We start from the raw sequence: 144,179 nt of genomic DNA on the forward strand, positions 1-144,179 counted from the left end.
AATCTAATGGAATAAAAAAAAATATAGTTTTTTAATCTTTTTTTTTTTTTACATATTTCTATATAGAAGTGGTGACAAACTGGGGTTGCACTTTTAAAGAAGGTGCAAATGCATAAGGCATAAAGCATTATTATTACACCATATAACACGTTCTGTATGTTATATGGACTGTGCTTGAACTGTGGCCACTTTATAGATACACCTGTACAGTCGGTTGCAATTTAGTGCAACAACTGCCATAAATAGTTGACATTGATGGAAATGTGTAAATTAATTTATATGAGGTCATAGTTAAAGGTGATGTTATACTGGACTACAATATAACTAACTTTACATGTGGTAATTTATGTGGCCTTAGTTTATGATTGTATTTGTATTGTACTCAATCACTTTTTGTTATAATGATGCCATCATTTTCAGCCTTAGTATTACAAAGACTGTTTTGGAGCTACACAGGGGATTTCTGAAGAGGTTAATTTATGATACCAATGATACTAAAGACCTATTAAACATTCATATTATTAACTGTTTGTCATTATTAAGACTGTGATACATTGCTATAATGAGGACCTCTGCTGGGAAGCTGCATTTTTTGTGAGAAAGTACTTCTGAAACTAGATTGTGCCACTTGGTGGTCACAAAGTAACAAGTTGGCAACAACAGTGACAGGAGCACACTTAGATCTGAGACTATCGCTCCCTCATAGTCTAACACTCACACTACCCATTGTTATTGCCTTAATTTCACAATATGTTACCTTCAGCATATACAATCCATATTGTACCTGAACTGAGTGCAACTCATAATTCATATCATGTATTTGTTTTAATGCAAGCCAAAGCCTTGCTTGACACTATGCATGATTTAAAAAATGTGTGGGTTTAATCAATTCAATTCAACTTAATAGTGACGGTTAGTTAAGTAGGCCTATAAATAGAAGTTTTCTTTAATTTCCCTTGTTAGATGATTTGATAAAAGCTTGGCAGCGTCTTTTGAGAAAAATAGTCGATAGTAGATATGGGGCATATCATAGTTAGGGGTCTGGGTGTCCTCTCCCAGGGAAATTTTGAGCGTCAAAGACTTCATTTACTGCATTCGAAAACACTTTTATGCACCAATTTAGCATAATATTCATGTGCCAGAATATGATTGAACATATCTAGATTTTTGTATTTATCAAGTTTACACTGCTATCGGTACTCAAAACAAGTCTTAATATTGGTAGGATTGATACTTTAGGTATTGATCAGTCCACATGAGTACAATGACGTACTTCAAAACTACGATCATGTTAACACTTTTTTGTAAATACATGTTGCTCTTCTTAATCACAACATTATTTCTCACTGATGGGATTAGATAACACTTGAAAAAGAACCATTGTGTTTGAGCAGCAAATACAAGTTGTACTATTAAATATTTCAAGAATCAATCACACCTGTGGTCTTAAGTTCCCTCTAGAAATGGACACATTATGGTCACCTTTGAAGGACATAAAAGATCATGTGGCACAAAGTTATAAAAGATTATTGGTCTATGGTTCAGGGAAATTTATGTAATTTCCTGCAAACATTTGAAGTCTCAGCATGTAGCTGTTCTTGACCAGTCAGCTTGAGAAGGTCAACAGATGCAGGGGGAACCTTATTGGTATTCTAACACACTCGGTTGTAAGGAGAGGATTGGACTTTAAAGAATTCAGCCGAGGTCCTGACAGTGACCGCAGGGTCAAGAGTTTCCATGGTGACTCCAACCTGAGGCTGCTGTGCGAACGCAGGACTCTCACTGGTTTAATCCATATAAAGTAACCTCAAGATCGGATGATCTGGACATGCAGTATTTGAGAAAGTCGGTGACTCGGAATTCATATGATTAATCGTGTTGCTATGATAATTATTGTTGTCTATTAACAGATTATCTGTTCTGTTCCTGGAAGTACAGTACATTTGTGCACTTAATACTATCTCCACTGGGAGTCAGTACAGGGCACAGATAAGTGCACGTCAGTCACCTGTAAATCATTGTTTCCCTTCTCACTGATTAGTGTAAAAAAAGAAAATACTGTTGTCTCCAGCTTTCTCACCAGAAATGTGTCCCCAAATATGTGCAAAATAACCTAAAGGTTGCGAGTTAGATTGCTTTGCCCTTTTAAAATAGGAGCCAAACCTTCTGTTTGGTATTTAATATGCCAATATGTAAATGTTTCATATCAGTGTTCTGGTCAGAGCAAGGACTTCAGTCACCAAAGTGAGGACCAGTTGTCTTTCCAACAGCAGCAGTTTGAGAGTAAAACACTACAGGCATTTCTGTCATTTCTTTGATACAGTTCATTTGAGGATATTTCAGGGTTACAGCTCAGGTTAAGAGCCTTCAAAGTATTAGAGTTTGTGTGTGTTGTGTGTGTGTGTGTGTGTGTGTGGGTATACATTTCCAGTATATATTACATACTATCCAGAGAGGGGAAGTAACAAAGTGCAAATACTTTGTTGTTACTTTGTACTCAAGTAGATTTTTCAGATATTTTTACTTTACTTTAATATTTATTTTTGTGCCGACTTTTAACTTTTACTCCTTACATTTTTAACATGAATATTGGTACTTTCTACTCCTTACATTTTACAAAATTGGCTCGTTACTTCAGTTTCAAATAATTTCAGTGGAGTTACCCTTATTATTTTTCGCGTCATCAATACCGAATTCAATCTAATTGGATGGGAACATACGTTGTTAGAATGTGCTGCAAATTGTGCCAACCGAAACACCATGAACTGCTGGCTTTCAAGAATTAACCATTACATTTTAAAAACACATAGAGGTAAATGCATCTTTTTTGTTGTTATCAAAAGCTATTTGTTGTTTGTTTCAGTAACTTTATTAAGTTTACATTAATGGTCAGTTACATTTGTTCTCCTGCTAGCATGGACGATGCCTTGGTTCACTAGCATTTAGTTAATTAAACCAAGTAACGTTAAGGTTAGCGAGCGTTCAGTTTATTTGAAAATAATCTAATACTAGCTGATACAATATCTGCATGTATAGCTTTATAACAGTAACTTGATTTAATGTAACAGTGCTGTAGTAACGTTAACGTTACTCAAGGCCGTTCTTGTTTTCAAAACCACTTAAGGTAACGTTAACGTTACTTGGTCTTGTCTCATATCGACTTTATTTTGGGCTAATGTTAACGTTAATGTCTCAAACCTCTCAGACGTAAGTTAGAGGACTCATGTTTGAATTCTCACAGAATCACAATTGCATTCATATCTTGCTACTCAATCAGACTCTTATTAACGTGGAGTCCCAGTCTCTGTCACAATAATCATACAGTATATGTGATGTTTTAGACCTATTTGGCAGACATCCATTTAAAATGTAGGCAATGGCATATAAAGAGCCTTTTTTCCACTGAAGTTTCCCAGCTTGCACTGTAGTAACATTTGTGAGGTCCAGGTAGCTTTGCGTAAAAAATGGCTGTCATTCGCAAGGCTACTTTTACTTTTATACTTTAAGTACATTTCCAAGCCCGTACTTTGTTACTTTTACTTGAGTAAAGAAGTTAAATCAGTACTTCTACTTTTACCAGAGTATTTTTTAATACAAGTATCTGTACTTCTACTTGAGTAGGGGAAGTGAGTACTTTTGCCATCTCTGATACTATCTCTATTTCAGATATACTTCTTAAAGGTATGTGTTACTTACTGCAGCTGAAAAATGTACACATACAATGCATATGGCCTCGTATTCCGTGATAAACTCATAAATATGAGGCATTTCCTAAAGATTAAACTAAAAATTTTGAAAAAAGTAAAACACGTGTTAACACAATGTGTGTGATCCACATCGTTGTTTTCCCCCTCAGATTTATTTTCAACGTAATCAATGTAGCTTTAGTTATTCAGACAGTAGTGTGTGTGTGTGTGTGTGTGTGTGTGTGTGTGTGTGTGTGTGTGTGTGTGTGTGTGTGTGTGTGCGTGTGCGTGTGCGTGAGGCGTGTGTGTGTTCGATTCAGTCAGTCACTAAATCAGCAAGTGTTTTCCATGCATGTACCTTTGTTTGTGTGCATCTGTCTGAATACACGATAGCATGTGAGTTTTATGTCATCCTTCATCCATCATCACATAGGTAAGACAGAGGAACAGTACAGTTTAAGTATCTAAGGGTCTGCGGTTGTCTGTGGTCTTAGCGATGTGAAAGGAAATGTGGTTTTCTAGCTACCGGTTTGTTCCATATATTTTTTCAGTCAGTCTCATTCCTGCCCATGGCCTTATGGGAGATCATGGCTGGTGGTCCACCGCTGTATAACCATGAACCACAGTATCTGCCCACACTACAGCACCCTCCAGTGGGACAGTCGACATACATACATACATACATCACACACTCAGCTTCCTACATACCTCCTCACACAAATAGACAGTTTATGGAAGACATGCAGCAGTAATCAGACCACGCGCACAGATGGTTGTCTTTTAACTTGAAAAATGTGCTGTAGTTTCAATGGGAGCTTTGGGAACAAGCTCTTTTTATCTGAAGACTAAATAATCAGCAGCAGACCCTTTCAAACAAGGGGTGGCTGTAAATGATGGGTGTCATTTTGCCTCAGCTGGGATCTCATCTTCACTGGGAATACTCACTAATAAACAGCCGAACAAAGAGCTCATTCAATGTTATATGCTCATGCAAACACATGCAAAAACACAAAGAAGACATTATAGAATGATAAATGGTGGTGTAAGTACCATAAACCTGGTAAGAAAATATGTTAAAATCTAAACAGGTTTAGTAGTCTCCTGTTCCACTGTTTGCATTAAAGGAATAGTTTAACATGCTACAAATATAGAATCCGGTTATTAGCAAGACATTACCAATTCACATAAATACAAGTATTTGTAATTGTCCCTCTGGTATTGCTTTCAGGCCCCTGTGAGGCACATTGACATAATCTTGATATTTATTTGTTCATGTGTATGTTTAATCAGCATTTATTTCTGTGGTTTGTTTTGTAATAGAGCGTACATTCACTAAATGTGCCAATCAGCGTTCAAGAATTTCTAATAAGGGGAGAAGTTCCACTCTCTCGATACTTCTGGCTTCTGAACTGGTTGCAGTTCCACTCTGGTTCCATATGAGGGCGCTCACAGGCGAGTGCAGAATGAATGGTGGTCTATGGAGCTATACCCCTCAAAATTCACTTTTCTCAGGAAATAATTTTTTGTCTAGTAATTTCAATGTTGCATTTGAAAGGGAAGGCTAAGAAAATACACACTGCTGTGTGGTAGTTTTTTTTAAAGTCGCTTTTTTGTTCTAAAAAGCCTTTTAAAATGTCAATGACGTCATACATATGGCAAGCTCTGAGCCACTTCCTTTTTTCTCTCGAGGCATCGACAACACAGCTGACAGGTCAGGCTCTCCCTGTCAATACACATGCTAGAAAGAGGTTTGCTAATGTTTTAAATCCATGCCAAAATATTCACTCTGGCATTCTGGTTCGGATGCCATCAAGTGGGATCACTGGTAATCCACTCAATCAGTCCTTCACTGACCAATCAGTATTCATTAGCAGAATGCTAGCGTGTTATGGGCAACAACGACTCAACCTGTAAGAAATCGAAAGGACATAAGTACTCGTTCATTCAACTTTTGACCTATAATCCATGTTGAACTTGCAAAAACTATAATCAAATCTGAGATTTGTCAATGGCAATCAGGCGAAAGAGACAAATTTAGCCGTCTAGCTCCATAGAGTCCCATTCATTTTGCATTCATTTTGCACTCGCCTGCGATCACCCCCAGTGGAACGCTGGTGGAACTGCAACCAAAATTCGGTACAATGGGGCTGGATAGGGAGTGGAAAGGCTCTCCGTAGATCAGCTCTGTATAAACTCTTACAGAGCTAATACAAGTGTGCACAGACAGTGAGAACATTCACAAAAATAACTTGTGGTCTCAATCACATGTCAAATTGAAGAAAAAACAAAAGCATCTGTTTACTTATTTAAATCTACATTTATGAATTATTTGTCGAACGCAGCAGTACTGTACGTTTACACTGGTTTAATCACACGTGGAACATGTCTAACTCAAAGTCCCTCGTCTCCTCAGTCCATCTTTCTTCCTCCTATTTCTCTCCTTGTTTAATTGCTTTTCTGCCCTCTGATTGTCCTCCAATATTTATTGTGAGCTCAGTGTTTGTCCATCCGGGTTATACAAACTGGTGCCTTTTCAGCAGAGAAATACCAAAGAATGTACGTCAGCCATTCAGATTCACTACAGGACCAAAACTCACAAATCAGTTGCTCAATCCACAACATACAGGGTAACAATGTCACTCTGAAAAGCTTTCTGAATTTTTTTTAAAGTTAGAAAATGGATCTTAAAACACCTTTGTTTTAACATGTAAAAAAATACGATGTTTCTAAAGGAGCAGTTTGTAGACTTGTTAAATTGTAGACCTGACCTCTTATGTGGCTCAGTGTTTATTCCAATGGAAGAGGAATGTGTTTCTGTTCTGTGCTCCTTTTTTGCGTTGGTAGTGCCACATGTCACACACACACACACACACACACACACACACACACACACACACACACACACACACACACACACACACACACACACACACACGTGTCATAAGCACTCAAGCATGTGGCTTTGTTTAATCGATTAGTCGTTGGTAATTAATTGGAAACAATTTTGATTATCAATTAATCACCTCAGTCATTTATCAACCAAACATTTTATAGTTCCTGCTTCTCAAATGTGAGGATGTGTGGCTTTTCTCTGATATATATTATTGCTAATTAAATATTACAGTAACTTGGACTTTATGGACTATATGTTTTAGACTACTTTCTGACAAACAAATAATCAGTTAATCAAAGAAAGGATCCATAGATTAATCAAAAATTAAAACATTTTTTAAAGATTATTTTATACATGTTTTTAGTCCCCCCCCCCCCTTAGCCTCCAACTATTAATATGTAAATGTCACTGTAACTAACAGAGTGTGCATAGAATGAATATGCTTTAATCAGCTATTCTGTGTTTCTTATGCCTGGGTGTTGATGGTAAAATTTATAGATTAGTCCCTTCAAATCAATTAGTAGCTTATTTTGTTGTGAAATTATTGTTGTGCAATAAGCAGCCAGAAAAATCCAACAACAGTCCTGTCATCTTTTGTAAAGCGTATATGTTTTATTTGTTGTTCGCATTGTGAGAGGTGTTGATTCAACTTAATGGTAATCTTTGAAGCTGTAGTTTGTGTTGTTGTAATAGATTAGATTACATTACACTGTACATATTACTACTGTAACCTTATTCTTGGGGTCACTCAGTGTACAGTAATACGTAGATTTACAGTATGTGATTGTCTTATCGTTCTCCAAGCTGTGGTTCTGGTTTGGATCAGGGAGGTGAGTTGATTTTGAAGCTTCTAAAACTGGGGCCAAAAGTGTTGTGCAATATCTAGTCTTTGTTTAAGCCCCTGTGCTATTTCTGGTGGCTGAGATATTTTGACCTAAGCTGGGCTATAGCTCCGTCTGACATATTGGCTTTTCGGACACATTCCTTGTCCAGGTGCTGTGTATTTTCTTTTTCATTCTGCATGAGCACCCCATATAAACTTTTCCAGGCCAAATTCACTCATTATTCAAACACACAATAAAAGGTTTCATCTCCCTGGCAAGCAGCCCTAGACTACTTAAAAAAAAGAAAAAAAACTATATATATATATATATATATATATATATATATATATATATATATATATATATATATATATATATATATATATATATATTCTGGTCTAACTCTGGTTTAACTCCATTTAAACAGCTTTAGAAGAAGAACAGAACAGAATAAATCAATTAAGGGAACATTTTTCTTTCTTAACGCAAATAATAAGAAACAGTTTTCCTATTACAAAGGTAGCTGGTCATACTTAATTTACAGCCAAACACAGCTAACATTTTGAGGTGTTATTATTTGTTCTGGTACCAGTTTTTAATGGGCTAAGAGAAGCATTGTTTGGGTGTTTCATCTTCCAAGACAGAGCAAATAAACTGCAATATCTATACTTTTCCGAGGTTCAAAGGTCAACTTGTAGGAGGTCCGTCTGGTCACACTTGACTCCCTTCTACTGTATATATGGAACATGTTTGCATGTGTATGTGTGTGTGGTCTAATGTTTGCATATGTATTTCACAGAAGCTCTACTACACATTGTTTACAAAGCAGATTATATTGTAAAGTATCCCAAGTAGCAACTAGCAGTCCAAGAATACATAAGTGATTGACAGAGAATGACAAAACAGACAGCTAAATTGTGGAGAGAAGTCAGAAAGTAGTCTGCTCCTCCTGGTATAGTGGTATATTTTGCCCAATAACATAACTCATCTATACATAGTTCTCTATAAATAACTTACAGTGAATTTAGCAGTCGTGCTATGCCCTGCATTGCCCTGTTACGCCCTGCTACACCCTGTAATGCCCTGCAGTGCCCTGCTACGCCATGAACTACTACAACTACTATTTCTAGTCATAGTTCCATTATCTTTATTGTGACTATAATTGCCACTGTTCATCACACCCCCAACCGGCACCATCAGACACTGCCTACCAAGAGCTTGGGTCTCTCCGAGATTTCTCCCTAAAAGGCAATTTTCCTCACCACTCGAGGTTTCTGCCTAAAAGGGAGTTTTTCCTTGTCACTGTCGCACTAAATGCTTGCTTTTGGGGGAGTTACTGGAATTGTTGGGTCTTTGTAAATTATAAAGTGGAGTCTAGACCTAACTGTAAAGTGTCTTGAGATAACTCTTGTTATGGTTTGATACTATAAATAAAATTGAATTGAATATATACTTAAAGAAAAAAAATACAGAATGGCCAATTTCAGAATAATGTACATCATATTATTGGATTATAATTATTGATAAATTAATGTGCATAACTTTAATGTTGAAGCTGGTAAAGTTGGGGCTAATTTTAACTACAATTATAATTTATCAGCTGGGTAGCTTGTGAATTTTACCCCTGGGGGATCAATTAAAGCCTGTTATCTTAAAGTGCCCATATTATAAAAAAAAACACTTTTTCTGGTATTTGGGGTGTTCTTTTGTGTCTCTGGTGCTTCCACACACATACAAACTTTGAAAAAAATCCATTCATGCTGTTTTGAGTGAGATACGGTTTCTGAATGTGTCCTGCCCTGGTGAGCTGTTCAAAATCGGCTCGGACTGTGACGTCACAATCCGAAATGAGCTGGCTAACCGCAACCGTTAGCTCGTAGCATTAGCATGCTAACGCTAATGCTAACACTAGCATGGTACCTTGTTCTCAATAGCAAAGCACTGCTACAACACACACAAGTTCACCATAATCTACAAAAGAACTACTTATGTGCGCCCTCATTTAGAAGTCTCCCAGCTAATCCTGCCTTGTAACTGACTGAAGTTGGAGAAACAACAAAGTCTTTTACTTCTATGGAGCTAGCTAGCTGACATGCTCTACATCTGAGCTACTGAGCATGTGCGAGTGCAATCAAAGATAGTACAGAAGAAGAAGAAGAAGAAGAAAAGAGGTCTCACTCTGTAGCTAAAACAGAAACCAGGTGAAAAGAGTACCTACAGCAGTGAGAGAGAGCTGTGCAGAACAACAAAAATATGGTGTTTTTTGAAAATTAAACCATGTAAACCTATTCTGGTACAACCTTAAAATACAATTATGAACCTGAAAATGAGTATAATATGGGCGCTTTAATCTATAATGTTACGTCATACTTTATTTGTTGATTGTATTTTGTATTATCACTCTAAACATGCAAAGTAATTAAAGTTATCAGATACATTTAGTGTAGTAAAAAAAGTACAATATTTGCCTCTGAAATGTAGTGGGCAGTAGAATGAAGCAGAAAATGGAAATACTCAGGTAAAGTACAAGTACCTAAAATTATACTTAAGTACAGTACTTGAGTTAATGTACTTAGTCATGTTTCACCACTATCCATCTTTTCTAACTTAGTTTCTCCAAACTAAATAGTTTAGAGAAAATAAATCAGGCCTCATGTTGTCCAGCTTAATCTATCCATCATATATCGTAGTAATGTGGTTTACCTCTGTATGAATGTAGAGGTTCATCTGTTGATACCTCTCCATGAGAAGCAGAGTCAGACCGTAGAGATAGTTTGGTTTTGGTGGTGAGATTGCACTCTAACTGAGAAGAGGACAGTTACAACTGTTTACAGAACCTGGGGACTGGAAATGGGTTTTGGCATAGACATCAGCAAAGTTGGGCTTGGTTTGGTTTTCCCAAAACCTTTTTTTGTTCAGTGTGTTCTTTTGTTATAATAACCAACACCACAAATATTTCAGTAAGTCTAAAACGGATGCACATGCACTTAACTGAATATCATGAGGTGTCTTTTTGCTCAACAACTTCTGACTCAACTCATCTGACTAACATATTATTGATAGTTTATTGCTGTTGTTGCCACCCTGTTTTAGATCTAGTACAATGAAACCAAACAAATATCAACTTATTCTCTGTTTTTAAAATGTACAGAAGACCTAAGTCATTATCATCTTTAAACTCATTGGCCATCCTTTATCTTTATACAGACCTCTGTCATGAAATGACATGTAAAGTTTGTGTGCATAAAATGCACACAAACTAATTGGCATGAACAAAACCACTTGTTCCATGTCACAATTTTGAAAATACAGTTTGGAGCTGCGTTTCTTTCAAACACATTATACCTGGCATGTGTTGCCTGCCATGTCGGAGCCCTTAGTTTGACATTTAATGATGGCAACAGTGTGTGTAGGGTGGAACAAAAGAGTGTAGTGCGGAGGACTGCCTAATATATGGGCCATTTGGGAATCTAGACTGTACATTAACTGTTCTCCCCAGCTTCCAGGAGTGCCAACATTTGCAGTCATTATACAGATTGTTTCAGTGTGCTTTCAGTCACAAGGCAGACATTAAATAGTGCTTTTGTGTAAGCCGACTGGTTGACAGAAACCATGAAGGGTGGGTTGGTTTCAGAGTATAAAATAAAGTGAAGCAGACTGTAAATTCACTTTTTGTGTGCAGTTTGGTTATGTTGTCAGCATGTGGCACTCTTTCTGGCTGTAAGTTTGCAGAGTAAAAGTCAACAATGGAATACTTTTTGTTTTTGGGGACAGAATTTCACTTGGATCTATCATATTGATTAAGTCATTTGTCATCATGTTTCCATTAAGTATTAAATGTAAGATCGATGATAGAGCAAACACACACTTCAGTTACTTTGATACATGTGTTATTTTCTATTAATTTGTCACATGATGTTTAAATGCATAAATGCTTGTTTTTTCTTTATGTAGTGACCCCACTCTTTTTAAAAACGGAATGGTTTCTGGCTTAAATTGGCCGGTGAGTAGCACATAGGTAGGCAAACTGCTGAAGCAAAAATTGTCCTGTCCCCATATGCTGCATCCCAGCATGCTATCTGTTTGTCTCAGGTCAACACTGAGTCCTATTGAGCATTCCACACATACTAACACCTCACTGCAGAATACCCTACCCATAATGCATTTCAGCAAGCACCTGTGTTTATGGCCCAATACCTTACCCTTTCACCCTGTGGGAATTATAGGAATATGTATTTTAGTTAAAAGACTCAGTATGATAAGAATAGCATGTATCTTAAGACCAAACTGAAAGTGCTTCAACATGTTTCCAAGACCCGAATATGCATGTGGAGATGTATACATTTTGTGCACAGCTACAGCTCTAACATCTGCTATATGGCAAGTCAAAATTGCCTTTTGACCTCTGACCTTTCAGCACCTAAATTCTGCAATGCTTGTGCATCGTGTTTGCTATGTGCTCTGACAGCATGCATTTACCCTGACCCTCCTGCTCCTCCCAAAACCACTATCAATATGATTGACATCAAGCTATGGAATTAGCTCAAATCAGTGACAATGATAGTATGAATGAAAATACAGTGAGAGACAACTCTTCAGAGCTGCAGAGCCTCATCATTGGTTAAAGGGATAAGATGAGGAACTGCAGTCCAATGTTAAAGGAACATGCCGACTTATTGGGACTTTAGCTTATTCACCGTAACCCCCAGAGTTAGACAAGTCCATACATACCCTTCTCATCTCCGTGCGTGTTGTAACTCTATCCGACAGACCCACCGGTAGTTTAGCCTAGCACAGATCCTGGAGGTAACCGGCTCCATCTAGCCTACTGCTCTGAATAAGTGACAAATAACGCCAACATGTTCCTATTTACATGTTGTGATTTAGTCACAGCGTTTACAAATAACAAAGTCACATGAGACACAGCCGTCTTCTAACCGTATACAAACTGGGAACTATAGTCTCAGAAAGGCGAAGCACTGCTACTCTACGCTCAGGGCTTATCAGGTGCAGCAATACATTTGTATGTGCATTTTCAATTTGTGCATAAAAAGTGGAAATGCCAGAAATTAAATTTATACGTGAAAAAAACAGAAATGCCACATTTCCTTTATGTTTACCACTCTTTTAATTACTTCATCTTGTTATACCCTTTTCTTCTGCTGTGATTTAATGGCAACCGACTTGAGAACTAGAGCAACCAACTCCTAATATTCTCATAACAGTAATGGGTGGAAATGCGCATTTATTCGCATTTACTTTTGCCAAGTTTTTGCGAATTCAGTTAAAATGTGCACTTAATATAGAAGGAAGCTATAGAATTGTAAAAATCAAAGCATCAGGGGCTGAGATATCCTGTCTTTTAGGACTAAGCTCCAAAAATGCTGGAGCCTACATTTCCCATGCAATCAATAGTTTGGAGTTGATTTTAGCAAGAAAATGGCTGCGATATTAATGTTTTTACAATAGAAATGTGACAGATTTTGGGTGCAATTGGTTACTGTTCTGTGAGCTTCCAACAATTCTAGGTCACTGATCACTTATAAGCTGAGTGATATGTTGCTTCTCATAGAAATAAATGGGAGATGGCAGCCGGCTCTCTGTGTTCAGTTTGTGTTTCAGACTTAAGATCAGGACCGTGGTTTGGGTTAGGCAGATTCTGTTAATCCTAGAGAGAAGGTGGGATTTGTACACAGGAAGTGTTGCCTGGGAGGCTCATCTCTATGTTGGAACATCCTCTAGCCTTTAAATTCTCCTTCGACAGGACAAGAGATACACTTCGGCACACAGTTCATAAATCAGAGTGTAGATTGTTAAGAGTTAAAATCAATTCTCACCTGCACACAGTGTGCAAGATTTGGCACAAAGCTATGAAAACTATTATTCACACCAAGGCCAACATGAAAAAAGTTCTTGGTGAGCCCAAATCAAAGAAAATAACATCTGATTTAGTATTAAATGCACTTTTTTCCGATGTCAATGGTCAGGTGAGTGAACAAACAGGCTGTAATCTAAGAGTATTAGACAATCCGGAAAGTAGTTAATTACAAACAAACACCACAGGAGATAAGGATTGATAAGATAATCAGTGGACAGAAACGGCAATTTGAGGAGAGGAAAACAGTACAGGCCTGAAACACATATTTACTTTTCTGTCCATGTATGAACTTGTTCCATACCACTTTATTCCCCCGTACCCTCCTCTACAGCAGTAAATACGTTCACTTATTTCTCCCACACACCTAAAATCTGACAAGTAAATCAAACGTGAATGTACAGAGTCTACAGACTGTCTCCCTCCCTCTGACATGTCTCACAGTATATCACTCGTAAGATTCTGTCTGTTTGCCACATTGTGGATGCAGATGTATAGGAATGAGGTGGTGTTACCATAGTGTGATGAGGGAGTATATGTGTGACTGTAGGGTGTTTTGGATTATCCAGCAGGCAGGTGTGACTTTCCCATAAAGATTTCCTCCAATAATAAAACCCTTGCATAGGGGTCACAGCAACAGAAACACATTAAAGGAATAGTTCAACATTTTGGGAATATGCTTATTTAGTTTTTACCATCGATATCAATTGATGGAAGGTCGGATAAGAAAGTATGCCATGTTTACGACATCATCATGCAACTCAAGACAGTTGTATGATTGCAGCGTCAGTGAGGGTTAAAAAAAATATGTCCATGGTCAAAACAGACCATGATCTTTCAGAAAAATCTCTCAGTTATAATTACAACATTGGTTCAAATTGACAATCCTGATTATAAAAGTATAAGAAGCAAGTCAGAAACTGGTAATTGCAGTAACTCCGAAATGACACGAGCAAGGCTGTATGGAGCTGGAGGCTTCATTTTGGCCTCTCTACAGACATGATGGTAGAGACTCAGCAGCTTTAATGTGACACAACATAAATTTAAGATGCTGCGTGAAGTCAGCATGGAAAGAATCTCTGAGAGAAAACAAATAAAGTATTTCCCAAAATGTGAACCATTTCTATAAAATACAACATGCTTATAGTCCCCTTTAGTCAAATGCACATTCCTTTCAGAAACATCTGACAAATTTTGTTTATTTAGTTTGTTTTTGATGTCCTGTAAAATATTTAATTTGGATAAAATGCTGTTTTTGTATGAGCCCATGAGAGAATAGAGCCTTATAAATCTGACTCGATCCACCGAGCCACCTCATACCTTGTAAACGGCGTGCCCGTCTCTCTCGGTAGAGTGATGTCATCGTTGGACAGCCCTGGGTGAGAGACAGGAATGTTACAGCCTATTGATTGAGGTAAAGGATTTTGGGTCGGGTGCTGTGTATATGTGTTTTGTAATGTGTGGACTGAAAAGACTATTGAAGAGAGAACGTGCATGTGTTGGTGCATGTGTACGCCAATGTGCATGTATGGGGGCTTTGCTGCAACACTGCTGTGTGAAGACTTGTTTTAGTACAGGCCAGCTGTGAGCGGGGGAGTGTGGGGTCTGCCTGTACATTCACAGCAAACTTGCAAAGCTAAATAAGCCCACGACTCACCTAGAAGCACAGATATATGTACAATAGGGTGAATACATGAGGCCAGAGGGTTTGTGTTGCTTGTACCATTAAACAAACTCCCTAAGTAGACTGAGTGGAGACTGTGGTGTTTGGGGTCATAGTGACCAGTCATGGTGGTTGGGCCTGAACCATGGGAGCCTCCGGTGAGGGATACAGTACACATTTAGTTCCACTTTGGGAGAGAATTAGCCAAAATATGTGATCAAGCAGTTTGTGTTGTCCTCAACCCAAATTCTGTAGTAGATATAAATACTGTATGACAGATGGACGATAATTTTGAGATAAAGTAAAGGTTGTGGGACTTTGACCTCATTGGAACGCCTCACGTCTTAAACTCCACAGTGCACATTTGTTCCACGGGGTGGACATCTGTGAGAGAGGGAGGTGGTGGTGCAAGTCCTGGGAGTCCCACTGCATGAGCAACGAGCTTGTTTTCTTAAAAAACTGAATAACAAACCTCTGGCCTTGTTGGTGGCGAGAGGGGGATTTTGAAGTGACACAGGGGACTCTTAAACCCTGTGATTTATTGCTAGACCCATGGTAGGGGGCAAGGAACTAGAAGTACCCACCCTGAGTGTAGCAGGTGTGGGCTGAAGGCTGCGACAGGTCATCATAACCTACGATGAAGAGGGAAGGACTGAACTACCTTAAAGGCAACTGTAGCCCTACAGTAAAAATGTTAGCAAACCAGCTATGTAGCCATATGAGGATCATGTTTTACTGCCTGAGGATGCAGTATTTTGATTTTGATATTTTGAAAGAGATATCAAATAGTATAGACAAAACCATTTATTTTTAGGGAATAACCCATCTGTGAATACGACAATAGTGTGATCAATGATCAACTACTATGCTATGTGGTATTTGGGTGCTACTAACATTAACAACAAAATGACTCAGGAAAAAAAAAAATCTATCTTAGCAGGTTTGCTTACTTCAAGTCATCTTAAAACAAGTAAAAAATATTTCCCAGTGCTGTACGATTATTAAAAATAAAAAAGTAGCTCTGTCAGGCTGTGCTTTTCTGAACTAAATGCTAAAGGCTAAAGGCTAATGTTTCTAATAAAGCACTAAACACAAAGTACAGCTGAGGCTGATCGGAATTTAAATTTTGACCTGCTCTTGGCGATGAAGGAGAAAAAAGATCTTCAAAGTCATTTGAATTCTGTTTTTTCTGGGAACCACGAATGTCTGAAACTAATTTCATGGCAATCCATGCGATATTTCATTCTGGACCAAAGTGGTGGACCGTCAGACCAACATTGCACTAGCATGGCAAACATTTTTATGTGAGATTTATTATTTCATGTGCTGTTTCCATGAAAGTATGATTTGTGCAGTAGGCCTATATATATTATTCTTGACATAGTTTGGAGTTCCTTGGTTTGCTGCCCTCCATTCTTCACGTATTGGGTTAGTTCAGTGTGACCACTGGGTCAGAGAAGTAAGGTCAAGGTTCACTGTTCTGGGCACTGGGGCAAAAGTTCAAAATAATAAAAGTCTAAAATGAAAGAAGCTGATCACACACTTGCTGAAAAGCCTTATAGGTATAACCCTGATTTACTTGTTCTACCCCAGCTGGATGCCTGTGGGTGACATCATGAAGAGGTAAATATTAACTCAGTGTGAGATCAGAATCTGGCAAGAGGGACATAAATATTTTTCTACTATATTTAGGTAATTATGCACTATGGGGACACTCTTTAAAAAAAAAAAAAGAGCACTGGTTCCATTGCTGACAAGCGAGGTAGTATATAGCCTGTCATTCTCATGTTGGTGACACTGATTGTTCAATAAATCGCTTGTAATTTTGGGTGCTTTCTGGCAGGTCTAAATTCCACAGCTCTCTGTCCCTGCGGATGAGGTGACATGGACACTTTCAGATGTTTACTCCTGTTTACACTGCAAATTCCAAGATTGCCTCATGGTGAAGAGAGAAGGAGCAAGGAATGTAGCAGCCTTACAAAGTCAGATGCCATAAACTCATCTAAATATGTGACAGGGACTATGGGTTAGTAACTCTTAAAAAACAGATTCTTAACAGTGAGTTACTGTGGTGATGGGCTGATTGTCTCTGCTTTATGACTGTAAAATTTAAACTCACAGCTGTGCAAATATAAAAAAAGATGCATCTACAGTTGCCATGATGCCCTGAAGCAGAGACGGTGAGTTGCTGTACGCCTTTGGACACCATGTGCATGCATTTACAATGGAGAGAGTGGAGGTCACCGAAAAAGATCTGTGAAAGTTGGAGACTAAGAGCAAGAGATAGACAGTAATAAATGACAGAGTGGACACAGATTGCTCTCTAAGTTAGAAATACATCTGTTAAGTGCATTTCCACACACTGACATGCATACTGTGTCATCTGTCTAAATGCCACCATGTCTGCCATCTACTTGTTTTGACAATTAATAAGAAGTATTTGTAGTACGACGTTTTCGTTCAGCCTCTAAGTGGTGCTCCACGGGAACGCTGAGGCAAAAACACAAATACCTAGTGTAACTCTCATCGAGGGGCTCTGGACAATGTCATGCATAATTCGCATCATAAACTTTCTCAGGGCACAGAGGAGGCGTGCCAGCTGGTGGGAAAACAAAGACACTCGTATATACTGCGTGCAATTCTGTGTTTGGGTAAGTGCACACAAAAATATGTGGGTGATCGTTTACGTGTGTTTGTGTGTGGATTCTGGGTTATTTGTGCCCACTGTATGTTAGGAAACATGTCATTATTTTATTCTCATTTGTGGTTTATACATGGTCATTTTGTACTTCATACAGTACTTATACAGTATGTTTTGTATATCACCTGTAGCATACAACTGTATACAAGTATTGTATAATGTACAAAATCTGTATGAAAGCGGCCATAATCGTTTCAATTGTCTTGTTTTAATTTAAAACTAAAGCCAGCCAGTATTTTCCCCATGTAACAATAGATAACTAAACAGCATCATTGATACATTATTTTTGTTGGCCACTTAAGGGCAGGGCAACAAGCTGTATGCACAACATTAATATATTATCACCTGATAAAGTTGATATAGCGACCGTGTTAGCAAACAGTTTCTAACATCCGGCAGACATGGAGCAAAATTCAACAATTAATCCACCAACTCCTGAGGAAAATATCCCGCTCTTTAGCTGCTAAATGTTTAACTTTGTTCACCAGCTAGTTGCTAACTTTATCTGGCTGCTGTTTGGCGCTGGACAGGAAGGGTACAATTATCAGAGCTTTTTCTCTGAAAACACCTGCCTGCTGCAGCTGGAAATAAGGCTAATGAGAGTTGTGAGACCAAACCAAAATAGTAAAATTTCCGTAAAACCAAAGCAATCACCTAATGCTCCGTGGAGTTGAGGGGAACTGCTGAGTTGGGTTTTACAGACAAGATACTGAGTCAGTACACAGGGTCTACTTTCACATGCAGCGGCATACAATACAACAGATGCAGGCCGGATGGTGAGAGGCAGTTGTGAGGCCCATTGAGGCTTCATTAATGGAACAGGAAGAGAATTGAAGCACGAGGGCAAACACACACAACTCATTACCCACTGGCTATCGTGTACCTTTCACACCATAACTCTAAGTGTGTGCCTGTGAGTGTGTGTGGTGCATTTATTGCAATTATATTTAGAGTTCTGTGTTTAAGTGGGTGGGTGGGGAACCATTACAAGCTATGCTCCCCAGAGATAAACTGCATTATAGTATTAGATCTCAAGGTTACATTAGATATACAAACATTGTACCAATGTAGCTAAACAAAGAAGTGATTGAATTGTGAATGAATTACTTTTAAAGCACACTGCTTTTAAAGCACACTGATACAAGACAATACAAAACATGGACAAATGTTTCTTACTGTGTCACACACACTCAACATAGAAACAACATTTTTTGAGACCACTGAGAACATCTTCATCTCCTCACAAAATACTGACAGTCCTCAGCTACAGAGTCACGCCAAGCTCTAAGCTGACTAAGCTGACACTTGGCTGTCGGCGATGCAACTGGGCATCCACCCTTTTACACCACTGTGTCACTTTGAAACCGCATGCACCCACTATCCCTCATACACACACGCAGGACACACTGCTGGCCTCTGTTCTGTATCTAAAATCATGAGAGCAAGGAACACAGTGATTGACGCAAATAAAAGAGAAAACATAGCTGAGGTTAAAGTATGCAGGGCGTTCTGTATGTACATTCTGTATAACAGTTAGTGGCTGGACACGTCAGAGTTGCTAGGTTGTTGTAGACAGGTGTCGAACCTGCCCTGGAAAGTGTCTGTCGTCACATGACCAACAAAGACCCTCTAAGGAAAAGAGTATTTTTAGTCCGTCATCGGAATGCTTTTCACCACGTTTCATGCTGACTAAATCTTTCACACTGTTGCTTTTACAGGGGTAAATGCAAGGATGTTATTTTTCATATGAAAAGAAAAAATATATACTTTACTTACACATTTGAGTGTATTTAAACACAGTGATGTAAGACGTTTTCAAATACTTTATTTACAGTAATCACAATAGAAAATGACGTGTTATTTTTAGTTTCAGACCCAAATTCCAAGTTTACTTAAGTAATATTACAGAAATATCAGAAGTAATTGTATTCAAAAGTAACACTATTGATGCATTAATGTATAGCCAATAAACTAACTCAAATTGGCACCTTCTCTGAATACATTATACTGTTTACATGTCTAACTTCAGAAAAGAATCATGTTTCTCCAGTTTATTACATATTTTAATGCTAAATCTGAGTTTTACAGTAATTACAGCAAAAAATCTGTTTTATTTGTTTGGCTAGTATTTCGAACGTAGTCTTGGAACTGCTGTGCTGCTGTGTTGTGTGAAAAATGCAATCTTGTAATATAATGTAGTGGAGTAAAAGTAAAAAGTCTCACAAAACAGAAATAATTACTGTAAATATCACTAACTGTCATTACCTGGAAAATTAATATATTTGGTGTCTTCTCACATCTGAATATTTATACATTCCTAATTGTGCAGGTACTGTAATGTCTGTTATGCACAATTGTTCAAGTGCAGTAAATATTATGTAGTCTGTATGCCCTGTAAATATTTGATTATGATCCTCTGTGTGTGCACATCCTTGGCTGTTTTACAGTTGTTTCCCAGGTGTGTGCCAAGACAGCTGATCTTTAACAACCAGCTCCAGTGTGTCTGGGCTCATAGACAAGAATAATGAATTACTTTTTACGGCATACAGTGGCCCGTAGATCACAACATTACGGAAATATTCCTGTTTATCATTGTCATCCACTGTGGGCGCTTAGCAGGGGGATGTGATCATGTTTTGCCACTATAAATTATGGCATAACTTTTTGGGAGGTTATATTTTCTCTCAGTCAAGTCTCCACCCCTCCCTCCCTTCCTCCCTCTCTCTCCCACCCACCCACCCGAGTGGCTCCACCCTCCAGCAGATATAAGCTGTGTCCACAAGGTGTACGTCTGTTATGAGCACATATCCCAGGGTTCCCTCTGTGTGGTTGTCTGTCTGCCTGCTATTCTGTCTGTTAGTCTGACTGCAGTGATTATTTCCCCATAAACGTCCACTCACAAAGGTAAGCACTGTCCTATTCTCACTATATCCTGTGTTTCATATGCACTTTATTTGAAGCTCCATCAGCTGTTTATTTGTGGCATTAATACAAGTTTTATCTTGTGCATCTGCATGAATATTGTTTTATTGCCTTTGATTAAGTGTTTGTGCATTCTGTGAGTTCCAGTGTTGTTTTACTACATGCTATGCATCCAATACATCTTCTAATTAGTTGACTTAAAGCTTGCTTTCATTGAAATTTAGCAGGAATGCATGGTGAAAATACTGTATTGTGTTAATAGTTTCTTTTTTTCATACTCTTATAAAATGTAATGTTTCCTTTGAATGTCTTCGACTTCAGCTCTGATTAAAGCGTAACTCTCGCCAAAATTCAACCTATGGTCTTTTTGTGAATGTACCTGAGTCAAACATTCGTTTAAAAGCATAATTAGGATGGAAACGCCCCTTTTAAGATTGACCGTATTTTCGGTCAAATGGCCTTTTGAATGGGAGTGCTAGGGGCACTACTATGATATCATCAAAATCACTATTTTTAAAACACTAAGAAGGCCTGACGCAACATGAAACTTTGCTCAAAGTATCACCAGGGGCTCTACACATGAACTCCAGCATTGAGAACATTGTTTGTGTACACATAGTTTACTAAAAAGAAAGGTTTTGAACAACTCACTTTAGCAATTGGTTTTTTCGCTCACCGCCATCTTGTCAGTCAAAAAGTGTCGATGTCCAAATGTGAATGAACGGACTCCATAGGAGGAAATGTCATTCTTATATGAGGCTCCTTTTTCAACTACAAGATCAATATTGTTTTTCACTAACGACAAAACAACGAATTATCCGTGCATTTATATGAAACTAAGCTTTAGGAGCTTTCCATCTTTACTCTCCTCCCTGTTATGTTGCATTCGGAGATTGACTCTTTTTGACTGGCAAGATGAGGGGCGAGCAGAAAAACCAACTGCTAAAGTGAGTTTTTAAAACCTTCTTTAGTAAACTTTGTGTATACAAACAATGTTCTCAATGCTGGAGTTCATGTGTAGAGCCACTGGTGATACTTCGAGCAAAGTTTCATGTTGCGTCAGGCCTTCTTAGTGTTTTAAAAATAGCGATTTTGATGCTATCATAGTAGTGCCCCTAGCACTCCCATTCAAAAGGCCATTCGACTGAAAACAAAAACACGGTCAATCTTAAAAGTGGCGTTTCCGTCTTAATTATGCTTTTAAACGAAGGTTTGACTCGGGTACATTCACAAAAAGACCCTAGGTTGCATTTTGGCGAGAGTTACGCTTTAAAACTTTAAACAGAAGTTTAAATACATCACCATGAATGTTAAATATAGCACAACATATAATGAATGTTTTAATTTTTTTTTCTCTGAGTGACAGAGATTAAATTTCAGTGATAGCTTTTTGGGGCTGCTTGGAAACTGAAAGGCCTCATAAATATGGCCTTTAGCTGTTGAGTTAGCATCATTCCTGCTCATCATGATCCTGCAGAGAAGCAGGCAAAACATCTCCTAAGCTAACGTGGTCTTTCCCAGGCTGCTGCATCCCTATAGTCTGTTTTCTTCTGGGCTCCAGAGAGCTGAAGTATTTGCTGTGCATCCCTCTGTGAGAGAAATGTGTTGTGTGCATGTGTGTGTGTGTGTGTTTAACTGAAGCCAAACTGTCAGATGTATGTGATGGGGATGAGGGCAGCAGTTTGGTGAGAAGAGACTGCAGAGCAAACACCGTCTTTGTCTCTGAGCAGCTCTGTATCTCTGGCCTGATTTTTCACATATACTTTCACATTACTCATCGATTTGGTGCCTTGTCAGTCACAGCGACTATTAAATGATTCACCTGCTAAAGTATGAAATATATTTATTTATATCTATATATTCAGAATTCCTCCTGATAATGAAATATTCAGAAGGAGTGTAGAAAATGAGGAATATATTTGAAGGCTTGAGTTGAACCTGATCAAGGACACATTTCACCTCAGGCCTGCTAGTATGATGCTACAGCATTTTTTTTTGTTTGTTTTGGATTTGGGAATGGGATTGTGTGATTATGTGAACATGTGGCATCCACACAGATCTGCCGGTCTCAGAAAGATACAATCAAATGTTTTCTTGGGTCTGTGTTAGGATGCAGATCTGGTCTTATTTCTCTTGTTTGATTATTAATGTGTAGTTTTGTCTTTGCTGAACTGAATTGTGTGCATGATGTGCAGGGACCTCAAGTAAAATACACATTCTATTGTGTGCAAATAAAACTATAAAACATGTTTCTAATGGGTTTAAGTGTTCCTCACCTAATTACTTTTTTTCTTTCTTATTGTTTCACATAAAGTTTCTCCCTTTCTCACCCTTCTTTCTTACTTCTTTGATCATAGCATTGCATCATAGTATAAAATCAATGTATGGCCCCTGCAGTGACCTTAGTGTGTGAAAAGTGCTACAGAAGACGTGACCCTTAAACATAGCTGGTCCTGTGCACAATAAGTAACCTTTTCAAATAAGGTGCATGCTTCTATTTGTCTGTTTGCACATACAACATTGTACCCTCCTGTAAATATTCTGCAATGTTGAGGAATGCACCAGACAAAGCGGACAAAAGGACCCAATGAAAAGCAAGAATAATGGTAGAGTAAAGGATAGAGACAGAAGTAAACACTTTGCTCTTTTAGCTGCACAGCTGTGGCAGTGTGTGTGTGGAGTAGCTGTATTCCTCTGGTTTGTGTACGCGTTTTGTTTGAACATGGACGTTTGCAGCGTGACTTGAAGAGGTGTTAATTTTACGAGGTGTGCTTTGTGATAAATGCTGCATTTAGGGAGCCAAGGAGCTGCAAATGTTTTTCCCCTTTCACTGAGAAACCCCAGCATCAGTGCACTTACTAAGTTTGAGTGCAAGGGTACTGCTGGCTTAAGTATACATTTGTAAATGGCTTGTGGTGCAGGGAGGAAGGCAGAGTGGTTTGCCAAACATGTTCAGTGGGATTTAAACACTAGCTTTTGGTCAGGCTGCAGAAGGAGAAACTCAAAGGCCTAATTTGGCCGAATAATTGGATAGATTAAGTGCTCAATGTAATGCTTCCTTTCTGCATATGCAAACATAAAGCACAAGCAAATTAAATACATATATGTGATCATGTAAGAGCAGTTTAACACCTAACATATTGTTAAATCTTTGCCCAGAATGTGATCATTACTATTTGACTATTTCTCTCACATATTTTTACCACTGAACTATTCTGTAGTGTCTGTCCCTGCACTGTTAGCAAGGTGGTTTAAAGAGACACACAGTCCTCCACTGCAGTCTGCAAGGTCACCGAGTGGCTTTAGGTCACTGAACTGGGATGTTTCCAAAGGGAGAAAAAGGGCCAGCGAGTGCAAACAGACAGAAATGAGGCAGAGGGTGAAGATGGTGAGAACAGGCATTGCTCTGTTCACACAGAGACACAGGAAGAAAAGGAGACGGCGAGAAGAGAGATGTCTGTATCTGACAGAGGAGAGAGAATAGACAGATGTGTCTGGAGACATGAGGATAGTAGACACCAAGATGATATTTCCATCTCAGTCCAGTGCATGAGAGGAGAGATTAAAAAGGGGTTTTGAAAAAGAATGTTGGCTGTCCCATCCCATCAGCTGAGATCTGTCACTAAGCACTGTGTTTATAAGTGCAGAATTTTGTGTTTCCATGAATGATGATTCATGGATTGATGTTATGTATTCTTTTGTTCCTGTCCATCATTGTTGGGTGTCGATGTATACGATGCAAACTACACCACCCTACAAAGAATTGTCTAGCTTTTATATTAATTACATCACACTTTAGAATTCGGTGTAACACAGACCTGTAGTGTATTTAGAGTTACTTTATACCCATAGACTGTAAAAAAAAAAAAAAATCTTATATACAGTCATTGGTTATACCTTCACATTATAATGGCATCCTCATTATTTAGTTTAATGGTAGTGCTGGTGTTACAAAGAAAATTGATCAATAATAAACCGATACTTTCAAAGCATTTTAATTTACTTCAATAACTTTCTTGAACACTAATACAGTTTTTTAAAGATTTAAAGTTTGACATTTTGCAATGAGCCCACAAGAAAATGCATTCCTCCATTATGTTTCAGGCTTCCTAATGTACATTCTGTTTAGTTCCCTCCAAGCCTGCAATAGTAAATCAGAAGTAGAGCGGGAGGTTCATTTTCACATACTGTAGTTTTGATAGCCTTATTTTTTCCTTACACATTTGTTCAAGGGGTTGAACAGCTGCTGCGGTTTTAATGAGATTCTGGAGATCACAGCTTGTATAAACTGCAGTAGCCCACACCTCAGCTTCCGCTGGGCGAAGGTTGACTCAGCAAAAACAACATCTTACAGAGACATGATGCCCATGAGTGCTCTCACGTCGCACACCTGACGGACAATTTACTGTGTTTCGTTTATGTAAAATGTCAAAAAAGATGGACATCTGGAAGTAGTTGGGGAAACAGAGGCGCACACACACACACACATTACATACAATGTAGACTACATTGAGGTTTGCTTATTTTTGAGACTGTCTGGGCCGGGCAGTACATGCTGAGAGCTCAGTGGTGTATGACCAGCTACACATGATTTTGGCAGCAGATGTTGAAAAATTAGGGTTCGGACCACAGATATTTGTACCTCCTTGTCTCCCTGAGCTGTTCTCTCATGGTTAATGTGTTGGCTTAATTTTGAGTGACAAAACTCACTGAAGGTGATGGATGTGCAAGTGTGAAAAAAGTAAATGAATAATTTTGCTGAGTTTTTACTATTTCACTATGGTTTATAGTGACATACAGTAATATTGTCTGAGCAAATTTGCATGAGTTGTAAATAAGTTAGTGGCATGTCTGGATAAAAAATCTCATTAACTTTTGGATGGATTGCCATTAAAAGTTTGAACTGACATTCATGGTCCACAGGATTAATCCTTTTCCTCTAGCGCCATCATCAGGTCAAAATGTTAGTTTGTCCAACACAAAACTAATGAAATTCCCATCAGCCTCAGCTGTTGTTTGTGTTTAGCAAATGTTAGCACACTAACTACTAACAAACTAAGATGGTGAACATGGTTGTGGCTGCCTGATCTGTACCGGAAACACGATCCAATCTATGCAGGTGCGTAGATGGCTGAGGTTAGGCATTGACATTGAATGGTTAGGGTCAGGATGTACATTGGTCAGGGGATAGGTCAAAATGGATCAGGTTTCTGGTATGGTTTGCTTAGTGACAATGGTAAACATTAGAACTTAGCATCAGCATATTAACTTTGTCTTTTTGAACATGTTAGCATGCTGACGTTATAGAAATTATAAGAAATGTACCATTAATCTAGGGAAGGTCACCTGATTAGTATTCAGAAACTGTTGTTTTTAAAAATTATTCCAGTTGTGATCCATAATTGCACAACGATGTGTCCATTGCACATGATGTTGTGTGTGTTTTTTTTTTCTTCTTTTGTCTACAATTTATTCCACTATGTGTGCATGTGTGTCTTTTCCTGCCTCATGACAAACCAGTATGGAGAGAGTGTGCACAAAATGACACAGGCAGGACATATAAAAAAATAAAACATGGTTGCTGTTCATGTGTATTCACTTCATGTATATTCACTGTTAAGAATGACTGCTTGTTGAGGGAGCAGTATTGTTTCACACCAACATGTGGAAAATTAAACTCACAAATGAGAGAAACAGCTAACAACACCTTACTCACACCATCATTACTTCCCAGCTGTGCCACATTCAGTGACTTCATGTCTGAAATCTGTAGGGATGTCAATAGCATTTTAAAATAAAGTTAGTTGGTATAATACTTCTTTAAAGTCACTTTGTTGTAACTACACCCTGCAATTAAAACATGGACACTTATTGGTTAATGTTTGTTTCAGATGTCTGAAAGTGGCCCAAGTGTGTGAACAAGTCACTCTGGAGGCAACACTTATGTAGAATAATGTGTTGGAGAAAAGCACACCAGGTAAAGACAGGAAGTGTTTCCATCGCTCTGCAGTCGCCATGACAACGTCATGGTGTTGCTATGTGACACTGAACAGACCCTCGTTGTGATCTGTTGTCACAAGTTTTGTCAGAATATTTCCAACCCTTTAAAACACCCATGCATGCACACACACACACACACAGACACACACACACACACACACACACACACACACACACACACACAAAAAACACAAACACACACACACACACACACACACACACACACACACAGAATGTGCTGGGACATTCCAGAACGTAGACACAGTAATTTATTGTTCTTTTTTAAACCTCATATATACAGTACAGGCCAAAAGTTTGGACACACCTTCTCATTCAAATGCTTTTTTTTTTTTTTTTTTTTTTACTTTTACATTGTAGATTCTCACTGAAGGCATCAAAACTTTGAATGAACACATATGGAATTATGTACTTAACAAAAAGTGTGAAATAATTGAAAACATGTCTTATATTTTAGATTCTTGAACAGGAGCCCCCCTTTGTTTTTTTTTAATAAGGGAAAAAATTCCACTAATATTAACCCTGACAAAGCACACCTGTGAAGTGAAAACCATTTCAGGTGACTACCTCAGCAAGCTCATTGAGAGAACCCCAAGGGTGTTTGCAGCTAAAAATCAAAAAAGGGTGTATTTTGAAGAATATAAAAATAAGAACATGTTTTCAGTTATTTCACACTTTTTTGTTAAGTACATAATTCCATATGTGTTCATTCATAGTTTTGATGCCTTCATTGAGAATCGACAATGTAAATAGTCATGAAAAAAAGAAACACATTGAATGAGAAGGTGTGCCAAACTTTTGGCCTGTACTGTAATATGTATAATATATATATATATATATATATATATATATATATATATATATATATATATATATATGAGGTTTAAGAAAATAAATATATATATATATATATAGTATACATAGAGAGAGAGAGAGAAATACATACATTATACATCACTGATATCCTTGACCCTGTCTTCTCTCTAGTTAAAGACAAAATATTCTGTCCAAAAACTTATTTATACTATCATGACATTACATTTTTATGTCATTTACATTTTCTGTAAATTCTGTGAATGTTTTTATGCAAATTAGAGAAAACATGGTCAACACTTTTGTCCAATTTAATTTCTCTAAACAGAAAACTCAGTGAAGACTTTTAAGTATTCATGAGGTGATGAAAATGCGTCAAAAGTGCAACTACTGCATGCTATTCTTCTGTGCCATTATTATTTAATCACATTCAAATTAAATATTTGTATAATTTGTTTAATGTTTAAGGCTTTTTTTTTTGAAAAATTGCCTAATGAAGGAGGAGTGGCTATGTCTGGCATGCCATTAGACATTGGGTGGAAATTTGCATCTTTTTTACAATATCTCAAAACATTTAAGGCTCTTGAAACACTTTTGATGGATTTCTTGGCTCTGAGTATTTGTTGGAAAGGTGTTTCTGAATATTTTAATTTCAGAAACTCCCAAATTATTTTCTTCTAACCCCCACAACGCACGCGCCAATGTGTCCCAATGTGCTCCAGTGCACTCCAATCTTTTGGATCTCTCTTAACAAATACATTTTTAGCTTTCTCTTTCTCTCATTAGACTCTGTATATTTCTGTAATCTCTATATCTTTATTAGTAAGTTTTGTCTCACATGTGTCCATTTGAGCAGCTTGGGAACCTAAACGCAGATAATAGAAAAGGTTTGACGCTCAGGTTGTCACAGCTTACACTCAGAGATCAACTTTATTCTTGTCCATTTCCAGCACTTCTGTGTATTATCCATAGACCTCACATTGTTGATCAGGATACTGGGAACAGACCGCAGCTTCCTCCCAGCAGGCAAAAATAGGTCCCAGTTCTTGTTGGGAAAAACTCAGTGGCATTCCTCTGCACTCTTTGGCATGTCTGGCTTCTGTCGCCGTGGAAACAAGATGGGTCATTCTTTCAAAGGCCTGCTCTCATCAGGGGAGACAGTGGCATGGCCATGTCAAAACCAACAGTCGACTGAGAAAAGGTCAAAGAGCGAAAAAAGATCTGAAGAGCCAGTAATGAAGTAGACACTAAGGATGTGGTTTAGGATGTGAATTAGAAAAACTACAGCGCTGGCTGCAATAAAATGACTGTGGCAGGAGATGAGTAGACTGGGATGGAAATGGCGCTTGTAAAGAATGACTGAATAAAATGAGTTGACACTCAGAGAAGCAGCTTATACTGAGTTATTAATGGGCTGTAGCGCCAAAGAAAACCCTACTTGACTCGCTCCGTTACTGACAATTTATAGCAGAAAGGGGAGGGGGGGGGGTTGTTGCTTGTACTTCTGACAGGCACCTGTAATTGTCTTTAGATATGTCTTGCTAAATACTCCTGAGTCATCTTCTGAATTTTTTTTGTTCTTTTGGGATTTCTTTTCTGAGTCAAATGCCTGAGTGAATATGTTGCAGTAATGCAGGAATGACAAGAATGATCTTACTAACACTAAGGGGTTATTCCTGAAAAGACAGCTTTCTCTCCTTACTATAAATATACAGGAAAGGTCTGCATAGTTCAGCCTAAAATAAATTAGACTGAAAGAGTTGAAACAGTGATATTGAAACTTAGCAAAGACAAGGGGCCTACACTTAACCAGCCCATTTATGTCAAAGTTGAGCAGAAAAAGAAATAGACAACTTTCTCATTCTTGACTGCCTATGACAAGATTACATACACTCACACACTGTAAGTGCATCTGACAAAAAGATACAGTTCAGAAGACCATTGTGTAGTTCCAATGTATATCTAGCAGAGGGAGACAGAGCGTGACCTCCCACTGCATTTTGTAAATTAGGTTGTCCAGTTGTTTTATACACTTGAAGGTTCATGATATTTCAAGAAATGATAAACTGCTATCATACCAATGTTTGATCTACTTACTAATGTACTGGATTTAAAAAAACAGACCACTCCCTCATATCTTGTCTTCTCTACCTTCCATACAGGCCTTGGCCATGCCTCCCCTCCCTGTCCCCTTCTTCCTGACACTGCTACAGCTTGCAGTACTTACTTACGTGAGTGCTGGGGCATACTATGGACACAAGCAACACCCTCAGCCATACCAGCCGATGCAGCACATCCAACACATGGGCAAAGAAAGTTTTCCCCAACAACCGTACCTTGGCAAAGAGGTGCCCTATATGCAGTATCCCCACTACAGAAAGGAGCTACCCCAGATGCCCATGCACAAGGGCAAAGAAAATGCTCGTAAAGGGGGTGGCTATAATGGTGGCCAAGACAAAGGTGAGAAAGTCAACATTTTTAACAAACAGTAACCAACATTCTTCTAAAAACATACATTCACATCTTGAACACATGTGACAATACCTGCTAAAACACGACAAGGGCACAATGTTTCTTTATGGCATATAGTTAGTTATTTGTTAGTTTCTCAAAGTGCTAGAGAAGAAATATTTAAGCATTTAAGTATAAGTATAAAGTATTTTTACAACCAATTGAGTGTCAAATATATGTGCATTTGTGTGCTTGTCAAAATGTCGTCCATGTATTTACAAAGTCTTATTTTCTGGTTGAATATTTTTCTCATTCCTCACAGGTCAGACTATCCCTAGTGGTGCTGAGGGAATTCCTCAAGGAGAGCGAGGCCCAGCTGGGCCACCTGGACCAGAGGGACCTGCAGGACCTCCTGGACCTCCAGGTAATGGACAGCCTGGACCTGTGGGACGACCCGGACCTCCAGGTCCACCAGGAGGGCCTGGAGTGGGAAACCCAGGTTTACCAGGACTGGCAGGCAAGCCAGGAGGAAATGGTGAGAATGGACCACAAGGAGAAATGGGCCCTAGGGGTGAAGAAGGGCCAGCTGGGCAGCCAGGGACACAGGGTCCCCCAGGACCACCTGGGCTACCAGGAATAGGTAAACCAGGGGCCCAGGGATTTCCAGGCCAACCAGGGCCCAAAGGAGAGCCAGGTCATAAAGGTCTGCCAGGACTACCAGGATTACTGGGACCCAAAGGAGACAAAGGGATGGGCCAGCCAGGACAACCTGGTCACAAAGGGCTCCCAGGGCCCTCAGGACCTTCTGGCCCAAGAGGGCTGCCTGGTTTTGGAAAACCTGGGTTGAATGGGGCACCAGGGCCACAAGGACCACCAGGAGAAAAAGGACATCCTGGAGAGCTAGGACCAGCTGGGCCACCGGGTGAAGGAGGACAGCCTGGCCCACCAGGTCTACCTGGTCAAGGAAAGCCAGGTCAAAATGGCCTGCCAGGACAACCAGGCATGCCAGGTGGGAAAGGTCATCCAGGACCGCCAGGTTTGCCAGGAAAGCCAGGACTTCCTGGATTTGGTAAGCCAGGACTCCCAGGACCAAAGGGTGATAAAGGTATGGGTGGGTCACCTGGACTTCCAGGACCAAAAGGAGATAAGGGCCACGGAGGACTACCTGGTATGCTTGGACCCCCTGGACCAAATGGTCCATCAGGTCCTCCAGGCCCTATGGGAACCCCAGGAGGTTTAGGTGCACCTGGTCCTAAAGGAGACTGTGGAGAAGGAGGACCTAAAGGGCTTGACGGAGCCCAGGGTGACCCTGGTCCCTCTGGGATACCTGGTAAGGATGGTCTGCCTGGAGAGAATGGAGAGCCAGGACCGAGAGGTCCACCAGGACCAAGTGGTGCCAAAGGAGACGGTGGACATAAAGGTCTACCTGGTATACCTGGTTCTCCGGGACTTCCTGGGCCAAAAGGACAAGGTGGATTACCTGGTGAAGTGGGACCTCAAGGTCCTAAAGGAATCCCTGGAATGGATGGCACAGCAGGACCAATCGGACCTCCTGGTCTTCCGGGGACAAAAGGAGATAGCGGACTACCTGGTCAACCAGGCATTGCAGGTGAGGGAAATCCAGGTCTTCCTGGTCCCATAGGACCCCCAGGGAAAGAGGGCCCATCAGGACCCCCTGGTCAACCAGGGCAGCCTGGCCTTCCTGGACCACCAGGTTCACCTGGTCTGTCTGATGACATGGCTGGAGTGCTCTCTGTGATGGGCCCTGGAGTAGATGGTGTTAAGGCTGGTAGTTATGGTAAGAAGGGCAAGTATGGAGGCAATGGGGCTGAAGTAATGGGTGCCAGTGGGTTGGAGATGCCAGCATTTACAGCTGTAGTAACAACTCCCTTTCCCCCTGTGGGCACTCCAGTTGTTTTTGATAAGCTCTTGTACAATGGTCGCCAAAACTACAACCCCGAGACAGGTATCTTCACCTGTGACATGCCTGGCATTTATTACTTTGCCTACCACGTTCATTGCAAAGGAGCTAATGTGTGGGTGGCTTTGATGAGGAACAATGAGCCAGTAATGTATACATATGATGAATACAAAAAGGGTTTCCTAGATCAAGCATCAGGGAGTGCAGTACTACCTTTACAACCTGGGGACACTGTGTATATTCAGCTGCCCTCAGATCAGGCTGCAGGACTTTATGCTGGACAGTATGTGCACTCCTCCTTTTCTGGTTATTTGTTATATCCGATGTAAAGCCACACACTGCAGTAAGAGAGAAGCTTCAGTGAGAACAAGTGGGAGCATATTTTTGCATAAAAAACGTGATCATAAACCACCTTAGACGGAGCAGTCTTTTTATTGTAAAGTCAACAAAATTATTGATCTTGTCAGCAGAGATGAGAGGAAAAATCTTAAGTATGACGGTCTGTATGTACAGCAGCTTTTGTACTGTATAGCCTTATAGCCTTATAATTGGGAGAGCAAAGATGTTTTCTTTTACAGCTTGGAAAATATAAAAGAATGTATAAAAAAGGCATTCAAAGATGACCTCAGATGGCTGCAGATGTATACAGAGAGCTACAGAGTGCCAAAAACCCATAAGAGTGCAATTTGTACAAACCTATGAAGGGAACATGGGAAGTGTATGCAAAAGAAGATAAAACAAACCATACAATTCTGGTTACACAAAGCCACATTTTGTTCCTGCACCTCTTCAAAACTGGCAGCTACCCCATGTGGTGAAGAATGTGAAATACAGTAGATATCATGATGGCATATTCATTTGGGTAGTAAATTTATATTTTTGCATGCATACATTTGTATAAAAACAGTTTTGTCTCTCTGGCAACCATATAATATGACCTCTTGAGATTGACAACAGCATTGACATGTTTGCATTACAACAGTTTGTACACGTTTTAAAGGTAAACACATTTCTGGTCGTGTAACCTGCAAATGACTTTTCTAATTCCGATTTTCATTGGATAAATCTCTCAAGGTCCCAAAGGGATTTAAAAAAGAATTACATTTACAAAATACAATGTGGGAGCAACCTAAATGACTTTCACTTCAGGTGTGTAAAGGCCTTACAAATATAAGGGACAACTGCTATTGGTTGTGAACTATTAATTGCAATTAATATGCTCACTTATAGGTGCAGACATTTTTTGGGGTCAAAATTAAATAATCACATGCATGATATATGTTGCTGACGGACAATTGCTCCCATGAGTGAGATTAAAAAAGTAAGAATGTAATATTAATTTTATATTTTAATGTTTGCTTATATGTTTATGGGATTTAAGATTTTCTTTTTTTACAAAAATGCAAAGGTCAAAAAAACATTATTTTGCCCTGAACTATGAAAACCACTCCACACACTATATTAAACATGACACAATATACAAAAAGTCCACACTACAGCATCTCTGTGTCACTAACAGAAAGCGGAGACTCTGCCTGTGAACATGTGCGGTTGTACAGTTGAAACTACAATATAATACTCAACAGGAATTAAGCATTGTTCCAGTCAAACAAATCTCTCTGGGGATTTGATCTAATGACTCTGCATTCAGCATCATTTCAAAGCAAAATCATGCTAGAAATAAATTGAAATAAAATGTATTCTTACTTACTCTTTTTAATTTAAAATTCAACCGACTATATTCTGTAACTGTTTTGTAAGCCTTATCCATTTTAGTTGTAATGGCAGTATTATTATTCATTAGAGGATGTCATATTTGAAAAACAAATTATGAGTTATTTTGAAATGAAACACTTTAACAGTGGGACCTGGTTGTTATCCAGTCCCTCTGGTATGATTTGTTTAAAGTGAGAAAACCAAATTGAGTTCCACAGCATCCTTGGTGAGCTACATTAAGTATGTCTTGCTGCCAGGTTTACAGGGAATACAAAATAAAAATGTATTACAATTGACTCAAAGCAAGTATTGAATGGTGCAGCAATTCATAACAACAGTTATGTCAATAATTTATTGTTTTATCTGCACCTACATGCAATGACAAGGACATAAAGCATGATAACTTTTAAAGGAAAATAAATGTATAGTTCTCCTTTTAACCATGATGCTAATATTGTCGTTGTAACCAAAGATTTTATGTTTTAATGTTTCACGTTTGTTATTATTGTCCATATTGTTTTTTTCTAAATAAAAATTGTTTAATTAAAAATAACTGTTGTTGAAATTTTTATTTCTAAACTCACAGAAAGCAAAATTTAACTGAAGTATATAAACTGAAAACTGTGTGGAAAATGCACTGTGGGAGATCATTCACAAGAAACAGTTGGAAAAGACACTTATTTAAAAATATCAAGAATGAAGGAGCATGATACAAATATTGACCCTTTTTTCCAACTCATCCTCAACACAAAACACATTTTACACACACACACACACACACACACACACACACACACACACACACACACACACACACACACACACACACACACACACACACACACACACACACACACACACACACACACACACACACACACACACACACAAAAGACCGAAGGTTTAAACTTTATACAATTATGTATCAGGGTAATTTGGCATCCTGGTTGATTGACAATGCAAGAGTACCAGCAACATTAGGACATGAGTTACATTAAGGTACAGGACAATGTAACATGCAAGACACTAGATGCTCTGTTTGCCACCTTTAAAACGTTGGCTCTATGATGACTGCATTGATTGGCCAAGCCATATAAAGGACAAAATATTTAATAATACACCTGTTTGGTTGGTATCTTTGATCCATGAATGATAGAGGTCATCACCATGATAATCGTGTTATCATTCATAGTGTAATAACCCATTTTAAATACCTGGAAAGCCATCGTTTTTGCAAATCAAGTTTAATGACAAAGACAAAAAATACACCACAATATCAACTGACATTATAAAGGTGTCACTTCCTGTTCAAATAGCTTAGGGAGAGATGCTGATGCTGATGCTGCGGTGGGAGGTCTTTCAGTCGACGACTCAGACTGTGCGCATGCGCAGAGCGCTTTGCAACATCTGTCACATCTTTTGTTAGTAACGTTACAGATTCAAACAAGGAGCTCAGCCAAACATTACGGAAATACGCAGCGGTAAGCATTGCTAGCTATCGTAATTTCACATGTTGTCACGTTCTATTGTAATTGCAAATAATAATACGACGCCAGCTTCAACATACAGTACGTAACTATATCTGTTTTTGGTTGACGTTAATGCTGAATTAGGTTAGCTAGCAACAGCAGCTGACCCGCTAGCCTGCTTAAAATCATTACAACAGCCCAACTAATCCGCATTAAATTTGTCATTTTCAATTTAAAGAGTTGTTAGCACCTTGGTATCAGAATTAGACAACGGTCTGTATTATTATGGTTGATTTCATGTCATTATTTACTTGATTTTCTCTCCCCTCTGATAGCATCGTTTTTGTGTTGTTTCACCTGCCCCTTGGGTCTATTCTTATATTGCGATATATGAGCAGGCTGGAAGTGTCAAATGTTTTGTCTAGAGCTAAAACAAATAGTTAATTAATCAATTACTCGATCAAAAGAAAGAAATTGGCAACTATTTTGATAATTGATTAAATGTCATTCTCAAGCAAAAAGCAACAGCAGCTGACCCGCTAAATATTGCACAATTCCAGCTTCCAGTTGTGAGGATTTGCTGCTTTTCTTTGCCTTATGTGATAGTAAATTAAACATATTTGAATGTCTTGAATATATTTTGGCTTCAGACTGCTGCCAAACAAGCCATTTAAAGAGATATCACATTTAGGGTTAAGGAAATTGTAATAGGCAATTTTTCAGTATTTCCGAACATATTATAGACCAAATGAATAAATGAATAAAATAGTATGTAGTAGTAGCCTTGTAGCCCTTGTTCTGTCAAGTTTGGGCTTCTGAAATAGGATTTGTTTTGTGTGTTAGTAGTATTCCCTCAATATGACATCACGCGTTGGTCCCAGAGCTGCTGGTACCAATGGAAGTGACTTCAAACACAGAGAGAGGGTGGCCCCGCATTACCAAATGAGGCAAGTAACTTTTATCTATTTCTGATATTGGTCATTGAATATGAATGTTGTCTCTGAATATCGACAATATCTGTTTTCTGTTTTACAGTGCTGCCCTGAAGTCAGAGGTGCGGAAGTTAAACCTGGTCCACCTTCTCCTCTGGCTGCTGGTGGCTGCACAGGTGACTGTCAGCCACTTTGACCTGGTGTCACACGACACAGTGTCCATGCCGTACCAGTGGGAGTATCCCTACCTGCTCAGCCTCCTCCCTCTGCTCTGCAGCGGCTTGTCACTTCCGAAGAACAACATCAGTTACCTGGTCATATCCATGATCAGCGCAGGGCTGTTCTCTGTGGCACCTCTGATTTATGGTGGAATGGAAATGTTTCCTGTAGCGCAGCAGCTCTACCGCCATGGAAAGGCCTACCGCTTCATTTTTGGCTTCTCTGCAGTGACAGTTATGTACCTGATCATGGTGGTTGCTGTTCAAGTGCACGCCTGGCAGTTATATTACATGAAGAAGCTGTTAGACTCATGGTTTGACGGCACTCAGGAGAAGAAGAAGAAATAATGGAGTGAAGAAACATGTGACTGGGCAAAACTGTGTTTATATCTTAATTTATACATAAGTTATGCATCTTATCGATGTCTAGTTGTTCAGTCATCATCATGTAACTCATAGCTTAAATACCAGTGTTCTCTGACACAGATATAAAACAGAGTGAGATGTACAATTTTTGCAGGAACCTGGATTTTTTTTTACATCATTTATTTAAAGTGTCTAGCACACACAATCAGGACTGGCATCAAAGCAACAGCCATTAACATTGCATTGCATTATAGTCATTTTGTTCCCTCTTCATCACTGGGTCTAGAATGCAGTTTTTCTCCAAACAGAGAAGTAAGTAATTTAAGACGAAGACATCATTGCCATCTCTCTAAAAATAGAGATATAGAGGTGTTTATAAAAGTACAGCAGTGAAAGCACGAACTGTTCTAACATATACATTTTGCTCACTACTGTTTATTGAACTAGATTTACCTTTGCTGCAGATGTGCTGATGCTGTCTCCTTCATTAAGTCTTTACCTCTCACAATTTTTTTTTCAGAATGCATTTAAGCCATTACAAAGAAAGGTGGTGATCAACATATCTGCCTATATTGTTGTTATGTTTTCAAGTATTCTCATTTAGCATCAGAAGCCAGCTTATTACGCCTGTGTACATGAATAAAATAAATGCACTGTAAACCAAATAAAAATCAAGTGGATGCTCTTCAACTTGTTGCATTTGATGTTTAGTCATCTTTGCAATTAGGTGAGTCAGTCACAACCTATGGTCACAATGTACTTTGTTCCTGATGGTCTGCGGCTGCGCACCATGAATGCCACGTACTGGTTGACGTTGACAGTCTTGGAGGACACTTCCTGATGCTGGCACCCGGGTCTAGCCGCTAAGCTAGCTAACAGATTTTATTTTCACGGTTTGGGAAAACCTGTGAAACTGCGTGGTCAAGTCGTCTGATTGAGGTAAAATACTTTCTTTCGTTTTGGGTCCAGGTATATAATGATTTATTAACCACACAACAGTTTCTATCATCTCACTGTTTTTGAGTGGTTATCTTTCTAGCTAGCAAATACTAATGTTACGTTCGCTACGCAAGGAGCTAACGCTACGCTAGCTCGCCCAAACAGGTGTAGACACTGATTCTTTGGGAGTTATTTACAAAAAGAACCGATACCATTCTTTTCTGATGTTAAGGAAGGCGAAGTTGATACATTACTGTGTTAAAAATATGCTGTTTTACCTACCGTAAGCTCTGAAAGGCAATTAAAGGTAACGCTAGCTGTTACAAGTTGTTATACATGAAACCGCTTTTAGCCGGCCGATTGCTTTAAAGTGAAATTAAGGCGAGCTACTTTATTGCAATTCATGGAATTATACAATGGGAGATTAACTATATTATTGCTTTTAACTTCACATTCATTGTTAATAGTGTCACCGTTAACAGGGCAAGTATGAAACGGCCTAGCAGTTACTAACTCAACGTTAGCTGTTTATGGGCCATTGACAGATGACTGTGCGATTGAGCGTCTTTTACAATCAGCGTTAGCTACACTTCAATGACATTTTAAACGTGTAATTCCCATGTACCAAACCTTTCACCAAACATTTGGTATAGCTGATAACGGTAGAATATCAGTTTGTTGTTGTCCCTATTTCACATATAACTGAATGCTAAACGTTAGCTACCACACAATCCCTAGCATCCAGCCAATTATTCATCTGGTTAGGACAAGCCATGGAAGCCCATTTCCGCCAATGTGAAAGATCCTGTCATAATGAGAAACTCTAAAAAATGAGATAGTATCTCCAGATAAGGACTTAGTATCTCAAAAAACAATGACTTAGTATCTCAAAATAATAACAAACTTTTTCAAAATAATGACTTAGTATGTAAATATAATGACTTAGTATCTCAAAACAATTTACTTAGTATCTAATTAATATCGACCTAGTATCTCAAAATAACAACTTAGTATCTCATACCAACGACTTAGCATCTCAAAATAATAACTTAGTATATCAAAATGATAACATCAAAATAATGAGTTAATATCTCAAAAATGATTACCATATTTTAAAATATACTAAGTCATTATTTTGAGATACTAACTCATTATTTCGAGATACTAACTCATTATTTTTTAAAGGTTTCTAATTAGAATCTTTTTTTCCCTCACATTGGTGGAAATGGGCTTTCATGTGGCTGTAGCAGTTTTTGGAAAATAATGTCCAGCCTAGAACATAAGCAGGTAATGCCATAGCTAATCTTACTGCTCTAATTGTAATTTATCATATACTGTTGAGACTAATTTAACTGAATGTATATAAGATGTAAGTAACTGTAGATGTAGGTATGCAAAAAAACAACTGAGTTTCACCTTTCTGTTATACATATGATAACATTTTTCTAAAATATCCCAAAAACATAGTTGAAAGCTTTGATTATCTTATCAAACTGGTTGATATTTTGGTTCAAAGTCTGTGATATCTTAGAGTTGTCTTTGCCACCTCACAGGGTGATGTTTGACCCTTAGACCCTATATTCCAGTCAAACTGTAACTGTTACTGCAAAGGCATGACTGAATTACCCTAGATTATAATCGGTATAAATAGACTTTATAAAACACACCAGTACCCTGCAGGGAGATAGCTTCATTGTTAAAGATTGAGAGAGACTATTAGATCAAATATTAGTAATGTCTGTGTGTTTCCATGTGTATTAACTGTCCTGCTATGAATGTCTTCTGTTTTTGTGTAACAAGCACACTTTACCAAATTCTTAGCACTCAGTATTGAATCTTGAATCTTTATGAAGGATAACTTTTCTTCTGTAATAATCAACATATGATCAAAGTCATATTATAGGCTCCAATTAGCATTGAGAAAGAGAGAAGGAAAGCTAAAACAACAGGCTTGTTGGTTATATTTAAATCTACCTCTCTTCTGACCCTGTTAAGTGGTGGGAGCAGAAGAGGTCGGACGGCACCATGAACGGCCAGCTGGACCTGAGTGGGAAGCTGATCATCAAAGCCCAATTGGGCGATGACATCAGACGCATCCCGATTCATAACGAAGACATTACTTATGACGAGCTAGTGCTAATGATGCAGCGTGTCTTCAGGGGAAAGCTGCAGAGTAATGACGAGGTTGCCATCAAATACAAGGATGAAGGTGAGTCAGGACATGGGCCTGTTGTCCCTAATTGGTCTCAAGGGTCAAAGTGTGAATGTTGACAATATTTCTTCAGGCCAGCTTATTTAAGTTTTTGATACTAATTACGTGACCAAGTAACTTGGTCACTTGACCATGTAATTCCAAGGTTTTTTGGTATCTTAGCTATCTTATCTTTTCATTGGTAGAGATAATTTTCCTTACAGTAAATCATCTGGTCTCTCTTTTCCCTTTTTCTAGATGATGATCTCATCACCATCTTTGACAGCTCTGACCTCTCCTTCGCCATCCAGTGCAGTAGAATACTCAAACTGACTTTGTTTGGTAAGATATTAAATAATTTCCTTTCTGTTGCCCCTTCATAGAATCTTGCTTTGAGGAATCCAAACTTAAAGCCAGTAGATGTCTAATTCATGTGATAGCTCCATCACAATGATAAACTGTAGACCTATGTTTCACATCAGCTGTTACAACAACCAGTCACTGGAGGGCAGTTTCACACAACAAACCTCAGCTGTTCTCTGTCCGAATGAAAGTTGTCTTAACTCCCTTCTGACTAATTTGGGGTGGAATTTCAATGCACGTCTTAGTGCTGGTTCAGCAAACAAAGTGACAGGCAGTTGATAGATGTAAAAGCCCTCTGTGCCAGTTATACTGATGTGTAATCTTTATCTTAAATATGTACCAGCCCAGCTAAATCCAGTTATTTAGTAGGTCATATAAACATTAATAACATTAACTAAGAAACCAGTTAGCCTCACCCTAATATGTCAGATTGAGGCCTGTTTCTTTTTTCTAGTAACAATACGTTGCATAAAGTTGTGTTGAAAGTATTAACCGATAAATACTAGACCAAGAGTATGGTTTTGATCATTGCTCGAATAGGAATACTTAAAAACAAGGCGACCCCAGTAACCACGTGGCCTATACAGGAAATGTACATGCAGCTTCATGGGTAAATTATGTTCTCTGTCTGGGCTGGTTACTAAACATTGATAGAAACTGGACATTAACAAACAATAAATATATATACATGCTCTCTCAACATGTTTAGTTTTTTAATTATTTAAACTAATAATGCATTTTGTGAAAAAAATAACTACTAAATGGATTAAGTTTTAGTAACTTTGTACAATTTCTAGAATTTCTGGGCATGAAAAATTGTATCGAAAAAAGGTTCAGTACTCAAAGCTTCAGAACTCTATGAGCACATCTGGTGGTGAAAGTTAAGGATAGCTTTGTGTCACAAACTGTTTCACAGAAATAGACCTTTTTCACGGCAGACATGTTGACATGTCATAGTAGGAAAAGCACAGGTGTATTCAAAACCATTACTGATGGCTGCGTTCCACTTAGGAGAGGCCCTGGTATTGTGCATGCTGATGGATGACACTTGATGGAATTGAGCCATTGTTAAGGTTATCAATTTCAGCTGTGCTCTTCCTACTATGACAAGTCAAAATGTTTGCTGTGAAAAAGGTCCATTAGCCACGAATCTTTGAGTTGAAGATGAATACATTTTGAGTATGAATTCATGGATAAATAAATAATGACCTAAATAACTAAGCCTATTTGGGACCTTGCATAAATAAAAATGTAATTGCCTTCTCCACAAAAAAAACAAAAACAAACTTAGGATTTTGGTTGTGAACGTGTCTTGTATTTGTAAACAAATACATCAAATTGGGAGGGAAACTCGGTTGTGAACGTGTCTTGTATTTGTAAACAAATACATCAATTTGGGAGGGAAACTCTCTTTTATAAACTCTCTACTCGCTATAAACTTACTTGCAATAAACTCTACTATAAACTCTACTCGCTATGAACTTTCTAGGCTATGAACTTTCTACTTGCTATAAACTTTCTACTGGCTATACACTTTCTATGAACACTCTACTCGCTATAATAATCTCTCTATTCACTAACTCTCCTGACTCTGACTCTCCTACTGCAACAACCCACAAAGGCACGCCCCGTGTCGCGCAACTTTAAAGCTTTTGAATTCAACTTTGAAGCAGTCACATGTGTGTGAAACGAAGATTTGGACGTCGTTGGTCACGTGATTATCACAAAACGAATCAAGCTCCGATACAAAGCTCCATTCCAAATTGGTTCATTTCTTCGATACATGCATCGGAGCAGGGGGTTCACGGGTAACATCACTAGTATATTCCATCCATCCGTTAGCTACACCCGCAGCTTATTCTTTGAAGGGTCGCAGGGGGCTGGAACAGATCCCAGCTGACATTGATACGTACTGATCGGACATGCCATCTGGGACAGTTTTCTTTACATGCCCATTTAAGGCCATATATACGTCAAAAAATAGGTCAAAATACAACTTGATGTTTTCCCTGATTATGTCTCCTGGCAGGCCATTTCTACATTACATGTGTTTTTGTTAATTTCATGAATTCTATTTCCTGTAAATGTTATTCATTTAAAGTCATACTCAAAACCATAGCACACCATGGATGTGCATGTTACATCTAATAATCTTATCAAGATTTGAAACTCAAAATGGCTCACGCAAAGTTGGACACGCTACTCGTGGATCTGTAATGATAACATGATGTTGTTTCCTGTGCTGTGATCCAAGTCAGTCAGTCCTACTGATGCTGCTATAATTAGCCAGGGAGCTGTAAGGTTTTTATTTTCTTACTTCCTCCCAATCCAATCTGAGACCTGTCACATCTTTACATGTCATGACCTCACGTGGAACTGATATTGTCAGACATGTGTCAAGATTCAAAAGGAGCGAGAGTAGCTGGAATCTCGTGGCAGCCTGTGTCTCAGCATAGTGCCTCATGACCCCGTGCATCTCTGTTCACCATTATCCACTCAAACTGAGAAACTTGTGTAAGAATGGAATGTCTGGCGATCTCCATTCTCACATTCATTATTTTTCAATGGAAATTTCACTCCTCAGTCAATTAGTAGTGGGGAAATGAGGGTTTAAAGACGGTAAAGTGACCTGTGTGGTGTGTCACATATGGTCAAAGATTGTGAGGACTTTTGTCCTGTTTCCTGTAGGCTGACATTGTAATAATGCACTAATGTTTTCATTTTATTTCATTAAGTACCATAAGCGTGGAAAACCAGCGCTGTTTTGCTCAGCATTCCACAGCTCCATTGTTAGCTGGTAATAATGAAGCTCTCAGTCCCTCTGTCAGCCTGGCTGCTATTGTGAATGGCTTTGTGGATTCAACCATGTGATAGATGATCTCTGTAAGCCTAGGTATTCAGAGTGTGGAGCCAACAGAATTGGAACAGGTCATCATTTATAATCTAATGAGCTGCAGAATTATGAGTATCCATTGTGTTTATTTTACATTAGCAGATTTTGTAATAGTTGTGCTGATGATGACCCTATATATATATATATATATATATATATATATATATATATATATATATATATATATATATATATATATATATATATATATATATATATATATATATATATATATATATTTTATTTATTTATTTATTTATTTATTTATTTATTTAAAAGATGAGAGAGGGAGAGATGCAGCAAAGGGCCGCAGGTCAGAATCAGGAGTCAAATTCTATCATTCACCCTCCTTGAGATCGAACAACAAACATTTGATTAATTTACTCAATTATGTCCACTCTCTTCATCTCTTGTTACCTGCAGTGAATGGTCAGCCACGGCCTTTGGAGTCTAGTCAGGTGAAGTACCTGCGCAGGGAGCTCATTGAGCTCAGGAATAAAGTCAACAACCTCCTGGATAGCTTGGAGCCCCCCACAGAGCCTGGTCTGGCTGCTACAGCACCGTACAGTGGTAAGCACTCCCACACACATGCACACCCACATACATGTTAGAGCTAGACCGACAAATCAGCCGATATTAGCTTATTGCAGACATATCAGTTAGAGATGCACTGATAGACCGGCCGGTAACCGGAATTGGCCGGTTTTCACGTGACCGGCAGGTCAGTCTAACATATGCCGATTTCATGCCGATCAATGCTACAATTAACTGACAACATAAGTTATACGAGTTACAGTTCTCAAGGACGCACGCACACACGAACGCGACAGCACAGTCTCTTTTTCCCCTTCCTCTCAACTTTTCCACCGTGTGTGAAGCGCGTGTCCGCACTATTCTCGCACATGTAGGGAACCTCGTGAATTAACCTGCAACATGTCAGCTGTTTGGAAATTCTTCAGTGAGTGTGTAGAAGATAACAAGTTTGCAATATGCAACACCTGCAGGTAAAGGTAGGGCATGGAGGGATAACACCAAAAACCAAAATCACATTTTTTTAGTTGGATATTGGATGTGAAAAGAAAGAAATGGTTCTAACATTGCACTTTAGATGTGTGTGAATTTCCCACACCAGGAGTAATTTATATAGTTCTACTTTATAGTGATCCATTATCTGTTCAAAAGATGTTCTATGTTCTGTGCAAAATGTTCTATTAAAGAAAAGATGCTGTAAAGTGGTTAGAAAAAATGAAATCTGAATTGGCTGGCCTAACTCAATGAAAATCGGAATCCGCCTAGAAAGTTGTAATCGGTGCATCTCTAATATCCGTATCAGTGTGTATATGTTAGGCCTATATGTAACAAGGAATTGCAGTAAAGAACTAAGTTTAAGGTAATTTAAAAACATTGTCACCTTTCATAGTTGTCCACCAGAGAGCACTGACAAGTTGATTTTTCAGCTGTAAATGTCCTGCTTGGTCACAAAAAAATCAAATCTAAAGGATCCATATCAAGAAGTTTGTTTATGTTATGCCGATATGTCATTGTCAGATTTCACTGTCAAATAACGATATCAGCATCAGTCTTAAAAAGCCAATGTCTGCCGGGATTATAATCTCATAATAATATTAACATTTTGCATTTGCAGTCTTTCCTTTTGTGTGTGCACAACTGCTATTTGAATTGTTGTAACATAGGAACTGCCTATTAATGACAAACAGACACATACTTGTGAAACTAAGATTTTAAATTGAAAATCAACAACTCTAACATGTATAAGTATTATAGACAAACATGTTGGATCCACAAGAAACATTCTGCCCTAGTAGTTAATGCCATATGTACACACACACACACACACACACACACACACACACACACACACACACACTCTCCAGGTGGTTTAATTTTTCTTTGGGTTTTGTTTTTAAGATAACAAATCTCGCCTGTTAGGTCTCTTAATCCCAATGATGGGGATCGCATGGCCTCCTTAACAAATACCACTTGTATATATTCCCCATGCTCACTGCCAAAATTGTAAGATCTATATCCCACATGGATACTGGCACCAAACTCAGGCAATTTATAAGGTTCAGTCATTGTTGTAATAATTTAATGACTTGTTTTCATATAAAGATTTGTCTGGCATTATACACTACATCTGTAGTTTTAGTTATAAACAGCATACATACTGGTTCAGTCCAGTTTGATTGTGGTCACTCACACACATACACACATCTTAAACAGAAATACACCCTTTCCATGTCAACTGTGATCAAAGCATTTATGTGAGGAACATGTGTTGTCCTATTACAGTGTGGTAGGAGCCTGCAGTCTTAAAACATATTTATAGTTAGCTGTAACTTTTTAATTCTGTACTCTCCTGAAAACGTACATATTCATATGTGAGTTGGCTGGAATCAAAGACCGAAGTAAACGGGGATGACCTGTAGTTTGTAATCTGGCACCATGCTGAGAGTGCAAAATGTTGCATATACTTACATTGCATTATTGCCACATTTTGTCTTTGTCTCTGCTGGTTTTTAAACATTTTTGTGGCTGTGTTTCTAGAAGCAGTGGATGGACGTGAAGGCAAAGTTTTGGCAGCAGACCACACAGTGAAACATGCCACTCCAGTCAGTGCAGCCAGCATGTCAGCCTTCGACCCATTAAAAAACCAGGATGAGGTCAGCAAGAATGTCATCTCCGCTTTTGGCCTGAGCGAGGACCAGGCCCCAGGTATTGTGTCCTATCCAACTGTTAAAAATAGAAAACGCTTTTTGTTTTTATTTGATTTGTTTCAGTGCATAGCTGTTAAGTAAAGAATTCATATCTCCTCTGTGCCTGTGAGTAGCTCCCCCAGCGGTTGCACCAGAGGAGCGCTCAGGAACCCCTGACAGCATTGCCTCCTCCTCGTCTGCAGCCCCTCAGCCAGTGGTGCCCCCCCAACCACAGGCTCCCTATGCAGGAGTACAACAGGGACCCCCAGCTGGCATGGATGGTGAGACACATGCACACACAGCTACTGTGTCTCCCAAGAAATTTCCCAAATGCACATAAGCCATATTTAATACAGAATAATTGGTGAACACACAAGCAGACACATAGTCTGAGGCAGGGTTGTGTAGAAAGATTGCATTATGGGATAATGTCCTAATTACCACAGGGAGTATGGATGGTTAAGCGATTTACATTTACTTTTACAGTGGTGCTGTTATATGGGATGTTTTTCCAACATCAACACTAATGTAGCCTCATAAAAAATATCACCCCCTGTTGAGCAAGTTTAAATGTGTTTGCTTAAACTACTGATCCAGGCTCTTTTTTTTTTTTTTTTTTTAGTATTTCTTCCTAGGATCTTATACACCTAAGGTAAAAATACATCTGCTAGTTTAATAAGATTTGATTTACAGGCCAAATACATACAACATAAATTAGTCAGGGTTATAATATTTTTTTTAATGTGCAGATTTGTGTAGAATAATTTAAAAAATGTAATCAAATTTAAGTTTATTATCCAAAGAAGGAAATAAATTTGTCAGAGGAGAAAAAAATACATAGAAGCAATACAAAAATACAAAAAGTAAAAAAGAAGAGACAATCCCCCAAAAAGCTGTGCATCGTCTCAGGGTCCAGGTCCACACACCGTACCGCAGTAAAAACCCTTCAAATAAATCAAAATTTATGACAGTAAAACATACTAAATTATAGACACTACAAACTGCAGTTTGTATTATGTTGTTTATATGTGCTTAGTCCTGTCTCGACCGTGGCCATGCATACAGTACAGGGCATACACGGCAGGCCTGTTATGCAAAACGACGGCCTTTCCTTTCTTCATAACTGACTAAAGGATTTACTCCAAGAACATGTGCAGCCACTGCCACAGTGTAGTCCTACTGTTTGCGAGATGTCAATTCATGCCTTGCTTGACTGTGTCCACTCTGAAAAGAATTACTTCAGTTCAAGTGTAATTTAGTATTTCTATGACCGATGAATCAAATAATGCACCAGACCCTGTTACACTACAATTGTTTAGTTAGCGCTGTTGATCAAATTCCACTTACCTTCATTTTATTTCCCATTGGATTACAGACACAGTGTTTCCTCTATGTTGATTTTACCGGCCCGCCACGGTAAAATTTCTGCCACCACGGTATCAGAAATGGGGCAGATGCACAACAGGGTTTCCGCTATGTACACCGTGCACCGCCGCTCCTTCAGCTGTTTATGAAAAGTCATAAAGTCGTAATTACACGACTCTGCACAGCCGTCTGCTCTACTGAACTCAAGCGAACTGTCATTGGCGCTCTCTCCCCTTTTTAGGGTGAGCAACTGGAACAGTGACAGGACGTCATCACTCGCAAAGTCATGGCAACCAAATAAACAACAGGGCGAATACTACTTGTCACTCAATCTTAGGCAAAGTGACAAACAGTGACGAAAGCTGCGATGTGAAATCCTTACTCACGCGGGTCGCGTGAAAGTTACAGACAGTTACAGTTTATTGGAAAATAGCATTGTGGACACTGAATTTGATGAATTTACTGTTTATCAGGCCTCAGATGAGACAAGAAGCTAACGCTGTGGTCCCGCTGCGGTCCCTCTGCGGTCCCTCTGCCTTTGACTCCCCGCTGCAGGAGGCGCTGTATTCCTCCGACGCGCTGTATTAACGTTACTGTTTTAAAACCATTTTCCAGGTTTGTGGGGGGTGCATACCGCTCAAAACCAACATGAAAAACATAGCTAGTAATGTTCACTCAGCGTTTTGTTTTGTTGTTAAACTGTGTGTAAAATGAGCGGTGATGTTAAATCACCGGTTTCAGGTAACTGCACCCTACGGTACCGTCAATTTTGCTGGATGTTTGCAAGGTAACGGTTGGTAGCTAACATTTGCAGATAAGCCCGTTGACAGCGACGTTATTGTTAATATTTTGGCACAATGTTTCTGACCGTAGTAGTGGTCATAGTGACTGAAAGTGTGATGTGAGATGCTAGAAAGTAACTACACGCTGTTGTCAGGTAACGTTACTTTTTGACGTTCAACCGCCCCACCCCCGCTGCTGAAAAAAATTCGAGAGGAAACACAGACAGGACTTATCACTTATGCCCTGCCAGCTATTCGATTAGATGAAATGTTAATGGAGTGAAGAATGTTGTTATCAAATGAGAAGAGCAAACTGACTGAACTGAATGAAACTGAATTGACTGCATGTACTTTAAGCAAATGCTTGTTCCTTGTTTTAGGGAATCAGATCCATTCTGCTGTTGAAGCAGAAGTTTCATTGAATGAGAAATGATAACACTCTGTAAACAGGAGTATCCATGGATTTAGGGTTTATCTTACTCAGCAGAGACTTTATCATAGCTCACCCCGGTATGTGATCTTTAACACGGACATGTTGGACCCAAACCCAAGGCCTGGATGAAGATAAATGAACAAAGGATCAGGCAGTATGTTGGCAAAAACAAACTCGACTTATTTTACTTAATTTTCTCATCGCAATAACATTCTGGGAAATGGTCTTCTGGGCCAATCTTGCATGTCCATTTTCTTTATCCAAATATCTTACCTAACATGAGGGAATTCTGTGGCTTGTTTCTTCTGTTGTTGTGAAGAAAGGCCCAGGCAGGTGCAGCCACAGAAGGAGGCATATTTTATTGTTGGCCATGTTGCTGTTAGTGGATCAGATTGTTTTCGGTTAGTGGTTTGGCTTCGCTAAATGAGGAGATCATTGGAGCAAAGAAGATGCCTTTTCGTTGCACCCTGTGAGAGCCATAACTCATTCTCAGAGCGATCGCACTGCTGACTCCTGACCACACCTGCAACACCGATTCTCTGCACACATTTGGTTTGACTACTTCCATTTAACTGGTGGTTTGTGGTTTGGCCAGATTGGCGTTGCAGGGCCTATCCGTAGGTCCCTATTAGAGTTTTGTTGCTCTAGATGAAGACTTATTCAGTCACTGAGTTAGCCAGCTCGACGGCAAGCTGCTTATGGTTCTTTCTTTACCCTCCATAACACGAGGGCTAGGAGAAACAACAGATTTTCTAATGAGTAACTTGTTTTTGCTGATCTGATGTGTGGTTCTGACAGGTTTTCCAGACTTAAATAGATGTGTTGATGCAGGGATGCTATCACGGAGGCATGTTTTTGTGGAATTGTTATTGTTAAGCAATAGTTTTAAGTTCCTCATACTATATCTCTCTGTATCTGTGATGGTTGCTCTTGCTTCTTTATTATTCTCATCATCATGTCTGTGCCAGATGGTATGTGGAAAGATTGTGAAATAGCTCAGCAAAAACCTTGAGTCAGTTGTAAGGTCTTAACAGTAACACATGTGATGCGATTACGAGTGTGTGAAGCAGAAGCAGGACGAGAAGTTGAAATAAATCACTAAAAGTAATAAGGATAAAAGTAGAGATGTCCTGAACCGATTGGGCTGATTTCTGCAGTTGTTCCCAGTCTTTCATACAATATCAATAATTTAAGCTTTCAACACAATATTTTCAATATTTGGATGTGGAAAAATAATGCATATATATGCAATGTACACATATTTAATCAACATTTAAGTATATACAAGTATTGAATCAGACTCGGTATGAGCTTCACCAATCCTACCGAAAAAAGAGAATGCCAGGATCACTGTCCTGTATGAAAAAGTTATTGTAAATATATCCCCTTTTTATATAATTAATTAGGAGTGCACGATTTAGAAAATGTCACGATTCGATTCAATATCGATTTTTAGGCTCAAGATTTGACTCAAAATCGATTTTCGATTAAAAAAAAAAACAACTCACAGTATGCAAATGTAGTTATTTTTCCCATGTGATTGCAGTAGACATACAATAAAAAATTAAAATAAAAAAGAATAGATTTTTGGAATTCTATGAATTGATTTTGAATTGGTAGACCTTGAATCGCGATTCGAATGTGAATCGATTTTTTTTTTTTTTTTTTGCACACCCCTATAATAAATGTTAAATTACATCCAGTTTAATATAAGTTCAAACAAACACATTTGGACAGGTGTTGTGATAAAGGGCTATTTCAAGGCTACTGGATGTGGTATTAAAAAGGCTGACCACCATTAAACTAAAGCCCCTGTGTGAGCAGGCGTTAACACTGCTTAAGTTGAGCAAGCCTTTGTACCAGCTCCAGGGAATCTTTCTCTACCAAGTAAAAAGATAATTTCCACACAGAGATCAGTTAAGTATTGTTATTATACACATTGGAAGCTCTTAATAGATACCGTCTTGTCATCTTGTAACAAGTTGATAGATACATCTCCAAGCCTAGCGTAGCAACGAATTGTTTGTCCTCTCCTAACAGTTTCTCTTCTTCATCTCTTTTCTTACTTCCAAGGCTGCAGATGGTTGGCACACAAAGACATTAAACTAGATCCTGCCCATCCTCATCTCCCACTCGACCCTCACATTATTCCTGTCTCTGGCTGCAGACTATTTGTCAGTATAACAGCCTCAAGGCAAATTAGAACAGCCAGTTGATGCACAAGAATTTATAAAAGCTAATACACTGAGATCGGATGCCAACTCAGCATGTGTAGCCTTTTAAAGCTAGCCTTAAGCTCACTTTCAATGCAAGCTTAGGTTACTTGTTACCATAAGAATGCTGCTAACAAGATCCATAAGCAGATGGTAAAGATTTCAACCTGTTGTCTGTCAGATGTTGATAGAACCTTGGCAATATGTGTGCAAGAAAGGAAAACTCTAAACACATGTATGTATCAGCGGCTGAGGACATTTGCATACGGCTCTTTATCAGATGGGCAGAAGTGTGTTTGGTGTGAAATGTTTATTTGAATATAGGACCTTGTTCTCATGACTCCTTTTTGAGGCATGTTTAAAGGTCAGAACTACAGCCAAATGCTTCATTGTTCCAATAAACATAATTTTCCCAACTTGGGGTTTTTCTTCTGAAGCATTGCGGCTCTGTCTTCAGTGAGACCCTAGTCGTTTGTCCCGTGAGCACTCAGCAGGCTCATAGTTGACCTCTTGGCTACACTGGAGTGAAATGAACTCTCCAGCCAAAGGGGTCTAACAGCCATGCATCCTTTCATACTCTTGCATAACAGTCATGATGGATTACAGGCAGAGGAGAACAGGAGAAGAAGCCAATTTAACACACATGCCTTGTCACACAATAAAGACCATGGTGTTCATGTTAAAGGTGCTGTCAGTGAGATAACATATGGTTGCCACATCACTTCAATGCTTATAAAAAGACACTAAAGAGGTACCCTGTTTCTAGCTAAACATTTAGTTGTCAAGTGTCTCCCAGACCAGTGCAATAGTAAAGTAATAGGACTTGTTTTCTGACTGCTGGTTCATTGAGCCTCAGCTTCAAAGTCAATTTCCTTTTAGTACAATCATTTTATTTGTAATGTACTGTGTGTGCTACTTTGAATGTTTTAAATTATTGGATATGAAAAAGAGGGAGTTATTAAGGAGTGCATTGAGGTTCTCTGACGGTACATCATTTCATAGGAGTCTCTTTAGCTTTGCTTTGTTCAGACTCTCAAGAATTGTAAAGTGTCATGTCAGCCCTCCCAAATGAGTGGAAAATCAGCACCAGTTTTACCAGTGCTTGAAAAACCAGTGAACCCTGGGGCGGCCCTATTTTATTATGCCTTCTCTTTCGCTTTGCTTTTCATGTGTCGTTACCCAAATTTATATGCCAGGCAGGAGATTTGGGAGTAAAATGTAGGCCTTGTTAAGGGAGAACACGAGTTTGCCAAGTATTCGCTTGTCTGCTGAACATTCAGGCATTCAATGGAAAACTTGATGAGCAAATTTAAAATAACAAGGAAAAATTGTTTCCATGTTTTTAAAACATAAAAACGGCATCAATGTCAAGAAAGGTATCCCTGATTACTCATCATGCTATTTAAATGTTGCTAATAAGTGGAACATGAGATGACTGTAGCTGTAGTGTAGAGATGATGGTGGCCATCCTCCACATGTGCATGGATGCAGTGGACTGGTGAAGTCATAGTGAATAAATGTGCAGCAGGAAGTCACTGTCTGCAAACATAGATGTGTCTGGTGGTGCAGAGAACAACTCCTGGCCTGAGTTATGGATGTCTATAATGTGCCTTAGTGTCTCAATAGAGGATACATATTTCAGCTTCAGTTTTGCATCCTTTACTTTATGTAAGTGTGTTTTTTTTTTATTTAATTTTTTGTCTTCTCGATATCTGCGTGCTGTTCTCTAGCTCGGAGCCGTCCCATAGAGAGATGTCTCTGGGTACTGGGCTTTTTAGCAACAAATAGTTGTATCGAAGTGGCTGCAGCTGTTTTTATTGAAGCAGTTGTGTGTGAAAGATGCACATGTGTTTCTGTGTGTTTTTTCTGTCAAGATGCAGGTGTTTCTGTGAAAATACAGAGACCCCATTTACACTTAACTTCATGCATCTTGAATAGCTATGTGATTGAAAAAAAGCAAAGTGTAACTGCAACCAAGAAGCTTTCAAGATGAATTTGCCACCCGATTGTATTCTAGCCAGATGTTAAAAAGGTTTTAATGCATCTGGCTTTCCAAGACCTATACGTAATCTTTACTCCACCCAACTGTAACTACGTCAGTAGGTGGTCTGTGGAAGAGACTCTACACGATCTTTTCCCTGTGATAATGGCACTAAAAGTAGCAGTCGAATAGCTGCTCCAAATTTAAACACATACACGTACAGAAGGCTTGGTGGTGGATAGTTGTTGGCCAGCTATCTGTTATTGCCAACTGTTAATTGTTGTAACTTCCTACGTGCAGAAATTCCTTTGGTATATATTGTCGATTACCAAACAGGCTGCCATGCATTACTGCCACCCTGGAGTGACCTTGAGTTGCATGTAGCCTGGAAAAACCATGATCTGGCCAACTGAGACGCATGTGTGAATGGAAGTGTATTAAATCAGATACAAAATACTTGAAAGTGTAAATGGGACCATAGACTAAGATGTAATGAATAATGGCTCATATTAGTGGCTATCTTATTTGTTTGGTTCTATCTGTGTAAGGATTATGCTTGTCCCTGTCTCTTCAGGTCAGGTTTATCAGCAGTACCAGGCTCCAGGTGGATACCCGCCTCAGCAACCAGGTGCCCCACCTCAGCAGCAGCAGCAGTACAATATGCAATACTCTGGTAAGAGTAAAAATTGTCAGAATATAAGTGGAAAAAAGGTAGCTGCTGTGTTGTAAAGTCAGGGGATTCTCTTTCCTCTCTAGAGTGAATTAAAGAGACTCCCTCCTTTCCTCGCTCTCTGCAGGATACAGCACTCAGCCCGGTGCCCCTCAGCCTGGCCCACCACAGCCACAGCAGCAGCAGTTTCAGAACTACGCGCCTCCCTCCTCCCAGGCTCCAGCCTCCGGTCCAGCTCCGGCTCCAGCTCCGGGTTTCCAGGGTGGCCAGCAGCAGCCCCATCCAACTCAGGGAGCCCAGCAGTATCAAGGAGCCTTCCCTCCCCAAAACTATACATCCCAGGCCACCCAGCCTGCCAACTACAGCCTGCCGCCCAGCTCCCAGCCCGGCTCAGCGTACCAACCCCGCCCAGGATACACCCCGCCTCCAGGCAACACTGTCACCCCTCCACCAGGATCTGCTAACCCGTACGCTCGCAACCGCCCCCCTTACGGCCAGGGCTATACTCAGCCAGGCCCTGGGTATCGGTAAAAAAGGATAGCGGATGTTACTAATCCTTACACACATCCCAAACCCTTCCCCTGTGGGGCTCCAACTGTTTGGAGTGTGTGCAGTAAACATGGTTTACTGCTCTGCACCCCCCCCCCCCCCCCCCCCTCCCGTACAAATATCAAGTCCAAATATGAAACAAGCAACCCCACCCGTCTGATGGTTATTGTTTGTATGCTGTCTCTTCAACACACCACTCTACTCTGGCCCTGGTGTATGTTCCTTGTGTTGTTTTCCCCTCTTCTCCTGTCACATCACCAATGTCTGCTCTGCCCTCTTGTATCCATAAACATGTAACCGGTCTGTATGCACACACCTGGGTAACCAAAACAGGCTGTTGCACAAACAGTTTATTGTTCTTTTCATGGTAACGCTTCATTTTGCAAGTGAGGTCAGCATCCGTATTCTGCGTTTGTGTCTTACATGTCAATGACCGAGATCTCAACCGCTTGTGTTGAGTTAACTATGTATAGATGCATTTATAAGACGCTATCTAAATGAAAAGTTACCCGTTTTTTGTCATTTGTTTTGTCTTCTTTGTTTAGTTTTTTTTTTGATTTTATCAATTTCACCACCATGTCGGTATTAATGATGTGTCAATGAAACTGCCCCATGTTGGGAACACTAGCTAAGTGATGGCTTATGGGAGAAGTAGATCCCAGCGTCATAAATAAAGCTTCTTTTGTTTAGCTAATTATATCATCTCCAGTAAAGCTTGGTATTCCTCTCTTTCTCTTTATCTTATCACTGGTTTTTACTAATAAATCAAATTCCACCCTCAAGTGAGATTAGTTGTTTATGTATAAACTGTAACACTTTTTTTCTTGAACCTAATAAATGATTGAGACCCAGTTGAAGACTTTTATCTTTTTGTTTTGATATTGCATTGCTCTTGGCCTGCGCATTGTCTTGCTGTCTTTCTCTTAACACTCTTTCTCACTTTGTGGTTTCTGAGTTCATGTCTCTGTTAAGTTTGGCTTCTCTCTTTCTCTTCTCCCCCATCCAGATTTGGAAAACTCTAGTAATGCTGGTATTCCCATTTTGTTTTCCTGCCTGTGGGTTGTGGTTGGCTAGGACATGTGGCATGGGAGTATGTTGGTATTATATGTCAAACTGTCACTGAGTGTGAAGAATTTAGTGCATAGTGTTTAGTAAAAAATAATTAAGAGAAGTGTGTTTAGCATTGCTCTTGACCTAGTCTGTGCCAAACCGAAATCATTCTCTTTAGATGTTAATAGTCTGTAATATCGGTACAGTTATCACAATGTTGGAAATGTATTATGGTTAGCTAATGTCTACCTCTGGTCTTGGAAGTCCGTATTACATCCTTCACCCTGATGTGTTTGATCCAATTCAGATCAAAATTGAAGCACAAAAACAGACATTTTGGAAATGTGCTTAGTCTATTAGCTTTCTTGCAGAAAGAGATTGATACTATTCTCGTGTATCTCGTGTATTGCCTGGCAACTGGTCTCGATAGTTTGGCTTTGGCACAAAACCCCCAAAAATGGTGACATTATCATTTTTACACTGGGTTTTGTTCAGATTAAACAAAAGAGATGTGTTTATTAGTGAGCTTTAGAGGAGCTGGTAGACTGATTTTGTTGACAGAGCATGGCTAGCTGTTTTTCCTGCATTTCCTGTTTTTTATGCTAAGCTAAGTTAGCTGGCTGCTAATAATAACGTCAGAGAGTGCATATCTAATACAATACATCCATGGTGCATATCAATAATCTCATCTGACTCTTGGGAAAAAAGAGAATTACCGAGACTTCACCTTAAACATAAGTCATTGAAGTCAAATATAAATGAATATCAGTAAATATAAAAACAAGATTTATTGCTGAAAACATACATGGTGCATGAAAAACAACCGTAGTCATGACAGATGTGGAAGAAACCTAACAATTTCTCTCCAATGATTTATAGCTTTATGTACACTTTGTTGTGAGTTTGAAAACAAAACATAAATTATGTCATTTCCACATTGAAGCTCAGTTTATATTTTTTATATATATTTTATTCTTTTATAAAATATGTGACAAGTCTGCACAAGCATTAAAAATACATTAATCTTTCCAAGTGACCCCATAGAAACACTCAAGCTTTGTTTTTCTTATAATAAATCAACAATTTGGCTAAAAGCTGTTTTATCTTGTACCTGAAATGTATCAAACTATATGATCCCTGGTATACATACTGTATTTCACACCATATACATATATAAACAAAGGTTTAATACTGTGCAAACTGCAACTGCTAATAATCCCTTAGGGCTAGCAGAAGGTCAATTCTGCATGTTTGTGTGTACTTGTATTTTACATAGTCCAAATGTACACTGAAAGTATGCTTGGCACTTTTCTACAAATGACACAATTTGTGTGTGAAATGCAAGTATTGTGAATGAGTTTTACTTTCTCATCTCAAAAGCCCGAGCACGCACAGAATATTCAATAGCAATCCCCTTTGATAAATAATATCATACAAGTTATTACACTTTGGGAGCCAGCTTCCCAACATTTTCTCTGTGATTACTGCATATTCAACACTCAAACCCCTGCATTCCTTCGCTGAATGCATTTTTGATAAATACAGAAATTAAGACCAATGGTACAAAGGCACTCAATAGAATTTTGGGACATCTAATATTCCTACATGTTCATACCTGGGAGAATAGGCTGAGTTCAAAGAGACAGACCCATGGTGTCTACTATGGTACAGTGTCCATGGTAACATGAAAGAAAGGCCAACCTCCCTTCAGGCCTAGTGAGACCTCTTCTTCTTCCTCCCGACCAAGAAAGTCATCCTTCCTGGACAGCCCTGTGGGGTCTTACCACTTCCCAGGGATGGGCGTGCCACACTCGTACCAGCCTACGTAAGTAACATGTGACTTCCCTCCAATCTCTCCAAAGTTGACAGGTTCCTGTCTCATCGCTCTATAAAATCCTGGTACAAGGACACAGAAGAGGGATAAGAGTCTACATAATAAAGATTAAATATGATCTGTTAATGGTTATAGCTAACCAAAATACCTGGCCTGCTCGGTAGCTGGTCAGCAAACATCTGGGTGCCGGTCCGTCCATCCAGAAAGGAGTCTACAAACTGACAATGGTCCTCACCGTGCCCCGTCTGATCTCCAATGTTGTAAAACTTCCCTACATGGAATACAGAGGAAATAAAATTCTGGCTAGAAAATGGTTGCGCTGAGTTAAAAAGACAGTCCAAGTTATTTAATTCTCAGGACACTTAAGTCTTGCCAGGTGACTAGGAAGCTTTTAAATGTTTAAGTGGCCAGTGTTTTGTCTCATGCTGTTGTGGGTTGATTTAAAAGCATTACTGCCAATGACAGGAACAGGATCAACACGTTTATGACAGTTAAGGATGCAAAGATTCTCTACAGCATAGTTTGAGTACAAATGTCTCATTATAGTTTAAAATGCCATTAAAAGTTATAAAAATGTCATAGTATAATATGTCATATAAATGCCATAAAAACATCATAAAAAATGACATAGTATTATGCCAGAAAAAAGTCATAGTATACTATGTCGTAAAACATCATAAAAATGTCATAGTATGGTATGCCATAAAAAAGTCATAAAAATGTAAAAGTATAGTAAGCCGTAAAGTCATAGTATAGTATGCCATAGAAAGTCATAAAAAAATTAATAAAATGGCATATAGTATGTCATAAAAATGTCACGTTATACATGTTTTCTAAGATATTGGTTGTAGTTTTGACATCATTTTCAAGTTTAATTTCATATTTATTGCCTGTTTTATTGGTCCCATTTTCAGATGCATCACTTATGTTTGGCCTTTTATTTGTTTGTTAATACACTGTATTAAAAACATTGTTTTTAATTTAGTGGCGGGCTCCCGAGCTAATGTCCTCTTGGAATATGTGTTGCTACTGTTATATATTTGCAATATATTTTTCATATGCCATCTGGGGATTCAAGATCTTCAAACTTATTAATGGACAGGCCATTTTTGGGGTTCAAGCAAACCCTTTAAAATAAATCAATAACTGCATGTTCCTCGCCGGTTGATGCCAATTTTAACCCCTTATAATAACGCAAAATATTGTATGCACTGTTATCCAACTAAAACAAGTAGGTTCCCACAGAGCTGACATTTTGGAGATGCAACTTTTTTTTTTAGGTTCCCTAAGCAGCTGTTTAGCTCACTAATATTTCAGTTTATAATTACCATTCAGAGAGTCACTCAGGTAAATCTTGTATCTCAAGGAGTTGCAGAGCTGAATGCCCACAAATTTTCGGTACCAAGTTCTCTTCACATACTGCTTTCCATTGCATTCAGAGTAGTCATCGGATTTAAATGGGAACTGAGTCCAGATGGCGTCTTTGCCTGTGAAAAAGGAAAAGGCTTAATATACTGTTTGTTATCTGTATACATAGGACCCAAAACCAGTGAAGGTTAAACATTTAAAAAAAAAAGCTTAATTTTGCTGGAAAACACTGATAAGAAGAGAAAAAGACAATATTCACCTGAAACATGTTCGCTCACTCGTGGATCCGCTACATGAGAGAAAGTTGCAATGAATAACGTCATCAAAACAACTTAGAATAAACACGGTCATAAGACATCTTGAGACATTTTGCTACAACAAAGCCAGACTTGTATCAGGCCCATTTGGCATAGTATTTACAGTCAGCTCCAACAGGCTGGGCTTTGATGGGGCAGGAGGCCAATTAAGTAGAGCATTACCCTCTTAGTGTTGTCATTGTGAGTTTAAAATCACAACATTTGAACAACCCAGGGCTGCACTTCAGCTGCTTTACGATTGGTGCACGTTTAGTTTTGTTCAGAGTTCTCCAGTCCAGGTGGATGATATGCCTCCGTTAGAAATGAGCCTAGGAGGACAGCTGGTGAGCTGACAAGATCCATGAGTCTTAATCAGTCAGACCCCAGTGCCATGTTGAAATCATTAGACAACTACAACAACAACAACTGCTTAATAGCCCACCTTCTGAGATTCAAAGCAATGCTAATCACTGCCTGATGATTAGGAACGTATATAGTGGCATTAACATGCAACTAATTAGTGTCTTCTGTCAGAGCAAACACATAAGGGTTTATCAAGAATTTCATCTATATGACTTTAGTGAATTATATGTTTTGTTAAACTTGCCTGATTCTGTGCTAAAAGACACAGGATCACTGGAGGGTCCTGTTCCCAGCTCATTCTTTGGTGTTACTGTGAATTCATAACTGAAATAAAATAGAAGAAAAGATAATAAAAGGCATAATCCACACTTTGAGGAGTTTTCAATCTAAATTCCTCCCAACCTCCAGAACTGGGACGCATAATATTGTTATGCCTTTGACAACTAAGAATGGGTGTCACACACACACACACACACACACACACACACACACACACACACACACACACACACACACACACACACACACACACACACACACACACAACACACACACACACCTGATGGTTATTCCATGTGCTGCATTCAGATGTCCAGGCAATAGTTGGGCCAGCAAACCCAGCCTAGGGGAGAGCTCTGGTGAGTTTTGAGACTCCAGATGCTGAGATGTAATTAAAAACTCAGTGAACCTCTCCACCCAGATTTCCTCAGCTTTGGCCATTTTGTATTTGCAAAACTAAACATAATTTACTATAAGAAGTCCTAGTCAATCTGAACATACCTTTAAAAGCAGCACACTAATAGCCTTTCAGTGCCATTTAAAACTCCTCTTTTGATGAGATCTACAATGAACCTTACTAATGTAATCAGCCAGCAGTTCCAGCATACAGTACTTGTTAAAGGTGCCCCGTGGAGTTTTCTTATAAACAAACAAAAGTAATGTGTTACTACCCAACACATTGTGTGTATTCTTGAGTTCTAACAAGATGATGAATGCATTTTTTTCCTTATAAAACACTTGCAAAGCCATTGTTCTTAAAAGTTTGAAACCTGTGTTGTTTACATCCATGTTTACAAGCAATATCTCTTCTTCTTTACTGCCTTTGTTGGCGCATTAGTGTCTTTCTCTTGACATGTTATCGCCACCTGTTGAATAGTGTGACACCGATCACAGGAATGTGTATCTTTTCACGTGCATGCGTGTGCGTCCTCGGGCGTGTGCACGAGACAAACAGAGACCTGCTCATAGAAAAACTGCTTCATAGGGGCATGTAGCATCTCATAATTTATTAACAGTGCATAATGTAATAACTCTGCATAACTTAAATGTAATAAAAGCTCATAATGTAATAATCAGCACATAATGTAATAAACCCTCGTTTTCCTAAAGCATAGGAACCCTTCTAGTTTTACACACACATTGACACATGACACATTATGCACAACTGTTATTACGTTATGCCCTCAGGGTTTTCTTACAGTATGTGCTGATTTTTACATTATGAGCTTTTATCACATTAAGATTATTACATTATGAATTACTATAGAGTGCTCTGGTAGCTCACCTGGTAGAGCGCATGCATCAAGGCTGAGTCCTTACCATAGCGGCCTTGGTTTGATTCAAGCCTGCTGCCCCTTTGCTGTATGTCTGTCACTCCTCTATCCCCCCCCCCCTCCCTTTCCTGTCTCTCTCTCTAGGCTATCGCTATCCAATAAAGCAGAGATGCTGGAGAAAAAAGAAAGGAAAACTGCTCCATAGCGCTACTAGAGGTCAAAAACTCCACAGGGAATCTTTAAGCAAAATGTTTATACAGTATGGAAATCCTTGGTAATGGTAATGTAAGCTGGTGGTTGTTTTCAAACTAGACACAGTAAGAGTACCTGACCAACTGGAAGATTAATGTTAAGATAGCCTGTCCCATTTTTACATTACATGAGCTGTCTGACATAATAATGTCTGAGTCACATACCTGCTCTCTGGTTTAAGATTCTCCACGGCTGTGTGTGTCTGGTTGGTCGTCAGTACGGACACCTCCTCTCCATTTGGTCCTTTAGTGGTGGATACAACTTCATACTCTAATGAAAGGAGCAGGAATATCGGTGTGCTTTTGATAACACAAATTTTATATTTCAACTATGAACAGATCCAAATTACACAACCTCATAACTTTGTGACCAGTTAAATCTGACAGTTCAACATGATGAGATATTTTGATGAGAGAGATGTGAGAACTTGAGGCACGATAAAGGGTTTGTATATTAGCTTCACTAATGGGTAAAAGACTGACCAAAGGCATTTGGGAAGCTGAGAGCGTAGCTGAATAAGTCTTTAACCCTCAGTTCTGTCCCCTTTTCTTAAATGTCAGCCAATTTTATTAGTATTTATCGTACCTCTGGTTTCGTTGTCAGATTTCTGCCAGTCAAGAATGACAAAAGACGGGCAGCCCTCCACAGTAACCACAGTAAGGTTGGAGGGAGGGATGCGGGGAGGACCAGTCACATTCTGATCACTTCCCTCCTCGTCAGGGAAGTAAGAGAGGGAGGAGGTGATGGAGCATGGCTCATCTGGCTTCTTATCGGTCTTGTAGATCACATGGGGAGCTGTAGACGTGTACAATAAAAATGGCAGGTATTCATTTATGCACGCTCTTTTGGTTATTCATGCAGTAGTATCGAGTAAGCGAGCTGATGATTTCAGTGATGAAGCTTTTAAAACTGCAGTGGAGATGTAAAACGGCCATTAAGAAGTCTTACCCACAAAGCGCTTCTTGCCCATGATGTCTACCTCTGACGCAGGCAAGGGCCGGAATATGGAGGAGTTTTCATTTATGTCAAAACGGGTTGCTGAATAGCGAAACAGAAGAAAGGAGTTGGGATTAGTTTGATGTGCCAGCAGTCCCTGGAAGCTCTCTCTGTCCTCAAAAACCAGCCAGCCCAGAACCTGTTTTGGCCTGCGCTCAGGCTCTTTGTCTGCCTCTTAATATTCCTTTCATTCTTCCTACCTTACTACTGTACACACCTGCAAGCTGCATCACCAATATCTCTTATTATCAAGTGCATTATTGACTCAAAGTCACAAAACATTTTCAATCACATTTTCTTAGGCAATTTGAATTTCTCACATTCATGGAAATACTCAATTGCCTTCAGTAATGAAAGCAGTTGTGACTATGAGTCATACAGTTCCTCCTAAGATACATTAAAGTTGTGTTACTCGTACTGTTTACTGCCGGGGCAGAGGTGGTTGTCTGCTGCTGTCTGCGCTGTTGCTTGGGCTTGGCTGTGACCAGAGAGAATGGCTTCAAGATGGACTCCTTGTCTCCTTGTTTCAGGTCCATGGCTTTATCTGAGGACAGAGTGCAGCAAGAGGCGGAGAAGAGATCAGTTCTTCACCCTCATCATCTGACTCATAGTCATACACAGTTGTGATCCATCTGCTCTGGCCATCCTCACTGAAGAACTCGGTGGCCTTTTTGCTGGCTGCTGAAAGATCAGAGATTGCTTGATGAGTAATATCTCTTGTGCTCTTTAAAGAGGAAAAAGGTCCGCCAGAATACATCTGCTGAGACCAAAGATGGTCAGAAGCATAACCTTATACACACACACACACACACACACACACACACACATAACTAAACTAACGTGAGGACAGAGAGATCAGTATGAAAGTCAAAAAAAAAAGCCAAGAAAGCCATAGCAACAAGAACGCTGAGATGAGCTGTAATGTTAAGATCAGGTTAAGATGAATGCTGTTGCACTGAAAGCTGTTTTGGGAGTTTATAAGCACTTTTTTATTTGCAGAAAATAGCTTAAACAGTGGTTCTCAAACTACAACGAAGTGTGTAGAGGCAGCCGAGACTTACTTGGAGTTGTGGAAAAATGTGTACTGGAACTAAAGCTGAATAAATCAGATTCATGTGGGACTGATAAACAAACAAGAGTGCTTTCACGCTAGCAAGGCTATAAAGATGGAGTATAGCTTCATTCAGACAACAAAACAACATGTAAAATTCAAGATGGACAGGTTTTAGGGTTGAAAGGGAAAATAAGTGATGCTCATTGAGAAATCATGTCAAAAGAAATCAAGTCAACAAAATAAGCTTATTTTGTTTCAAGTTCACTTTCAATGCAGCAAGTAAGCCTTGGGTCATTGTGCCTTGTTGTTGTGTGTATAGTATACAGGACAAGGTGCAGCAGTGTTTAGTGGTCAGTGCAGCCATCACTGTTGCCCTCACCGTGGTCACTAGTTTCCCCCACCAGGTTGGGACTCTTGTTGACAGAAATAGAGGGACGCAGGACTGCAGGGACTTGTGGGAAACAAGAGTCCATTTCAGATTAAAAATCACATTGAAACAGAACAGGTGCTTAGCAGTAAAGAAGAGATACAAAATTGAAAACAAGTGTTGTTGGTTATTTTAATAGTGCAATAATGATTAAAGAATGTCAAGTTTATAGATTCAAATTCATTTAGTAGGGCAGAAGACCGCAGTAATACTATGTGCAACAACAAAAAAAGAGTGTACAAACACAGACATAATATATAAGCAACAATAAAGCACATAAAAGCCAAGCAGATTGCATGTGAAATGCTGAAAAGTCCCTTTGTGAAGTGCTGCCACAGAGCACCGCCATGGTCTTTGTCTAATGAAAACCATGCCAGTGTTTAGAAATCTTGAGCCTATAAACCGGTGCTTTAACCACTCACCCAAAACTCCCCAAAAGAATAACTGAGGAATTTAAAAAACCTTAGTGAATCCTAAACAGGCAAGTAGGTAGCAGGTCCAACAACTTCTTTGTATTACTTTGGCTCCCTTCTGTAAAATAATCTTTGGATCTGATGCTGTTTGACCATTATATTTTCCACTACATTCCTGCACCATGGAGAAAAAAATAAAGATCAAGCCGAGCTATGAGATGAAGACCAGATCAGTTTCACTTTAAACTGCTTTAATGAACGCAAGAAATGAATTGGCTTCAGTGAACTGGATAAATATTCACAAGGAAGAGCAAGGCTTTGTAATGAAAACACCTTAGCTATAAACTGTCAATCTCAGATATCTTAACATTAGGGTTGTAAAATGATTTAATGTTGTTAAACAAGCATAATGTCCATTTTTTTGCACATTATCTTTGTTTGTTAAATTGTTAAACTGCTGTAACAGTGGTAATTCACGCTGGGATTAATAAAGTATCTACCTATCCATCTAGAGGTAGTAGTTAAACATGGGAGGTTTGACAAATGCAATTTCCTTCACACGTTTCATATCCGAGTTGCTTAGACATTATCCATTTTAACTGTTGTGATTCATTTCCAGTGCATGCACTCCCTTTGCGATTTGACATTTTCTTATCTCAGAGATTCATTAGTGGTCAATCTGTCAACAAAATTCTATAATTGTCAAATTGTTGAGGCCAAAACAACTCAAAAACATTTCTCTTGGAGCTGACCTCACCGAGTCTACATGAATCAGTGATCTCTGGCATCTCCAAAAGAAAAGAGTTGAGGCTATCAAGACAAACTGAAACAACATCTGCCTACAAGGCTCACTGATTAACACTGAGAATACATTCAAGACGGGCCTCTGACTCACACATGGTATAACTGAAAGCTAATGGCAAACATATGTTCATACAGAAAATCACAGACTATGGTGATGAAGTTATTTAAATACCAGTCTCAAGATATATAAATACAAAAGACTGGGGTACGTAAAGTGAAGGACTGCCAGTTCAAAAGAGTGATGTCATGGTTAACTGGACAGGAAACGAGAACAGGGCCTACGTGATGTAATGTGATAAGATGAATAAAGTGTATTCTATTCTATTCTACCACCGATAGACATGTCAACAATATGTCTACAATGCATATGATACGATCTGGTCGGCGTTCTACAGTTTCTACAGCGGGTGTGTTTGGTTTGAAGTCGCAAAACCCCTCAAACAGCAGGCTGAGTCTCTAAAGTGCCGAAGGCTTCAGACTCAGTTTGTTGATGTAAAACAGCACCAGTGGTGTGAGCGCTGGTTTCTGTCAGATAACTTCATCTTCAAAAATTTGAAAATAGATGCAATCAATCAACATACTCAGAGGGACACTGTCCATTACATACCTGCAGTCCACTAAGCAGAGCTTGGAAACAAATTCCAGTTGAAATGCCAATGTGAAACTGAGCTCTATAAAACTGTCAAGGACATGCTCTAATTCACAGCACAAGCAAACACTGTACCAGCTGTTATGTACAATACAAAGTTGCAGAGCGCTGTGTAGTATAAGAAGCAATAACGATAATATGTAGTTGCGTGTCATTTACGTCATGGGGCCAGAAAAGTGAACTACATATAGGTTATGTCTTTTTAGAAAAGGTACAAACAGTCATTAGGAGTTTTGTGCTTGGATGTGTGTGCAGGGTGGCAAGCATAATGACTATTTGTTTCTGTAGAGTTGCTTCCAGTGAGCCATGTGACTCCCTGAAGACCTCTGAAACTGTCAAAGTTTCCAGAAATAACACGCGCCAGCTGTGACATGGGACTGAAGCACAACCTCTCTTTACAACTCCAAACAACAAGGAGTGGGCGGGCGTCACTATTAATACGTACATGTGGTCCAGACATGGTTTGTATTACTACTTGAGATGGATTCAATTACTTTAATTAACTGAGCCTGCCTGGCAGAATGGAAACAATGTGATTGACCAAATAAAAAGGGCAAACCACATTCACCTTTCACAACAAGCAGGCTTAAGCCATTCTCAAACTAATTCAAACCAGTTTTCTGATTTCAGGTCCATATGTGCGATAGACTAAACAATGTGGAGAGGACAGGTATATGCCAAAATTAGAATTATATATGGCTTCAGTCTCAGTCATGTATGTAAGCTACTGGGACTATTGGACAGCACAGACCACAACCAAACACAAAACATCATACTGACAGACAAGACAAGAATTGTGAGAAAAGCACTGTGTGGGATGGGACATAACAGTGCCTCTTAGGTTAGGAGAGGGACGCTTAAAGGTGATTATCTTGGTTTGTCTTTACCAGATTTCTCTCCGGACCACACCACAGGTTTAGGAAGAGCATTGCCCCTATGATGCACCCCATCGGCTGTTGGAGGGAGAAAAAGGCTTGTTATTAAAAAAAGATGTTGTCACTGTGACAAACAAATACCAAATACAAGGAAAGTCAGAAAGAAAAGATCTTTCATACTATTTTCTTACTTTTCTTAATGTCTCATGTCAGTAAGAAATGAAGCGGGAGACTTGTTTGTGTCTTTAACCTGATTTTACAGATGTTCTGGATATACAAATGGAATTGCAATGACTTTAAAACATAAATTCTATCCTTAGACAGTTCTAACTCTATTCTTCCATAACTCTTTGGGGAGTGTGCGGGTGTGTTTGAGAGAGGAAGAAATACAGAGAGAGAAAGAAAAAGAGATTGGCTGTGGCGACTGTACTGTCTGCACAGTGCTTGGCTTGGCAATTTTTGGTGTAAAATGTGGTGTGTCCTGGCCAGTGCTGTGGCCAGACTTCCCACCCGGCCAGCAAGAAGGACCGTAAATCATGTTAACGATCTTGACCCCAGAGACGCCACTGCTGCTCATGGTAAAACTGTGAAATACACACCGAGCACATGTGGAAGAGCGTGGAGAACATATGGACTGTAAGAGGAGGTGTAGCCGAAGATTGAGCAGGAGAAGGAGCAAGGCCAAGTATTCAAATGTATATTATATGCATTCGAACACAGATCATGTGCTAAATCAAGAGCCATACGTTTTGTTTTCCTTCTTCTGTAGATGCACAGCTGCAGAGGAGAGAGTGAGATAGTGCTGACAGGTGAGGATAACCTGAGGTAGCTACTTGGAAAGAGGAAATAAGAGGAAGGGAAGTGAGTTATCAATTACCCCCAGGTGTGCTGGAGCTGTGAGAGGAGGTGAATGTCTTGGATGGAGAAACTGGTCTGCCACTATTACGAGTGGAATGAGGAGGAACCCGGGTCCTGGTCAGCGTGGTGTTTTTTCCTGCTAGAGGAACTGAAGAGCTAATGGGAGAACGAGGAACTTCAGCAATGGATGGTCTAAGGACGCCAGTACCTAGATGAGCAGAAAGGCAATTTGGGAGGTTAGAGATGGTCCACTTCTGACAGCTTGACATCTTTACCTAGATAGAATAAATGATAGAGCACATAAGTGAAAAGGAAGAGTGGACAATGAATGAAATGACAGAGAGACATAAATGAGATTGAAAGCCAGCCAGTCTGTTCTGGTTGTGAGTGGGCAGGGGTGAGTGTGCTGGGCTGAAAATGGAAGCACACAGGGTGGCATGGGTAATGATGGAGTGGGGTGTGTAGTAGAGGCGTAGGATGGAGATGGAAATGGGGAAGCAGTGACATCATCCAGTGGTTTGAAGTACAACTGAAAGCACTGGGTTCCATGTGACTTGACGAAAGCAGAAATGGTAATGGGACAAACTTGTCATGGTGTTTACCCTGATTGTAACTACCAGCCTTCTCTGTAGCCAGGGCAGGTCTTGGTAGAGGCTTGCCCTCTTCTGGTGGACTAGGAGCTGTATGAAAGAAAACTCACTATTTATCTAAGATATTATGAATATATTTTTGACTTTTAAAGGGGGCATAATGGAGATAATGGACAAGGGGATTATTGTTGGTTTTAAATCAATGCAGCTAGTAAGGGTATTTGTTGTGACCATGATATCCATGAAGAGTAAAATCTTTCATGTAGTCAGACAATGCTGAACTCTGACTGGAGGACCAATTTAGATGGCACATTGGCAAAACAAAATGAAAGTCCATATACACTATGGACTCTCTGTCTCTTTGTCTCTCACTACCAATTTAGAACATTTAATCATGGTTTGGAGGAGTTTCTAAATACAAAATGTATTGCAAGGATATGTTTTTGTAGCAACTCATCAACATTACCTGAAAATCTGCTGAATTTATTACCACCTTCTGGTTTTGACAACGTTTCCTTAAAAACTCAATACAATTTTTTTAAATGAATATGCCCCTTTTAAAATGTAACTTTAGATCAGGTCTTAATACTTGATTATGTGGATTGCTGATGGCAAAAAGAAGGGTCTTTACCCGTAGAGACTGCCTGCCTTGGGGTGACCTTGGTGGGATCAGAGTAGGTCCTGGTCTGAGACTGAAGCCCAGGTTGAGGTTGTGGCTTGGAAGGAGGTTCAAGCGGGGATTGAGTCTGGCCATTTGGTGAAGGTTGTTGTTGGGCAATGGGTTGAGAATGAGATAAAAGTTGGCCCTGGGTCTTTGTTGGAGGTTTTGTTTGGGGCCACAGCTGAATATTTGGGTGAGGTTCTTGTTGGTCCCTAGTTCGGGGCTTTTGTTGAGGTTTGGGCAGTTTGTTTGGTTGAGGGTGTCGTTGAGGCTTTGGCTGCTTTTTTGTTTTAGGTGGTGGCTGGGGCTTGGGTTGACTTTTTGGTTGAGGCTGTGTTTTGAGCTTGGGTCGGAAAAGGATGATCTTTGGTTTAAGTGTTGGTTGGGCCTTAGACTGCTGCTTGGTGGTTAGTTGAGGCTCAGGATTGGTTTTTAGTGGAGGTTGTGGCTGAGACTGTGCGTTGGTCTTTGGTTGAGGTTGTGTTCGGGTTTGTGGCTCAGTTGTAGATCGAAATTGTGGTTGAGGTTGGGGCTGTAGGTTTGGCAGTGCTTGTTGGGTCTGCGGTACGTTATGTAGTGTTGTTTGAGGTGTTTGAGGATGTGCCATGGGTGTGGGCTGGGGAGGTGTTTGAACTTGAGGCTGGGTCTTTGTATGCAGATGTGTTTGAGGTTGGGCCTGGTGTTTGGGCTGGTGTGTTGTTTGAGGTTCAGCCTGGATCTGGGTTGTGGTTTTAGGCTGTGACTGGGGGTGTGGCTTTGGTGATGATGGGGGTTGTGATTGAGGTTGGGTCTGGATTTGGGGCTGGGATGTTGGTTGGGATTGAGGTTGAGTTTGGGTCTGGAGTATGGGCTGTGATGTTGGTTGGGGTTGTGTCTGGAGTATAGGTAGGGATTTGGGTTGGGGTTGTGTCTGGAGTATGGGTCGGGATGTGAGTTGGGGTTGTGGTTGTGTCTGGAGTATGGGTTGGGATGTGAGTTGGGGTTGTGTCTGGAGTATGGGTTGGGATGTGAGTTGGGGTTGCGGTTGGGTCTGGGGTATGGGCTGGGATGACATTTGATATTTTTGTCTTTGGGGATTTGGCTGTGGTGGTGGCTGATACTGGGGCTGGAGCAGGGGGTTTGGTTGAGGTTGTGAATGAGGTTGTGACTGGGGATGTTGTCTCAGAGGATGTTCTCCATGTTTCTCTACATCTGTATGGGGAACTGGTACAGAAGCCATGGTGGTTGTGTGTAGTGGAGGACGGGGCTTGGGAACTAAAAGGACCTCCATCAAAGGAGGCAAGACAGATGTGGAAAGGTCTCCTCCTCCTGGGTTGTGCGAGAGAGAGAAAATATGGCCATGAAGCCACAATACTGCGCTGTAAAATTTCAAATACTGTATAATATTCTGTAAAAAAGATTCTTTTCCAAATTAAAATAAAAAAATGTTATTTTATTGTTTAGAAAATAATAAAAGCAAGACATAAAGGTAGTTAGGGAACAGCTGAAATTTAGATCAACAGCTACTGGCCTGAGAACACATAGGGCTAATCTTGGAATAAAGCACAGGTTACACAGTAACTTCTACCTGGCACATGTCAGATAGAGGAGGGTCCAATTTCAAAGGCCGACCATATGGAGGTATTTGAAATGTAACAGCCGTGTTACTACAGAAAGGCTCAGCTACCAGGGCCAGGATGCCTGTCAGCGACAACCATCCAAATCCATTGGCTGTGCCTCTAAGAGGCTATATCACATGAGGGTTTAATAGTTGCTGATTGATTGCTTGCTGTGGGATTTTGATGGACCATTCTTAATTGGTTGTTCAATCTTCAATCAGATGTTCACCTCAGTGAAAGAGAATGAGAGGGTAAAAAGAGGAAGTCAGAAAATAAGAGAAAGAGAGAGACAGAGAAACAGCTGGAAAGCAAAGAAAGCAACAGATAACATTGCATTTGAGGCATTTAGTACCTCTACTCAACTTTACAGCCATGTAATGTTGAAAATACCTCTGTTTTTGGGTGTTGTTGGCCAATTTAGTTGAATTAGCCAACCAACCAAGAACAGGGAACATTGGCCAAATGATTATTTCCTGGTATTGCCTTCTGTATATCAAAAGGAAATGGAAACTATAGCCATCTCAATACAGGGACTGGATCCTCCAAATCAACAGATCAATGCTACATTGAATAACTGACTGGTGCAAAATTGATAGTGGGATAATGAGGGTTGCAAATAATATAACAGTTGCATCCTTTCAAATTCAGGCTGCATTTGAAGGAGCCTTAGAAATTGAACAGGTCTATTTGGTTGTATTGAGATGTATCCAGGCCCTGAATTGGAACCTCACATTTATAGGACAACATTCTAGCTTTATTCATAAGAATTAAGGTTACTTGCAAATATAATACAAGATAAATGTTGGAGAAAGGGACACACAAGGACAGGATAAAACAAAAAAGGAAGAAAGCACAAATTCCTGCAGGAAAGAGAGGAATGTCATGTGCATGCAGTTATGTCATGCAGATTTCACACCATCACCTGCGCTGCATCGATCATAGTCATCAACAAAAATGGTGATAAATTTATCATACTGTAAATAAACTGAAAGAAAAAACTGACATATTAACATATATAGTATATTGGACTGATACAAGCTTGAGTTGGTAATGAAGGTTATACGAGAAGAAACGAGAGGAAGTCACAGAATTTAGAAATACAGTCTGTATATTTGAGATATGAATGATCTGAAATGCATTGTTTGACCGAGCAGCACCTAATAGGGTTCTGAGATAAAATTGTGGTGATATATATCGAAAATCAGTCACTGTAAAAATAACTCGACATACACAACAGAACCTAGGAACTGTCATTAAGAAGCAAGCTTTATTGCTGCTAAATTGCCATGCAGCCAAGGCCACCTACCTTACAGTCAATACAACCCAAACAGCTGACACCATCGGTTTCCACAGGGAGGGTCTAGCTACTGTACCCACTCAGAGCATGCTACTCTTACTCATGCAGCTAATTTCAAAAGGACAGTGTAAAGCATTGACAGAATTTTCAATTATAGTCTGTCAAGTATATTACTACATACAGCCTCAATGAGAGCCATAAAGCTTTTTCAAAAAGTACCATGATTAACTGTTTACCGATTGGCCGTTTGGTGACCACAGGCAGGGTGGGTCCATGGGTCAGCAGAGATTCCTGTCTAGTAGTTGTTGTGGGAGCTGAGAAATATAGTGTATGTTAGTAGACCCGGGAGAAATGTATTTACTATATGTCCTGCAGAATGTACAAAAATTGTGTATGTGTAGTAAACCATTAGCAGGATAGAGGGATACGTCAGGTAGAATGGTCAGAGATAAGGTTTTTCTGACCTCTGAATTCTTTAGGTCAGAAAAGTCATTACCAAGAGTTGTCTTTGGGGCTGTGTTCTGGGAGACGGGCAGTCTGCCCTGGGTCCTGTTATGGAGAACTGACAAGGACAGGGGAGGAGAGATTTAAGTCAAGGAGTCACACATAAGATGTCCTCATAGTCCTGAAAAAAAGAGTTATGTAGGAATTATGTTCATGCACCTACTTCACAACAGCAAAATGTGTTTTGGATGAAACAATGCCCCCTGCATTATATTTTTGTATTGTACCTATCAGCAAAATGTGCAATGTTGATCAATTGTTTATTCCTAGTCTATCTGAACCTGGCATCTTAGGTTCTTTGGCCACATGGGGGCCGTGGATACAGGCTGTAAATACAACATTAACATATTATCACCTTAGCTGATATGATGATGAGTCGAATATTATTCATTGTCATTTTAGCTCTGTTGTTTGGGCTTCACCAACTCCTGAGAAAAATATCTGACTTTTTAACTGCTAAATACTCCACCAGCTAGTTGCTAACTTTATGTGTCTGCTGTTTGGTGCTGAGCAGGTAGTGTACACAGTGGATTTTTTGGGATTTTTTTGGCTGAAAACAGCTGCCTGTTGTGGCTGAAAATTACACTGATGAGAACTGTTAGAGTAAAGCCTAATTTATGGTCCTGCGTTAAATCCACGCCATAGGTAAGTGTAGATACATGTAGATACGAACCCTACGCCATAGCCTGACGCACACCTCTCAAAAAATGAAAACACATTGCGGCGACGCTTGGCTGTGGCTTTGTAGCGTTGTACATCTCCCCATACTGCCCAGTATACACACATGGATCTACTATTCTCTTAAAGAGATACACTAGAACGACCCAGACACCAGCGCCCAAGTATTAACCTCAGGCCACTTACGTAGGCTGTGGTGTAAGCTCTGCGTGGAGCTCCTGCAGAACCATAAATCCCACTTAAATCATAATAGTTAAAGTTGTGAGCCTAAAACACTGAGATGATAGATGCTGAAACCATAGAGCTGAGTTGATAATGATTACTAAAAATTACCCATTTCACATTACTCATTTGAGTTATTGTTATTTAAACAATATTGGGTAATACTTTACTTGAAGTTTTATACATAAGAGTGACATGACACTGTCATGACACAGTCATGAAACATGAACCCTAACCATAACTTGTCATGACAAAACCGAATTACACTTACTAAAAGAAGCGTTATGTCATAAACGTTTATGACAGTTTCATGTCACTCTTATGTAGAAAACTTCAAGTAAAGTGTAACCCAATATTGATTATAGCCATGTTCAAAGGTAAAGTAGGTTGCATCACTGATGAAAAATAGTTAAAAATGAACATACTTTGTGGCAGATTGGTGTTTATTGGTCTCTTTGTTATCTTGATTTGTGGTGTATTTTGTGCTAAGCCCGTTATTATTGGCACACAGTTTAAAAAATGTGTGCCCAGCAAATAAAAATTGTGAATAAAAAAAAAAGATAGACTGGATATGATGATGTCCTGCAAAAGTGATAAATCAAAGGTTCTAGTTAAAAATGTTCCAGTTATGAGTCTTAAAGCAGGGGATAGTGAAAAGGGCTGAAAAACATTTCTGTGCAGCAATAAATCATACTATCTTACAACAATTCGGCATCTGTATTAAAAAGGTTTCAGTGGGTTAGCCCAAAAGCCGCATGTCTCTATTGGCTTACCATGACGAGGAGGAAAGGGGAAGGAGTGTGGATCTGGTGTTAAAGGTTTCTGAAGGGTGAAAGACAAAAAGACAAGGGGGAGAATTGGTCATTAGTCTTTGTAATGATCACAACAAGTCTAGGTGATAGCATTTGACCTCAATCTCTTTCTCTGCCTCTTTCTCTGTGGCCGCATTTCCACCTGGTACTTACGTAAGGCTGTCCACTTGTGATCAGATCACTCAGATCAGATTTTAATACCAGGTGGAAATGGGTCTGTGTTTCATAAGTCTTAGGCCCTCTACTCCATCTCAAATTGGCAAAGTCCCTGCTGAGAAGCTTGTTATTTGAAGTTTCCCTCTGCAAGGGCAAGTGGCTGATTCTCAACAGCTGTGATGTTTTACGAGTGCAGAGGTAGGGCCATGTGACACATCAGCCCTCCACTGACAGTAAATCATTGCCACCCTTCTACTTTCAACTCATATTTATGCACTGTTATGCTTCCTCCTTTATCCTTCCTTCACATCTCTTTTTTTTTTAATTCCACCCAAGAAGTTAGCTAGCTACAGACAGCTCTCTTGGCTTGGCCGTTCCTGGCTGCACTGGTGCCGTTTCCATTCAGCAGTTGGATGGAAAACTAATGAGGCAAACAACCCTGAGAATAGCATAAGCTCACTAAAGTGCACAACACAGACTCTAAAGCCTGTTGCCTGTTCCAAATATACACCCTGTTCCCAAAAGTATTTATTTTGAGTTGAGGAGTTGTACCTATGCAGTCTCAGTGCACTCACACTATTTTATTACAATACAACACTGTTGTAAGAAAATATTAAACAATACAGATTCATAATATTATTTATAATGAAAAAAATTTTCCTGATGGCCTTCTCTAGAAAATATGGCACAAGATAAAAATCAGTAAGGAAAACAATCACATATAAAGTGAAATAACTAAACAAAACCACATGCTTTGCTCAAATCACATTTTATCTTGGAAGACTGAATGAGAGAGTTCCTCAGTAGTGTCTTAATACAAGTTAACTACAAGATGGTTTTGATTCAGTAAGACTGGTTAGTATCTCCTGCTGCCATCATGTAGTCACATGAAAACACTGCTAAATTAGCAAAAGAGCTGTTTCCTAAATGAGATGATGATGAAACACATTTATACACAAAGTCTTTAGACTATCAAGACTAAAAAAGAACAGAAACAACATGAAGCAATACTTTCTTAGGGGCTGTGTAACATTGAACAACAAAACACAGGTTTTTCTAAATCAACCAACTATAATTTTGTCCAAAGAAATCCTGGTGACAAATTCTGTTTAAAAACATTTTCCCACTTATTCTGAAGGCCAGAGGCACATCTTTAAATAAGCATCTGGCCTTTTTCTTCCTTGAAGATACATATTTAAACAAAAGAAACTATTTCTGGCCACGTGATTAATATTGCATGGATCTACTTTACTTGGATTACTTTTTTCCTATTTGCAACAGCTGTAGCAAGAGTACAGTTTTAGTTGTGGTTTGAGCGACAATATCATGTGAAAAACAAACATCAGACATACCCTCAATGCCCCCTGAGATGTTGTGAATGACTGGCTTGCTCCACACTCCAGTGCCATCTTTAGAGTTGGGCTGGACACCAAATTCATAGACTGTGTTGGGCCTCAGGTTATCAATGACCGTGTCGCTAGTTGGGCAGGTCTGGTAGTTCCACTTCCTGTTTCTCTCACGATAACGCACTGTGTAGTGTCTGAGCCGAAGACAGAGCAAAAACAGAACATAAAGATAACCTACATCTATTACGAAACTCAGACATCCATATAATAGAATATATAGTACAATAAATACTTAAATGTCACAGTAGAATTTATCTTAACAACTCATATAAAAGTAAAAATAAATGTATGCACTCCTTGCAAAAAAATGTTTATCTCAAGTTTTCCAGTGCAGTTTAACACTGTATATTCTGGCATGAACTGCACAATCACGATACAATGTTTTGATGCTATGACAGAAATGTGCTACTCTTCCCACAAAATAACTGATGCATGCTTCTATCCCTTCATTCAGAAGACACATACAAACTAATACATATACATAGACATGGACATAAAACCAAGAAGAGTTTTTTTCCAAAAGGCAGACTAGGATTGTTTTCGATCAAATCGTTCCAAAATGGCTTCTTTTTTATTAAACAGATGAAAATCTGGGTTCACATGTTGTGTGGGTGCACACCTGTGTGCACAGGCTGGACTACTGTCTCACCATCTTTGCTCTGTGGCAATAGAGTTATTTAGTTCAGTACATGTTCAACAGTGGTGAAAGAAGAATATTAATCCATCCACAGTGTCAGACTTTGACTTTGAAAACCCCTGCTCTGTTGCATGACAATTAAGTTCTTAAAAATGTGTGTGTTAATGCATCTCACCCATCCTCTAGACAGTCATTCATGACGTTGCCTTCATAGGGAGTTTTCAGAAGGGTCCCCCAAGACAAGATAACTGAGGTGGGGGTCACTGACCCAATGACTAGGTGTAGTGGCTTCTGCAGTTCCACTTTACCTGAGAACAAATTATACTTTTACCTCCATGTCCACCTCAATCCCAAGTGCTAATTTTTACCACATCACCTTGATGATGCATTTTTTTCATAACATTCCTGTAGAAGAATTACCTGTGCACTGCTTTTTCACCTCATTGGTTGGGATGGGCTGCACAGCGATAAGGTACTTGGGTTCAGCATCTAAACACAGCAGAGGAGCAAACTAGAGGTTATAGCTCCTCTAAGCACTCTCTTTTAGGCATGACTAAAAAGTATAATACAAAATACAATTCACGTGTGCATAATAGCAGTCTGTTCCTCATCTCTAGGTGGACACATCAACAGCCATTCTTACCAAACTCAGTCTCATACGGCTGTCCGTTCTCAGGCAGCTGAATGAACTGTTTGGAGAACATGCTGCTGCCGTAGCCCAGGATGTAACCCTCAAGCTTGGTGTCAGGGTTGGGACGCAAAAACGTCATCACGATGGTGTCTCCAGTGGCGTTGATACGGACTTTCATGTTCTGACGTCGCACTGGGGAGACAGGAGAAGACACAACTGTTCCATTAAACAAAAAAAGTTGCAAGAAGGCCCTGTAAAGGTTTCTGCACACTTTAGTCCAATGCAAGTATTTTAAGATTGAACAAAGCTTTCAGTCATTATAGACCTTCACCATGGCAAATGTTTTACAAAAGGAGTCTCAGAGCTTCTAATGACATCAAATAGAGCACACCTGTGCTTGTTCATGCAAGTATACATGGGAAATGGAGTTTAATATTGTAGAACTTAAGTTCGAAATATATATCAACTGCCACAAATACAACAATGTCACAATAAGTGAGACTTAATCCATACAGACACCAACCAGGAAATAAATACAGCACAACAAGTGCAGTACAAACAACCCTAAAAAAAACTCTCTTCTTCCAGTTCTTTTTTTTTTTAAAGCAGAATGAAAAGTTTGTGAGGAAGACCTCACATAGTTACATCTAGTTTATAACACTTCTGTCCTCCATCACTTCAGACGTCCACTCAGGGAGTCCATGCAGTCAAAGCAGATTTGCTGCTGGTTAAAATTCTGCTAAGGTGTAATAGTAATAGGGATTTTATTAAGCTTGCACAACAAATGAAGAAGAAGTACCTAATAACACTTTTTATTGGGTTTCTAACTGGATAAGAAAATTACTTTTACAGAGAGAACACATAAAAAGGACCTGCCACTTAAAAGCATCATAATCGGCATACATTGAATCTTTTAGGGGTGTTAGTGGGTTTAATATGTGCCTGTACTCAGAAATGCCTTTTGAAATGCACATGCTGTTATTGTAAATCAAAATCTGTGAACAAGCGTGTGTGTGTGTGTGTGTGTGTGCGTGCGTGCGTGCGTGTGCGTGCGTGTGTGTGTGTGTGTGTGTGTGTGTGTGAGAGAGAGAGAGAGAGAGACAGACAGACAGACAGACAGAGAGAGAGAGAGAGAGAGAAAGAGAGAGCTCATGTCTAGAAATCTGTGTAGTTTGGATAGGCTGTGTGTGTGTGTGTGTGTGTGTGTGTGTGTGTGTGTGTGTGTGTGTGTGTGTGTGTGTGTGTGCCTCTTTCTCTCTCTCTCTTTCACACACACAAAAACACACACACAAAAACACACATCAACATCACTTTTTCAGAAACTGCACATCTTCTGCCAGATCTGACTTTTACAGCAGAGCCTGGGTACAGATATTTGATGAGTACAGGCATCAAAGGGTGGTTCATAATAAACCAAAGCCAACACGACCTGTTCTGAGGTCGGCTGTGATTGGTGTGTGTCTGATGGGAATGATAATTCAATCAGTGGGCGTGTGACTTCTGTGTCCTGCATGAATTTATAGAAAGTTCAATTTAGTTGCTGGTAGTATTGGAGAGTTTGAGCTTGCTAAGGTCACTGAAAGTGCAAAGGTCAAGGGGAACGCTCATGCCAATAATAGTGGGGAAACCTGATAAAACATAAAGCTTGTATATTATTGTCAGGCATTTGCATGGTGCAGTAGAGGTAGCTTTTAGTGTCTGTAAATCCCATGAAAAAGAATCTATGTTGGCTATGATGGATGTATTAGCTGTGTATTCAAGTTGGAAGAAACTTTGAATGTAATTAGACATTGTCACCTTCCAAACAAACTGAAACATTATTGTCTGTAAGTATTGCTAGCTTATATTAACTTTTAACTCTGAAAAGTACAAAGAAGAAATGCATTTGCTTATTTTTCTTTTTTATTTATCACTTGCCTCTGCTATGTGGTCTTTGGAATTATCCAAGAACTGGGGCGTTAAACAGTTAGCCAGTTTCTAACAGATGTGCTAATAAACATCAAAAAACTCAGATGAGTGCAGCTGGGCCAAAAGTTAGATTAATGACATTTCGCCAATGCAAAACAATAACCACACCAGTGCAGACTTGGATGATAAACGGTGAACAGTGGTAATATATACAGTTTTGTTAATTAAAGCCTGTTTTTTTACTACATGGTAGTTCTGTTTTTATCATATAAAGCAAGTCTTAATACATTAATTCAAGCCCTTTTTAAATCCAAATAGAATTAACATTCATAAAGTCAATTATATTCCATCCTCTGTTTCTATCATGTTTACGCAGTAAAAATCACAAATGAGTCTATGGGGGCCTAAACCTACATATATCTTAAGCTTGTTTTATGGTTGTGCAGAGGCTCCACGCAGAGCTCTCACCGTAGCCTATGTAAGTGGCCTGATGTTTATACTTGTGCACTGGTGTGTGTGTCGAGCCGGCATGTGTGTGTGTGTGTGTGTGTGTGGGGAGTGGGTGATAGAGCGAGGGAGAAGTGAGAGAGTGACGGCGATTAGCTTTGGAGCGAGTACCAACTCTAGAGGCATAGTGAGAGAAACAAAGTGTCTCCCCTGTGTTTTCTGACCAAAGTGAGAATCTTCAGCAGGAAAAGTTAACCCTCTCGTTGTTTTCATGTTGTTTTGGAGAAGGAGAACCAGGAAATGAGTTGGGGGAAATGCAACGCTACCAAGCCACGGCCGAGTGTCGTGTGTCGCTGCGACGTGTGTCGCTGCGACGTGTAGTTACATTTTTCGAGAGGTGCACGTCAGGCTACGCCGTAGGGTCCGGCGTAGACGCAGAGGGGTCTGCGGGGGTACGCCATTGATTCGACGCAGAAGCATAAAACGGCCTTTAGTCTTCGAGATTTAAAACACTGAAATTTCTGCCTGGATTATGGCTTGTACGTGATACTCTCCACAGCATGTCCTTGGCTCATATTTCAGCATTAAATGAAATAGTGGAACGTTGCATGAGGAATACTGCCAACAGCTGCCAGAGGCCAAAACAGACACTGACAGTGAAAGAGGGGGAAGCCCTGGATTTGAAAAAATACCCTCAGGATTTTCCAGCTATGTGTTTCCTATCAAAACTGCATTTGTTTTGTTTCTTCCATCAATATTTCCAATAAAACACAAGGGAGCTTGGTTCAGAGGGAGAGAGGCTCAGAGAGTATGAAACATTAGGAAACTTCTGGCAGCACATTTCAAACTCCAGTACAAGCAAGCACTGGCTCGGTCCTACAACAACCCGTCCAAAGCCCGGCCATTTGGCTCACACACCGCTTAGGGACTGTTAAGACTTATCAGTATTTCCAGAGCAAAATGAATGAAGCTTTAGGAACAAATCCAGTCACAGCCCTGATAATCAATCAACTACAGTACAAAGGAAAACTATTGACGTTTAGCTTTCCAGAATAAAAAAAAATCTGCAAAGCCATCTTGTGTGTGTTTATGTGGATAAATAGGGAGGAAAAATAATGATTGATTATTTGAATCCAAATTCTTCCTGATGTCAGCTCTGCTCTCTGACACAGTCAAATAAATTTGATCATTGAAGATTTACAACCTCATCAAAAGACATGTAACGAATGTATAATTGAATCCATAATCTTACCCTTACTAACCATGGATGGATTACTGAACAGGCCTACCAGGCAGAAACAGAGCCTCTGTTTAAAGTGACTGTTAACATTTCTGTTGGAACGTTGATGAAACGACCACCAAGAGACACAACATGACAAGTAAGAGATGCAAAGCAACCACACTTAGACAAAAAACAACCACCAAGAAAAACAACCAAAAAGAGATACAAAATGACCACAACCAGACGCAAAACAACCTATTTCAATCTATGGGTCTTTCCCTTATGTCGGAGGGGCGGAGCCCCATTTACATGTCTAAGCTCAGGGGCCAATTGTCTCATAATCTGTCTGTGTTCATAACCAATCATAGGGAAATGCTTAGAGCAGCAAATATGCCAACTATGCCATGACATAGCCAACAGTAAATCTGTGTTTTAAAATAATTTAATCTGTATGTCACGGAGAGATGGGGACATATTCTGGAGACATGACTGTCATTTCCACTCACATACTTACATGGTCTTTAAATGGTAACTAGTGTTTTTGTTCAACCTGGACCCTATTTTCCTATGTTTTTGTGCCTAAGTGACTGATGGGAACAACAAACTTTGACATTGGTCCAGTAGTAAGCGAGATCGCTGCGGTTGGCAGCGGCGAAACAAGCTACAATATAAGTTAATAGGGGAATTGTCCAGCTTGTATTTATGTTCACAAAAGTGCTTGTTTTGCCATTGACAGGCTCAGATTAATATTCTAAGTGTCTGACAACATTTTGGAAAGGATTTCTAAGGAGGTCGACCTTTCTGTTAAAGAGTAAGATCCTTTTTTTAAACATAAAAATATACGCGAAATTGCATTCGCTAAAGCCACCAGACTCCATGTAAATAAACAGTAATTTTAGCATCTTAAAATACACTTCATTCAAAGTCGACAGAAACAAAATAAAACTATGAAAAGCTGTTTTGGGTCATCTTTCCACTTTTCCAACCATCAGAACTCTAGTTTTGGTTGAAATAAACACATAGTTTACAGATTTACAGATTTACGTTATGTGATATGTTGGCTCTATACACGCTAAAAGTATGTTTTTTTTAAATGGAGTCTTGTGGGTTTAGCGCTAGCGACCTCAGAGCTGTTTCTGGTTAAACAGAAAGGTCTCAAAGAGGTTTTAAAAAGGTCTGTCTATGTACAGATCCCTTCCATAATGTTGTCAGACACGTAGAATGATAATTTGAGTCATTTAGTGGCAAAAACAGCCCTTTTAGTGGACCAAACTGACGCTAAACATTTGCCCCATACGGTTACATTGCAGCCCAGTCTGTGGCTGCCAGTTACAGCATTCATGCTTTATACTGGAACAATTTCAAAGATTGTTGTCCCTATGAGTCACTTACACACAAAACCATAGGAAAATAAGGTCCAGGTTAAAAAAGAAAGATAGTTACCCTTTAAGATAATATACTGTAAATCTCATAGTGAAAACTTATTCCATCATTTAAAACTCATGACATAAGCAGTCTGCCACACTCATGCAGAGAACATAACCAATTCATCAATGATTACTGTACGAAATCCATCAAAACACTGGGAGTCAGCCAATAAACATGTCAGATTATGCAATAAATAATGCCACATCATTCAATAAACATTTCACCGTTGTATTCATCCTGTTTTGGACTAATAGCCAGAGGATTTAATCCTGCTGGCCTGAAAAGCAGAAACACCCTTAAACTGGAAACTCAATCTTGCCTCAGCAGAGCAGCTATCTCATCAGCAATGATGGATCTTCCTCCGGGAAAGGGAGTATTTTAATGGGGTTGTCAGCATAACACACTCACTTTACTTTGAACTGCTGTGCAACATGATATTTCTGTGTGTTTGGTGTTTGAAAATAATGTGCATTGTGCACGTGCAAACATATTTAGGCCTTAACGAGTCCTGATTTACTGTCTGATTATCAAACCACAGATTTCCACTATTGGCAGCTCTCTCATGCTCCGCTGTCTCTCTCCTTTCTTGGTCTAGATGAGGAGGATTGCATTAAAGCAAACACTCAGAGAATAAATACACTGAGGTCATCTCAAGACTTTTCCACTAATTCTGATGTGCGAACTAATGAACTATAAATATCTGAAAGCCTAAAAAAAGAGGGAAAAAAACATTGGATCGAGATTACAAGGCTTGTTTTGTTTTCAAAATGTGCTATGGAAAAGAACTTTTCCGCTCTTTGTATAATTGAATGTGGTAATTTATGTGGAAGTAACACAAACAAGTCATGTCAGTTTGTCTTGAGCAGCTGAACATCACAGATGTGCTAGAGACTGTAAATACCCATGACAAAATGAGGATAGTCTCACACATAATATAATCACACTTTCACGTCTATAGAATCAATTAAAATGACTTAAGATGTACCCTCCCTGAGTGATTTACGCAGCTCTGGTGAACAATATTTTAGCCTCTCAGGTTTTGTCCTGGAAGAGGAAAGGTGGGAGAGAAAACTTGGCTTCCAGTTCTGTATAGACAGAGACGGATGTTTTATGGCCCCTTGGTGAAACAGTCACCTTCATTAAAGGCAATGAAGTGTGACAATGTCTCTGAGTCATGTGCCAGCCAGAGCACAGAGGGTTTGAAATAATTTAGCTGGTGAACAAATGACTGAACTGACATATATTAGCTCTAATTGGAATATCCCAAGCCTGCAGACCGGGTTTACTCAGCCCTCTGAATGTCTACTGTCATTCAGCAGGAGCGTCTTTGATCCCATCCTTTTCTGGCCTCACTTTGCAGCCCAGCAGGAGAGAGCCATGCCTTGGATCATACTCCATCATTTTCCCCCCACCTTGGCGGAGACCATGCTGGTCCCTCCACTCTCACACTATATATCCAACCTGTCAAATTCGACGGAGCAACAGCTGTTTCCCCCTCCTCTGTGGCGCTCCATCCCTCTCTTCCTTCACTCAATCTTTGCCGTCCTATATGTGTCAGCGACCATCTTTCCATCAACTTGATCCTTGTTCAATTTCCTAGAGTGCTTTGAATTTATCTGTTTTGTCCTCTAATCTTTCTCTCCTTCCATATTTCCTTCTCATTAATCTGTACATGACATGTGGCCATGTTTTGTCTGGCTCAGCAGCAGTTTCCGGGTCATATATTGTCCTGAAGTGGGGTGGCAAATCATTTCTTGTAATACAAAGAGTATGAGCACATGTAAGTGGGAATTAAAAGCCTTGAGAAGTACAGATCATCTAGCACTGCTTAGAGCTGTCAATTCTGACACGTGTGTCTTATGCTATAGTATCTCTGACATAAGAAAGAAAACACACCTCGTTGCATAACATGTTTCACTCTAAAACCAGGGCCTTGGTCCAAGAAGAACAGTGATACAGACGTTCAACTGTCTTCCCAAAGCAAAAACACCAGAGTTTCCTTTCATCTGGCTCCCAAAGCTGCACACTGAGATTTGTCTGCAAGCCAAGTTCAGCCAGCAAGTTACAAGCAGCCTTTAATCCACTGTGCTTACCTCTTTATATCGACTCCAGTCTGATCACCTCAGATCACTTTTACTACCATCAAAAGTATTCAAAGGGATGCCCAAGTTTAACTCATTTTAACAAAATAGTGCATGGTAGCAAAGCATAGCGTCAGAGATGAAAAGACAGAGTTAAGTGTGTATGCAAGTGCGTGTGTGTAGTGAGATAATATGGAAAACAATTTGTGGAAATTTGCTGTTTTCCAAGAATGTCGTGAGAATCCTAATCAGACAGAGGCTTAATCTGATATAAGTGAGTCTGTCTTTCCTTTGTGGATGTTGGAGAAGAAAACACTGCACGTGGGGGTATCTGGTTATCTTCAAACTATGTTTTTTTTGTTAATGTTTTATATGACGCAAAGATGCAGTGATAATCTCAACACATTCTGGACTAATTTGGTTAGCTCTGGCCAGAAATGCTACGTCTACTGCACTGTCTGTGTTTAATCTTAAATAATCTTTGCATGTGGTTTGATAACAATCCATAATAAAGAGCTGTAATAAGTTTGGGAAAAAAAAGAAATAATAAAATACTTTTGCCTAAGGCAATGAATACAAATAATTCCCAGATTATCTTCTTGGTGGGCACATTTCCAGGAAAGCCATCCCATCAGGTAGTCTATAGTCTAACCTCTGACCCCCAGCCTGGAAACACTTTTATAAAACCTGTGAGTATTAACTGACCTATTTCACTGTGTCTGCTCAGCTCATTTCAGGGAAATATGGATAAACCACAGGGATCATAAAAACAGTGCTTTCTAATCAAGGCAGTTTGAAAGCCTGACAGGTGGCTCAAGAGAGGAAAGCTGGTTTTCCTTTTAGGACTGTTTGGACTGTTTTTTTATATAGCGCTTTTCTAGTCTTAACAACTACTCAAAGCACTTTAACATAGTACAGGAACCACTCACCATTCACACACATTCATACAAGGTGCCAACCTTGTATGAATGTGTGCCTTGGACACAGCCTTATGGCTGCCTTGGACACAGTGTCCACCTGCTCATCAGGTAAACATTCACACACATTTACACTCCGCAGCATCGGGGGCAACTCGGGGTTCAGTGTCTTGCCCAAGGACACTTCGGCACGGAACGGCAGGGCCAGGGATCGAACCACCAACCTTCCGATTGGCAGGCGATCTCTCTACCACTTAGCCACAGCCGCCCCATTAGGGCTCAATAGTCAGAATCAAATCCACTTATTGAATATGAACCCTTTCAAATCCCCTACTGAATCTATTTAAGTTTATGTGTATAATATGTACTGCTTTTATTGCATCAGTGCAGGAACAAAATAGCTTTAATAACTTGAAGTCACAAAATATATGAATAATTTAATATACGTACTTAAGAACTATAAGATTGACATTCATATAATAAAAATACAAAAATGGGGTTCATTTCTTTACAATTCGACGAAAATAAAAAATATGGTGCATTGCTCTTCAAACAAAACCTTGGAACAGGATCTAAAATAAAATCAGAAACTGGAATTAACTCCCTCCTCTATATTAAAAGCCAAATATGATAAACACATGTCACTAGTAATAATGGTATGTTAAGCAGATATCAATATAAAAGGAGGAATGATGTCCAAGGATAAGCACTTGAAATGTGTTACTTAACTGAATACTTCAGCCACTTTTGCTCTGTATGTGTATTTGGGGATTTCTGCACATCTGACATATGATATTGTTATTACAAGTGTATCCCAGCATGCATTTGGCAGAAGGCAGAGAAAGACCATAGAAAAGCCATCAGTGCATCACATGGCTAACATAGAAAGACAATCACATAAAGTTCACTTTTACTTGCATGGATTTTAGACTTTGGGAGGGCACGCACAAAAGGGAGAAGACCATGATGACCAACAAATACAGTACATGCATTCAATAGTGTCTCCTGATGATTTCTCAGTGAAAGACATTGACACTGATGCAAACATTACCTACCTCTGCTCCTGCGGGGAGTTGAGGGGCCAGAGAGAACTATCCCGGCAACGAAGACCACAAGGAAAAGGACCAGAAAGCTGTGTGAGTGTTGGTGCATCCCAATCATCATCTCTGCTGTGGTCGGCTCTGAGTTTAGGTGTAACAAGCTGCCGTGATCTGAATGAGCTCAGTTCAGCGTGAGACACAGAAATAGGAGGCTGTCAATTAGCGTCACCTCGCTGATTGAATGAATCTTTGCTAACAGGTTGAGTTAATTTGTGCTGTAGCTGCAGGAGTCGGGCTGGGTGTTTCTGGGAATGCTGGACTACTTCTCTGAGCTTGTGGCTCTCAGGACTAGTGCAGCTCACCGGACTGGACTTCTAGCTGCCCGTGCACCATCTATACCTCTCTATAATGGAGGGAGGGAACAGACAGAGCAGGACACACCCACTCTCATTATCCTCCCACAGCTCTCCTTTTCTTTCACTCTCCATCTCACACTCTTTTTCTCTGGAAAATGAGTGAATGTTTTCTCCAAGCTTCCCGCCCTCCTCAGTCTTTTTTTCTCTTCTCTTTTTTTTCTCTACTGGGTCTGGTGTGTCCCCAGCAGTAAACTTTCCATCTGCAGAGGCCTTTTGACACTATTCAATGTTCTCATTCTCTCTGTCTCTCTCTCTCCCTCTTCTTCTGTCTCTTTTTTCTTGTCTGACACTGAGCGCTCAAGTTTTGATATACTTTATAAATTATTAATATCCATGTATACATGATTCTGATATTATCTAGGTTTCTAATCATCTGTGCACCTCACTGAAACTCAGATGTGCTATACAACCCTCCACCACTTCACAATCACACTTCCTTCCTCACTACATGAAGGACACAATACCTCCTCGCATGTGGACACTGGATGTAGGCTACATCATGAAGTGTAGATTTGTTCAAATATGTGAGTATTCCTAGGATTCTGGGCGGCTGCGTGCCAGTAATGACAACCAAGATCACTTCCAAGTTACCAGAGTTACACTTTCACTCGCTCTATTGGCATACAGACTTTCCCTTTCATTTCAATATAGATCATTACATTGTTTATCATCATATTCTTTGTTTCGCTGATGACCTACTATTGTTCCTACCTCAAGGACGCATCTGCACACATGACAGACAGAGATCAGAAACCTGAATAAGGTGTTTACATACATGTTATCATGCACCTGTAAACACATGCAGTTTATTAATGTGTGCATGTAAAAGGGTTTATAATTTGTTATAAGTGTGCTTACTTAAATTTCTTTTTACAAACAAACACATGTATTTTTCATTTACTCCACCCCTGACCAAACCTCAATTTAAGCCTCATTCTGAACTTAAACCTAAAACCAAGTCATAACCCTAAAATAAGCTTTTAAAGTTGGGAGGACCAACTGTTTGGTTCCAAGTAGAGAAGCAAGTCCCTGCAGCATTTGTGCACACATGTCTGCTTGCATGTGCATGAGTGTGTGTGAATACTCCAACATCTCCCCCCTCCAATGTAGTTGATTATATCCCACATGTCTTAACACGAGGCAGGAAATGATATCAGGCGCCAGAGGAGGTGTGTCTCCCGAGGAAGTCCCTGAAAAGATTATTGCAGTGGAACCCCGGGTTTCATCATGCCAGAACCCATTAAACACAGATGAATCATAAAGTGCACTCTGTGAAAATGATGTTTTTTAAAAGTTTGAGGTGTAACCAGTTTGACCGAACGTGCTTTGCTGATGAGATTTGTTTGTTCATAAAGTGGATGGAGTCATTGTAACTTTGTGATGAGAGGAAATATAGCAGATAAAGACGACCACATAAATGACCCAATATTTTGTTTTTATCAGGGTAAATTTTCTTTCATTTCATCTTTATCTTCTCTTCCCATGGTGGAAAGTAACTAAGGCCCTTCACTCAAGTACTGTACTTAAGTACATTTTTGAGGTATCTGTACTTTATTTGAGTACCGTATTTCCATTTTATGCTACTTTTATACTTATACTGCACTATCAATTTTATTATTGTCTTTTAATGTTTTTAATTTGTTTATTAATGTTTTTAAATTGTTTTTAGTTGTTTTTAATTGTTTTCTTACTGCTCTTTAATGTTTTATGTAAATCACTTTGAATTGCCCTGTTGCTGAAATGTGCTATACAAATAAAGCTGCCTTGCCTTGCCTATGACAAACCTACAGCTAACTGAGACTTTCTTCGGTTGAAAAATTATCTTTGAAATTGACGAACATCATATTTGTAATCCATAGCTCAATCAAACGGGATCAAAAAATAATTTGCTTCTCCCCATTCACTACCGTTCATATTTTTTCTGAGTTAAGGTCCCATGAGGTCCACTGGAAGGGGCGTGACTTTGGCTCTCTATTGAACACAACATGTCCGTGCCCCTCGCCCATGCCCTCGCCTGGCATCATAGCGGTAACGAAAGTCGGAAGAAAGCGACAGAGTCCTATTTGATTATGACTGTGTCAGATAAAAGCAAGTGCCTCGCAATGGAAGGTGGTAAAATAAGTGGACAATTAAGGGAAAAATCCCACGAATTTGAAAGTACATTTGAGACGTGCGCACAAGGAGGCTAACCTAGCTTACCTTAACAAGCAGTGACAGGGCAAGGAGAACGCAAAGCCCCCTTTCCCCGAAACAGAAGCTAACCCCGGGCCGGTACAGGGCATGGATGTATGGGTACAGGGCCAGGCAGTATGATGGAGACAACTGCAGGACAGACAACACTACAAGCGGGCTTTCACCAGTGACCCGATAGCTGCTGGTTAGTAAATACGCATGAACACTAAGGGCCCTATTTTAACAATCTGAAACGCAAGTATGAAATGCAAAACGCAAGTAGCTTTGTGGGCGGATCTCGGGCGCTGTTGCTATTATACCGGCGGGATAAATGACTCTTGTGCCCGACGCAAATCTTAAATGGGTTGGTCTGAAGTAGCTAGGTGTGGTTTGGGCGTAACGTGAAAATAACCAATTAGAGCGTCATCTCACATTCCCTTTAAGAGCAGGCGCACTTGTTCCATGGCGGATTGCTATTATAATGGCAGATTTGCCTGCTGCACGCCAGCGGGAGTTGTCCGGGATGCGTCAAAGTAATAAATGCGCGTCTTGTCCGGGTGGCGATGTTGCTGCGGCCTCTCGGGCGCATCTCCACAGTATGGAGAGGATTGCTGCAGCCATGGAGCGTGGGCCTCCAAACGCACCACCTGCACCTGTTGTGCCCCCCCCCCCCCCCACTCCATCTCCGTCCACCCGCTCCACCAGGAGCGCAACGCACATTACTCCCGGACCAGATTCCGCCGGAGTGTCCAATCCCGCCGTATTTCAACATCACGTCTCCTTAATTCCTCTAATATTTCCTCATTTGTGTCATCAACGCATCCATGATTCATGGAAATGTTGTGTAAAACACAACAAGCTACAAAGAATGCTGCGACTTTTTGTGGACTGTACTGTAAAGTGCCTCCTGACCTATCCAAACACCTGAAGCGCATTTTCAGTAATATTTTTCTTTGTATTTATGTATGGTTTGCAAAGAAGGGAACTGCTGCGTCCGTGTAGATGAGAGAAGCAAAGTGTATGCGCGTTGTGCACACGCTACATTATGGCCAAGCATGCGCCCCTAAAATAGCATCTGAATAACGCGCTACTGACTTTAGACTAGCGCCACTGACTTTAGACCAGGTTTTTCCTGGTCAGTGGTGGAATTGTTTTCTGAAACTGCAAAATAGCACCAGGGAACATTTGTGACGGAACACGCCTCCTCTTTTCGCTGAACCGCCCCCGGGAGCGCAAATACATTCCCTAATTTACCGACGTGCGTCTGTGGAGGGAAAAGTCCGCTGTGCGTCGGGGGCAAAATAGGAATGATACATGCGTTGGTGTACAAAGGCAATTGCGCCGAGTGCAAGATAGGGCCCTAAGTGTATGTTGTGCCAAATTGGGGTGTTCAAATGCCACTTATTGGTGTAGCGTAGTTGCTCCTCGACCTGTACTTAAGTACATTTTTGAGGTATCTGTACTTTATTTATTATTACTTTCTATCTCCCTTGTCTTTAATCAGTGTGTCATCCTCCTTTTCTTGCTCTGGTATATATTATTCCCCTCTTGCAACCACAATCCCTTTTCCAGGTCTTCTTTCTTCCCTCTTGGTTTGTGAAGGATGCTTAGGATAGAGGAGAATGGGTCAGGCATGATGTCCTCTGCTTTTGTCATCACAGATTTGTCATTCCTTTTCTTCATTTTATTGCTTTTCAACACATCATCAGCACCACCAGCCAACATGTGCCATGCAGCCAGAAAACAGTATCAGGGATGGGTACAAAAAAAGAACACACTTACACATCTGTTTATGTGTATGTCAATTTCCGATCAGTTGATGATACTGAAGGAAACAATAGATTTTCCTTTTCATCCACAAGATTAATAGCCACTACGCTCCCTGCAGAAGGATCACCTTCACTCAGGTGGAAAAACACTCACCAAAATCTGAAACTGACATGTTAAAATTTAAAGATCATTAACTATTTTCTGTATCCTCATGGATTTCTTTCTTCCTGTAGGTGCAGGCGATTGGAAAATGTTTGCTGCCGCGGCCAAGAGCAGAAGGTCTTTCACAGCTCAGTCAAGTGTGTGCAAGTCTCCTCACCAGGACTGGTTGTGATTTTGAGTATGGAAAAAGACAATAATTTAGATTTTTTTTTCCACTCACTTTTTCCAATCTGCTGATGCCATGAATGGAGTGGTTTATTACATTACAGACTTCCATACCAGGTCAGAGCAGTTTAAGGATGAAAATGTTGCAGACACATATTCATACTTCTCATACTCTACTTCATGCCACAGCATAGAAATCCTGCTCCTCTGTCTTCACTACAGTACATCACCACATTTCTACATTATAACCTCCATACTGATACATTTATTGAAAGAATGCCTGCTGACCCTGCTCCATTTTTGGAAATGTATTATGTACCTGTCAGGCTGTGTGGTAGTGCAGTAAGTCTGGTTTTCCTGCCAGACAAACGAGCTTTGCTCTGCATTCTGTCGCAAAGTGGAAAATATGATGTATGGAAATATTCTTCCAAATATTCACAGTTTCTCAGAGGTCACAGGCTCATTCAGTTTCACTTATGCATCCACTATGTGCACACACACTTTCTTTTTCATGTGCAGAAAATAGTAGATCACTCTGATGTGTTGCTGATAATAATGTGAAGTCATACATTTCAAAATCGCAGAGATCAGATCTAAACCAGGTATGGACTCAAATGCACAACTCAAAGCAGAGGATCAGTTCACAAGAGGGTTTATTATAACCAGGTAACAGTGTCCAAATCGTGGTCCAAGAGCGAGGTCAAAAAACAGAAGTCAGATAAGGGAGAGGTACAAAATCACTACGGCTACAGAAGTCAAACAGGCAAGGGTCGAAAAACTCACCAGAAACACGAGGTGTAGAATGGTGAAACGTTTACACAAAGGTACAAGACAATCTGGCAACTAAAGCTGGAGAGAGAGGGGTATATATACTAAGGGAGGCGGGGAGACACAGGTGAAATACATTAGTGCGGGGCAGGTAAACACACAGGTAGGAAAGCAGACAAAGATCGGAAGTGAATCAATCTGAAATGAGACGCAGAGAGTACATTTTAAAATAAACAAGGAAGAGGCAAAAACAATAGACACGGGTGTGAGATGCGACAGTACCCCTCTGGGCAACCCATGTAGTCTAAAAACATAAAACAGGTAAGTCTCTGCCGTCTCCTTGGCAGACACGGAGCGACCCGTGACAAAGTCCAGGGAGATGTCCGACCAAGGGCGTTGAAGGACTGGGAGAGGCCACAGCAGCCCCGCAGGAGAATGACTTCATTGCTGATTACTGTAACAGTTGTGTTGTTGCTCAACAACTGCACAGTGTTCAAACTTTGCGTACTCCAACACAGAGCAGGTGAGCAACATATGTGCATTTTTCTGCATTTGCTGAAGACTTTTGAAAAGTCAAAAGCCTACAAAAAAAGACCACAGGCCAGGACCAGTAATTCCTTTGCGAAAATGAGACCCACAACCACAATATGATGACGTTTGATAGACAGACCAGTGTTATTGCCAACTGCCATGTGGCAATCAGCAAATCTTTCTTTTTTGGAAAGCCCAGGGGGACAGCAGTGTTGTGGATGATGAAGCAGAAGGATTTAGGGTGACTAGAGGACAGAGAAAAGAGACAAATATAATTCATCCACTCTAAATTTGCCTCAGAGAGCAGAAGAGAGCGACCAACGGCTCAATGTGGTTCTCATTTTGTGTGCCTTTCTTTGTGTACAGTATGTGTGTGTGCCCGCTCACTGTGCCTGTGCAAGCGTGCATATTTCATGTATGTGAGTGCGCTTGACGGGATGGATCCTCCATCTGAAAGATAAATAACCACATTACATGGGAGGATCAGGCGTGCAGTTAGAGCTGACAGCAGATAGGATACTAGACATATCCACAGCCATTAAGTAAGAATCTGGCTCTGATTTGCCGATTCAAAAACACACAGATGTCTGCATCTATTACACACTTACTGCACCGTTATTTCACTCCCAATAGTTTTAACAATCCTGCAATACAAATGTGATGTAGATGAAGCTCTATGGAGATTCACAGCGAGTTTTAGCTCATTGTTTTGATTTTACAGCCTGCATTTCACACACACTGTTAGCATTGTTTCAGCCGCAGCAGAAAGTACTCAGTAAGCTCTTAAAACTCACTGAACACACCACCTGCAAAACCCCAAACAGGCAGCCAATTTTAGCAACTAGCTGTATACAGTGGAGCATTTAGCAGCTATTTCACCAAGAAACCAAACACAGAGCTAAAAGAGACTGAATATTGGACTGACATTCCTCAGGTGGCCAGAAACACAACTCCAAGTCCATGCTAATGTTGGTCTTTGTCTTCTAATGGGAAAATAGGCAAATGTTTGCTAGCAAGTTCAACAGAAAAGTGGAGAATATGCCAGTGTTGTGTTCAAAGAGTGGTATCAATCTTTTCTTCAAATTTCTTAATACTTTCTTAGAATACTTTCTTCAAAAGTATGTGAATGAATGTAAACTATTATTTTAACAGGACCCAGGTTACTCAGGCTGAAGTAGAAACATATTTATGACCTGTGAATAAGAGGAAAAGTATGCATGATGAAAAAACAAACTTATCTTGAGGCTCAATGAGGTGTGTTATTAATCGCTCAACCATCATACATTACAATACGTATTTCAATCTCTATGATTCCAATAGTCCATTAAGTATCCAAATGTAAAACACAGATCAGTCGAACAGGGAAGAAAGTGCATCCTTGACAATAGTTAAAACAGCGATACTTAACGTAACACATCTATGACTAAAATCACATAGCAGATGCACATCACGCTAGAGTCATTTTCCGGCCCTGACACACTGAAAACCGATCACCTCTGCTTCATTTCAAGTAAAACTCCAGCATTATATTCAGTTTTTAAGTTCAAGACACATTTCTGAAATAATGTTTTATGGTGAAACATTGGCAGGCTATGAGAGTCTTGTACTGTACAGGAGTGCTGAAGAATGTGCACACAGCGGAGCTAACCCAGGAGGCGTTCAGAAGCAGACAGATAAATTATTTAGATGGGTTTGTACACAGCGCTTCATTCCTTACCTGCATTTCATCGTTTGTGTTATTGTGAAAGTTAACACTGCATGTTTGTTTCCAGAAATAAAACAAACGCTGTGAGATGACGTCCGACTGTAGGCTACAGCAGCAGTATCAAAGAATTTTGGATGAAGAAGTGAATGCTTGTGGTGGCAAAGTGTAAGTTTAATGTATTTTTAATGTTTTCTTTCCATCACAGTGACATATTGCCCCATGCTAAGGCCTGTCACTCGTTGACGGGAAAATAATTTTTTAAGAAGTTCAGCGACAGACAGAAAGAAAAGTAGGACCTCTGATTGAAGTGAGTTTGTTTTCCTGGCTTGGTAATATGATTGTTCTAAAGCCTTCTTTGGTCTCAGCTTCATCTTTGTTCCTCTGGGGGATTAAGACAAATAAACCACGGGATCAAACAAAGACAGGCTCTGGCCGACAGAGATTTGGACATATTTAGCACAGCCCAGCTCAGTAGGTGAAAGCAAACAGGATGCCAGTGCACTGGACTGTGGAAAATAATCACCCACTCCATATCACATCATTTCACACTTACTGAACATAAGACAAAAGCCACAGTTTTACAGTAAATGATGTAGCAGCCTGAAAATCTGCACTTTCTAGAGAAACTTGTTGCTCCTTTCCATTTTTCTATCATTTATCTGTTAAACCATCTGGACAGTGAGGTAAAAAAGGGTTCCTCCAATGAAAAAATTATTTGAACCATAGTATATCAACATGTGACAGATGATGAAGTAAGAGGCACTATATGGATACAAAGCAGTCCTTGTTCGACCTCACAGGAGATAGATGTAACTCTCAACAGGTGTCTCTGTAGGGTTGCATCTATTAGTCTTCATGTCAAACAGTAAAAGGTTGGAGATCTGGTTACTGCATCCTGTGCTGGCACAATATTCATGAACTGATAGACTGAGGGAATGACAGAAGAAAAGACACAAAGAATAGGATTGTTTAAGCCATACAAAACTATAGTTAGAAATTCTGTGCCCAATATGAAACAGAAAAAGTAAAGACAGAAGCAAAATAAATTTTGTAAGTGGCCTAAAAGAAAAAGGATGAAAATACCTCCATCTTTGCAAAAAAGAGTTTATTCAAAATGTCTGAACACCAAAACCACTATGGCAATGCACATGCTACAGTTAAACCGGGGTATTTTCACCTTTATTGGATATTTGATAGAGAAGAGGCAGACTGGAAATGGGAAGAGAGAGGGGGGCATGCAACAAAGGTCACTGACTGGGAATCGGACCAGCGATATTGAGGTTATGTGGCATGCCATAAACATTCAGCTACCAAGGCACTCCATGTTTTATTTGTTTATTATATTTTGTAGAATTCATCTGAATTGGAAAGTAACTAAGTTATCTAATAAATGTAGTGGAGTAAAAACTACAATATTTGCCTCTGAAATGGAGTAGAAGTAGCACAAAATGAAAATAGGTAAATAAGTAAAATACAAGTACCTCAACATACAGTAGTACTTAAGTAACTGTAGTTACTTTCCACCACTGCCAATAAGAATGATGGCTGAAACTACAAAGATAAGTGGGATTTGTTCACAATCGCCCTCTTACACTCAGCACACACTGGATGCAGACTGAGGTCTGGATATGATGAGCCCCAATCAGCACGGCACTGCTGAATATTGTTTTAAGTTAAAACACTCTGCTGCGTGAGCAGCATGTAAAGAGAATCTAAAGGACAGCTGATGATGAGACAGTATGGCAAAAACATTGCTTGAGGCAGCATTCCTGTTGTAGAGGGATATCCTAAAACTGACTCATGCAGTTGTTTTTCTATGTTTTCAATCTCCACTAATGACAAAAAACACTCCATTCTCATCCACAATGACTCACATGGAGAGTTGAGGGGAGGATTACAAATGATACAAGCTGGAAAAAGCACAGAGACTGGATGCATTTGGAAAATATTCAACATGTAATGATAACTTATCTACACCACCCTACAGCTTCAAGAGCAGCAACAAATACTTTCACAGAATGCAAATGGATACAGTGAGGGCAGACATTTTGGGTTTCAAGATGCTTTGCTAACTCCCAAGTGAGGACTTTTACCATCCCGCAAAGACCTTTGGACGAGAAAGACTAAACATCAGAGCTATCCTACCACAGTGTAACCCCAGAGCTAAGGACAGTGATACTTAACTTATTATTAATTACGTGGTCCATAGAAACAAATGACATTTCGGTGGTTCTGCATGTTTTGGTTTTAGCCCATTAACTGCTGTTTTACTTTCCATTTTCCAAAGCACACCAAAAGGTTTTTTAATTGATTTTCCCAACTTCTAGGCAGTCATTGGGTTCAGTTTGCTATTATAATTCAACTTGCAGAGACAGTTAATTTGCTTGAGATGTAATCCATCACAAAGAACATTTTTCTACCTTTACAATAATTCATCATCCAAGTTGTGTTACGATTGGGTGTTAATCTGTTTGCAATGGGGTTTCTTTGAAAATGTTTCTTGTTGATGCACTCCAGGATACTTCAAGTTTTGAGAGTCAACCGCTGAATAAAAATCTTTATACAACAAAATTATTCAATTCACAACATCCACATTAGAGGAAGCACTACTTTGATCTGACGTGTAACCCAAAGATGCACAGTTAGGTAATCCCTGTCATCAAAAAAGTGAATGAAATACTGAAAAAGTCAAGGCACATTGCTGTTAATACAAAAGTTTCAAAGCCTGTGTTATTGTAGCTATGTAATTAAAAACAAGACAGACGCATATCAACGACCAGTTATGGGTCTTCCTCAGGGTATAAAGATCACACACAGAGACAAGTGTATATTTGTCTTGCAGGTTTTGTTTTCCAAAAATGTCAACATCAACAACACCGACATCAACTTCATCCAGTGTCAAGAATAACTGTTAAGATGAAGGGACCACAAGTGAAAACTAGAGATGTTCCAATACCATTCATTGTTTGTGTTTGTTCATGTTTCACAAAGCGTTTAACCTGAGACAGACCGACAACAACCAAATCACATCCATACACGTATAGTAGTATACAGTTGTTAAAACATAATAAAATATATGACACACTGGTATCGGATCGGTACTCGGTATTGGCCGATACGCAAGTTCAGGTATCGGAATCGGTATCGGGAAGCAAAAAATGGTATCGGGCCATCTCTAGTGAAAACCATCAGAGATTCCAGGAACAAACCCTAATTTCACCTAAACGTGCACAACCTTTTCCAGTAAAAAGCAGAATTGTGAACTCAAACACACCTGAAAGGCTCCCACAGTAAATGGAAGTAGAAAAGGCTTCAGTGAACTGCAGATAACCTGACTTCATGTGCAGCATGTGGGAGATATTCTCCATGGCAGCAGTCAGGGCCAGCTCTGTAATGACCATGCTAATGCCTGATTGCGTTTAATTTGATACAAATGAGCACATTATCCAGCAATTTACCAGGAGCGTTTATTACATAATACCTCACTTCATTAACAAACAGGGTATTATGACTGGCATGTCACATGAAACACAAATGTCCTCTTTCTTGGTTTCTCTCAGGGGGTTGAATACACTCTCTGCTGTGGAGAGGAGACGGGCTGCTGGTGTAATAAACTACGATTCCCCGAAAAAACTGCTGAAAGATTCCTGACAGAAACAGGCCAACATCTAATTGGGCCTGGAGAAGAGCGAAGTTCTAGCTCTCAACTCTTTTTTTTTATTTTATTTTTTATATTATCCATCCCTGTGTTTCCCATTAAAATAGTTTCCAGCCACTGAAAAGAGGATTTGAAACAGCCAGCCTCAGGTAGTACCTGCTGGAGTGTTTGCCAGACAGTCAAGCTGAACTCTAGATTCTGGTTCTGGTATTGGACTCTTTCTAATAACCCTTCAACCTTCCAGCTATAATTCTGAGTAGCATTTATTTATTCCTCGTTTTAATCCGAAACACAGAAGTCACTGCATGCAGTATAGCTCTGTGTTTCAGAAAACTTATTTTAATTGTTGTCAAAATGAGAAACACAACATTGTGAATTATATTTGCTCCATGCAAGGCTGAAATAAACAAGCTAAACAAAGCAACTCAGACCAGAAGATAGTCTGTAATGTAATGCTCTTGATAACAGATAGATTAAGGCTAATTCTTAGGTTATTCTTAAATCAAACTGATTTAGAATTCAACCAGTCTAATAGTAACTGAGGTAAGACACAAATATCCATATGGACAATGTGCTTTGTGTGAAATAGGACATTTGACAGAAGAATGAATGTAAGCCACAAATCTTTTGTTCACAAATTTTTTATCAGTGGAATGGCAAGGCAAAGAGACACTAAGTTTGGGAAACAATCAATTAAAATGTGAAAGCTATAGACTGTAACTATAATCAATGTTTTTGATGAATCAATTAATTAATTATAAGTAATTTTCTAACAACGTTAACATGCTTCATTCACGCCATGTTAGCAAAATCAGGAACCTGTTAGTTCTGAGAAAGTTCACGCATTACTCCAAGATGGTTACCTCCACTGTGAGCTTTTTAGTAGCACCAGATACATGAAAACTGAGCTTAAATGACACTATTTCATTGTATCACACATGGAGGCTCAGTAACAAGTGAAACATAAAAAAACATACATATATATATCAACTATATTAGTGTTAATACTGGATTTTATTTAGACGTAGCCATTTTCCCACCAATTTGTTGACACTTTTTTGCCAAGTGGGAGTGGAACGTAAATGTAAAAACACATACAATAATTGTTATTTTTTTTTATAATTATGTACTCTTTCGTTGGAAGTTGTTTTTCTACATATACAGAATATTTTTTCCTGCTTACGGTTTTGGGTTTACGTTCATGGGTTGGATAGCACAGTTACAGAGTTTATTGTTTACATTTATATGTTACGTTCCTCTGAGCTCAATTTGACACCATAGAGTTGTCGAAATTCCCAACTGGGAATTACAACTATGAAACCGACTTGAAGGTTTTCGTCCACTTTTGTTGCTCATAATTATTATCTATACGATATGGCTTTAACTTGACATTTAGCAGTCCCAACTCAAACTTTTACTTCAACTTTGGTAACTATGGTGAATAAATCCATCGTAATATTTATGCACAGATTGTATCAAACTAGTATAATTTAAGAATCAAGACTAGCCTGAGAATTAGACTAATCTTAAACTACATTTACAGCATGCAACAAAGCTCTGGTCAAACTCATTTAAAACTTCATGGACCTTCATGAAGGCTTTGGGAGAAGGATGAAGGATCTCAAAATGAATATGCGGGTTTTATATATTTTCCATAATCTATGAAGTGCTGCATGTTTAATAGCAATATAAAGCTAAATTCATTGACATGAAAGTGTATTTCCGAGCTGTACTTTATTGCTTTGATTCCAGTCCTTGACATATGTCTGGACAATTATTGCAGAGGCCGTAGAAGGAGAGAAGAGCAAAGACATCCAGGTCTAATTGTGAGCAGGTGACCAGCAGGCGAATGGTGGATAATTTGGAAAAATTGCCCCCACTTCCAAATGCCACAGTCACCCCGACTGGCCCGTCTCCCTCGAAGGCCTTTTTAATTTTCCATAACATTCCTTAATCCACCTGGCCGACTCTGCACACACCATACCCAGACACACGCACGCACGCATGCGACGCGCCGCGACGCGACGCGCGCATACGCGACGCGCGACGCAGCCACGCCACGCACACGCACACACACACACACACACACACACACACACACACACACACACACACACACACACACACACACAAGCACATTCTTTCACATTTTTCAGATGGATGTGTCTGGGTAGCTTTCACTGGTGCACGATGCACGTGTCAACAAACATTAGAGAAAGATCCAAAACAATCATAGAGTGAAGGACACAGGGATCTAAGTTACAAACACACACACACACACACACACACATACATACACACATACTGTAGATGCATCCTGTTACACTATGCATGATACAACATGCAAGACTGGGTTGTTTATCTTCGGTTGACAGGTTTGTGTGTAAGCCAAAATCTCTTGATTACACACACTGGTTAAAGCCTTGGAAGACTTGTTTGGGTGAAAGGCCATCTGGTTTCCATATGTCTGTCAGAAACAACTCTTACTATTGGCTGGAAACCAAGAAATACCAGCACTGCTAAGCTCAGCAGTTGGCTGAGGGGCTCGTCGCTTCCTGAAGAGAACAGAGAACCCTCTGATCTATCAAAACCTCAATCCCAGAGATGGATGCTTCATGAAAGTGCTGTTGCACCCAATAATTAATTTACAATGAGTGTAGCTGAGCTTAAAAAAATCATGTTTTGCACCACACAGCTCACTCCAAGTGCATATGATGTTACTGTGCACCACCCCATATAATTATCAATTTCACGTATTTCTTTGATTGAGTTTTTTTACACAGATTAGTTGAAAAGATTGATCTCCCATATCTGTACGTCAGATATGAAGCTACAGGCAGCAGCCAGTTAGCATAGCTTAGCATAAGGACTGGAAACAGGGGTAAACTGCTAGCCTGGGTCTTTTCTCGCATTGCCAGACCTAGCTATAGCGTTGTGTCAGCGACAGAGTATAGTCTTAAGCCCTGATAGCGGCGGTAGCGAGCCTGATGTCAGGCATGATCCCAGCGGTGTACATTCATTGAGTCAGACTATTTAAAAGGTAACAAAATCTGCCTACCAAAACCTCTAATGCTCATTGATACTAATACACACTTTGTGTCTTGTTTATTAATCTGTACAAAAAACAAAGTGTAAAAACGACACATTGTGGTTTTACAAGGGGTTATGTGCAGTTATTTGTTATGTTCTGGAGTCTCTGGTGGTTTCCTGGCAAACCAGGAAGTCACTGCGCCTCGCCAAGAAAGTCTGACACATAATTCCCAGTAAAAGCACAAATGTCATTTCTACACTTCCGTAGGTGGATTTTGTTACTTTATTTCCAAAAACAATGTCCAAAATTGTCCAAAAAGGACTATTCCTTCAAATAAGTCAAACATGATGAGCCTTTTTGGTGAGATCATCTGAACTGTTCAAGACAAATGACACCGTTTCAAGATTCACACATTAGAAGTGATCACATTATTCCTCATTTCCATGAATCTCTTAACACACAGAGATGAACTGAAATCAAGTAATCGTCAGAGGTTAAGAATAGTTCAGACGCCAGGCCTTTAATTGCTTGAGGCCAAGCCAGATCTGTCCTCAAAGTTATCAGGTTGGGTCGGAGATGTTTTGTCATCCATCCAATTGGAGCTAAACACAGTTGGAAATGTGCCAGGCTACAATAGCCTTTAAGATTTCTAAAGCCAGAAAAGAAAATAAAGTAGATGGAGAGGTTAAGACAAGTGTACGATGTAGAGTAAGAGGGGAATCAGTTTAGACAGAGTGAAAACAAAACATGGAGATCTGAGAAGAGGAAAAAGCCACGTGGATCAAGAGATTCTTTAAAAGAAGTATTGTAATCACACATGATTTAAACCATCCTCTCCTGTTAAGGCCCAGAATGTAATTTCTGCTTTTGATTGGTCGGTAAGCCACGATTTCCTCCTCACAGCACCCTGTGTCTAAAACCTTATCGCTGTGGACCACAGATATGATGAGAAAGACCTCAACAGAAGGGCCAAGCAAAACAAACCAAGTGACTGAAACAGAAACAGCCGTGCAAAATCAGTTCTCTGGATTCTTTCTTCACCCGCCATCTGCATACCAAGAGACATCAAATCCTTTGTCACCCTGTTGGAGAGATTATTGCTATTGATCAGATGGAAGTCTAAATGTCGCCCTTTTTCGACAGTTTGCAAAATATGCATATCAATTTCTTGTTGAGAGTTTGTTAAGAAGGTCGATACCACTCTCATGTCTCTACCAGAGATGGCAAAAGTACTCACTTCTCGTACTTAAGTAGAAGTACAGATACTTGTGTTAAAAAATACTCTGGTAAAAGTAGAAGTACTAATTTAACTTATTTACTCAAGTAAAAGTAACAAAGTACAGGCTTGGAAATGTACTTAAAGTATAAAAGTAAAAGTAGTCTTGCGAATGACAACCATTTTTTATGCAAAGCTACCTGGACCACAAATGTTACTAGAGTGCAAGCTGAGAAACTTCAGTAGACATGGAGAAAAGGCTCTTTATATATATGCCATTGTCTACATTTTAAATGAATGTCTGCCAATAGGCCTAAAACATATTGTGACAGAGACTGGGACTCCAGGTTAATAAGATTCTGACTGAGTAGCAAGATATGAATTCAATTGTGATTCTGTGATAATTCACAGATCCAGTTCCTTTGTTTTTAAGTGTGGCACGAGACATCACTGCTAGATCGGGCTGGAGGAGAAGCAGAAGATCTCTAAATCGCTGCTGCTCAACTACACTGAGTGGGTGTAGACCTTGAATGACGAAGTCAATGATTCCTTTATCCACACTGACCTGTGACACTCTCTTGGCTTCCCATAACTTTGGTTGTTTGGGTGATGGGTCTGCATTCGGGGTTGACTTTCTTTTCTGAACAACTGAAGTGAGGTTTCTGTATCTCTCCATATGATTGACATGCTTTCTCTGTGAGTGAAAATACAGACAAACACACACAAAAAAATGTTCAGTGATGTAGCCAAGACCCTCTGACATAACTTACTATGAAATGTGAAACATTAGGCACCATGGCCTAAAACCTACAGTGCCTTGCGAAAGTATTCGGCCCCCTTGAACTTTTCGACCTTTTGCCACATTTCAGGCTTCAAACATAAAGATATAAAACTGTAATTTTTTGTGAAGAATCAACAACAAGTGGGACACTATCATGAAGTGGAACGAAATTTATTGGATATTTCAAACTTTTTTAAGAAATAAAAAACTGAAAAATTGGGCGTGCAAAATTATTCAGCCCCTTTACTTTCAGTGCAGCAAACTCTCCAGAAGTTCCGTGAGGATCTCTGAATGATCAATGTTACCTAAATACTTCCAATGATGATAAATAGAATCCAGCTGTGTGTAATCAAGTCTCCGTATAAATGCACCTGCTCTGTGATAGTCTCAGAGGTCCGTGTAAACGCAGAGACATCATGAAGAACAAGGAACACACCAGGCAGGTCCGAGATGCTGTTGTGAGAAGTTTAAAGCTGGATTTGGATACAAAAAGATTTCCCAAGCTTTAAACATCCCAAGGAGCACTGTGCAAGCGATAATATTGAAATGGAAGGAGTATCAGACCACTACAAATCTACGAAGACCCGCGCGTCCCTCTAAACTTTCAGCTCATACAATGAGAAGACTGATCAGAGATGCAGCCAAGAGGCCCATGATCACTCTGGATGAACTGCAGAGATCTACAGCTGAGGTGGGAGACTCTGTCCATAGGACAACAATCAGTCGTATACTGCATAAATCTGGCCTTTATGGAAGAGTGGCAAGAAGAAAGCCATTTCTTAAAGATATCCATAAAAAGTGTCATTTAAAGTTTGCCAAAAGCCACCTGGGAGACACACCAAACATGTGGAAGAAGGTGCTGTGGTCAGATGAAACAAAAATCGAACTTTTTGGCAACAATGCAAAACGTTATGTTTGGCGTAAAAGCAACACAGCTCATCACCTGAAACACACCATCCCCACTGTCAAACATGGTGGTGGCAGCATCATGGTTTGGGCCTGCTTTTCTTCAGCAGGGACAGGGAAGATGGTTAAAATTGATGGGAAGATGGATGGAGCCAAATACAGGACCATTCTGGAAGAAAACCTGATGGAGTCTGCAAAAAGACCTGAGACTGGGACGGAGATTTGTCTTCCAACAAGACAATGATCCAAAACATAAAGCAAAATCTACAATGGAATGGTTCACAAATAAACATATCCAGGTGTTAGAATGGCCAAGTCAAAGTCCAGACCTGAATCCAATCGAGAATCTGTGGAAAGAACTGAAAACTGCTGTTCACAAACGCTCTCCATCCAACCTCACTGAGCTCGAGCTGTTTTGCAAGGAGGAATGGGCACAAATGTCAGTCTCTCGATATGCAAAACTGATAGAGACCCCCTCACAGCGACTTACAGCTGTAATCGCAGCAAAAGGTGGCGCTACAAAGTATTAACTTAAGGGGGCTGAATAATTTTGCACACCCAATTTTTCAGTTTTTTATTTGTTAAAAAGGTTTGAAATATCCAATAAATTTCGTTCCACTTCATGATTGTGTCCCACTTGTTGTTGATTCTTCACAAAAAATTACAGTTTTATATCTTTATGTTTGAAGCCTGAAATGTGGCAAAAGGTCGAAAAGTTCAAGGGGGCCGAATACTTTCGCAAGGCACTGTATATCTTGGTATATTTTAACTAGGAACATACACAGTATACATAGCCCATAATTATTTCTTAAAGGTCCCATGACATGGTGCTCTTTGGATGCTTTTATATAGACCTTAGTGGTCCCCTAATACTATATCTGAAGTCTCTTTCCCGAAATTCAGCCTTGGTGCAGAATTACAGCCACTAGAGCCAGTCCCACAATGAGCTTTCCTTAGGATGTGCCATTTCTGTGTCTGTAGCTATTGAGGAGGAGAGAGGGCGGGGCAAGGTGGAGGGTGGGGGTGTGGCCTTGACCAACTGCCACTTTTCTCGTTTGAAAGCCACGATGTCTCTCTCCCATGGGTTGGCCAAATTCTCTGGGCGGGCAAAGCAGAGAAAGGGGAGGTAACCTTGCTTGTTATGACCTCATAACAAGCAAGATTCCAGAACGGCTCATCTGAGCTTTCATTTTCTCAAAGGCAGAGCAGGATACCCAGGGCTCGGTTTACACCTATCACCATTTCTAGCCAATTGGGGACCATAGGCAGGCTGGGGGAACGCATATTAATGTTAAAAAACCTCATAAAGTGAAATTTTCATTCCATGGGACCTTTAACATTTCAATACACTGTAAATGCAGCCTCTACCTCTGAATGGGTAAAGCACTGGTATAGCAACTGTATGACAGCTATTACTGCTTTTTTCTTTTGTGTGAACTTCCAAATTCTTTATGGCTAGTAAAGTCGAACTTTGAATTGCTGTCATCCTTGATTCTAGGGACTGACTGACTGATTTGGGGAGTGCAAGCAAGGGCCGTTAAGAAAAGATACAAATGTAACATTTCTTAACGGTCTTAACTTGTGCTCCCCACAGCCCTTAACCAGCTCACACAGTTTGAAAGAAAACACATAAAGTGGTCTTGATGATAATAAAAAACACAAGTCCTCTAACTTAGGTCTGAGAGGTTTGAGACATTAACGTTAACATTAGCCCAAAATAAAGTCGATTTGAGACAAGAACGAGTAACGTTAACTTAAGTGGTCTCGAAAACAGAGACAGCTACACGACAGGAGAATAACAGCCCTAAGCGATAAACAAGTAAGCTTCCTTTCTTTCTTTTCCCTGTGTACAAGTTAGCCACAAACAAACATGGTGGATTGTAGAAGTGATGAGGCTTGTTTTATTGTGTTTAACCGGGGCTTCTTCTTCATCCCTCAACGTTCTTATCTCGGCATTCAAAGTTGTGTAAAAATGTTAGCATTCATTTTGAGCAGGTCAACATATTTCTGGAGAGTAAAAAGAGGTTCGTAAAGAAGCAGCTAGCTTAACTATCCAGCTCGGACTTTTGTGTGGAAACATTATCGTTGAAGTTTTGTCGGTTGAACCAACAATTAATATCATTGTGGAGTTGCTTTTTTAACGTCTATTACACAGTTAAAACATTACTACAGCACTGTTACACTAAGTCAAGTTAATGAATTCGTTTTTAATATAAAGCTATACATACAGATATTGTATCAGCTAGCTAGTATTAGATTTTATTTTAACGCTCGCTAACCTTAACGTTACTTAACTAAATGCTAGCCAACCAAGGCATTGTCATTGCTAGCAGGAGAACAAATGTAACTGACCATTAACGTAAACTTAATACAGTTACTGAAACAAACAACAATTAGCTCTTGATAACAACAAAAAGATGCATTTACCTCTATGTGCTTTTTCAAATTCGATGGTGAATTCTTGAAAGCCAGCAGTTCATGGTGTTTCGGTTGGCACAATTTGCAGCACATGCCTACTATGTCAAATATCTCTCTCAGATAAGGCCAAGGATGATTGGGAATGTCTTGCTGCTTGTCTGCCGAATCTCTGCAATCTCCGTTTTGTTCATTTTCAATCATGTCGCCGTCCATACTACGTGTTAACATTACCTATCAAGCCGCAATGATTTGCTGCGAATGAATGCCGCCGAATCTGTCGAGTCGTCTTGTAGTGGTGCGTCAAATGCAACGTATATTCCCATCCAATTAGACTGAATTTGGTATTGATGACGCGAAAAATAATAATGGTAACTCCACTGAAATTATTTTAAACTAAAGTAACGAGCCACTTTTGTAAAATGTAAGGAGTAGAAAGTACCGATATTTGTGTTAAAAATGTAAGGAGTAAAAGTAAAAAGTCGCCACAAAAATAAATAGTAAAGTAAAGTAAAAATACCTGAAAAATATACTTAAGTACAGTAACGAAGTATTTGTACTACGTTACTTCCCATCTCTGGTCTCTACTGTAAATAGAAAACAAGACGTGAAACAGAGGGAAACAGCTAGCCTCTGTCCAAAGGCAACAAAATCCACCTACCAGCACTACTCATACATACTAGCTCATACATTAACATTTGATATCACGTTTGTTTAATACCTACAAAACCCAAAGTGTATTAGCCTGACAAGCCAGACCCACATCAAGATGTTGGGTCTGGGAACTCACCATTGGCAGGGCTCAATCCGAGGGGCGGTATAAACGGTTGTCTTTCAAATTCCCTCTGCACATAATAAGGATAGCACTACAACCAAGCGGAACAACGAAGAAGGTAGCGAAGCTAGTTGATAGATTAAACTTTTGTCGTATCCGGTCGGCAAAACTCTGAACACATCTGCCTTTTTAAAGAATGATTTCTGTGCCGTTCTCAAAGAAAAGCTTAACTCCAAGTCTTCCAGAAGACCGCTGTTCCCAGCAGCAGCAGCCATAAGCCCCGCCCACCGACTCTATACACGATGTGATTGGCCTGACCAGAGTTTGGTTTTTCCAGCTCGCAAGTCAACGGAGAGTGCCAAGACCCCCCTGGCTGCAAAATAAATTTGCTGCCACTAGGGTGCGTCTAGATTTCTATGCTAAAAGTGTATATGATGAACGGAGATATAAAAGTGGTAAATGTTCTTATATATATATATATATATATATGTAAAAAGAAATGTCAAAAGAGGGTTGAGGTCAGTTAGAAATAGTGTCTTCATTGCATAGTTTGTGCACCAGTGAGCATTGACAACTTTATTTTTGCACTGTCAAATCTAATCTAATCTAATCTAAGGGATCCGTGTAAAGATTGTTTGTGTAAGTTATGTTCGGGATATCGTTTGTGGTGTCTATATGTTTTGTAAAGCCTTTATGGCTACATATTGATATAGTAATTGAAATGATACTTTCAGATTACATTCCTCACACGTTTGACATAGCTCATATAGTTATATATCATTAACAGATTGAGTTAACTTGGATGTGTCTCAGTTTCAAACACCTTAAAATAATCTCCTCGTGAGCACAAATAAAGTAAGACATGCCACAACATTTTACTCCAGGACGTTTCAGGGTGGTGTTTGCCAAGAAAGATTAAAAATGAAAAACATCAAGTAAAAACCGTGACCAAGCATCGTTGCGGTAACCTGTGCTTGTCGTTTTCATGTGATCTTTGAAAGTGTTTTATGGACGGTCCCAGAAGAGCAGCCTGTCCCAAGAGGAAGAGAGAGGAGCACGATGTGACGGACAGAACTGAACTGTCTGCTCCTCATCTATTACGCAACGCATTCTTATAATCTGCTGCAAAATGGGAATTCCCATCTTTTTGTCCTATAAGTAAAATATGAATCTGTGGCATATATGTTTATCAAAGATAGTAAATATCATGCTGGTTGTCCAACCTTACATCTCAGTAGTTGGTTAGAGAAACGGCTCAACAAAGCTGGATGAGCAGTTGTGACACAGCTAAACATCCTGGAGGAACATTACATCCAGGTTTTTAGATTGACTTCCTGCCTTCAGGCGTTCCACTGCTGTCCATTAATTTCAGCACGCTACAAATCGATCACAGACTGGCTTCATTGTTTGCCATAGTTACATTGATGCATGGTATTACAGTTGCAAGCTTGGAATGTTTTGGAAAATCTTCCTTGAAAGTGCATTCGAGTAGCCTGGGGAAACCCTGACGAACTTCTGGCAAATTTGAGATTTGCTCTGCAAGTCACAACTGAGAAGGGTCAAGGTCAAGGAGTCTTTATTATCCCTGAGGGGAAATTCGTTGTGCAGCAATAGAATGCAACATAAACAACACATAAACAACAGACACTATCAGTAGAGGACACAAATAAATACATACTACACAGAAGTCCACATCTCACATTGAATTATTAACAAAGCCTATATAAGTAAGAACAAAAGAGTTTTTGTGTCTGTTTGTCCTGCATTTAGGCAGACAGAATCTGCGGCCAGACGGCAACAACATAAAGTAGCTGTTCAGGGGGTGGCTTATATCAGCCAGGACTGACTGGGCCTTCTTCAGGGTCTTTGTCTCATAGCGATTTTAAGTCAGTCAGAGGAAATTTTGCCACACACTTTAGTTATGTATTGCAGCCTGGTTTTGTTTTTAAGAGTGAGGGACCCAAACCAGCTCACAAAGGCAAAAGAAAGAATAGTTTCAATAAAAGAACAATAAAACATCCTCATAAAAGGTCTTATCGACATTGGTGTCAACCAGGCTAGCATTCGAGGACAATATTATGAATGCAAAAAAAACATGAGACTCAAGTTATCCTTTTCCTGACATCCATGTTTGGTTATTGTTTGTCTTTACTACTCACTGTTCAGCGTGAGTTTACAAAAATAAATTCAAGCTGCAGTATTGTGGTTTAACAAATTGGAATTAATTTCCACTATGATGGATTATGGTGTCCAAGCTTCTGGTCTCCACAAGTTAATTATCATACTGTGGTGAAATTACCATGGCTGATTGTAAGGCAGGAAATCCACCTCAATCTTCTAGTATTAGTATCTCTTAGTAAAAACAGTCAAATTACAGTATATCAAACATGTATGACCCACCAGAGACTGCAGGAAAGGGAAATGATCATTGATGTGTTGACTGGTTTGTATCTACTCTTTTATTTAGTGCTGCTATAAAATACATAGTTTACCTACTGCCATTCACCAAAAAATGGTCAGGCTTAGAGCATCACATTTCTGACGTGATGTGAAAACAACACTGATTGAAAGATTTGATGAAGAAAAGGAAAGCCAGCTCCCAACACTATTTCTCAACAAAAAAAGACTGCAAAAAATGTCCGGAGGTATTACATAAACCAAATCTTTCTGAGAGCTTAAAATATCATACATCTAGTTGCATAATTATAGCTTCAGGATTACAGAGCAATAAATAAAAATCCCCTCAAAGAAAAATCAATAATATTGCACATGCATAACAAATGCTGTGAATATTTTCAGAAAATTGAGTAAAAGGTAATTATGGAGGCTCTGACCACGAAAGTATTATCTCAAAGGGTTTGTGTTTGGTTCAACTTGTTGATGATGATGAACAGTCTGATGGTTCTGCTACTGTCTTCTGTTCACAGACTTAAATTAGACTCTGCAGCTGCTCCTGCTCTCTCCACATGAGCAGAGGGCCTCAGAGGGGCTTTTGGTCCTCTCTGGTTTCTACACCTGCACACTGTCTCAGACTGTTTTCCTTTTCCACACAGTGTCTGTCTCGTCCAATTACTGCCTTGTTGCTCCTGCCAGCAAGTCAAGAGTCACACGTGGTAAAAAATGCACAATGAGGGGCTGGTTAGCTCAGTTGGTAGAGCGGGTGCACATATGCAGAGGTTTATTCCTTGATGCAGAAGGTCCAGGTTTCGAGTCTGACCTGTGATGGTTTTTTTCTGTGCGTGTCTTCCCCCCTCTCTCCCCCCTTTCATGTCTCAGCTTTCCTATCTAATAAAGGCAGAAATGCCCCCAAAAAAAGAAAGATAAGTTTAAAAAAAGAATTTACAATGATAAACTGTAGCCAATCAAAAACACCAATTTTGACATAATTTGAGGGCAGGGGTTGGGACTAATTAAAATATAGAGAGCTGAAGTGATATAGAGACGGGTTCTGTTCCAGAAGTAACATTCAAAATCCCATTGACATATTTAAGGAAATAACTAAAAATCCATCTTTGGAGCAGAGCCTTTGTCAACAGTATTCCATGCTTTTAAGGATGATTAAAAAATAATCTAATATGGTTGTTTTTTCAGTATTTCTGTTAACAAACGCCATTTGAGCCCCAGACCACCGTGGGTTAAACGTCACAGTTTGACAATAGAGGCAAGTTCATGAGCGAGGTTTTAGACAGAGGAGATTACAGCCAAGCAGTTGGTGACTTTTACAGATATGGACGAAGCCATGATGATGTAAGTAACTGCACTGCCTGGTTTGTACATTTTCATGGGAGGTGTAGTTTTTTGTATGCTCACAAAGTAAATGTTTAATTTTGTTAGAATCACGAAAGTTTAAGTGCTGTAGCGGATGCTGATTTGTCTTGTATGTAATATGGAAAGTAAACCCCAGGAACACACTTCATTTTTTTCAGACTGTCCAATGAAAAGCTCAATGAGAGATTGCAACAAGTTACAGAAGCTAGTGGAACAGAGGCTATCCCGGACGTGACGTTATGACTTGAGCTCTTTATGGTTTTGCACAACTTGCCAAAGTCACCAGCCCAACATTTGGGTCAATGTGGTGAACAGCAGCCCAAGTTTGACTTTAATAGTTTCTCATCTTAGACACTGTGATGTCACAGTGAGAGTACATTCGGGGATGATTGAGTATTGTTACTCCCCACAGAAAGCCGACCAAAGAAAATAAGTTTATGACTTTGATCTAAATTTGTCCAGGATTCTGTCTTGTCTTTCCTCATTAACAGTCAGCATGGAGCAGGCAGTTATGCAACCAAAACAACAAAGATCTCCAGATGATCTCACAAAACCAACACTGTATCATCATAATCTCATGAACAGAAAGCATCTAGCTATCATAAGGGAGTAAGAAGTCTTCTATTTTACGTAACACTGTGGTTACTAAAAGCTAAAGTGAATGACATCAGTTTGTGAGTTCAGTGGATTTGTGAGCAACTTCTTCCCAATCCAGAAAAGACATTCCTGTCCCTCGCTATAAGCTGAAGTGTTGACGGGTCAGGAGAGGTTTCCCTGCAACATTCATCCTCTGTGATGAACTGTTTTTTCCCACACTGCTGAGGTCTCGGCTGACAGAAGGTCTGGAACAAGACAGCTTAGATCATGTTTTTCACACTCTTGATTTAGCAGTTCCAGTACAGTTATAAATAATGGCAAGCAGTGAATGCTCCATTACACCCATAAAATAGCGACAGAGCACAATTGGAAAAGAAAAGAAAACGAATATTCATTTTGCATTTTTTTTTTATGTCAATGGGGACAAATGCCTCATCGCATTGACTGTCTCAGTATATTATACTGTAGGTCGAGTGTTTGTACAACACAACAACAATCACCAAAACAGAAAGATAACTGGTGCCAAACTTCCAACTGATACTTGCTGATAAATAGCCAACGGGTTAGTGTTGCTGCCAAAGAACCTGGTCTGAATCTATCCCTGATTAAAGAGGGATGACAGTAAGACCTGTTTTTGACTTTTAGCCTCACTCTGAAAATGTGTCTTCCTATATCAATCAATTTGATAAAGGAGAGGTGATTCCCGATCAGGGGCACATCTGCAGTTGCAGGGGGTATGTGGAGTTTGTGGTCCAGCTCAATTCATTTGAAAAAATATAAATTACAATTAGATTTAGTAGAAAACTATATCCAAACAGCAATGCATGTACACCCCATTGCAACCAAGAGTGCGCAAAAACTAATTAGCAAGCAAGCAGAGAAGTTGAAACATGTATAAATGGCTTTACATGGTTATCGAATGGACAAATAGCTAATTGTGAAAATATCTAAAGGCAATGGATAAAAAGTTGAAATAGAAAGCTAGTAATGGACAAATGTTTGAAATGTTTGCTTCTGTTGCTTGAAGTGGTATTACAAATGCAAATTTTATCGAACCAGCCTAAACATTGATGGTTCAATTCTACAAAAAAAATATTGTAATAATATAAGAATTTATGTAATTAATAGTGTTAATCGCCATCCAGTTGAAAATCAATTCAAATGAACCCTTGGTGGTGTAAATGAGGGGGTACTTGAGTTTATTTGTAAGAGGCTATGGGGGCACGTTGGACAGAAAAGGTTGGGAACTACTGTGAAAAGCTCATTTCATTACAGTGCCATATAGGACCTTAAGTGTTTCCCCTGCAGTCTACCTTGGACAGCTCTGTATCGCAGCTAATGGCAACACTCATCTCACACACAGTCACACAGACACGTAGACACACGCACGCACGCACTATACGCACGCACGCACGCACACACACACACACACACACACACACACACACACACACACACACACACACACACACACACACACACACACACACACACACACACACAAAATACTTCCCAACAGGATAACTGCTCATCCCAGAACATCTGTGTGGTATAAATCACCCTTAGAGAGAGGTTACATCACAAACCACCAGGCCTTAGAGTGACAGATAGAGAAGCCCTTGGCAGAGACCGCCAAGCAAGAGAAAGGAATTTAACGATCACAAACTGCAATACATCATTTTTTAATTGCCAAAACACTGAAATTATGCTTCTAGTGGGGATTTCGGGATGAAAAGTAGAAGCAGGCGGAAAAATAGGGTGATGCAAGGGCAAGCTGAAATCAACACACTATTATGCTAAATGTATCTCCAGAGGTCTGCATTGGATGCTGCTATGCTCCTTAGTCCTATGAATTATATAATGCACAATAGGAATAAGTGCATACTCTACTTTGCTGGGAATTTGCTTTAGCTCATCTATACCCTATGATTTGTTGGGCCAGTATTAATAAAACTTACAAGAATTACACTCTAAAAAGGTAAAAAAAAAAATTAAATAAAAAAAAAGTAGACTGAAATGCAGTTTAGAACACAATTATAAGCTACTTCCTTTTTTATTCCTTATAATAATGAAAAACAAAGAAATAATTTCACAAAAGTTGTTTTTTTACCAAAGTTGTGTAACATCTTTAAACCTGCATCAATAGATTTTTTTGCAACTTGGGGGCAGAGCATTTTGGTGTTAAAAAGAATATAGTACTGTAAAAGATAAAGTAAACAAGGTAACAGACACTTGCCTATTTACACATCCAGCAGATACGAGAAACATTAGCAGAAGAGCACCATTAGCATTCATTTGGAGTTTGTAGCCACCTGATGGAGTCTCCCTCTAGCTCTGTTTTGGTCTCCTGAGGAAAACATATTGTGATAAATGCTGAGTGTTTAATAATGGGCAGTTTTGGGCCTGTGTCAAAGACTATCAGGCTGGTTGGACTTGGGAAAAGCAAATGATGACTTGTACACTCCTATCAGCCAGTGAACTTCTGGTCACCCGTTACATGCACTACATTGCTAGGGAGGCACGTGGACTGAAAACAGAGCAGTAATCCAGCCACGTGCCTTGTCGAATTCTTTCTCCCTCAATCCGATTCGCTCTCCTCTTCTCCCTCTGATACACACCCACATAAAAAAAAAACACATAGAGGAGACATTAATGGGTTCACATAGGCTTAGAAATGAAATACATTCTTATGAGATATAAAAGGAAATGACGAGAGGAGGGGCTGGTGTGAAGGAGAAAGAGGAGAATATGCTATACCAAAGAGATGAAAGTGATTATAAAATTATCTCAGTCCTTGGAAAGTCAAAGATGACCTGCCATGTGCCATAACTTCTTCTTCTTGCAATAAAATATTGTATATATCTATTAAAGCTGGTGTTCCTCCAGACAAACCTATCCAAACAGCTGCTGAGATCAATGAATAAAAGTCATACTTGTAAGTAGGGTCACATTCAGAGGTACCAGCTTCCCAGTACACAAACTCGGTTTCATGTTGCACAGGTACTAGACTAGACTAGACTTTAGGCATAAGCTCACACACACACACACACACACACACACACACACACACACACACACACACACACACACACACACACACACACACACACACACACACACACACACACACACACACATTTGAGTCATGCAAATGTAAAATTGCTCTATCTTTTGATCAAGTCTAAATAAAAAAACAGACAAACAGATACATGGCCCTCTTGTGGATGCACAGGTTACAGACACATCTAAAAAACCACAGATCCTCACTTCCTGTCAGCTGAAGCTGCTGTTGTGAATACATGCAGATTGATAAATTAACTTATAATGAACTTAAAATAATTGTTAGTTGCAGCCATGATAAAATCACAGCGATCGCTTTTTTAAGTGAGAGAGTGCAGATTATCTTGCCTTCCAGAGAGAAAACATCAATAGATTTGACTCTTGGCCCCCACCCATAAATAATAGGTTAATTTTATAATTATTATTATGGCTCAAACAGTGGTGATGTCTGTGGGTACCCCAAACAATAAGGGAGTAACGCAAATGTCAACTGAACACAAGGGGTTTTCCAGAAACTGGTTGCACATGCTTGCGTTATCATAAATTACACCCCCAGAAACTTGGCAGCAACTTGAGCAGAAGTCTGCTTTTCTCACACAGTCAAACATCAATCCACCTAGTAAGAACCATCCTCCACCACTGGGACTTTTCATCTGTTCCTCACTCCTCGACCAAAATAATCCTCAAGCATGAAAACATTACATTTCAGTCAGCATGCAGTAATGATTTCTTCCCTCACTTAAACCCACTGCCATGAACTGCAGTGACACTGACTTCATGCAGGTGAAAGATCCAAACTGAGCCATTTAAAGCCATCACACCCTCCTGCTCTGTCACCATGGTGCTTTAGATTTTCTAATATTAAATTAAATTAAATGACGCCATTACTGGCCACCAACACACCCACTGACATCACCAAACCACACCAAATATAATCCAAACCTCTGGAACAATGCTCATGTTAAAACACAACAAAAGAAACAGCAGCTGCATCCAATTTTGTACATGCAGTACAATGACACAATGTTCATCCTTGTATTGTTTCACCAGAACAATGCCATGTTTACACAATGTCCTTTACTTGTGCATAGGCGTGGAATTACAGTCACACCCTGGCATATGTGTATAAAGTGTGTGACGCAGGCTGATTACTGAATACACTCTTTTAGAGACTGTCATGGCCACAGACGGGCCTATAATCCATACCTGCTGTGGCTAATCTGCTCTTCGGATTATCCGGGAGAGGCCAAACAGCAGAGTGGAAAAAGCCAATATATCAGTGACTCTAAGAAAAAGAGCAAGTCTCTTCCCAATCTGTTTTTTTTTTTTTGACAATGACAAGATGTTACAACCCCTTCCTTTAGAGGTGCTGGCGGACGGATTTGCTGTCTTTCGACAGAGCTAGGCTAGCCGTTTGCCTCTGTGTTCAGGGTTTATGCTAAACTAAGATAACTGGCTGCTGATGTGATATCAAGTCATATCCTTATCTGACCTTCCAAAAAAAGCGAACAAATATATATTTCCCAAAATGTCGAACAATTTCTTTAATTAAAGTACAGAAATAGTATCAGCTAAATATTCTCAAAGTATCAAGAGTAAAAGTTCTTTTTTTGTAGAATAGCCACATAAGGCATTGTATTAAATGTATCTATTACATTATTACATTATTATTTAAGAACCATTTATTATGTAAGTAGCAATTTGTTGTAGCTGGTCAAGGCGGAGCTACTGTTGGGTCAATTTTTATTTGATAACGAAACATCTTATTCACAGGTGTATTGTGTGTTTTGTAAATGAAATCGTAATCTGAACAGTACCTACAGCTGAGTAGAAGTAAAAAGTTCCATATAATGGAAATCATCAAGTACAGCGCTTAAGTAAATGTACTAAGTTACATTCTACCACCCGACCAGAGTCTGCATTTTATATAAAACACTTTATTTTGTACATGTTACAATTTGTTATTTAGTAATTTACACAGCTGCACGGTATGATAACATTGTTAAAATGGTGAAACAGTTATCAGTATAAAAAGAATATGTTCATATATTGAAACATTTGAGACACACATGATTTACATCCGACAACCGCTACTAATATCTACAATGTTATTTACACGACAGAACACTGTATGGGATGATTGGCCGTTTGTCCAGGTGGCAGATGGAGTACGTTGACAAAGACTGTATGCAGACACTAAAAAAAGCATCCATATAAAAATACAATTGAATATGCAGACTGAAAAAGGCATGACACTGTTACAATGGTCTGCTTTACCGATGTTTGTCGCTTGTGTAGACCTCTAAAATAAGCGCAGAGGACGAGAAGCATGTAATGTAAACAAGACGCTAGGACATGATCTACGTGTCTGATTTGGACGTCACACTGGACGACAACAAGCGAAAAACCTACAGATCATAATCAGCTGCAGCTGTGGGGGTCCACTCAGGGGACAAGAGGGATCAAGCACAACAAGTCCAGAGAGGAACATATGAGAACACCAAAGAAAACACTGGAATTAGTCTGTCAGAAGGTTTCAGATTGAGGAGCAGGATCATGGCCAAACAAGTAGTCACAGGGCAGATCATTTTTTAAAGAATTGCTGGTAACCTTGAGGTTTTTTCAGCAGGAGACGCAGCTGGAGGTTGTCTTTCCAAAGAGTGCATGTTTTTATTCAGCTTGCTTTCCCTGGTTTACCTGTTCTTTCAGTTGCATTACATATGACATCTGAAAGCAGACCATTTGATCAAATCCCTGGCCTGCTTGCCCCAGAGCATTTTTCCAATGAGATGTGTTTTCACTTATTTCTGAATCCCAGAGCTATAGAGGGTTCATGCTCTCTGCCTTTCTCCCATCACCACTGTTTTCACTTTCTCATGTCTACATTTACAAACATACACACCAAAGCTTCTGATTCATGGAGCTGTTAAAACGGCAGAAAAATCACCTGCCATGAGAAAAATAGCTGGACCAAAGTTCAGATTGGGAAAGGCTGCTTTTAAATTGATGAACAGTAATAATACACAAGCATTCAATTTGGCCACCTTAAAGTAATAGTTTGACATTTTGGGAGATAACGCTTATTTGCTTTCTGGCAGAGATTCAGGTGGAAAGATTGATTCCACTTTCTGTGTACATAGCTAAATCCGCCTACCAGTATCTCTAACGCTTATTGACATGTTATATCTAGTTTGTTTAATATATACGTACTTACGTGGGCAGATTTCATTCCCTTTAGGCAGAGCCAGGCTAGCTGTTTCCCCCTGTTTCCAGCTTTTGTGTTAAGCTAAGCTAACGGCTGCTGGCTGTACCTTTATATTTAACGGACAGATATGAGAGTTCAATGGATCTTCTCATAAAAGTCTTAGAAAGAGAATATGCATATTTCCAAAAATTGTTGAACTATTTCTTTAATGTACAGTATTGTATACAGAGTTGATCTATTGGCGTCCCTTTTAAATTTAAAAAATGTGTCATCGTAGACCACTACATTTTAAATCAAGATAGCACCATTGACTAAAGCAGCTTGAGCAGTTTTTCTGCGCCTCTCTGAGAAAACCTAAAGAGTAAATTTCAGCTTTGTAAAGACAAAAAGTATAATATCTTAACTAGCAAACATCCTAACCATATATATATATATATATACACATATTCACAGATTTTAGTTCTTCCCTTTAAGAATGGACAGATATGACAAGACAAAACAAAACCGATTATTCCACTAAACAAAAGGACTACTTTAGACATGTGATGACGTGATGAACATTTCAAGTAATAGGAAGCAGTCCAGTTTTCCCCAAAAGGGAGACGTCCAGTAGATGAGCAGTAAACACTTGATGTTACAACCAGCTCACCCAGTCAAGAGAAGGCACAAAGGAAGGAGGAAGAACAGAGACATACGCAGACACAGAGAGGGGTCGTGGGTCAAGAAAATAAAGAGCAGTGTGCTGAATGACATTCCGTCTTAAACAGTCCAGATTCTGTGTGAGTGCCATGATGAAGAAAGTGCTGAGTCTTGACAGGGAGCTTCACTTAACATAGAGGCATGTTTCTGTGCAGCAGAAAAAGTGTGTCAGTATGCAAGGTCCACCTTTTTGTAAGTATTATACATATCAATATACAGTCTACACTACATTTCTACTATCATGTGTTTTTAAAGGTTTTTGCTAATAAAATATCTTACTTGTAGAAGTCTGAAATTAATGAATTGCAATTTAGCTAACTGAATTTGCCCTTTAAGCTCTTGGAAATGCCTTATTATATCTTGATTAATGAGGCTGCAATATGCTGTGAGCCACTAATGAACCAACCATTAAAGAATCAAGGTGTTGTTTTTTCGTACGGATAAAAACAAAACAAGATCTAACGTGTTAATCAACTTTAGAGGTGCTAGAAGGAGGATTTTGTTGCCCTTTGACATAGTCAAGCAGTTGGGCATTCCAGTCTTTATGCTAAGGTATGCTAACTGTCTGTATTTTCATATTTAACGTACAGACATAAGAGTAGTGTCAATCTTCTCATCTAACGCTCCATAAGAAAGAAAATTAGTCTATTTCCCAAAACTATTCCTTTGAATCTATTTCCATGCTTACTAGATGTAAATCATGAGCCATATACAAACCATTTTAAAATTAAGGCTGCCTAATTCAAACTTAATTGCTTAAATATTTATTTCAAAGTCTGAAGTAAACACTTTCTTTCCATCTTATACATAGTTTATTTAGGTAGGATAATTTTCTCAATCTGGACCCTATTTATGTTTTTGTGTGTTAGAGACAGATAGGAACAACAATCTTTAAAATTGGTCCAGTATTAACCGTGAACGCTGTAAACTATGCTGTGTCCTCTATGGGGCAAATGTGCATCATCAATTTGGTCCACTAAAAGCCACTGTGTCCGACAACATTATGGAAGGGATCCCTACAGAGATATGCTTTTTTACAACCTCTTTAAGCCCTTTTTGTTTAACCAGAAACAGCTCTGAGGTCGCTAGCGCTAAACCCACCAGACTCCATTTTAAAAAAACATACTTGTATTGTGTATAGAGCCAACATGTTTTCACATGTAAATCGGTAAACTATGTGTTTATTTCAACCAAAAGTAGAGTTGTGATGGTTGGAGACTTTTCCAACCATCACGTTGGAAAAGTCGTGATGTTAAGTTTCCTAGTTTTATTTTGTTTCTGTCGACTTTGACTGAAGTGTATTTTACGATGCTAAAATTACAGTTTATTTACATGGAGTCTGGTGGCTTTAGCGAATGCAATTTCGTGAATGTTTTTATGTTTAAACAAAGGATCTTACTCTATAACAGAAAGCTCGACCTCCTTAAAAATCCCTTCCAAAATGTTGTCAGACACTTATAGAATAGAATATTAATCTAAGCCTGTCAATGGCAAAACCAGCACTTTTCGGGATGTAAATACAAGCTGCACAATTGCCCTATTAACTTACATTGTAGATTGTTTCACCGCTGCCGACTGCAGCGATCTTGCCTAATACTGGACCAATGTCGAAGATTGTTGTTCCTATCAGTCACTTAAAACATTAGAAAATAGAACGTCGCAGGCAGCGCTGCCTGGAAGGCACTAGGATTAGGCAATGGTTCTGGTTAAGGTTAGGGTTAGGTGCCTTGAAGTCGACGGTCGCAGCGCTACCTTGAAGTCGACGTTGAGGGCTTAAAACACCATCGAGCTGAATCACAAAAAAAAAAACTTAAAGTATCTTTGTCTTTTCATCCCGACATACTGTTGGTCAGCTGGTATTTTTGACAAAGATCTTGAGAGGACTCTTGAAATTAAGAACCTGCTACAGTCTTTAAATGAAGAAAAAATACCTTGTTGTTCACGGGAGAGTTTCATGTGTGTGCAGAGGAGCTCTCTCTGCGGGTATCCACAACACTACAGCACATACAAAACACAAACACATTAGATGTCATCTTTCTAGGTAAATTGGTCACCTTATTTACTGCACAAACAAGTAGCCACAACTTAACTCAGGTTTATATGGCATGAAGCATCTCTGTATGGCACACAGAGTGGAGATATACAGCCAGGTACGACTTAAAAACAATCACTTTACACACAGACACACTGCTACTGCCAGACTGCTGGCAGACGAAGGAATGTCTGTGTCTCCAAATGGTTTCTGTCTCATTGCATCAGCTCCAGGCCTGATTGGTGGAGATTTAAGAATGATAAATCTGTTTCCACACTGGCTTGGCATGGCTTGAACTCTTCGTCGTCCTCCAGCTCTCAACAAACAAACTAATCCTTTTTTCAGCACAATCTTGACCAGACTCCGGTATCTCAAACTCACTTCCCTTTTTCCTCATACCCTGGTTTGTTTGGTCCATGTGTTTATCTCATTGCAGTATGAAAGGAAAAATAAGAGAGGCACTCACGCTTGATGATGCCGTACAAAGTCTGCAAACTGCCGGTCCTTTGCGTAGAGCTCAATAATGCGTATCCTGTCTTGGATTTCCTGCAGAAACACATGGTATCAGTCGGAGAGGGAGCATTACATCAAAGGCAGATAAACAGTAAACTGAACAGGATGTGGCTCAATCAAAACGTGACATTTTAAACTCACCAATGACTTTCCTATTTAACGGCAAGGCACACCTCCCACCTAAAATTCTGTACAACAGTATGGATTTTTGTGAGTGGAACTATGAAGAAATTTAAAAAAGGCACCCAGAGTACGTCCGTATCAGGCTGGTTGTAGTCTCGCATTTCCAGACCCTCATCCACAGCGCTGCGGAGGAGGGCCTGGCAAGTCCACACAGCATTCCGTGATGGGAGAAAAACGTGCTCTAGTTTATTGGCATTTCTTTAAAACAATCACAATCGGCTTGGGCAGCGCTAAGTGCCGTATGGAGCAACGGCGCCTCTGCAAAAATAGCCTCGAGAAGGAACGTGTTTTGGTGGACGTGTAAGTTTAAAGGTTTGTATTGGTCGTGCAACAAAAACTCAGATTGGACAGATAGTCTAGCTAGCTGTCTGGATTTACCCTGCAGAGATCTGAGGAGCAGTTAACCACAGCCAGAGTTTAAAATGCCAACACAAAGATAGCCCAAGGTAACGGAAATCCGGCCTAAATGAGGGACATCCGGCGGAATTTCGGGCGGCACCAGAGCAATCTCGTAAGTGGAATGTAGTGTATATAGACTAGCCTGGTTCAAGTCTGTTCAAACTAAGATACTTGTTTTTCTCCCCCAAAAACTTTTCCAAAATGGTTTTCAGAATGTATAAATCTTAAAACGCTGGCTTGTGTTTTTCCAATTATATAATATATGTTTATGAGATGAACCATTCTGCATGATGAGTACTTTTACTTTTGGTACTCTATATTTTTATGCTAATACTTTTGTACTTTTACTTAAGCAAAGTTTTGAATGCAGGGCTTTTACAGAGTATTTCTTCACTGTGGTATTGCGACTTTTACTACTTTTAAGTACTTCTTACTGTACACCACTGGTCATCTCTAACTTTTCCTGTGATTACCTATTTTAAATGTCAACTTACCCGATCACATAGTACAGCTGTAATAACTAACCAGTATTTATGCTGCAGCAACTTAGCATGACTCCTGGACAAAATTTCAAAGTCTCTTCATGTGGCTAAGACATCTCTTAAATCAACCAATAGATAGCAGCCCCCCCACACACATACATACATACACATATACACATACATACATACACACACACACACACACACACACACACACACACACACACACACACACACACACACACACACACACACACACACACACCTCCTTGGTCAGTTCACTGTTCTCATAGATGTGTCGTATCTCCTCGCTGCTGAAGTCAGTGGAGGCCTCAGCGCTGGCACTGCTGTACACGGGAGCTTCAGGATAGCGGCGGTAGTAGTGGCTGTACCCTGTAGTGGCCTCACTCTCATACATGGGGTTGTACTTGGTCGCCCTCTCCAGAGACGGTATACTCTCTGCTCTCCTGCGGAGCAACACGTAAAAAAATCAGACACAATGTGGATGCACGATAATGAACAAAGCCACGCATCATCTGGGAAGCCAGAAAAGATAACTGTGCTGCAGTGACTAAGACGTTAGTGCTGATTATAACCTTTATTAACCTTGGATAAGTCATTTTAGTTTCCAGGTTATCAGAAGGCCTATGGTGTTAGTTGTTAATGGGCTTTTTGTAAATAGATCAGCACCATATTTGATCAGTTAACGGGCTTAGGTTAACATAGTGTTTCTAATATCCACTGGCTGCTCTGGGAACCATGTCACACACAGACACATAGATAGATGGTGAACAGATACTTTGTGTATTGCTGTCTGCAAAAAAGAGAAAAAGTAAAGGAAGGATCAAAGCAGGACAGGAGGAAAGAGACACCCAGGCAAAGAGAGAGAGGGGTGGCCCTACTGCTATAAGCCTCGATGAGTAAAGGGATGGTGCGGTGGATAATTTTGGCCATCTAACTGAGGATACAGTCATGGGATGTCTCAACTTATTTTGTCCCCCCGGGAAGGTATCCAGGCTTCTTTAATCTTAAAAGGATTACATGGAGGAGAGAAAACTTCAAACACACTAAATTGAAGTGTTTCTGTTCATTATCAGACAGAAAAGTATGGTTTGTTTATTTTCAAGAATAGACTTAACAGATTTTGCTGATAAAAAAAATAAATAAATAAAAGAAATCTGACTGGTTAATTCATCATATACTTTTCATTTTACTAAGCAATGTGATGTAGGTTATTATATGTATATAGGATATACAGTACAGGCAAAAGTTTGGACACACCTTCTCATTCAATGCGTTTTCTTTATTTTCGTGACTATTTACATTGTAGATTCTCACTGAAGGCATCAAAACTATGAATGAACACATATGGAATTATGTACTTAACAAAAAAGTGTGAAATAACTGAAAACATGTCTTATATTTTAGATTCCTCAAAGTAGCCACCCTTTGCTTTTTTGATAGCGCTGCAAACCCTTGGTGTTCTCTCAATGAGCTTCATGAGGTAGTCACCTGAAATGGTTTTCACTTCACAGGTGTGAAACGAGTGGCCATCATTACTTTAACAAATGAAGGTCAGTCAGTCCGGAAAATTGCTGGTGACACTGTTGGGGATTTATTCAAAATTCAAGGCATACTGAACCAGCATGGCTACCACAGCATCCTGCAGCGACATGCCATCCCATCCGGTTTGCGTTTAGTTGGACCATCATTTATTTTTCAACAGGACAATGACCCCAAACACACCTCCAGGCTGTGTAAGGGCTATTTGACCAAGAAGGAGAGTGATGGAGTGCTGCGCCAGATGACCTGGCCTCCACAGGTACCGGACCTGAACCCAATCGAGATGGTTTGGGGTGAGCTGGACCGCAGAGTGAAGGCAAAAGGGCCAACAAGTGCTAAGCATCTCTGGGAACTCCTTCAAGACTGTTGGAAAACCATTTCAGGTGACTACCTCTTGAAGCTCATCAAGAGAATGCCAAGAGTGTGCAAAGCAGTAATCAGAGCAAAGGGTGGCTACTTTGAAGAATCTAAAATATAAGACATGTTTTCAGTTATTTCACACTTTTTTGTTAAGTACATAATTCCACATGTGTTCATTCATAGTTTTGATGCCTTCAGAGAGAATCTACAATGTAAAAAGTCATGAAAATAAAGGAAACGCATTGAATGAGAAGGTGTGTCCAAACTTTTGGCCTGTACTGTATACAGTATTTTTATGTATGTGAGAGTCAGGATCACATATATATATATATATATATTCTGTTTCTGCTTGTTCCACAACTTAACATCTATTCAAACCCAGGGCTACAGGTTTGTTTTTTTGGATACAACTTCATAGGGATGCATACATCCTACAGAAATATTCTCGCCCTCTTGTGCATTATTTTTGTGCACATATTGTAAATTCAGCCTGACATATTTGTTATCTTTGGAAACATCTTAGATCTCCACTAAAAGTTAAAATACAGTAGCTCTGTAGGTTTAAACTAAGCTTGGCCACACAACATACAGTAAGTAGGTTCTCCAGAGTTTAAGAAGTTAAAAGAAGGGATTTTCTTCTGTCAGCACAATTATTTGTTTGTTAAGGACACAATTATGTTCTTTTTTATTCACTACTGTGTCACTCACTGATAATTAAACATGTAAATCTAAATCTGAAAACTATGGAGAGACAGATTGAGAATGGCATGGATTAAATGCTAGATCTAACTCGTGGATGGCTGTTGAAAGTTTTGGCCATATGGAGTTGTTTTCCTCACCGTAGGGGGTCCTCGGACTCATCCTTATCATACTGATCCCGTAATGTCCTGGCGAGGAAGAAAATGACTCCGGAGGCCACCAATAGGAATCCAGCTACGGAAGCAATTGCTATGCCGACCACCAGCGGCTCAGATACGTACTCCTCACAGTGCTCTCCTCTGTACCACCAGTTCTCCCCGACGCGACACCTGAGGTGACGAGAGAACATTCGTCAGTTCTAATTTTGACTGAACACAGACTGATTCCAGAAGAAAGACATACCCATCACTGTTCTTCTGTTTTTAATTATATGTTGAATGATTAAAGAAAAAATTAATGACCAAATCCTCAATTCATGTATTTTGTTTTGACATAGTTAATAACAACAATTATAATGTTCTGTATTCAACATTAAATCATTAATGCCTTGTTCTGAAATAAAATAACACTTCAAATGTTTGTTTCCTGTCTCCATGGAGCAATAGTACTTTTGGTTGGACAGTGTGAAGTAAACAACAATCCAGCAGCATCTGGAGCTGCCTGCATGTTTTATGATGTGGTAGAGGGTGTGAAACAAAGGTTAGCACTCATCTTGGCACACATCCTCGTTTCTGTCTGTTCATAATCATTCATTTTAAAGTGCACCACATACAACAGTTTCAACAGTGCCAGAGGACATGTTTCTGTCACAGATTTGAATTAATGGCACTTCAGTCATGCCACGTCATGTTATTACACATATGACTCATGCAAATGTCTGTTTGGACACGGAAACACATACACAAACATGCTCAGACACACACACACTCACAGCAGAATTGTTTACAAGTAAGCCTTTGAATTTTTTTAGGTAATAAAATAAATAAAACAGAATATAATTAACAATATTTCACCAAACAAAAATGTTATAATATGCATCCTGGAGCTAAAAAATGGATGACAATATTAAATAAATCTTAGTAAGTATGCCTCCCCAAATGGTACGGATTGTTTTCATTTACCTACAGTACATTTAGTGCCATAAGGCACAATTAAATTAACATAATAAACTGCCAAAGGTTTGAGTGAATGTTGACATGATTTTCTTTTAACAACCTTGATTTGGCCAGACAATATATGTATAAATATATATATTCCTATTTGTAGCCAACTAAGGTATAGTTGGTTATGATATGATTATAAGTCTTTAGGCTAGTGCCCATTTTCACATCCTAAGTATGAGGAGCCAAAAAGAAAGTGCTTTGGAACAAATGTTTGGAGTGCGCTGGATATCTCATCTCCACACAATCAACATCCATCCATCTAGAAGATAATAATCAGGCCTCCTGCATGAACTGTTAAAAAGCTGTTTCTGTGATGAAGCACTGGCCTTGTAAACCTGCAAACTCAGACACTCTTTCCACACACACGCAGATCACTTCCCCTAATCCCCACCCACCTGCAGATGGCTCCCTGACCGGGGATGATGTCACATTTGCCGTCATTAAGGCAAAAGTCAGACCGCAGCTCACAGATACTCTGACAGGGCAGGCTGTCCACGCTAAAGTAGCCAGCATTACAGACACACTCCGCCTCCCCCGACCACTTGTTCACCTTACACTCTGCATACTCGTTACACGCCTGGAACTTACAGGGGTCGGCCTTGTCACCTGGAAATGAAAGTACCAGTAAAATATATATATATATATATATATATATATATATATATATATATATATATATATTTAGATATTTAGATATAAAGAGAAACTGTAACAAGCAGCTCTCAGACATGAGAGTGGCATCGATCTTATTATCTAACTCTCTGCAAGTAAGCAAATGAGCATACTTCCCAAAATATTGAACTATTCTTTTAAATAACACCAAAAATAAAATACAAAATTGACAAACTCAACAAAGTAATAGCCTTTTAAAACACACAATATTCAATTGACATGCTGTTTCAACTATGCCTCTTTCACCATTGCCTGTATGATGTATGTCATTTATTCTGAAATTTAAATAAAAATAGTTGAAAAAAAATAATAAAACACAAGATTCTCAATGTTAAAAAAAAAACAAATAGACATACAGACACATGCATAGACCATTCTTCCTCCCTTTTTAATGCAGCCCTAACGCATGCTGGGATCCAGCATTGTGTGCTGGCTATGATGACAGATTATGACAGTTCAGTCATGATCATAAACACAAGCATGAATGACTGATGTTCGCATAAACAGAAGCCTGGAGTTCGATACCACGAGGAAAAAAAAAAGAGCACAGAAAATGACATGCTGGTTCTATAATAGAAGTATAGTGCAATATAATACACACACTGTATAAAAGCAGAGCTGCTTAAAGTTATCTGTAGGTCAAAGTGATATGTGTCAACTTGGCTGCTGTTCAGGGAAGCCCTGATTATCTCAACCCAGCTGATGTGACCGTGACAATCGCCTCTTGAGACGAAGAACTGCCACGACAAGGATTCAACATCTGCTTTCCCAGGCCTTTTTACACACAAGCACGTTTTTCAATACTGGCTCAGAGAAGGATGACACCCATTATGGGAATAGTTCAACGTTTTTGGAAATACGCTTTCTTGCTGAGAGTTAGATGAGAAAGTCGAAGCCACTCTCATGAATATACTGTATCTGCACTTTCAATATGAAGCTCGACCCAGGAGCCGGTTAGCTTAAATTAGCAGAGCCTACAGACTGAAAACAGGGGAAAAAGCTAGCCTGACCCTGTCCAAAGGTAACAAAATCAGCCGATTAGCACCTCTATAGATCACTAATTAACATTGTATAAATTTCTTTGTACAAAAAAAAAACATTTGCGGTTTTACAGGGAGTTATGTGCGAACCTACCTGACTCGACATCCAGTGAGTACTTATCAATGGCCAAGTTCATGGTCTGGTAGGCTGTGTTACAGAAGTCCTCCAGGATCAGATAGACAGTGTTGGTGACGGTTTGTGGCACAGGTTTGCCAAATTTCATCCGACTGTTTACCACAATGCTGCCGTTCCTGAAGTTCAGGATCTCCAGGTTCTCAAAGTTACTCAGGTTGGACTGCAGGTAGGGCACGAGCTGGGAAAAGATTGAAAAATGTACAGTTTGATGTTACAACACAACAGTGGGACTACTGATAACCACAAGAAAAGTAAATGTGAGAGGTTTACCAGCTCTATGAAGCGTTGCTCCAAAGCTTTGTATTCTGGGGAGCTCTTGTTAAAGAGATCATCTGAGAAGATCATGTTGGTCACCCTCAAGCTGAAGAACACCATCAGTGCTCGTCCAGGGTTCACAGGCATGGCGATATTGACTTGGTCTGTGCCGTGTGCGACACCAAACGGAAAGCTAGTGCTGCCCTCCTCTGTGTGGTTAATCAAACCATAACCATAATGGATCACATCATAGTCCTGATCTCCAATGGTGGCATCTTCCAATCCTTCGTTAGCAGTCTGGATCTGGGGGGTAAAAAAGATGAGACTTTCTATTTCTAACTGGGGTACATTTACTTTGTCTAAAGCTTAGATGCTGTTTCCACAGATTTGTACAAAGTTTCATCCTCATTTGAAAATGGAAAAATATGCACGTAAGCTGCAGTATCATTCAAGTTTAGGTATCCTTACACAAAAAAACTTAAAGTTTAAACATTAAAAGGAAAAGCAAGATGTGATTTCTCTATTTCAAAAAACTAAAAATGTGTATTTTGTGACACTTTGCCACCTTTTTCAATTCTTTTGTTTTACCTCAACCAGTGAAGGGATGATGATATCAGTCTGAGCAACATCAGAGATACGGGTGAAAGGCGACTCCCTCTCTGGAGACAGGGCAGTCGGTTGGGCAGGCCTCATGGTGACCAGTAAGATATCATCATCTGAAAGATCCCCTGCTGAGATCTCTGGAGCTGCTGGGCCCTCTTCCTCTACAGGTGGAGCTTGTCCCTCGCTCTCTGTTGCTTCCTCCATGCCACCCGCTTCAAATACAGGTTCCTCAGGATAGGTCAACACCACATGAATGTCTGCGTCTTCCGCAGGCTGATCAGGGTTAACTTCCTCATCTGCAGATGGTACAACTGTGAACTCCTCTTCTGTGCCCTCCACCAAGTCTTCACCAACAGGAAGCAGATCTGTTTCTCCTGCCTCCAGCTCTGATTCTTTATTCGCTACATCTACAGCCACAGTAGGTGAGACTAGGGCAGGCGGGCCTTCTTTTTCTGTGGTCTCAGTTGCGATTGTGGAGAACTCAAGCCCCTCTGGAATCTCTGCCTCATTCACAACTACCTCATCCAGATGCTCCTCTTCCAGAGTTTCAGTAGTAGGTTCTTCTCCAACTGCCGCAACCTCAACTTCCTCGGTTTCAGCTTCAGAGATGGCACCTGCATTTATGGTGACGTCTTCTGTTATCAGCCCATCTTCTGAGCCAGTCTCCTCAAGAGACACTTCTTTTTCTTCTTCTGTGGATATAGATGGTTGAAGCAAGACCTCCATGTCATCTATGCCTGAACCAGAGGCCTCAACCTCCACCGGTGGTTCAGGCAGTGTGACGCCCTCTGGCAGCTCAGGTGAGGGAAGCTCAGCTGGTGGGTTTTCTTTTACAACAGGAGTCTGCACAGTGTTCCACAGTAGCAGGCCCTCCTCCTCAATGCCTGGAAAAACAAAGACGAGAAGAAACTCAACTCAATCTCTGCTAGTCTTTTTTTTTTTTATAGAAATTGTCTACCTTTTCCAGAGCCCAGAGGCAAACCAGACAAAACATTTAATTTAAGATCGGCATAGTGAGATTTGAGAGGTACAGAAAATCATCCATCCATTTCCTGAGAAGCAATTTCAGTGCAAACATAAAGCAGTAGGAAGTGCAAGACTGCAAGTGTCACAAAAAGGGAAATAATAACAGAAAAGGTATAGGTGAAAAGAAAAAGCACATAGGGTGATGCATTGCACGTGTGAATCTATGCTTATGTTTAGGATAAACACTCACCGCCAGCTTCAGGTGATCTAGTGGTCAGGACAGGACCAGGAGACACAACTGCACTCTCCTCCAGAACAACAACGTCATTTTCTGTGTTTGTTACTGTGTTGGTTTCAGAGGGCACAGGCAGGACGTCGTCTTTGTTGACATCCTCGGTGTCCTCTTCTAGGATCGGGACCTCTGGTGGCTCATCAACAGCATTAATCTGCATCACAAACAGGCTTTATTACCTAAACCTTTTGGGACACTCTGGAGTGTGACATGCAACAGGAGCCTTGATTGGCCAGCTGTTTTGTGTTTACAGGTCAGGCCAATCAGAGGCCCGTTCCAGAAAGCAGAGGCCCGTTCCAGAAAGCAGGTTTAGTGAAAACTCTGAGTTTGTTAACCCTGAGATGAGGGAAACTCTGGGTTTTCCGTTCCAGAAAGAGAGGTGACTTCACCTCAGAGTCAGTTACTATGGTAACTGAGTCTGTGAACCTAACCTGGTCGGGAGCAGGTTTTCTTCAAGAGACCTCGAGTTTCTCTCAGTCTCCTCCCGCTGAGAGGGAGGAGACTGAGAGAAACGGGGAAAAAAACTCGAGTTTCTCTCATTTTCCTCCCTCCAACCCACCTCCCTCTCAGAGGGAGGGGAAACTCATTTCCTCATTCATTTAGTCTGTATCAGGCGCATTTTAAGTAAGGGATAATGTAGAGCGAGGCGGTTGTTATAGCGAATACAACCCCGACAGGGTGATCAGGACCCCGACGCGAAGCGGAGGGGTCTTGAATCAGCCTGAAGGGGTTGTATTCGCTATAACAACCGCCTCGCTCTACATTATCCCGCTTATTACATGGCTACTTACCAAATAAATCAATAATTTGACTAATAACTTGACAAAATATAGATTTAAATGGGAGTTTATTGATTTAAATACGATTGTATTGCTTCCACTAGAGAAAATAGTCCGTTCCGTCTCTACGGTTGGAATCCTGCGTCCATAGCAACGTAAAAACTCTGTAATGCAATCCTTCGTCTATTAGCTACTCAACACCACCTTACGGGCTGTGGTAGTAGCCGTATATTTTATGGGGTGCTGCCGTGGTGGACAAATGACCCAGCTGCTGTTTTAATCACTGCAGGAATTGACACAACATTAGCTGAAGCGTTGTAGTGAGCTAGCGGGCTATCGGCTGCTCTAATTTACAGTAAACTGAACATTTCTGTTGACGGTGAAGTGAGACACGGTGAATGGCTTCTTTGGGAATATTTATGTGGACGTTTATGTCCTCATTAATCTCGTTTCCTTTTTGCAGAGCCGCTGCATGTTGACACACCTGTAAGTTAACGTTAAACAAGTTGCAATGTAAGCTAACTAATTAGCGTTGTTGTCCCTACGGCTGTTACTGCGTAGCTAGCGATCATACACGGTATAGAAAGATACTAGCGATAGACGCTCATCAGATCTGCTGTCATTGCTTGGAGGACAGAAGTTGCTCCACGTTTCCCCACAGCTGATAGGCTAAATTATCCGGACTTCTTTCAGCGGATTGATTGATAGCTGTCCTCCAGAGTGAACAGAACTGCGTCCATGGCAACGCTCTGCTTTTGCATGGCAACGGTGTGTTATCCTTAGCAGCGGTCTGTTATCAAGAAATAACAGACCGCATTCTACACAATGATTCTACATTAGAATTCAAGCAAGCCATGTAATAATGCAGTTTGTTAACTGCATGAATAAAAAAACGTATTGGTTTATGTTAGGCAGACTATAAAATGTTTTTTTTCTCAAACATGTCATGTCCTTTTGTCGACGATCCCGTTGATGAAAAAGCTGTATTAATTCAGAGAGTTTACGTCGGGAGATGATATTGAGTTTTTTCATTTCCACATAACCGATTTGAGTGGTATTTTTTATCACAGTCTAGGTATGCAGATACCTTATCCTTCCACTAGTTCAACATCGTGGATTCTTTGTGTCGCATTACGTTTTTTGCAAACGGCAGTTTTCTTTATAACAGTGTAGCGGATCATACTGTAATAGTGCAGAGCCGTCAGAAAAGTGTGATCGCTCTGAAACGTTTTTTAACGTGTTCCCTGGACTCAACCAGTGAGAGCCATTAAAAAGAAATACATGATTATACTTATAATTCTGTTAATGATCATGGTGCTGCAGCCTCAGAATGGGAATAGTATAGTTTACTTTTTCGCCCGCAGGATTGCACCTGAATAAAATTATAAGTGTAGCCTACAATTCCAGTTTTCACCAGTAGCCTAATATTATAAGTTAACTGTGATTAAATATGAAATTAATACACTGTTAATGCGTACGCATTGACTCGAGCAGCAATTTTCTCCCACACCAATTTTCTCTCTGTTGCAGCAGCAGCCGCTGTCTTGCTTTTTTAACGAAATGCATGTTCAAACTCGCTGTTTGTGCGCATGAGTATTTCCGCAGACCCGTTTGTTTGTGGTTGTTACCATGGTGAATCGTAGAATCATGGCTCCATTCATACTGCCTTATGTGCACGCGCGTAACCCTGAGTGAACATACTCTGAGTTGATTGAACCAACTCATATCAGCTGTTCTGGAACCGAAAACTCAGAGTTTCCCATCTCAGGGTAAATCAACTCAGAGATCAGGGTTAGACTCAGAGTTTGTTAAACCTCCTACCTGGAACGGACCCCTGGTTTAGTGAAAACTCTGAGTTAGTTAACCCTGAGATGAGGGTAACTCTGGGTTTTCTGTTTCAGAAAGAGAGGTAACTTCACCTCAGAGTCAGTTACTATGGTAACTGAGCCTGTGAACCTAACCTGGTCAGGAGCAGGTTTTCTTCAAGAAACCTCGAGTTTCTCTCCTCCCTCTCAGTCTGAGAAAAACTGAGAAAAAAAACTCTCTGAGAGGGAGGAGAAACTCACTTCCTCATTCATTCATTCATTCAGTCTGTATCAGGCGCAATTTTAATGCAGTTTGTTATCTGCATGAATTAAAAAAACGTATTGGTTTATGTTAGGCAGACTATAAAACGTTTTTTTTTCTCAAACATGTCATGTCCTTATGTCGTCGATCCCGTTGATGAAAAAGTTGTATTAATTCACAGAGAGTTTACATCGGTATTGAGTCCCGACTATAGATGTATTTTCATTTCCACATAACCGATTTGAGAGGTATTTTTTTATTATCACAGTCCATCAGAAATGTAGATACCTTATCCGTCCTCATATCACTAATATCCACCATCGTGGACAGGCTTTAACATCCCAGCAGATTCTTTGTGTCACATTACGTTTTTTGCAAACAGCAGTTTTCTTTAACAGTGTAGCGGATCATACTGTAATAGTAAAGCCACTGTATGCAGAGCCGTCAGAAAAGTGTGACTCGCTCTGAAACGTTTTTTAAACATTTTTGTAGTGTTCCCTGGACACAAACCAGTGAGAGCCATTAAAAAGAAATAAATGATTATACATTATAGTTCTGTAAATGATCATGGTGCTGGAGCCTCAGAATGGGATTAGTATAGTTTACTTTTTCGCCCGCAGGATTGCACCTAAATGAAATTATAATACAATTCCAGTTTTCACCAGTAATATTATAAGTTAACTGTGATTAAATATGAAATTAATACACTGTTAATGCGTACGCATTGACTCAAGCAGCAATTTTCTCCCACACCAATTCTCTCTCTTTTGCAGCCGCTGTCTTGCTTTTTTAACGAAATAAACGTTCAAACTCGCTGTTTGTGCGCATGAGTATTTCCGCAGACCCGTTTGTTTGTGGTTGTTACCATGGTGAATCGTAGAATCATGGCTCCATTCATACTGCCTTTTTATAGTGGTTGTGCACGCGCGTAACCCTGAGTGAACCTACTCCGAGTTGATTGAACCAACTCAAATCAGCTGTTCTGGAACCGAAAACTCAGAGTTTCCCAACTCAGGGTAAATAAACTCAGACATCAGGGTTAGACTCAGAGTTTGTTAAACCTCCTACCTGGAACGGACCCCAGAGCTCCTGCTGCTGCTCTGTGAGTTAGACATCATTTATTTTTTAGGAGGTATACGGTTTGTGTCTCAAATTAAATGTTAAAGCAAAAAAACAAATGAATTGTGAAATGGAAATAATTTTTTTTTTATTATTTCATAATTTAAAGAATAGTTTAATAACAGCCTAAAAAGCACTTTTCCAGTGTACTCAGACATGACAGCAGTGATGTCATAGTGCATTGACAAATTTGTTTGAAGTTAGTTCTGTAGATGTAAACTTTTTCAATGAATGCCCACAGTAAAGAAATGTGTCTATTAACAATTAAATTTACTTATTCTGTCTTTAAAGGTCCCATGGCATGAAAAGGTCACTTTATGAGGTTATTTTAGTTCCCCCAGCCTGCCTATGGTCCCCCAGTGGCTAGAAATGGTGATAGGTGTAAACCGAGCCCTGGGTATCCTGCTCTGCCTTTGAGAAAATGAAAGCTCAGATGGGCCGATCTGGAATCTGCTCCTTATGAGGTCATAAGGAGCAAGGCTACCTCCCCTTTCTCTGCTTTGCCCGTACAGAGAATTTGGCCCGCCCATGAGAAAGAGAGAGACATCTCCCTCCCTCTTCAATAGCATTTAAAGCTACAGACACAGAAATGGCACATCCTAAGGAAAGCTCATTGTGGGACTGGCTCTAGTGGCTGTAATTCTGCACCAAGGCTGAATTTCGGGGAAAGAGACTTCAGATACAATATTAGGGGACCACTGAGGCCTATATAAAAGCAAACAAAAAGCAGCATGTCATGGGACCTTTTTTTGTGGATTAACTTCTTACCCTGCCGCAGTGATGTAGAAGTGCACTCTGGCTAACTTACGTTTTATCCACCATTTTGTCAAATCTGTGACCAAATAAATACTAATAAGCATATTTGATCTACTCTCCTTACTGGAGCATTATCTGTAAGTACTATTTTTTATTACATCTGTTTTGGGATTGTTGATTTAGTAGAGGTTAGTTTTTCTATGATCCGCTTACTACTAACCAAGCTAGCCTCTATAAGTTACTAGCTGTCTCAGGCTAATGTGTTGCTAAGGCAACATTCTTAGTGACTGTTGAATAACTGTTGGCCAATGTATTTCACTCTTTTTAGTTTTACTCTTGTGGACTTTATGAACATTATAGTTCTCAATTGTGTTACTAAATAGTTCCAATAAAGATTTGGACATTTCAGCCCCCCAGTATGAAATGAAAGCAGAGCTAAGCGGATTCTTATTTTTATATAAATTTCCTGAAGATTGCTGTGAGTTTCAAAAAAAAGTTCTCAAACATTCCTGCAGGTGGTGCGAGAGGGATATTTCAAAATAAATTAATTAATTTAGGCAATATGTTCATTTTTAATATACTTAATCTCCATATCATTGATATAGGTAAGGGCATCCACTTTTCTAAATATTTATGTACTGAGTTCATTATTACTTCATTATATTTGGTGCTATAGTTTCTCAATGAGATGTTATTTTGATGCCCAAATATGTAAAATTAGATGAGCACTTAAAAGTAAATAAGAATTGGCATTTACTTTATATCCGGAGATACTACCAAACAAGCTGATTAGATCTAACAGTGCTGGTATGGGTATGTTTAATTGTTTTAAGAATAAAATTACATCGTCAGCAAAAAGAGCTATTCTATGATCTAATTCAACTGCGAATTGTAATCCCCTGTATTTGTCTACTAGACCTAATTGCTATTAGTAGTGGTTCAATAGCTAGTATGAACCTTGGGGGCAACCTCTTGTTACTTTGAGTTTATTAATGAATCATATAAATGGAAATTGAATTAACAAATGCATGATACCTTTTGATTCATTTGCTTCAGGCTACGTACTTCTAAAATCAACTCAAAGAACGCTTGAAAGAAAAAAAAAAAAGAGCTGAAATTTGAATGCTCCAAATCCGAACCAGGGTAGCAAAGTGCTTCGGTGTCACAGTAGCTCTGCATTCTTGCCTGTGAATCAATTACTGATGAGAAGTTTGCCAAACTCTCCCAACTCATATAATGAGTCAAATTAATCACTTAGCAAGCTGTGCTATAAAGTGAACCAGCAGACACATTTAGTGAAACCCAAACTCTGATTACCATCAAAGCGCACAGTCGACCACAAGACAGCACAAATAAAGACAGAATTAAGATGGTATTACTTGTCTGAACAAACTCATATGTGCTGTCTCTCCTCTTTACTCGCTGTGGTGTGTTGCACTGTAGCTTTTCCCCCAGAATAGCAGTGGATTATTATAGCAAGAGCCAAACTAATCCTCAAAGCCTCACTTCATCCTCACTGGTGAGCTCATCCCCTACCTGCACTGGTGTGGGTCTGGACAACATCACAAGCCAGTTACAGGTTATCGCAACATCAGTCATACTACAACTATCAAGCTTCCTTAAGCAAAAGTGAGCTTTAGTGAGTGAGCTTTGTGGAGCTCAAAGCAGCTGGATAGCCCAGAGAGAGACTGTTGTCATGATAGTAGTGGAAGTATCTTGTTAACTCACCGTGGCTCCGTCTGCAGCGTTGACAGACTCAGGGACCTCAGACACTTTGGAACCAGCGGGGGAAACAAATATTAATACAAACTGACACACAAAATGCAAATGTGCAATATAGCTAAAATAATCATGCCTGCAGGAGTCTGCAGAATCCCTTTTAACTGATACCATATCAGCACTGACAGCTTTCATTTTGACAGCATTACCTTCAGGGTTAAATATCTGCAAATCAGTGCTCAATCAGCCGCTGTGGGGCCAAGGCTATTACTGCATCACCACCAATACAGTAAAAACAAAGCCAAGCTGTGCCTTTAAGTTCCCCAGCCACGTATGTCAGCCATATGAGAGTGTTTAGCCATCACGTCACACTGTCCAAGCTTATAATTAATGTGAGCATCAGATGGCATGCATCTCCAGGGGAGCTCGCTAACACAGTAAACTAATGACACGCATTGTCTCCAAAACATGAGCAGGGAAAACCATACAGGATAAAGAGATGCTATAGACATTATCACATCATTCAGTTTCTTCACATTTCTGAGGAAGGATCCTGGCCCGAAGTAGGAGGTAGCTAACCTACTTACTGACTGGCTAAATCTAACAGATGCAGTGCTTTATATCTCCCCTACGTGAGCATTTGAGTGTGTGTTTTACTTTTATGACTTCTGCTGCATCAATTTCTTTTTTGTTAATATACTGCCCATCATGAGTCTGGTAAAGTACTGTAACTGTAAGATCCACTGAGTGTAAATCCAAAATAAAGGACTAAACTAAAGCAAAAGAAACCTGAGGACTCAGATTTCAAAAATCTTGTTTTGCTCAACTCTCTTTTGCAGACCACTTAATGACAGGGATTTAGGTGTTGCACAGAATAAATACAGTTTCTATAAATGATGACTCTGTTTTTTGCTCATTAAAAATTGCCCACTTTTGAGCTGAAAGTACTTATAAATATGTCTCTGTTCTCTTTGACAGAAAGAGCAGACAAATAAGAAACAGATGAGACTATTAAAACCCTGGAATGTTTTCTCAAGTGGTGTAGCGTATGTTGTAATATCAGTGCTGGGTCTAATGTGTCTCTATTTGATATGACGTTTGGAGGTTTGCCCTGCACTGCATGCACTACCTCTGCCAATGTGTTCCCAGCGACTTCGCTGCCATGCCAATTAAATAAGCTATAATCGTGGCATGTGTGTGTTTTGTTACAGTGCAGGTAATATAAGCTGTCATGCACTGGCCATCGTCTCACCACTCTCTAGCTCGTTGTTGTGCAGGGCTACAGTGATGACGTTTTTGACCTCATTGATGGTGTAGACCACCGTAGGGAGCTCCATGACCTCACGGTATGAGTTCTCCACCCGGTTTGACTGCAAGGTCAGGTAGTCCAGTTGCTCAGTGCTCACGCCTGCTCCGTCCACCACCACTGTGACAGCAAAGTCCACCACCACGCCATCCAGCCTGAAGACACCAATATGCAGTAGTTACATCCAGTCCACATACTGAACAGGGCTAGGCAATATTTCAATATTATTGTATATTTAGTTGAATCATATTGTGATATACAATCCCTGGCCTCTTAATTAGGTACACATACTGTATAGAATTTAATGCAATGCAATACAACATATCTTCCACAATTTCTACATTTTGGAAGATTATAATGTTTAGTTCTTGTTGACACTGTTAGAGAGGGGTTAATTCAACTATATGTTTATTACAGAGGTCTTTGTTAGGGTTGGTTTTCTACTGGACTGCATTATACGCAAATGTGTTTATAATCACTTTTGTAAATGGAAAGGGCAAAACATGAAAAACACCTCTCAATATAATGCAGTCCAGTTCAACACCACTGTAAATAATAAACGTATAGTTAAATTAATACCTATCTGATGGTGTCAACAATAATGGAACATTATTATCTTTGTAGGTCGGTAGAGTTTATGGAAGAGCTGTTTAGATTTTACAGGTGTACCTAAAAAAGTGGCCACTGAGTGTATTTATATTGTGTTATTGGTTTACAAAATGCTGCTGCCCAAATTAACAATCCCAAGCAAATTGTATTCAAACCAAATATGGTTATCAAGGTGGGAACTTTGATATAATTGCATTAAAACATCATTTCAATTCTTTTTGTGATTTTGCTGATATTCTGCATATATATATATATATATATATATATATATATATATATATATATATATATATATATCAAGATTTGTTATCATATATCAAGATATCCATTATTGTCTGAAAAATATTTTCATTTACTGTTATAATTTTGCAAACACATATGCATTAAGTACACTTCAAAATATGTCTTTCCCACATGCTACTAAGGGCCTTGCAGTGCGATTGTTTTGTCTGTTTCCAAGGTAAAGAGTAAACTTTCAATGTCAGTTCTTATTAATATTGATATATTCAGGCATATTCCCCAGCTCTAATCTGTTTCATCACATCAGCATTGATAACTCTTTTTCTATCTGTGTCTTCTGCTTGTGGCCACTGTGCAGATACACAAGAGCAATACAAGAGTTGAGTGCCTTGCCCAAGGGCACCTTAATAGTTGTCAAGTGATAGGAGAGGGTTTCATTTCTTCATTTTTCTAACCCAAACGTGGTGAGGAAATCAATAAACTAGCACCTAAACAGCACCTAAACACTACTTAACATTCATATTATACACACCTTTACAATAGGAAAGTATAAAATATTGTCTAAGAGGATGAAAATCACTCAGGCATTAGTGTGATTTAATGTCAAACCTGTAAAGAGTTGTTAAGCGATCACAGATGACTGATGACTCGAGGGATTTACTCCTGCTTGGAATGCAGGCGCTCAACTGTATAGGCCCCAAAACGGTCGAGTCAGCACAATGATCAATATCATGATAATAAACATGGAAACCGCACAAGAGATTCCAGACCCTGGAAAAATCCAATATATCATCCTTCATTTGACTGCTGGGAGCCCTCCACTCTGACCTAGTTTGTTGGGTTTCTGGCGGACAGCTTAGCACGTGCCGGCCCGCAATCGGCTGCATGTAGAAGGAGATCCAATTTTTCCCTCTTTAGCTTCACACATACACAGAGGCAGTCAGACAGAACTCTACTCCTGCTGCGCCCTGTGATCTGCAGTTAGCAACAACATGCAGGATTAACACTATGGGAAGGTATAAATTATATTTTTCAGTGTACTTAAGGTATGTTTGCACAATTATAGCCATGTAGTATACACAGTATGGTTAACAACAAAAAGAGCAGGACATGTGTGTTTAAAATCTCTTTTTATTTTACTTGTAGAATACAGGGATGGATTGTAACTAAGTGCTGAACTTAATTATAAAATATGACGAATTGTTAAGGTTAAACTGCCCAATGTAAATTCCTGTTACTGTCTGCTTTGACAATCATGGAAGACTCCCTGCCCATAATCTATAATACAATATGTTTGCTATCTGGATACTGTGGATGTCGTGATGCCTGGCCACGATGTTGCTGTTCTGTTTTTTTTGACTAAAAAGTGCCAAAACAAAAAAGCTCATAATACATAAAGTTGGTCAAATTGGCTCTACCTTGACCAGCTACAACATTGAAAGGCTATAAAGGAGGACAGAACCATGCTAGCTGATTCCCCCTGTTTCCAGTCTTTATGCTAAGCTAAGATAACCAGCTGCAGCCTTACATTCATTGTACAGAGGTGAGAAGTGTATTTCCCAAAATGTCAGACTTTTATGTCAAGATTTGTACTTGTTATGGAGTAATTTCACACTGAATTGCTACTTTTACTCAAGTCAAGGTTCTGAATACTTCTTCCACTACTGGTAGTACAATAGCAAGAAAAACAGTCACACCATTACCCACCAACTTCATTTTTACCTTCGCTCCCCTGAGACACACACACACCTTTCACTCTAACCCTCTTGTTTTACATCCCTCTACCAGAGGCTGATTGGTGAAGTTGTAAAGCCCTAATAATCTTCTCTATAGAAGAGCACCTGCTCACTTGGTTGGACCCATCCTGATCCTAGTTAACATGTGAGTGACCACACTAAGACCATTAACACAGGCAACTAGTGACAGACCTTAACACGTGCCCACGCTCACAGGTAAATACAGTGGGAGATGAAAGTGACCCCACACACACTCACACAGATCTAGCTAACGCATAGTTGATAGGGATCTGTGGGCTTATTCAAGGTCAAACTACCACAGGTACTGATGACTCACCCTTCGGTGTCCTTCTGGGGCCTACATAAAATAAGGAGAGAGAAGTGCAGTTAATGTTACAAGTTGAGGTAATTTTGGTCATACAGTGAGAACAGTTCTTTTGTTCAGAATATTAAACTACAGCAGAGAGACTGACCTGAAGTCCAGCACAGACACGCTCTTAAATCCAGGAAGCTCCTCCAGAGCATCCTCTATCTGCAAGCACAAAAATGATCCAAGCCTCATAAACAAGCCCCCGGAGGTTTCTTATTTTGATGGGGGTTACAATGAACTTGCTTGGCAAAATAAATCAGATTTATTGTTCCAAAAGGGCTAATTTTGTTCAGAGCAGCTAAAAGGTCTTGAATCTTTTGTGGTGTGGCCCAGATCATTATCCTCGGGAGACTACTGCACTGTGGTCAACTTTTTTTTATTGGTCTACAAGGCCTTGCTTCTATGCCTTAAGGAGAAAAAAAACAATCCATATATACACTGACCTAGTTTATTTAATCCAACAGAGAAAGAGGACACAAAAAAAGGTCTCCAGGGCCTTTTGTCTCCTGGCTTGTCCTCCAATACCTCCTTCTCTAAATTCATTTACTACCCTGTCCGCCGCTCCGCTCACACTTATAATCTGTTCAAGGCACATGAGTATGTGTTTTCGCAGTGTGTGGGATTTTATGTGTATAGCAGATCTCCACCAAGAAAAACAACGGGTCAGGGAAAAGCACCAACAAATTTACTGAATTTTCTGAGTACCTGTAAGTCCACTGACATTGCTTCCAAAGGTAGAGTTCCTGTGCATACATGTGCAAAACTTTATCTATTCCCAAGACATGTCATTGTATTTTCAGAACATAGTTATGTCTAACAGTTTGGGTTTAACTACTGCTGCTGTTAAAGTGTGGGTTATTAAAACTAACAATGCATCCATCACAGACCATAAACCAGGAGATATTGTGAGTCCAGTGTGGAGCCAAGATACAGTAGCACTAAGGGGAGTCATAAAGACAGACAGGCAGAAGGAGACGGAGCCAGAGACGAACCTTTTCAGCAAGCTGTGTGCTGAGTGCTCGGTGCTGAAGGCTGGCTGGATCATTGAGGTTGTCGCTGAACGTCTCTCCGGTCAGGAGGATGCTCAGCTCCACCACCTGCTCCAGCACAGTGGGGGTGGGAGGCTGCGCGGCAATGTCATTGTCCAGCTGTACCATGAGAAAGAGATACAGTAATATACAGTAGAAGTTAAGTATGCACATTAGTAAAACATTATGAATCTGTAAACAATCTGTGTGTACACTCACCGGACTCTCCTCCACCTCTGGGACAATAATGGCTGCCTCCTCCACCTCTCCATTTGCTTTGTCTTCTGGGTGGTTGAGTTCATGTGTGCAAAAAAAAGGACTGTTGGTTTATTTCAAGTGGCTGTGAGCTTAATCTGTTGGCGGGTGATTTTGATTCCTGATGGCCGTATGGATTAGACAGCCCTAACCCCGAGTACTCGAAATCTTAGGCCTACTAGCCAAGCTCACTCACTAAACACACACAGAAAGATTCACTAACTTGAAGCTAGAAATATTGTAGGAATATGTACTTGAAAACACACAATAATGGTCTGAAACTGAAACAACAATGCTTGTGCACACATACAGATACAGCAGGATGTTTATATGACAGTTAGAGACGCCATGATGTCCTGCAGCTTACAGTGACACTGACCTAGCTCAGGGGCTTCGACAGCTTCTGGGTCTGTTGGTGTTGGTGAGCTGTGAAACAATAGAAGATTGTTTCAACATTGCTGAAATCATTATACATAATAGAAATAAGCATACAGACGCACACTCCGGGTAGAAATACAAGTTAGATCCAAAGAATTAGGCCACGGTTCTTTTTTTGTTTTGTTTTTGTTTAATCAACAAATGCTCGAAACAAAACCAATCATTCATTTATTCTGTTAGTAAGTGCAGTATTGTCTTAGTCAAAGCCTGATATATCTGCCCTCACGTCATGGAAATAATTGTTGTCTTACAACTATTAGAACACTATAACAATAATAAGATTGATACCACTTTCACATTTGAGAGTGGTATCAATCTTCGTATCTAACTCTTGGCAAGAAAATTAATTTGTAAGTGTATTTCCCAAACTCTAACTCTAGGTCTATAGTGTTGCAGTGGGTGACATATAACAACATTGATGAAGGAATATGTAACCTCAATTTAAGGGTATGAATGACAATAATATGAAGGCATTAGCTACTGTATATCAGACTGTGGCTACACAGACAAACACTTAGCAGGATTAATTCATTGTTGGTTTTGTGATTTGTTGAAAATAATTTAAAAAAAAGACCAAATAATGGCAATGTTATCTTTGAAACTAAGAAAGAGGGAAAACACATATACAGAGAACCTTATATGTCAACATTAAAGTCTAAAAACAAAAACAAAACAGGAAACAAATCAAACACAAATCAACATGAGACGTCTGAAGCCATGTGTGGTAACTGACGAGTGGGAATATGAACAGGTAAGGTTGAAGAGCCTTGACAAACTTACCTGCACATATGTTGCCAGGACCTCGTGGGCTCACTACAGATAGTGGGAAGAACAGACACATTTACAAAACACAGACTTAATGATGACATCAATATATGTATGACTAAAAAGGTGAGTTAGAAAAGATGTTTCTTTTACCTTTTCAAACCTGGCAGTGACATTCTCTAGAAATAGAAACAAAGCAGAGACGATATTATGTTCTGCACTGCTCACAGATACTTTTTTATTAAAAGTCATCAATTAGTCAGCCACTAACCTTTTTAACGAGAGCCTGATGCTCCTCTGATTGGCTAAAGTAGCTGCCAATATATTGTGCTGTGACTGTGCCCTCCTGGCATTGGCTCATCCAGCTTTGGTACTCTTCTTGCTCTGGGAGGCGGTCCCAAAATATCTTGAAAGCCTCCCATATGGTCTCCTGGCACACTAAACAGACCAGAGAAAGACACTTTGAAACACAAGCTTGCAGAACTTGTTCCATAGTAGTGTTTTCCAAATTATTTTGGTTAGGGTGACACTTCAAATTCAATTCTTGTGGAGGTTTCTTCTCTGCAACAAAGAGCACTCTGTTGGCTCATTAGCAGGGGAATACAATCACCGTTAATTCATTCAAACAATTGTAGATCTTTATATTATAAGCAGGAAGTTCTGAGGCCAAATCCGTGTCCATTGCCATGTAAACTTCATGACATAACTCCCTGACATGAGTCAGCCCACTGGGCACTGATCCAAAGGCGGCGCACAACCATATGCTCCAATCTTCTTCCCTAATCAACACTCTGTGAGACCAGTGGTCACCTCCAAATCCAAATCTATCTTACATAACAAATCTCGACTTTTCACCTTCTACAGACATTCACAGACTGTCTGTTGGCACCAACAAGAATGTCTTTGTCTACGTCTAGCTGCCCAGGAGTTCACTGACAGGAATCACACATTGATCTCAGCACCCCTCACATGCACATACATTACAGTGTGTTTCTTAAGCAATAACAGATCAAAATGTTTCTTCTCTCTTGAATATATTGCTTCGCAACTGCAGCCCACCTGTGCTGCACTGCATGTGTTTTTTTGTGTCAATTCACAATAACAAAAAACACATTTTCTCACGTACCCCTAGATGTATCTAACGGTGATGGAAGAAGTATTTAGATTCTTTACTCATGTAAAAGTAGTAATATCACAATGTAAAAATACTCCTTTAAAAGTAAAAGTCATACATTCATAATTGTACTTAAGTATTAAAGTATATACAGCAAAATAAAAAAAGTAAAAGAACTGAGCCAGATGAGGGTACTTATATATTCTATTATTGGTTAATTATTACTGACCTATTTGGTCGAGTTAGAACTAATGTGTACTATTGTATACACAATAATTTCATTCTATAACAACGCACTATATTTTATGTTTAAGTTTTAAAAGTTTTGTATGTAAATAATATACAAAGTAACTAAATCTGTGGAATATATGTGTATGTACATGTATGTGGTGGAGTAAAAAGTACATTTCTCTCTGAAATGTAGTTAAGTAGAAGTATAAAGTAGTATATTGTGGTCAAGTACAAGTACCTCAAAATTGTACTATAGTACAGTACTTAAGTAAATGTATTTCATTATATTCCACCACTGGTATCGAGCCATGCACACTGCTTTGGTTAAATGTGTCCAGAGTTTGAGACATCCACCTCTGAAGTTTCTGCTGCTACACCAGAACTATGTGAAGAAAATGTTGCATGTGATGCTTAATGTATTTTTGTTTTTTAATGCAGTGTGTCTTTCATTAGAAACAGTGTCACTTTTACTCTGACTTATCACAAATATATATATATATATTTTTTTTATGTAAGGTTTATGTTTCAGCAGTAGCTTTTGGGGCGGCAGTAGCTCAGACTTGGCTTGGGAACTGGAGGGTCGCCAGTGCAAGTCCCTGTACAAGTGTGGACCGGTAGCTGGAGAGGTGCCAGTTTTCCTCCTGGGCACTGCAGACGTGCCCTTGAGCAAGGTGATCTGACTTCTCACCATTAATGCATGTGTATAAGTCCTGTTACTGCATGTGTGTGTATTTCAGGCGTGTGTGTGTGTGTTTGTGTGTGTGTGTGTGTGTGTGTGTGTGTGTGTGTGTGTGTGTGTGTGTGTGTGTGTGTGTGTGTGTGTGTGTGTACAATAACAACATGAAAGTATGTTTTCTTCTTCTAAGTAAAGTACAAACACCCCATAGACCCCATGTCAGAGGTTTAAAGGGGAACTCCGCCAATTTCATACATCAAAGTCTACTGGTCTTTGGGATTACCACTGCCTATGTGAAAAAAAAGTTGTATGAAGTCTTTTATGGTTCCAGAGAGAGCTATGCAGAATTTGATAATTTGATAAATTGACTCGAGTGATGTCACTCAAGGCAACATTGGTTGGGGCTGAAGACTGACCCTGTAAGTAGACCAAAGTCTGTTTGAATGTAAATCTCGTAAGGCTTAATTGCAACTGGTGTCCCAACAGTTGTCTACCTACAGTACATTCTTCTGCTTAACCCAGGTGGATCTCTTGTTGTAAACAAAGCAAAGATTAACACTCTTGTCTATTAGATAATTCATTCATTGGGGATGGGACAGTGGGGACAAAATCTCACAAAAGTTAGCTGTTGTGGTTGCCGACATCACTTCCTGCCATTTGTGTTTCCTCACCCTTTATCTAACCCAATGACAACATTGTAAATATCCATCCGCATACAGTGATCTACACTAATTTCCGTTTAGTCTTACCTCTGAGATGAAAGTAGTTTAGGTGGGTTGCAACGACTTGCTGGTCGGTGTCTTGTGCACAGAGTTTGACTCCACTTTGGAAAAGGATGTTCCGTTTCCGTCGAGAGTTAACTGCATGGCCTTCATCAGATACCTTGACATCAGATACACGAATGACCCGCGGAAACACCACAGGCTGCTGACTATAAGACAGGCTCAGGTAACCCATAGAGGAACCCTCCAGTGTTGCATCTGGGGTAGCACAAAAAAAAAAAACACGTTTAAGACTTAATGTTTGACTCTTCTTTGGCTAAGTAGTATGCAAAAAGTTAGAAAATTAACTATAATATATACATACCTGCCCTTATGTTCAAAAATATGACCCCAAAACTAAATACAACAAAGTAGAAAACACAACTCCAAGATACGATGCTCATGTTAAATCCGTGATTGTGTTTAAATCCGTGGACTTGGAAAAGGATCAAGTAGATATG

The 144,179-nt window shown here is 39.7% G+C and overlaps 5 protein-coding genes across 8 annotated transcripts in view; 3 read left to right on the forward strand and 2 right to left on the reverse strand.

Annotated features, from left to right (window-relative positions):
* The first annotated feature begins 20,456 nt into the window (after positions 1 to 20,456).
* Positions 20,457 to 33,989, forward strand: col8a1a (collagen, type VIII, alpha 1a). The gene is made up of 3 exons (XM_039817979.1): positions 20,457 to 20,546; positions 29,558 to 29,855; positions 30,169 to 33,989. Exons 2-3 carry the CDS (start codon positions 29,567 to 29,569, stop codon positions 32,094 to 32,096), a joined length of 2,217 nt encoding a protein of 738 aa, XP_039673913.1. The 5' UTR covers positions 20,457 to 20,546; positions 29,558 to 29,566; the 3' UTR covers positions 32,097 to 33,989.
* Positions 33,990 to 34,856: 867 nt separating this feature from the next.
* Positions 34,857 to 37,158, forward strand: jagn1a (jagunal homolog 1a). The gene is made up of 3 exons (XM_039817980.1): positions 34,857 to 34,964; positions 35,799 to 35,899; positions 35,988 to 37,158. Exons 2-3 carry the CDS (start codon positions 35,811 to 35,813, stop codon positions 36,448 to 36,450), a joined length of 552 nt encoding a protein of 183 aa, XP_039673914.1. The 5' UTR covers positions 34,857 to 34,964; positions 35,799 to 35,810; the 3' UTR covers positions 36,451 to 37,158.
* A 103-nt stretch (positions 37,159 to 37,261) lies between these two features.
* tfg (trafficking from ER to golgi regulator) lies at positions 37,262 to 54,416 on the forward strand. 3 transcript variants are annotated; one of them, XM_039817981.1, is made up of 8 exons: positions 37,262 to 37,407; positions 39,403 to 39,616; positions 39,857 to 39,940; positions 43,278 to 43,424; positions 45,423 to 45,590; positions 45,706 to 45,852; positions 52,920 to 53,018; positions 53,143 to 54,416. In XM_039817981.1, exons 2-8 carry the CDS (start codon positions 39,433 to 39,435, stop codon positions 53,544 to 53,546), a joined length of 1,233 nt encoding a protein of 410 aa, XP_039673915.1. In that variant the 5' UTR covers positions 37,262 to 37,407; positions 39,403 to 39,432; the 3' UTR covers positions 53,547 to 54,416. The 3 variants fall into 3 exon arrangements, with proteins under 3 accessions (XP_039673915.1, XP_039673916.1, XP_039673917.1); XM_039817982.1 differs by having other exon boundaries at positions 45,426 to 45,590; XM_039817983.1 differs by lacking the exon at positions 45,706 to 45,852.
* A 961-nt stretch (positions 54,417 to 55,377) lies between these two features.
* LOC120570135 (target of Nesh-SH3) lies at positions 55,378 to 84,982 on the reverse strand. The gene is made up of 22 exons (XM_039818368.1): positions 84,607 to 84,982; positions 75,561 to 75,740; positions 75,338 to 75,406; positions 75,093 to 75,225; positions 74,195 to 74,414; positions 72,680 to 72,728; positions 70,999 to 71,064; positions 70,739 to 70,816; positions 67,578 to 68,915; positions 66,959 to 67,036; positions 66,376 to 66,564; positions 65,511 to 65,576; positions 62,710 to 62,781; positions 61,695 to 61,820; positions 61,229 to 61,318; positions 60,866 to 61,075; positions 60,445 to 60,550; positions 58,720 to 58,799; positions 58,076 to 58,105; positions 57,777 to 57,935; positions 56,597 to 56,719; positions 55,378 to 56,510 (listed from the first exon to the last, which is right to left on the reverse strand). The coding sequence occupies exons 1-22, from the start codon at positions 84,713 to 84,715 to the stop codon at positions 56,395 to 56,397; spliced, it is 3,687 nt and encodes a 1,228-aa protein (XP_039674302.1). The 5' UTR covers positions 84,716 to 84,982; the 3' UTR covers positions 55,378 to 56,394.
* A 29,422-nt stretch (positions 84,983 to 114,404) lies between these two features.
* Positions 114,405 to 144,179, reverse strand: part of impg2a (interphotoreceptor matrix proteoglycan 2a) — a 29,946-nt gene continuing 171 nt past the window's right edge. The window contains exons 1-22 of one of the 2 annotated variants that reach the window (XM_039818718.1): positions 144,044 to 144,179; positions 143,707 to 143,937; positions 141,208 to 141,374; positions 141,090 to 141,115; positions 140,952 to 140,984; positions 140,113 to 140,159; positions 139,698 to 139,759; positions 139,443 to 139,598; positions 138,554 to 138,612; positions 138,418 to 138,438; positions 135,442 to 135,650; positions 134,199 to 134,242; positions 127,708 to 127,903; positions 126,477 to 127,375; positions 125,904 to 126,191; positions 125,592 to 125,811; positions 124,181 to 124,391; positions 122,763 to 122,951; positions 120,266 to 120,467; positions 118,890 to 118,969; positions 118,323 to 118,386; positions 114,405 to 116,538 (exon numbers count right to left, since the gene is read on the reverse strand). The exon at positions 144,044 to 144,179 is cut by the window's right edge and continues 171 nt beyond it. In XM_039818718.1, the coding sequence (XP_039674652.1) occupies positions 118,344 to 118,386; positions 118,890 to 118,969; positions 120,266 to 120,467; positions 122,763 to 122,951; positions 124,181 to 124,391; positions 125,592 to 125,811; positions 125,904 to 126,191; positions 126,477 to 127,375; positions 127,708 to 127,903; positions 134,199 to 134,242; positions 135,442 to 135,650; positions 138,418 to 138,438; positions 138,554 to 138,612; positions 139,443 to 139,598; positions 139,698 to 139,759; positions 140,113 to 140,159; positions 140,952 to 140,984; positions 141,090 to 141,115; positions 141,208 to 141,374; positions 143,707 to 143,937; positions 144,044 to 144,122 (3,462 nt within the window). In that variant the 5' untranslated portion in view covers positions 144,123 to 144,179 and the 3' untranslated portion in view covers positions 114,405 to 116,538; positions 118,323 to 118,343. Of the gene's footprint in view, positions 116,539 to 118,322; positions 118,387 to 118,889; positions 118,970 to 120,265; positions 120,468 to 122,762; positions 122,952 to 124,180; positions 124,392 to 125,591; positions 125,812 to 125,903; positions 126,192 to 126,476; positions 127,376 to 127,707; positions 127,904 to 134,198; positions 134,243 to 135,441; positions 135,651 to 138,417; positions 138,439 to 138,553; positions 138,613 to 139,442; positions 139,599 to 139,697; positions 139,763 to 140,112; positions 140,160 to 140,951; positions 140,985 to 141,089; positions 141,116 to 141,207; positions 141,375 to 143,706; positions 143,938 to 144,043 lie in introns of both variants that reach the window. The other variant, XM_039818717.1, reaches the window with a different exon arrangement.

Source organism: Perca fluviatilis, chromosome 12 (genome assembly GCF_010015445.1).
Source record: "Perca fluviatilis chromosome 12, GENO_Pfluv_1.0, whole genome shotgun sequence".
Taxonomy (NCBI): Eukaryota; Metazoa; Chordata; class Actinopteri; order Perciformes; family Percidae; genus Perca; species Perca fluviatilis.

Bases quoted from the DNA above. Each gene is read 5' to 3' on its own strand.
- col8a1a (XM_039817979.1), top strand. From the start codon at position 29,567: ATGCCTCCCCTCCCTGTCCCCTTCTTCCTGACACTGCTACAGCTTGCA. The intron at 29,856-30,168 runs GTGAGAAAGTCA...CATTCCTCACAG, and splicing joins TAATGGTGGCCAAGACAAAG to GTCAGACTATCCCTAGTGGT.
- jagn1a (XM_039817980.1), top strand. From the start codon at position 35,811: ATGACATCACGCGTTGGTCCCAGAGCTGCTGGTACCAATGGAAGTGAC. The intron at 35,900-35,987 runs GCAAGTAACTTT...TCTGTTTTACAG, and splicing joins GCCCCGCATTACCAAATGAG to TGCTGCCCTGAAGTCAGAGG.
- tfg (XM_039817981.1), top strand. From the start codon at position 39,433: ATGAACGGCCAGCTGGACCTGAGTGGGAAGCTGATCATCAAAGCCCAA. The intron at 43,425-45,422 runs GTAAGCACTCCC...CTGTGTTTCTAG, and splicing joins TGCTACAGCACCGTACAGTG to AAGCAGTGGATGGACGTGAA. The intron at 45,591-45,705 runs GTATTGTGTCCT...GCCTGTGAGTAG, and splicing joins GAGCGAGGACCAGGCCCCAG to CTCCCCCAGCGGTTGCACCA.
- LOC120570135 (XM_039818368.1), bottom strand. From the start codon at position 84,715: ATGATGATTGGGATGCACCAACACTCACACAGCTTTCTGGTCCTTTTC. The intron at 75,407-75,560 runs GTAAGAATGGCT...TGCTGTGTTTAG, and splicing joins GCCGTATGAGACTGAGTTTG to ATGCTGAACCCAAGTACCTT. The intron at 74,415-75,092 runs GTGAGATGCATT...TCTTCGGCTCAG, and splicing joins AATGACTGTCTAGAGGATGG to ACACTACACAGTGCGTTATC.